This window comes from Sabethes cyaneus, chromosome 1 (assembly GCF_943734655.1).
Source record: "Sabethes cyaneus chromosome 1, idSabCyanKW18_F2, whole genome shotgun sequence".
Lineage (NCBI taxonomy): Eukaryota > Metazoa > Arthropoda > Insecta > Diptera > Culicidae > Sabethes > Sabethes cyaneus.
In genome coordinates this window covers 128,284,342-128,428,520 of record NC_071353.1, presented here as the reverse complement: position 1 = coordinate 128,428,520, position 144,179 = coordinate 128,284,342, and the positions used below count along the sequence as shown (strand labels likewise).

Below are 144,179 nucleotides of genomic sequence, written 5' to 3'. Positions count from 1 at the left end.
TTGACTCCGATGCCATAAATGAAATCATAAAATCATGGAATATGAATTCCTGTCAAATCATGACTGAACTGCCATGTCAGACAGCACAAAATCATGAATAATAGTTCATGATTTTGTGTTGGGTTGTACTGCAAGAAGCTCGTGATATCATGATTATTATTCATGGTGTATTTTCATAAATCATAAGCTAGAAACCTGGAATCATGAGTCATTTTGCTCGTTTTGAAGATCAAATTTCTATCCTTGTGTAGTCTCATGGAGGCTAGGCGCTGTTTTGACCGGTTTTGCCATTTTGTCACTACGTGAGGCTAGTGGTAGCCTGGTAGAGCGATAACAAAGTTGTTGTTGTACCAAAAGATGTCAACCCACTGAACTCGCCGGAACTACGCCCGATTGAGAAGTTTAGGTCCTTATGAAGCCCCGATTTTGTTAACACGACATTTTTGTTTACATCACAAATTACCTTACCTTTCGTTGACAATGTAATACTCAAGGAACGTGCGGAAAGAAAATGTAAAATGTAAACAGAAACGTCGAAAAGGCTGTTAAAATAATACGAACGCGGATTATGCCTTTCGCCATTATGACTCGTAAAAAGCTGAATAGATCATTTTACGTGACAAGCGACATGGTAACTTGCTGATATTGATATTGTACTTTCCCTGTTCTGCCCTCAAAATAATCCACACGTCCTTTCCACGTGAAAAATCACATAGATTTCTCTACAGGGAGTTACGTGATTTTCAGCTGATTGTTATTGAAAAAAATAATAACATCCACCTGATTTTCACGATTGTAGCCTGCAGAAGTACGACCAACTCAGTCCGCGATCCGTTCCCCAGAATCTCTAGGCAAGTGGCTTAAGCGCCACCTCGTTAGAGGGCCACTTGCCAAGTGAAGGCTTGCCCGGCCAGAAACTCCGCCTCAGGGCGGGTCAGTTCAACAACTAAGGGGTCAAAAAGGCGGACGCATGCAACCAAAGGTGCTCACTCTACGCGTTTTCAAGAAGCCTAACCACAGAAACTCGCTATCCGAAATCCTCAATCCACACACCGACTCGTACCTTTTTCCTCACTGGCCCAACTCTGAACAATCAGATTACTGGCCAATATAGGAAATCGGAGTGCGGGGACTGTATTACCAAGCAGTCCACTTGGAGTACCAAACACAACTCTAAAATTTACGCGATTCGTGAGACACCTTCGGAATACCTAAATTACACCAAATGACACTCCATAAAGACTTTAATTTAGGGAAACGCAAAAGTATAATCAATATATATGGAATGCCAGTGTCGCTGGTGTTTCATGGATATTTTGGTGGCAAACATGTTGCTGGTTCGTGTCTTGGATACGGGAACTACATTGTCAAATTGCCCAATAGAAAATTTTCCTCCCGACGAAATACCCCAAAACGACCAAATCGGGTGATTTATCCTATACGTGATTTACGGAAAAGCAGAAGGATTTTTTATTGGGTTGTCTTTTTAGTTTGACAATCAGATTCCCGTTTCGAATCGATCACTCACACATATGCGCATACAGTGTAAATACGTAATTTTCAAATGTGTGATGTTTACCACAAGCACTGCAGCGACACTGGCATTCTATATATATTGATTCAACTAACGCAACCTGGATTGAACATTTTATTCTACACTTTTACAAACATTTAACTACACCTAGGTTTTGAGCCACTCTATTCTTCTCTATCCAGCTTTTTACGAGCCATAATGGTGGACGTGTTCGTAATATTTGAACAGCATTTTTGACATTTCCCCAATACATCGCACGTTTTCTTTCCGCGCGTTTACGGTAAAACTAAAGGAATGTACGGAAAGAAAACGTGCGATGTATTGAGGAAATGTCAAAAATGCTGTTCAAATATTACGAACACGTCCGCCATTATGGATCGTAAAAAGCTGGATTGCGTGGGTGGAATCTGCCCTAAAGCTTCTTTCGGGTTTGGGGATTGGCTAAGCTTTCGTTTATATCACCTGCGCAGGGTTTAGATCTTTACTTACGGCGGCCGTTCACAAATTTGCTCCATCCAACGACGTTACAAAGCAGCAAAATGTTGCGCGATGGACATCCAGCGCATTAACTCTGGTTCGGCAGCTGCAATTGGCGTATCACAAAATGGCGTCTGTTGCGAAAGCAACTAAAGACTTTTCCGAATTATTAACCACCGTTTATTTACGACGATATCTGTGTGCGGACGACGGGTTAAATATTTCCTACCGATTATAGATATATAATATATAGAGATACATAGTTAGAATCTTGTGCATGTTTGTATAAATCAATGTTACTGTATGAAACTGTCATTTTCATATTTTGTAATTACTTACGTTTAGTGTCTTTAGGATAATCAATTAGTTTTTATAAATTGTGTGTTAACACGTGCCGTAAGTGCTGAAACAATTGTATATAGATAAGCTAGGTTAGCTTCTAGGTTTACGAGTTATTTAATTGAATTTTAACAGTTACCTGCCGTAGATTTTATGTTTACTATAATCGTTAGCTTTAGGTTCACTTTAGGATTAAGATGATCTTAGCTTTAGGATAATATATAGATAAATAGCTTGATAAATTGATAAATATAGATAAATTTGATTGCACGTTATTCTGAGTCGAAATTTTTCTTACTTCCTTTTTATCCGCTTTCCAGAGAGTTAATAATTTTTCTGACAGATAGATGCAAGATAATTTAATTATGCAAGGTGCACGATTGTGGGTCTGCAGTAGTGTTAGTGGGCACGGTTTGTGGTAATAACAGAGGTATGGTATTTTATATTTAATTTGTAATTGCTATATCGATGTTGGTTCGTTGCTGACACGTTCGCAACACTCCCCTCCAGTACGTCGCGATCAATGATCCGACTTACTTACAGTCGAAGCAACATCTAAGACGGCTAGTTTAACGGCTGGTCTCTCGAGTATTCCGGTAGCTGTTTGTACCGAGGCCCGACGGACTTGTCTGTCTTTTGATCTGGCAACTTCGATGATTCGTCCTTTTGGCCACGAGTTCCTGGGCTGGTTTTGGTCGACTACGATGACAATATCCCCTTCCGCTAATGGTTTGACGGGTTGGAACCACTTAGTCCTTTTGGTGAGGGTTGGGAGATACTCGGCGACCCATCGGCGCCAGAACTCGTTCGCATACACCTGCGACATCCTCCAGGAGCACGTCACTACGGCAGCACTGTCGTTAAACGCGATCGAGGGCTTGGAACCGTTCGATGATCCGATAAGGATGTCGTTCGGGATGAGTGGTGACGCTTCACCATAGTCGAGTGGTATTTCGGTCAGTGGTCTAGCATTGATTATTGCTTCTACTTCAAGGAGCATGTTTCGAAGCATTTCATCGGTGGGTGTTCGATTGGGTTTAACGTTGTTCAAGGTCTTTTTTATTGATTGGATGAGCCTTTCCCAACATCCTCCAAAGTGTGGCGCTGTGGGAGGGTTGAAAGACCATTTGGTCTGGGAGCTCACGAAGCTCTCGATTACCTTGTTTTGGTTCATTTTATCCAGGGCGTCCCGTAATTCGCGACTAGCACCTATAAAATTTGTGCCACGGTCGCTGATTATTTCTAGTGGCATTCCTCTTCGTGTAACAAAGTTGCGAATAGCGAATATACAGGATTCAGCGGACAGTGAGTGGGCAATTTCGATGTGTACTGCTCTGACGGTCATACACGTTATCAGTACGCCCCATCGTTTCTCTACTCTGCGGCCTACCAATACCGGCATTGGCCCGAAATAATCGATGCCGACGTACGAAAATGGCCTAATAAATGCTTTCATACGCATCGACGGAAGATCTCCCATCATCGGTGGTTGGGGTTTCGTGTTTCTTATGCGGCAGAATTGGCAGTTGTTTCTTATACGACGGTAGACGGCTCGAAGACTTGGTACATAATACTTCTGCCGTACCTCGTTCAAGACTGTTTGGTGATTGAGATGACAATATTGTTCATGGATATGCGATATAATTAAATCGGTCACGTGATGGCTTTTGGGAAGTATAATCGGATGCTTTGTCTCATCTCCTATGAAATCGCACGCATCAATGCGACCGTGTAAACGCAGTACACCTTCTTTATCGAAGTTGGGACTAAGCTTGTAGAGGCTACTATGCTTAGACAAACTCCGCTTGCTCGCCCATGGCTCCTGGTTGGCTTCTTGAAGTATCCGTATCTCTTCCGAAAAAACCTCAGCTTGGACGATCTTGTAGATGCAGTTCTCTGCTCTTGCCAACTCTTCCTGAGTGAGTGGGCCGACGACGAGGCTAACTTTCTTCTTCTTTCTACGTATATTCAACGGATACCGCCAAACGAAGGCCACATGTCGCACTAGACGCTTCCATCGGGAGAATTTGTCCATCTTAATTGTCGACTCTAGGCAGTTGTGATGCAACGCATGGGCACGCAACTCTAGAGCAGTAGGCTCGGGGTTAGATTTCTTAATGGGCCATTTGTCTTTTGATTCCCATAGAAACTTGGGACCTCGAAACCAGCGACCTTCGGACGACAGATTGGGCAGTCTTTGCCATTTTGTGGCATCATCGGCTACGTTACTTTTCGTTGGGATCCAATTCCATTCTGCAGCTTCCGTACTCTCCAGTATTTCACCTACACGGCAGCCGACGAATTGACTGTATTTACGATGATCAGCATTCAGCCAGCAGATCACGTCCTGCGAATCCGACCAGAAGAACCTCTGAGCTGGCTTCAACTTAAGAGAATCCGTTATACAATGTGCGAGGCGTACTCCTATCACTGCTGCCTGTAGCTCGAGACGAGGGATTGAGACGAACCGCAATGGAGCGACTCGAGCCTTTGATCCGACTATTGCGCATTCGACGGTTTCTCCTTCCTCAAAACGTAGATAGGCCACTGCAGCGTAACTATTCTCGGATGCGTCGACGAAAACGTGGAGTTGAATGTTCGATTCGGTACTGGTATTCTTGCGATAGCATCTAGGGATTCGGATGGATTCGATTCTGGGCAGGATTTTCAACCAGAGTCGCCATTTATCCCATTCCTTAGTTGCGATTGGATCATCCCAGCCTACACCCGAACGCCAGATTTCTTGGAGCAGGATCTTTAGGAACATGAGAAAATTACCGATTAGCCCCAGCGGATCGTAGATCTTCATAAGTGTGCTAAGTACCTGTCTCTTTGTCGGAACAACCTGTCCTGTTAGCAGCTTGGAGTCTTGTCGAGGGGACAATTTAAACAACAACGTATCTGTCGAGGTACACCACCACATCCCTAATACTTTATCCGACGCAAGTTCTGCTGTGGTGTTCAAGTTCTTCTCGTTTCCATCCTTCACTCCTAGAGCTTCCAACACGTTCTTGGAGTTGGATAACCAGTTATGGATCTGAAAGCCTGCCTGCCCGTGAATGTATTCTACTTGCTTCGCTAACTGTCCTGCTTCAGCTTCCGACTCAACGCTGGTGAGCATATCATCCATGTAATGTTCATGAACAATGGCTTCTACCGCTCTTGGGAACTGCTCTTCGAAGCGTTGAGCATTTACGTTCTTTACAAAGAGTGCACAACTCGGGGAACAGGTTGCTCCAAATATCATCACAACCATGGCATAGACATCTGGATCACGACTCTGATCGCAGCCTCTCCAGAGGAACTTCAGAGATTGTTGGTCCGTTCCGTTCATCAACACTTGGTGAAACATCTCAACGATATCACCGGCCACGGCGATCCGAAACTCCCTGAATTTGAAAAGCACTGTCACGATAGAAGTAAGCAAGTCTGGGCCCTTCAGTAACATAGCATTAAGCGATATGCCGTTAACTGCGGCTGCTGCGTCCCAAACTATGCGCAGTTTTCCGGGTTTATTCGGGTTTTGAACCGGAAATATCGGAAGATACCACGATCGTGGGTGTCTGGCATCGCACTCGGTCGGCGAAAGCTTTTTAGTGTATCCTTTGCGCTCATACTCACGAAGCTTCTCAGCGAAGGCCTCTGCTAAGTCTGGCTCCTTCAACAGCTTCTTCTCCAGACATACTAGTCTCTTCATAGCCATCGCCTTGCTGTTAGGCAGACGTACATCATCGTACTTCCAGAGCAAGCCTGATTCATAGCGGTCACCTTTCTGTATGGTGTGCTTCTCCAGTAATCGGATTGCTCGATCGTCTTCTTTCGATAGTAGTGGTTTATCTGTCTTCGCTACGCCTATGCTTTCCAATGAAAAGTAATCCTTTACTATCCTATGAAGCTCAGTATCGCGCTGCTCACTACATGGACATATGTGAAAACTGTGACACGCAGAATAACTTTCGTTCGCTGATCCAGTTGTTATAGAGCACGGCCCGTAGATTAGCCAGCCGAGTCGTGTCTTGCTAGCTACAGGTTCGTCTTCTTTTCCTTCACGACTATGCAAAGCGTGACCCAACCTACAGTTATCAATACCAATGAGTAATCTTGGGGAGATGTTTCTGTACGAGTCAATAGGCAGACCTTTTAGATGCTCGTACTTCGACGCTAGCTCGTCCATATCCACAGTTTGATCTGGCAACGCGAGGCAGCGAACTGTGTGCACTTTCGGGATCCGGAATTGCTTCTTTTTGCCACAAACTCCTGAAATCTCTAGTGAAAGCTTCACTGAGTCCTTTTCTTCTCGTTTTTGCTTCGCCGTCCAGTTCAGACAGAGGGGGTAGGGCTCGCCGTCCAACTTAAGTTCCCTTAGTAGACTAGTCTCCATAAATGTGGCTGACGAACCATCGTCCAGAAACGCGTACGTCTTGACGGACACACCGCGTCCGTGCACTGTTACTGGAATATATCTGAAAAGAACTTTCCCGAACTGGCTAACGTGCGTGTTACAATTCTGCGACGTCATTCCTTCACTTGGCTGGGTTGACTTGGGGTAGATATCTGCTTTATACCTCGAGTCATCGTGTAGTAGCTCATGATGCATGTATGTGCACCCTCGTCTGCCACACGGGGTTTTCACCTCACAGGCTCCAAAATGCTTTTTTAAGCACTTGCGGCACAACTTGTGTTGTTTTAAAGCTGCCCAGCGACCACTAATATCGAGACTTCGAAACCTTTTGCAATCCGGTGCACTACTACAGTTATCCAGGCAGATGAGACACGCTTTATTTATCGGCTTATGCGCTTGTTTTGGTGATGAGTCGCTATCCGCTTCTAAATGCACATTTACGTCTTCTCTCCTGCCCCGTTTCTCCGTTTTCACCGCACTAAATGATGAGCTGGATGGTATAGTGACTACACACGCTGCCTCTACAAGCTTTTCTAACCATGTTCCGTAGTCTGCAAGTGACACAGATGGTAATGTTTGTCGATGCAGCGCCCAATTAAGCTTAATCGTAGGCGGCAACCGATCAACCAGCTCTTGAAGCAACGCAGTATTGCATAGTTGCTCTTCCAATCCGCAGGCCTTAATTGTCGCACACAAGTTCTGAACAGCGACACCGAAGTCGATTAGCGTTCCAAGCCTTTCTGTTTTCGGTGGCGGCATATTCCGAATCCGGCACACCAACGAATGGATTATCACCTCCGGTCGTCCAAATAACGTACGCAGCGTTTGAATCACTCCACTTAGTCCTGCCGGGTACAACAAACGACTTCGAACTGCCTCCAAAGCTTTTCCTCGTAAACTGCGCTGCAAACGAAGCAAGTTCTCTTCATCGCTGTACCCGCACATGCGAGTGGTATTCTCGTAGGTGGCAATGAACAAGGGCCACTCTTCCGGTGCTCCCGTGAAGGCTGGAAGCTCCTTGGCTACCGCTTGGCGCGCTGCAAGTTGGCTTCTACTTAAATCATGAGACGAATATGAAGGCCAAAATGACTCAGTCGGTGGGACAAACTCCTGTGCACCAGGATTCAAACCTGTACCGCCATCCTCGGATCTATTGCAGATACCGCTGTTCATCTGCAACATCTTCATTCGTTCATCGAGATGCCTCATTTCAAGCGCCTGCTTCTCGGCCAACAATGTAAGCTGCAGTTCTACATTCTTTGCCGCTTCTCCGGGCGTTTTCCGAAGACTTCCACCTGCATCACCAGTAGGATTAATGGTTGTCGAGTTCGCGTTCGGTACCTGTAGCCGCGATGCAAACTTCTGCTCCATTGCTTTCAGCTGATTCATAAATTGTTCCTGTTGCCGCTTCAAAACTGTTTGTTGCTCTTGCTCTCGCGCTTTCAGCAAACGCTCGTACGATTCCTTTTGTTTTCCCATTTGCTCCAGTAGGTTGTTCATTTGCCTCTGCAAAGTCTGCACTTCCTCTGACCTTTTTGGAATTGTGCCCAGTGATGCAGGATTTGTGTCATTTGATGCTTTCGAGGTTGACAAGCTAGCTGTGTTCCGAGCTACACGTTTTTCTTCGCAATCCTTGCAGCTCCAATCCACTTCCTCTATGCCTTCGTCCACGCCTACGCACTCAAAATGATACCAATCACCGCAAGTATCACAACACACCATCCGACTGTTTTCCGAACAACCACAAACTTTACAGTTATCGCTTAACATAGCTGCCACTTCGCCTTGCTTGTGAGCTACTTCCGACTCGGAGTCTTTTCCGGAATCTTTACCACGATTTGACCGTTTCGACATATCTTATTGACAGCACTTCCCGATCGCGTTAAACGAAATATTTAAAATGTTGCGAAAGCAACTAAAGACTTTTCCGAATTATTAACCACCGTTTATTTACGACGATATCTGTGTGCGGACGACGGGTTAAATATTTCCTACCGATTATAGATATATAATATATAGAGATACATAGTTAGAATCTTGTGCATGTTTGTATAAATCAATGTTACTGTATGAAACTGTCATTTTCATATTTTGTAATTACTTACGTTTAGTGTCTTTAGGATAATCAATTAGTTTTTATAAATTGTGTGTTAACACGTGCCGTAAGTGCTGAAACAATTGTATATAGATAAGCTAGGTTAGCTTCTAGGTTTACGAGTTATTTAATTGAATTTTAACAGTTACCTGCCGTAGATTTTATGTTTACTATAATCGTTAGCTTTAGGTTCACTTTAGGATTAAGATGATCTTAGCTTTAGGATAATATATAGATAAATAGCTTGATAAATTGATAAATATAGATAAATTTGATTGCACGTTATTCTGAGTCGAAATTTTTCTTACTTCCTTTTTATCCGCTTTCCAGAGAGTTAATAATTTTTCTGACAGATAGATGCAAGATAATTTAATTATGCAAGGTGCACGATTGTGGGTCTGCAGTAGTGTTAGTGGGCACGGTTTGTGGTAATAACAGAGGTATGGTATTTTATATTTAATTTGTAATTGCTATATCGATGTTGGTTCGTTGCTGACACGTTCGCAACAGCGTCCTTTAACAAACGCTCAGCAGCATAAGCCGACCAGGCTGATCAGCGGCTTTCCCAAGCGGCGTGATCCGAAATCCGGCGACTGGAAGCGGTGCTATAACCAGCCGTTCGTGAAGTGCGCGGTAGGAGGGGGGGATGTGCTTTTTTTTTTTCCATGTGTGGACTCATTACTGCGACCAGTATAGTTGATCTATTGTAATATCGCCCGGGTGTTTGCTGTATGACCTGCACTGCATTTCTTTTTGCTATAATCGCTATTGAGTGAGCGATATGCTTATTAAATTTTATGCGTGCTTGCGTGTATTGGGGTTTACCCTTCCTTCAAAGCTTAATCTACACAAAATGGCAGCTTTCCATCACATGATACATAGGATGGAAACATTACCGTTAAGTGAGCTAGGGAAACAAAAAGAACTAGCACATATTCTTGAAATAGCTAAACTGAACGGATACAAAGAAACGACAATCCAGAATATGATTTCCAAAAAAAGAAGAGACGAATACAAGAAATCACTAACAACACTTACACCAATCACACCAGAACTCAAGAGAGTGGCAGTAGAATACGACGGAAACATTACACGCCCTCTCCGTCAGAAAATGAGGAAATTTGGAATTGATCTAGTCTACACGAGCCGAAACAACCAGCTCAAAAATAAGTTGGGATCAACTAAGGACCCGATTGAAGAACAAAGAAAATCCGGGGTGTATGAAATCAGTTGCCCACAATGCGAGAAGGTGTATATCGGCCAGACTAGAAGGAATCTGGAAACACGAACAAAAGAACACCTGGCAGAGGTAGCAAAAGCATCAAGAGATGCCGAGAAAGGTCTGACACACCAATTTAGATCTAAAGTGGCTGAGCACGTCTTCAACGACAACCATCCGCTGACCATTGACAACGCAAAAGTAATTAACAACTGCTCTGCGTGGAAGATGGATGTAGCGGAGAGTTTAGAGATTTATAAGAGGTGCTCCTCCACTTTACTAAATAAAGACCCTGGAAACGGTTACTCCTGGCTTTTCAAATATGTGCCAAAACACAGACATACAGGAATACACACAGACGTAACAACTTCTGGTTAAAAAACTTCACCCTTCCTCGGATCCCGATTTCACATTTTTCACATTTTTCACAATTTTCGCATAACCCCATTAGACCCTTTCAGGTTTTCCTTCATTTAACTAACATTTTATTTTTTAGATTTCAGACTCCTGCAATAGAATTAGTTTACCAGTAGAATATAGCTAACAATATTATCAGTTTACCTACACCAACTGTGTATACCTACACAGGTAGTTTAAACAAACATTGTATCGCTTTACACAGGTAGTCTTAAGCAAACATTGTATCGTTTGACACAGGTAGTCTTAAGCAAACAATGTATCGCTTTACCTATCACCTTTTGTATACCAGCAGCAAGGAACCTTAAGCCCCTATAAAAACTGTAAAATTGCTTTGGCTAATTTAGTTCGAAAACAGACACTGAGGAAGCCTGCAAGTCGTAGGCGAAATACGTATCTGTCATTGAATAAAATACACATAGTAGAATTAAATTGGATAAGTTTTCTTATTTTTATTTTTAGGTTTCGTATTCTACTAAGACGCTCCAAAAACTTCAGTCAGTTAATCTACTTTACCCACTTATTCCTCGCTGCCAGCACTATCCCATATTATAGCCGTCCCTGGCGAGGACTCATTCGTACCTCTGACCAGTACACTTAACTATAGGATGGACATTTGCACTGTTAAGAGGCTTCAGAGGGTAAATATAGAATTCAGCACGAAGGAAGGGTAAATGGAGGGGCCTGAGAATAAACCCATGCTAAAGTCACTTGACATCGAGAATGGCTTGATTCTACTAAGATTCGAACCCACGACCACTCGCTTGTCAAAGCAGACTCGGTAACCTTGCGGCTACGGAGCCCCCCAATGTGCTTTGCTGGCGGTGTGGTCCGTAGCTTTCGCCAAGCGCTTGAATGAGCTTAAAAATGGAACACAAAAAGCCGTCGAACGGCTGTTCAACGGTATTAGCCAAATTCCCTAAAAGCTTCACTATGTATTTTACCTTTTGTTTCCACCACACTGGCTAGCAAAGACTCCACGCAAGAACTTCTCCTAACTGCGCTATCTATTCCCTATTAATGAAACAACACTTAGTAAATTTAACTAATCCTAAGTGTCTCACTCTAAGACACAAACCTTTTCTAACACGAAACAGCACAAGACACACACTCCGATTTCGTTCACTGATCAGTTTAAAATGATCGAAGCGAAATTGGGAAACTCCTCAGAACAAACGAGATTTGGTTGGAAAACGAATATTCTGTAGCGAATTTCTGCGATCATACAAATCCGATCAAACATCTCTTTTTATCTTTAGTTGCATGCATCTAACCATTTCATCCCTAGAGTTTATTGAACTCTTCTAGAAGAAGAATCTGCCGGCAACCTTCGTGCTTAGAGATTCCATCTAGCGAATCGCGAATGAGAGGCTCTAAGAAAGAGTAAAATTGGAAACGGCTAACTTGTATGCAAGGAACCAATACATACGCGTAACCAACTAACCATAATTTCTAGTCTACCATGCTTTATTTGTTAACTTAGCGAAGATACAGCAAAGGGCCAATCTAATCAACCTGCTTGCTACACGATAACGCATTAGTATGCGTGCGAACTACCTGAAATTTACGTAAATAGAACAGGAAAAGCTGGATGGAAAATATTCACATAACTTTTCCTATAATTTCGACATGAAAATTATTTTGAGTGTGGTACTTTGACAATCCGCAGATGCCGCACGGGAAAGCAATTTTAATATTGTCAATTGCGAGGAAAATTGTACCATCCAAAGTGCGATATCGCTCATAAAAGTGCTATTTTGCATTAAATCGTTTCGGTATCTTCGGCGCACTTTTTCGTTATCTTCCAAGCCATAAGTGCACCGAAGAGACCGAGACGATTAAAGCTAAAATAGCACTTTTATGAGCGATTGCGCACTTATTGATTGGACAATTTTCCTTGCAACTGACAATATCAATATCAGTAATATTGTCAGTTCATAAAATGGTGTATTCATGACCTGTCAAAAGGGATGTACAAATCTTACGAACGCAGTTTATGCTGTGTGCCATTGTGGCTCGTAAAAAAACTGGATATATTCAAAAATATCCACCTTTTTACGAACGATAATGGCGGACCACATAATCGGTGTTCGTAACTTTTTTGCCATTCCCTAATACATCGCACGTTTTCTTTCCGCACGTGCACGGTAAAAGTGAAGGAACGTGCGGCAGAAAACGTAGGATGTATTTAGGAAATGTCAAAAATGCTGTCCAAATATTACCAACGCCGTCCGTCATTTTGGCACATAAAGAGCTGGATAAGTAGAATCAATATAAATAGAATGCCAGTGTCGCTGTTTTTCTCCAGGACTCATGGTGGTAAACATGATGCTAACAATCTGTATCAAGTCTGTGAATCGGGAGCTTCATTGTCAAAGTTGCTCATTGTTATTTACCTGTGCGCTACTTGGTGCTGTCATCAGTACGCTCATCGTTGTGTTTTCATACCAGCGAAATATTTTTAAACGTTCTTTTTCTTTCGTCCGGATGAATTGAATCCCACAACTGCACCCTTTTGCACCGATTTTTTTCAGAAATTTGAAGCAAGCGAAGTTTCCAATCACATTACTTGGCAGCCATATTTGAAATTTTAAACTGGTTGTCAAAGTTTGACAATGAGATTCCCCTTTTGATGAATCTCAGGCACACACACATGCATATATAATGTATATACATTATCTGAGCATGTGTGATGTTTACCACGCGCACTGCAGCGACACTGGCAGTCTATATATATTGATTATACTGCTGGATAGCATCCCAAACGCTCATATGCTTGTTAACCTTTTATTATTTAATAATTTGCATGGTAGTTACAATGCTTTTCAAACTGATGTTATCTAATAATTTACATATCCAGGTGAACAGTTGAAGATTCCTACAGCACATGGTTGAACCACAGACAAACAGACATAACTCTTGGAAAAAAAATCTACAAAAATTATCGTACCTCACATTTAGCCTGAGCACTAGCCCCATCTATGATCGACATTCTCAAATATCAAATAACAACAGGAGTATCCCTCGAAGTAGTAAGTATTTTTTATGGGGAATTCCCTTTCTTTCGTCAAAAAGCGCCACTTTGACCAAAACGGAGACACTCCCAACCAAGCCCGAATTTGAAATGACGGTTTAATCGGTACGAAGAATGGAAAACGAGTGTTACGTCTGTTTGTTTGTGGTTGAACTATAGTAATAAAATTTGCTTTACTGCAACAGCGTGTTCCTTGAATTAGTTTTATAGCACAAGTACCATTTACCTGTGCTCGACGTATTCCATTTTTCAATTCATTTCACTTCCATTTCGATTATTCATACGAGCTTGTATCATACACCAATATGAACACTAGTGTTCAATATTCCTGATTACACAACATGAATGACGCTTATTTTCTTACCCATTCCATATCAATCGCCAGCCTTGGTGCATAGAAAGGAACATCATAGATGCAATATCTTGTGTGCTGTGTTGTATGGTTCTATTGGCAGTGAATGCGAAGAGTAAATGAAGTTCACTCTGCTTTGTAAACGAATCAAGCCACTACTGGGTGTAGTATAGCTCAAGGTGTTCGACGACGAAGTTTTGAGTTGTATAATTTTTGATTCTGTCTTTTCTTGAACTTTTGCGATTTAAATTTATTATCCTCCATTAGATTGGACAGAAAATTGAACGACCCAACAGCATACAATTTGATTTGAACCATCTTCGAGAAGCAGCTCCTTTAGCACGCATATTAACACAAAGATATTGCATATCGAATTAATATGAACTTGTGTTTCGGTTTTGAATTAGGGTACGGGAGGATATTTTCAGCCCATTATGCCGTAGCCTAAACAATATTCAGGAATTACGTCGAAACTATATTCATTCGAGACAAGATTTTTATACCAGTTGATAGAATAATATTTACTGAATATCGGCGTGTATTTTGGTGATGAAACGCTACTGAATTTGAGTTATAGTCGCGAGAAATGACGAAATCGCTGCGTCTAAATAATTGTTCTGTGGCATCATATTCACAGCTGTTTAGTTGCTAGATAAATAAACGTGATCATAATTGTGTGTTTTCCAAACCATCATCAAGAGCGGATACGCGTAAGCGATTGCTGCTGGTTTTTTCAGCCTGATTACGTGCCAGTGGAAAAACAGTGGTTTCGATGTTTGTCCAGCTTTTTACGAGCCATAATGGCGGACGTGTTCGTAATATTTGAACAGCATTTTTGACATTTCCCTAATACATCGCACATTTTCTTTCCGCGCGTCCACGGTAAAACTAAAGGAATTTACGGAAAGAAAACGTGCAATGTATTAGGGAAATGTCAAAAATGCTGTTCAAATATTACGAACACGTCCGCCATTATGGCTCGTAAAAAGCTGGATTGAATAAAATTTAGCAAATTACTTACATTTTTATGAAAATAGTTATAACACATTAAAGCTTGCGAGTGCTGAATTCGTTTCAGTATTGTTATATAGCGGCAAAGTTTTTATTTGGGAAAGCGCAGCAAAAAATGTAATGTATGCCGAATTTAGTAGCGTGCTGGAAATACCCTCCCGCACCCTAGTAAGAAAATAGTGAGAAAATAGAATGCTGCAGAAAATTAAGAGAAAGCTTGAGCTGGTCGCATTGGGCTTTCAGAAGTGTGGGTTTCTATTACAGCTCTAATTTCCTCTCTAAACTTTTGTTCCTTTTCTCGGTACGAATTAATCTTCTAGATACAGATATGTGTAATCCCATGCCGGTAAAGAATTTATAATACTTTTTACAAGTTATAATGAGGCAGAAACTACTCAGAATTCTCTCACAGCTCATAATTTAAGATTCTGAGTAATATATAAATAACGAATTGGCGAAAATCCAAAATCTCTTGTTAAAAGCAAAAGGAGGTACAGCTCTTTTTCAGAGCATACGAGTGTATACGCTTTAATGGGATTGAGTTTTTTATAAATTTATAAATTATTTATAAAGGTTTTATTGCGTCATTAATCATTGTCTAGAATTAGAATGTCAGAAAACAGACAAAACTGAGAAAACAGGGAAGTCAAAAAACAGATAAAATAGGAAAGTTAGAAAACTAAAAAAACAGGAAAGTCTGAAAGCAGAGAAAATAGGTAAGTCAGAAAACGGAGAAAACTGAGAAAACAGGAAGGACAGAACACAGAAAAAACTGAGAAAACAGGGAAGTCAGAAAACAGAGAAAACAGGAAAGTCAGAAAAAAGCGAAAACAGGGAAAACTGAGAAAACAGGAAAGACTGAAAACATAGAAAATTGAAAAAACTGGAAGGACAGAAAACTGAGAAAACAGGGAAGTCAAAAAATAGAGAAAACTGAGAAAACAAGAAAGCCAGAAAAAGAGAAAACTGATAGAACAGGGAAGTCAGAGAATACAAGAAAGTCAGAAAACAGAGAAACTGGAAAGTCAAAAAGCAGCGAAAACAGGGAAGTCAGAAAACACAGAAAACAAGAAAGTCAGAAAACAGAGAAAATTGAGAAAACTGGAAGATCAGAAAACAAAGAAAATTGCGAAAACAGGAAAGTTAGAAAACACAGATAATAGATAAGTCAGAAAACAGAGCAAACTAAGAAAACAGGGAAACCAGAAAACAGAGATAACAGGGAAGTCAGATAACAGAGAAAATTGGAAAGTCAGAAAACAGTGAACATAGGAAAGCCAGAAAACAGAGAAAACAGGAATGTCAGAAAACAGAGAAGCTGGAACGTCAGAAAACAGAGAAAACAAAGAAAACAGGAAAGTCAGAGAGCAGAGAAAACCGAGAAAATTGAGAAAACAAAGAAAAGAGGTAAGTCAAAAAACTGTGAAAAGAGGGAAGACAAAAAACAGATAAAACTGAGAAAACAAGAAAGTCAGAACACTGAAAAAACAAGAAAGTCAGGAAACAGAGAAAACTGAGAAAACAAGAAAGCCAGAAAGCAGAGAAAACTGAGAAAACAGATAAAACTGAGAAAACAGGAAAATCAGAAAAACGAGAAAACAGCCAAAACTGAGAAAACTGGAAGGTCAGGAAACAGAGAGAATTGAGACAACAAGAAAGTCAGAAAACAGCGAAAAGAAGTAAGTCAGAAAACAGCGAAAAGAAGTAAGTCAGAAAACAGGGAAGACAAAGAACAGATAAAACTGAGAAAACAGGGAAGTCAATAAATAGAGAAAAAAGAGAAAATAGGGAGGTCAGAAAACAGAGTAAACTGAGAAAATAAGAATGTCAGAAAACCGAAAATACAAGAAAGTCAGAAAACAGAGAAACTGGAAAGTCAAAAAGCAGCGAAAACAGGGAAGTCAGAAAACACAGAAAACAAGAAAGTCAGAAAACAGAGAAAATTGAGAAAACTGGAAGATCAGAAAACAAAGAAAATTGCGAAAACAGGAAAGTCAGAAAACACAGATAATAGATAAGTCAGAAAACAGAGGAAACTAAGCAAACAGGGAAGACAGAATACATAGAAAACTGAAAAGACTGGAAGGACAGAAAACTGAGAAAACAGGGAAGTAAAAAAATAGAGAAAACTGAGAAAATAAGAAAGCCAGAAAACAGAGAAAATTGAGAGAACAGGGAAGTCAGAAAACAGAGAAAACTGAGAAAACAGCAAAGTTAGAAAACAGAGAAAACAGGGAAGTCAGAAAACAGAGAAAACTGAAAAACTGAAAATAGAGAAACTGAGAAAACAGGAAAGTCAGATAACAGATAGAAGAGGGTAGTCAGAAAACTGAGAAAACAGAGAGCAATTCCAGTTCTAAACGTTGAAAAACGGCTATTTTTGATTCGATTATTTTTGATTGGAGTGAAATTTTCCTGATGTGTTGTGTACCACGCAAGAACTCATTTTCCTCTAATTTTGATTTTTTTTCGTCAAGAGGTTACTTTTCCAAAGGGCGTAGAAATGAGATTACTTTTTTTCAACCCATCATATTTTGAAAACTACTTATTTGATCAAAATGGCGTCAAAGGAAAAGTAGCAGGAAATTAAGTATGTTTTAGAAAAAACATACACTAAAAGAAAACACTTTTCAAAACAATGATAAAAAATATAAAATGTCAATTATCTCAAAACCATCCCCTCCGATATGCATAATTTTTTTTTTTAAATCACTTAAGTTATGCCCCAAAATCTGGTGAAGAGCTTCCGACGGACACAACTTCGGATTTTTTTTTTAATTTTTGAAATTTTAAAATATCCAATTTCTTTAGTTTTTGGTAAAACTCAAACAAAATCAAATTTTACGCATCATTTTGAACAAATCATGTCATACAAACTTTTTTCTTAGGCCCAGTTTCTAAAAATACACTTAATTTCCTACAACTTTTCTTCTTCTTTTGAAAAAAAGTAATCTCATTTCTAAATACGCCCTTTTGAAAAGTTACTCTTGACGAAAAAAAATCAAAGTAAGTGGAAAATGAGTTCTTGCGTGATATCCAACATATTAGGAAAATTTCATTCCAATCAAAAATAGTCGAGTCAAATTGTTTTACTAGTTGAGCTGGAATTGCTGCAGGGAAGTCAGAAAACAGATAAAACTGAGAAACAGGAAAGTCAGAAAAAAGAGAAAACAGGGAAAACTGAGGAAACGGGAAGGACAGAAAACAGGAAGGACAGAAAACAGATAAGAAAACAGAGAAAACTGAGAAAACAGAAAAAACAAGAAAATCAGAAAACAGAGAAAACAAAGAAAAGAGGCAAGTCAGAAAACAGAGAAAATTGGAAAGTCAGAAAACAGCGAAAACAGGTAAGTCAGAAAATAGAGAAAACAGAAAGGTCAAAAAACTGAGAAAACTGAGAATTGAGCAAAGTCAGAAAACAGAGAAAACAGGGAAGTCAGAAAGCAGCGAAAACAGTGAAGTGAGAAAACAGAGAAAACAGTAAAGTCGGAAAACAGAGAAAACTGGAAAGTCAAAAAACAGAGAAAACAAGTAAGTCAGAAAACAGAGAATATTGAGAAAACTGGAAAGTCAGAAAACAGAGAAAACAGAGAAGTCAGAAAACAGAGAAAACAAAGAAAAGAGGAAAGTCAGAAAACAGAAAACTGGAAAGCCAGAAAATAGAGAAAACATAAAAGTCAGAAAACTGAGAAAACTTAAAAGTCAGAAAACTGAGAAATCAGGAAAGTCAGTAAACAGAGAAAACAGGGAAGTCAGAAAATAGAGAAAACAGGAAAGTCAGGAAATAGAGAAAACAGAGAAAATTAAGAAAACAGCAAAGTTAGAAAGCAGAGAAAACTGAGAAAACAGGAAAGACAGAAAACAGAGAAACTGGAAAGTCAGAAAACAGCGAAAACAGAAAAGTCAGAAAACAGAGAAAACAAAGAAAAGAGGAAAGTCGGAAAATAGGGAAAACAGAGAAAATTGAGAAAAGAGGAAAGTCAGAGAACAGAGGAAAGTCAGAGAACAGAGAAAACAGGAAAGTCCGAAAACAGCGAAAACAGGGAAGTCAGAAAATAGAGAAAACAGCAAAGTCAAAAAACTGAGAAAACTGAGAAATGAGGAAAGTCAGAAAACAGAGAAAACAGGGAAGTCAGAAAACAGCGAAAACATTGAAGTCGGAAAACAGAGAAAACTGGAAAGTCAGAGAACAGAAAAAAACAAGAAAGTCAGAAAACAGAGAAAATGGAGAAAACAGGAAAGTCAGAAAACAGAGAAAACAAAGAAAAGAGGAAAGTCAGAAAACAGAGAAAATTGGAAAGTCAGAAAACAGCGAAAACAGGGAAGTCAGAAAAAAGAGAAAAAAAATCAGAAAACTGAGAAAACTGAGAAATCAGGAAAGTCAGAAAACAGAGAAAACAGGTAAGTCAGAAAACCCAGAAAACAGGAAAGTCAGATAATAGAGAAAACAGAGGAAATTGAGAAAACAGGAAAGTCAGAAAACAGAGATAACCGGGAAACGAGAAAACTGAGACAACATGAAAGCCAAAAAACAGGGTGGTCAGAAAGTAGAGAAAACAGAGAAAATAGAAAAGTCAGAATACAGAAAAATAAAATAAAAAAATAAAAATATCAAAAGTAAAGAAATCAAAAATAAAGATCCAAAGAAACCACACGTTTGTGAATGAACGCTTGGGCAACCAATAAATTCAAACTCTCCGAAAAGTTAAGTAAAAAATTTACTTTTCAGAGTGTTGCACAAGAGCTTATATTCGCTTAATTTTCTGAACAACTAACTTTTCAGAGAATTAACTTAGCCCAGAGTCCCCTGTAGCATCAACTTGTTCCTTGTCAACTGTGTAGCAAAATTCAAGGTTAACTACTCCTATCATTTCTATGAAAAATTGCACAATTTAAATATATTTCATTTCAATCAACGATGGTTAAATTTTTTGTTACGCAAAATATCTTATATCAAAAGTTTCTAACTTTATCTTTTCAGGTTGCCACATTCTTCCTTTCGTTTCGTACAGCAGATTTGATTCTACATTGAACGTCGAGTTGTTCGGCTTTCTCTGACATTTTTCACTGGGAATTAGTCAATGGTTACTGTCTAACACTCTAACATGACATTATGATGATGACAAGAATCCGCAACTGAGCCTCCTCGGTGTGGCACTTCAGACTAGAGTGGATCTTTTGCAACCAACTTTAAGACATCCGACCCGACGAAAGCCCGCTTTAATATCGGTGTCGTCTTCGGTCGCACAACTGCGTGCTCCCCATATGAGTTTATGGCTATATCCTACTGTGGTCGTCGCCATTTTACTACACTATTTCCCTCTGTTCGGGCAGCACAGAGTGGTTTACTTTTACTGCTGTTTTCCCAAGGATAAACCGGCTCGTCTTTTATTGGCTGCAATTAGCAATGATACAAGTTTCGACAAACTTCTGTGCTGTATATATTAGTGTGGGCGCAGAGAACCCCAGTGCTAGACGGATGCCATATTGTAACAATAACGGGTTAGGCGACGACACTTGGAGACTACAATTCTCCTAGCCATTTTTGTAAATAGGATTACTTTTTGTTTTTCATTTTCGTATGTACAACTTTTGTGGCATTCAGAATAGATAAGTTACGTCAACTCTTGATTCTGTTTGTTATCTTTTTCACACTTTCTCGTAGATGGATCTTGACTGCTAGTTTGTCAGTTTGTCAGTCTACTTTATCAGACGTTTCATGAACGTGGGCTTCGAAACAAGATTAAGTCATCGGTGAAATCCGACTAATCTTTAATGTAGACTACTACCCCAAATGCAGACTAAATGCCCAATGAAACACTTCATCACCGTTAGGTAATTCATCGTAGCCCGGATAATATGTTAGAGAAGCAACTTGCGATGAGACGTAACTACGTGAGGCACCGGCAGAGTAATTGGTCTTGACACCAGCAGCATAATAAGGTCAATATGTGCTATCTATCACTATACTGATGCTTCATTCTTGGAAAATTCTTCTCTTCAATCCAATCATAGCGTCTGCATGGAATGTTCACCGGTAACCTTTGTGCACCTCGGTGCTAAGCTTTGATACTCAATCTTGAATAAGACATAAAAATGTGATAGAAGTACGGACAGATGATTCAATATCAGTATTATCCTATGAAAGAATGTGCACATCAAGTTCTTGCGATCAGAGTTTATAGCTCAAACTTAAAAAAAAACTACTTTGCTCGTAACGGATAAAGGTTTTTTAAAAGATTCATTGTGTCCAGCTACTTTGAAACAAGTATTTGTCTATGAAACGCAATTATTTTGAACCAACCTAAAACCTTCATTCAATCCGTTTGTTCCCATGGTTTGCGATGCTGTGACAATGTATACAGCAGATGGTAACAGCTCGCACTTGTTGAAATACCTCTCTACCCACCAAGCACCAAGCTACCTACCGAAAAAAAAGTGAAAGTTCGGTGTCGTATACGAGTTGGCAGTTTCCCACCCATCCACTCCATTGCAGTTACGTCCTACAGAGAGGTGAAAGAAAAATCTCATATTTTACCAACGTTTCCATACCTGCTACCGGCGCGCCGGGGCGGTAGCACATTCCTTCGTCCTGCAAAACCGGTGCCTGACGAGGCACCGGCAGGCCTGGCAGGAAAACTGAAATTCACTTTCCACAAAGCCGTAAGTAGTGGCGCCCAGTCTGGGTAGTGGGAGGGTGGGGTGGAGCCGTGGCTGGGCTGGTGCTCAAAAAATCACGTTCGGCGAACCACGTGCTCGGTCGTTGTTTAGCACTCAAAACAAGCACTACTGTTTGCGCAGAATGCTACCGAGTTGCAGCCGAAGTAGGTACGAGTAAACGACAGAATGCCAAGGGGAGCCTCGATGGTTAGTCATGACCGACGACGACGGTTTGGTTTTCGAATCTGGTGTCAGAGGAAGCCACTTCGTTCATACGGGAAATTGCTCTCAGACACTCAAAGTGTGTACCGGACAATTCAATTACTCTCCATAATTGCTGCTGCTGCTACAATTGTAAAGGAGCTATCGATAGCTGAAATGGGAAATTCTTCTTCGATTGACATCCGTTTACGAAGTCACTAAGTCAGACTGTTTTCGTTTGCAATCCTTTTCGAGACAACTTCTCTTCAAAATGAGTACCGATGGATTCAAAAATGAACGATGGATTCAGCTCTACTTAATTGATTTCTTTTTTAACTTGGATTGAAGTAATCAGTGATCGATTCACGCAGGTGAACTTAAAATAAAATATAGGCAGCTCCTTGTTTCTCAACATTGGCCTTTCCGCTCTGATAACAGGCGATGTTACTTTTTTGTCTTTCAGTACATTAATGACGATTAAATTGTATCGCAAAGTCTACAATATTATTAAATTCGTTTTGAGAGCCACTGAAAATGATAAAAATTATAGGACGCTTCTTGCTTCGAACAGAAAATAAATTGAATGTAAACAAAAGGAAATATTCATAATTAATTATTCATTCCTAACATGCCTCCAGTGTGTCCCACGAATGTCTTCTCCATAATCGACCATCAAGTCTATCGATTGGAAGACCAAATCTCTAGAAAGATGTCGCACTGGGCGTCTGAACCAGTTTTAAACCATATAAATTTGTTTTCTTATTTCTTCTCTGGTTTTCCTCCTTGCTCTTTGAATACATTCAATCTGTTTATGACAGCCCCGGGTAAAATCTGTTGAAGAGTAACCGACAGCTTTGTATATGTTTGGATGAGAGGATGGGACGCGGAACTTCATTGGATAAGCTCGAAATGACGAGCTTACTTTTTATTCATTGTCAATGCAAACGGACGGTTCTTAGGCGGGACCCTTTTGTCTCTCAGCCACCTGTGCTTCTGTTATTGTAACGAAAATTCTCAGAATGCAATTGACAAATCCCTTTTGCTTCATTTGAATGTGTCTACTCACTTTGTCAGATCTCCTCCTCCCTGTTGTCTACCAGCCACATATAAATCGTCGCGAGCAAAATGCGAAAAGATAAATGAAGATTCTATCCTGTCCAGGAGCTCAAAAAACATAACATCGTCGATACCCTCATTCGGTCACAGTTCCACTCCGACAACCGTAGCTGCCTCAAAAGCATAGAGCCGGAGGGACTGTTTTCGTCGCACTGTCGTCCGGCATCCTTACGACGTGTCCGGCCAACCGTAGCCTACCGACTTTGACTAGATGCTACGTGACGATGAGGATCTCTCCAACCAGTACCTTTAGCTCGTGATTCATACGCCTCCACCACTCTCCGTTTTCAGTTTGTACTTCGCCAAGTATGCTCCGCAGTACCTTCCGCTCAAACACGGCAAGAGCGCGTATGTCCTCCGTTAACAGCGTCAAGTCCATAAAGAACTACCGGTCTAATAAGTGTCTTGTACATCATCGTCCGCTTCGTTCGACGGTGTATCTATTTTGGTCGCAGCGTTTTGTGAAGGGCAAAGCAGGCCCGATTTCCCGCTTAAATGCGCCGCTGGAACTCCTTACTAGTGTTGTTGTTCGCGGTCACCAGCGATCTCAAATACACGAATTCATCTACCACTTTTAGTTCGTCGCCGTCAACGGTCACTGTCTGTGGGAGGCACAAGTTTGTTTTCTTTGAGCCTCTTCGTTTTATGTATTTGGTCTTCGACCTCCTCCTTCTCCTCCTAGACTCCGCTTTCAGTCTGCCCTAGATTGCCTATGCCGTCGAAAAGCTCCTGGCTAATCGTGCCTATCGTTTCGATGCCAGTTCGTCAGATCACCCCTCAAGAACGATGTTGAACAGCATGCAGGATGACCCTGTCTCAACCCTCGCCGCGTCTCAAAGCTCAAAGGTACTCGAGAGTGTACCCGAGATGCGCACGAAACGCATCACTTGATCCTATGTAACCCTAATCAGTCGCGTCAGTGTATCCGGAAACCCGTGTTCGCAGTCGAGCCGATCACCCTTTTTGTAGATCGGACAGACCACTCCTTCCATCCATTCCTCCGGTAGCTTCTCCTCCTCCTACATCTTGGAAATTACCTAGTGTAGAGCCATTGCTAGCGTTTCTCGGCCTTGTTTATGAAGTTCTGCCGGTAGGCGGTCCTTACCAGCGGCGTTGTTGGTCTTCGGCAATCCAATTTTTTGTTTGATTTCTTGGAGATCAGATGCTGGGACATTACTGTCTTCCATGGATACTCCTAGGTTAACTTCCGGTTCGTCTCCTTGTGCAACTAGGCCTTAGGGGTGATCATCGAAGAACTGCTTCCGGCTGTCGACCATCTCGCGCTCGTTTGTGATTAGATTCTGTCCCTCGTCCCTACATGTATCAGGTTTCGGTGTGCAGCCATTACGAGTTTGGTTAACTTCCTCGTAAAACTTGCGCTCGAAACAGTTGCCAAATTCCCCCTAGTGGAAATGCTCAGATAATTTTTCCAAGCAATTTTCTTTCTCTTGGTCGTTTGTTGGCATTTACCATAAAACCAATCATTTTGTATTATTTGGATTATGGGATTTTTGCCTTTCTACTATATAAATATATAGTATAAAGGTATAGAAATCACTTGGAAAACCGGAAACGGAAAGAAGGTCCTGCGGGCCGAATGTTATATACCATTCGACTCAGTTTCGAAAACTGAGCATTTTCTGTGTGTGTGTATGTATGTGTGTATGTGTGTGTGTGTGTGTGTGTGTGTGTGTGTGTGTGTGTGTGTGTGTGTGTGTGTGTGTGTGTGTGTGTGTGTGTGTGTGTGTGTGTGTGTGTGTGTGTGTGTGTGTGTGTGTGTGTGTGTGTGTGTGTGTGTGTGTGTGTGTGTGTGTGTGTGTATGTGTGTGTGTGTGTGTGTGTATGTGACGCTTTTAATCTCACTCACTTTTCTCGGAGATGGCTGGACCGATTTTAATGTTCTTAGCGTCAAATGAAAGGTCTAGGTGTCCCATTGGTCGCTATTGAATTTCATACTGATCGGACTTTTAGTTCAAAAGTTATGTATAAAAATACGAAAAATATGGGACCTCATTATCTCATAGGTCTCTTAACCGATTTGAACAAAATTGATTGCATATGAAAGAGGAGCCTTGCAAACCCTTAACTTCCAAATTTCATGACGATTGGACTTGTAGTTTGAAAGTTACATAAAGAAATGTGAAAAAATAGTATTTAAAATATATTTATGTAACATATAAGCATTAATTTAATGAAAAACATCACACATTTTATGATTATTTGAAAATTACTGCTGAGATCTATCAAACGAAACCGAGTTATTTAAAATCGGACGCTTCATTCAAAAGTTATTCAAACTTTAACACTTAAGCACCGTATATTAAACCGTCAAAACGTGTGAAATCAAAACATATCAATCAAATGTTGATTGTATTCAATGTATGAGATGTGTGTGATGTATGTGTGTATGTATGTATGTATGTATGTATGTATGTATGTATGTATGTATGTATGTATGTATGTATGTATGTATGTATGTATGTATGTATGTATGTATGTATGTATGTATGTATGTATGTATGTATGTATGTATGTATGTATGTATGTATGTATGTGTGTATGTATGTATGTATGTATGTGATGACAATTTGCAATTTTAAAATTTGCAATGAAATTCAAGAAAAGTGAGAAACATGTCAATTGTCTGAAGTTTTTGAAGCCTCTTAGTGGAATACGAACTCTGAAATTAAAGAAAAGAAAAAACTTTTACCGACTAAATTCCACTATTTAATATTTATTCGCGACAGACACGTATACGCTTTGAAATAAGACACTGATGAAGCCTGCACGTCGTAGGTGAACTACGTATCTGTTGCAAATAAATATTAAACAGTGGGATTCAATCGAAAAGTTTTTTCTTTTCTTTGATTTCAGATTTCAATTTTCATTTTCTTCACTTGCTGTTACTCACAATTGTACAAGAAAAGCAGTTTATTTAAGCATGTAGGTATAGTGGTGTATAGAATCAAAAATACTAGTGAGTTGATTTTTCCAAATAAATTTGTACAAATTCCAAACAAATTCTGCGCATCAATAGATGCTCTTTTCAATCAATAGATACTAGAGCTTAGAAATGTTATATGAAAAATAGGAAGTAAACGTTGCACGGTAGAAATTTTGTAAGATTTGTTTTCGTTAATTTTAAAGGACAGATGTCTTATGTCATGTATCATGTTTTAATAAATAAATTAAAAAAAGACAAGCACTGGGAACCATATCGATCGTATTTCCCATTCTCAAGCATGTTTATGGCGTAGCTTTGGCACTATTTTTCGACCTCATCTTGTTTTCCTAACCCTCTAACATTGTAAAAACGATGCGATCAAGCTAATGACTATCTTTTCATGAAAGTACATTCAAAAGAAGCTTAAGTTTTGATTTTCATGCAAAAATGATTATCTGAAGGAGCGCTAGCTAAGAAATAGTTCCATTTCTCTTTTTCATATCTAATGCTCTATTCAGTAATTTTTTTCTAATTCAGATATATTGCAAAATTGAAGCCAAGCAAACCAATAGTAAAATTTTGAGATCAATCATTTTGTTGTAGATATCCTTTTTCTTCAAAAGCGAAATATAATAATAATTTTTCTGAACTCTTGTTTTTCAAAGATGCTAACTTTTGAATGCATGGTATTAATATCAAAATATCAAAAAATCTGCTATGAACAAATACTCGCATATTGTCAATTCAAAACAAGTTTCGTATGTGGCTCTGAAGCCCGAAAGTTAAGGACGTCTGTAGACCCGTTAGAGGGTTAATTTCTAATTTTCTATACATATTCATTCAAGTCTGTAAAAATTATCTTTTGTGTTTACATTATTTTTCTATAAATATTATAAAAGTAAATAAGGTGTACATCAAGTAACATAAATGACGCTTACATGTATTTACGCATACAAGGAAAGAAAATATAATTATTCTACACAATACGTTGTGAATTTTACTGGCAAATAAGGATTTTGAGGAATACAGAACGGATATTTAAAAATATAGTCTAATATAATATCTATACATCTACAATTAAGTTCCTGAGAAATTAAATAATAATTATTGTGGCAGTAGAAAGGCTAGGTCACGCCGCTAGGTGGATTAATTCGGGTTTTTAAGTCAGGTGCCACTCAGATGATCGGCTTGTCAGTGTCAGTGTGCAGTTTGACACCTTTAGAGTGGAAGAAATACTGTCGTAAACTGAAACTACCGAGTGAAACAACGTACCGTCGAAGATGAATGCTGCAGACCAAGCGACAATGTGGGGCGCGGGCTCCCCGCTTGGTTCCGAGGACCACATTTCCTTCATCTTCCGGAAGAATAGTGGCCGAAAGTATTATCGAAGAGGACAGAACAAAGTGCAGAAGAACTATGTCCCAGTATGGTGCACCAAGATGGTCTCCCAGTTGGCCTCGAGGTAAGACGCTGGTCTAATAAGCCAGTCGTCGTATGTTCGAATCTCGGCTGGGAGAGGCTGTTAGAGTCAATAGGATCATAGCACTGACCGCGCACTGTCCTGTATTCTAACAGCTGGTTGCGAAGTCTGTCGTATAAAAACAGAAGGTCAAATTTCGATAACGGAATTAGCACCCAGGCTTTGCTTCTTTGCTTGGTGCACCAAGAGATCGCCAGAGAGCAATTGATTGGCTTCAGCAGATTTTCGAAGTGGGAATGCTTGTTAAGATGTGTACTTACTTACTTATGTGTCCATGTCCGCCAGTCCGGCAGAACAAAGAGATGAAATCAGAGATCTCCACTGCTGAAGGTTACCTGCCATGGCTTTTACCTGTCGCCAGGACAGGTTCTCGTCTACAGCCCGGATGTCGTTGGTTAAGCTGCGTCGCCATGAGCCTTTGGGTCTGCCTCTTCAACGCTGCCCTTGTGGATTTCAGTCGAGTGTTTCTCTACAGACTTCGTTCACATCTTTCCTCAAGATGTGTCCGATCCACTTCCACCTACGTTCACGAATTTCTGTGACTATCGGCCATTGATGATAGATATCCAGTTGTCAGGCCACCAGGCATGAATGATGTATCGTAGGCACCGGTTAATAAATACCTGCAGTTTTTGCGTTGTCTCCGCTGAGACGCACCACGTTTCGCAGGCATACAGCAGTACGGATTTAACATTTGAATTTAAAATTCAGGTTTTCGTACGTATAGTGATCTGGTTTGAGCGCCAAATGTTTCGCAGACCTGCAAAGGCACCCCTGGTCTTCCTGATCCATGTAGCTATATCAGTCTTGGTACCACCATCGGGCGTTGTCTGGCTACCAAGATATTGCAAGGCGTATACGTAAAGTTACGGTTTCCCATATATTGCTGAAAAGCTGATGCATCATCTGGATTAACAAAGATGGGTCAGTTTTGAGCATTTCAGCTTAATACAGTCTTCCTTAGCACTCTATAGGATTTCATACTCTTGCTGACTGCTACAATTTCATCCAGCGATGGCGCCTCCGAGTTGACGCGATTAAGCTGTTCTGTACGGTCAGTCAGTAGCTGACCAACTCTGTCCTCTAGCGACATCTTTACATTCATTCCGGGACCACTAAGGCGGCGAAAAATATCGTACAACAAACGGATATCACCATTGGCGGCGGCGAATTCTCCTTGTTCGGCTAGGAAGTTAGTCCAGGCTCTCCTGTCCCGCCTGCAAGCTCGTTTAACAGCCCTCTCCAGTCCGGCGTATCGTTGACGGGCAGCTGTCTTATCCGATCTGGTTCGCGCTCGCTCAATGCCGGCTTTCGCCTCTCTCCGCTCGTCGATCTTCCTCCAAGTTTCATCCGAAATTCACTCCCTCCGCCCGCTGGGCGCTTTGCCGAGGGTTTCATCACTGGTCGTAATGAAGGCATTCATGATGCCGGACCATTGATCTTCGAAGGTTCCTTCAGGTGGCAACTCCGAGGCTCGGGATTCAAGTTCTTCGACAAAGGCCCTTTTCACCTCAGGATTCTCGAATCGGCGGACGTCATAGCGGCACCCAACTTTCTCCTCCCGTCGTAGGACACGTGCGACGCGCAAACGTATTTCAGCGACAACAAGATGATGGTCGGATGCGATATCAGCGCTGCGTTTTATGCGTACATCAAGAAGACTCCTTCGCCATTTTGGCTGATGCAGATGTGTTCGATTTAGTTTTCTGTTCGGTTGTCGCGGGAAACCTATGGGGAAGAGCGATCCACCAATGACCATGTTGCTATTACCATAGAATTCTGTTTGCTCGCCGTTTTCGCTCATCTCTTCTAGACTATGGCGTGCCGTGACGCGTTCAAGGTCCGCGTTGTTTGAGCGCATCTTCGCGCTGAAGCCTCCCAAGCCAACCACGCTGTTCAGCTCGCTGTAAAAACTCTCTCCTGCAGGTCGGCAGCATCTGTTGGCGCATAGCACTGGATGGTTGTAAGGTTTCTAACCCGTGTTCTGAATCTGACAACGATTATTCGCTCATTTAATTGTTCCCACTTCATCAGGGCCGCATGTGCTCCTGGGCTAAGTAAGAATCCAACTCCTCTTTAACGAGTAGCATTTTCACGTCGTATGCCAGAGTAGAGCAAGTCTTGCCCGGATGCTGTCTTGTGTTCGCCAGTAGCCGGCCAGCGGACCTCGCTCAGCCCCAGGATTTCAAGCTTAAGGCGGCAGGCTTCCCTTGCATGTTAAGCCAGCTTGCTGGGCAAGGGTCAGTATACGTTGTTTTCGGAGTCTTGTAAGCTGGCGATTCGTCGGTTCATCGGTCGCCGAGAGGCAGCATGTAAGGTCTATCACCTGCAACAGAACGAATCTCTAGAGTGCTAGCTATGAGTTGCTAGCAGAAATCGAAAACATGCATCAGAATCTGGTTGAAACGTTTACCAATGCGAATACTAAGTTGGTTTTCAACCTGTCGTCACCTCCTCACTTCAGGTGGAGTTGGGAGAGACTAGTGCGAAATGTCGAAACAGCGCTCAACAGCCTGTCCAGCTCACGGAATCCAGACGACGAAATGCTATCGATGGTTCCCGTAGAAGTAGAGTCCATTGTGAACTCACGTCCTTTGACGTCCGTATCGGTTAAGCCTTCCAATCAAGAGGCACTCAACATTTCATACTTCCGAACTCTGGATGGAGTGGTCCAACCGCTGAAGACGTTAACAGAGGCCGATCGAGCTGCGAGAACCAATCGGGATTTGGCAATGCAACTGATCGACCAGTTTTGGACGGGATCCAAATGGCACGAGGAGTTAGTGTGGATAAAGGAACTCGCAACGGTTGGATCCGGTCGCGTTCGTTGTTCCCGGACGAAATGGAAGGTGCGTCAAGCTTGCGTGCAAACACGCTGGCCAGTTTTGAATATGGTCCCCAGCACGGCTGTGGAAGCAACTGGTAAAGCGGAACCGGAAGATCAGCCTCGTGACACTGATGTTGAGGATGCAGCCAACGACGTGGTACTCCCTCGGCCGACCTAGCATCTCTGTGAATGTCAATAGTGACAGTTTGACGCAGGGATAGGGAACTGAAACAAACGATAGAAGGCCACATCAAGTAACGTGGCTCTCTAAAATCAATTGAAGAGTAGACTAACTACTGGTAATTATATAAATTTACTGTTGGATGTGCGGGATATTAACGGAAACTAAATTGTGAGTAATCATTTATACAGGGTGTTAGGTAGATTAGTGCAAATATTTCAGGGAATGGTAGAGAACCATATTTGACGAAAAAACTCCTTCCTTCAATACAGAGTTCTTCAACATTTTTAGTTTTCGGTTCTGTTTGTCTTAAATTAGCTCTGAAACAAAAACAATGCTAGCTAGCTCAATTCGGTTACTTTTATTCCAAAGCTGAGAATATTTTGTACTAAAAACTGGTCTTAAACCTCCTACTTCATGAATTTTAATATCTTTTTAGAAGCAAAAAGCTTTGAAATAAGTGTTTCTCAAGACGTTTTTATCGAATTTCTCCTAAAAATGCGTGATACTACTGATTGCTGTTATTCATCAAGTTAAAGCTTTGGTACCATTTTCCAACTCGTTCATTAACGTAAAACGTCTAACTCTTTTAGTTTCGTTGCAATTTCATTTTAAACGTATGATATTAGGTGTTAAAGTAGTATCTGAAAACTGCAAGAATTCATATATCACGCATAGCACACTAGATTACCGTGTGCGATGAACACAGTCTGACATGTATGAAAAACAACAACAACAACAATGTTTTTCATAAATTGAGGGTTCATCTCCACTTTTGCTTGAATAATCTCGCAAAACTCAAGCCACAGCTCAAGGCAACAGCTCTTGAACCTGTAGTGTGGAGAGGATGCATTTTTCTCGGTTTGGCACGTTCTACACCTCCATGGTGACTGTGCCAAGGGACTGTGCCGCAATTTACCTTATGCTTGTCTTGAAATCATTTTCCACAACCCGCAAAATTTTATGGTCGATCACTGACGCCACTTGCTGGTGAGGCTGAGGCCTCAATGTATTCGAAGCCTCGTAGAAAACAATGTTCCTTCTTGGAAGCGTCGCACGGTGCGTTGTCATAGACGTCCCTGAATTAAAATCATGGTGCAACAAAACGTACACTTTGAACACGGACTTGTGTTCACTTACTTGCATTAGGCAGCCGACGATCAGAAAATCTACAACTGCTGCTGAGCTGTCGATGCTGCACAATTAGCGAAGCCATAACAAAGGTGAATGTCCGTGAGTCCTTCCGGAGAATACATTTCAGTACTTTCAGAAACGTTCCTGAGAGACTTTTGAAAATGTTTTCCATGTGCGTCTAAACGTGTCCGTCGCACACGTTGATCTAGTGTGCTATGCGTGATGTATGAGTTTGAGTAGTTTACAGATACTAATTCAACACCCAAAACCACACGTTTAAAATAAAATTGCAACGAAACTGAAAGAGAACTTATTGTAAAACGGCACAAGAGCTGTAAATTGGTCAATTTTATCACACATTTTTAGGAAAAATTCGATATCTTGAGAAACACTTATTTCAATGCTTTTTGCTTCTAAAAAGTTACTTCATAAGATGAAGTAGGAGGTTTAAAAGCAATTTTTGAAACAAAATTTTTTCAGTTTTCGAATGAAAGTAATAGAATTGAGCTAGCTAGCATAGTTTTTGTACCAGAGATAATTTAAGGTAAAACGAACCGAAAACTAAAAATGTTTAATAACTCTGTAACGATTGAGATTTGGCCATATGTGTAGAAGGATTTTTTCGTCAATTATGATCCTCTATCATCCCCTATGCCCTATGCTGAAAATGCACTAAGCTATCTAACACGCTGTACATATATTCAAGACGAAAAATCATTATATGGCATACTAGCTTAGAGAAATGGCAACATAACCTCAACGTCTTTCTTCTAAGGTTTCCCAGTAGAAATCCAAGACAAAGTTTCAAATGCTCTGAAATGGCATCATTGTTTCTAGAAAACGCGAGCCAGCTTGACTGCAGTTTCGATTAAGAGGCAAAACGATGTCGAAACGGTTTCTGTCTATAAATATCTTGCTGCTGGATGTGAATAAGTTTTCTGCAAAGGTACCTATCAAAATCATTCGATAACAACGACAGGCGCTAATCAAACAATGTAATTTTCAACAGAAATTTATAAATTGATTGATAACACCCTCAAATTCCTAGAACCCAGATCTTCAAAGAATATATCCAGAACTAATTATTGTTCAAACGAATTCCTGTTCGCTGTCATTTCACTTTCCCTTGAAATTTCCGCCTCTTAGCAGTTCATTTCACTTTTACCAAAAATCGCTATAATCAAATCAACAGATACGCCACCCTGGAGGGACCGATCGCTCACCCGAGGTTGTACAAATCAGGTAACGAGATTTCAAAGCCACTTCTCAAATCTATTAACCCAATCTATTCTCAATTTTCTGTTCCATTCAGAAAACTGCAGATCCGTTTTCATGCTTTATCACCTCGGCGGCGCGAAGTGGTTGAATGCTTTCCATTGAGCGAACGCGAAAAGCAGCTGATAACGGGACGGGACTCGAGGACTCGACGCTAAGGGCATCGCTCGTTGATTCATTCATTCATTCCTTTGCATCTGGCATCTGGCAACGACGATGTCCTTGCTCCTTGGCAGTCGGTGTGTTGCAGACGACGCGACGGGTCCTCCTTCAGTCTACGTTTGGCTGCTAACCGGATCGGTTGTGCAAATCGCATACTCTCGCTCGCGGACGGAACGGTTCAGAATTCTGCCACCGGAAGTACTTTTGATGCAGTGTGGAAGCTGTACGGAATGACCAAGCGAATCATTTATTGATACCGATAATAAAGATTGTTAATTGTTCAGAATCGGCTGGCAGTTTAACTTTAAGAGGGAATCCTCTTAAAAAAGTGTGTATGTACAGAAAAGTCGAAAGGTTACAGTGTAAAATAGATAAATCCTTCAAAGTGGATGATTTCAGTTCTGAGCCATATCCGGATTCATTTGCAAACAGCACCAACGCATCGATACAATACAATGAAACAGTGATAGGAAAATATCGTACACAATAAATAAGCTTTAATCAGCTTATGTGCTGTTGGTTCAATAAGTGAAGGATGAGCATTTATTCCAATAACAGTGTGAATTGCTGGTGTGAAACAATGATTTTTTCCGGTTGGCGAACATCGTCCGGATTGTGAACGCTGTTATGCTCTGAAGCAGAGGCTGTTGGATTACGGTGATTCGAGAGTAAGCATTTTAACACTCCTACTAAATTGCAAATGCAGCAGAACTCGTGCTCATCGTTCGAGGCTCTACTGAAAATGTGCATAAACTAAACGAAATAAGCTTATGTGGTTCTGTGCTGCGTGCCGTTGATTCAATTTATTTTCAAAATGATTTTGGTGGCAGTTTTCTGAGGATGTCAAAATCTATGTGCTTTCGACTATTATTAATGAGCGCCAATTTGATGAGATAGCACGGAATGCTTTGGCATCAATACTGATATTGCTGATAAGTATCTGTTGGACAAAATAATTTAACAAATTGAGTGTTCAAACAGGTTTGATTTGGGGATGTATATAAAGTGTAAAATTTTAAGGGGACATGGAAGGCTTCAGATTTCGAATTTATAGGCTTTACCGCTTATTTAGATAAGGTACACCGAGGCAAGCTGAAATGCGGGGTAAGTTAAAACGGAAGCGACAACGTACACCGGAAATGATGAATTGCTGCTAGATTTTTAAAAATTATTTGCAATGGCCTAAAGTATATATGAAAAGCAAGAATAGATTTGGTTTTCACGTTTAAACTTTAAGTAAAAATACCTAAAATCAATATATTTTTCGATTAAAAAAATATCTTTGTTTTTTTTCGCAACTTTTATATATATAGATTTGTAATGGCCTTATTTGTCCAATTCCTTTTTCGCCTCGTTCTCCAACTTTTTCTCTCTCTTCCCTTTCTCTCTCTTTTAATGTCACCTTTTCCGTTCCAGTTAGCCTGTCGTCATACGTTCGAATCTCGACTGGCTGGCGCAATTAGAGTCAGTAGGATCATTGCAGTAGACCCGTAGTTGTCTTGTACTTTGATAGCCGGCTGTGAAATCTTTCGATTCATAAGGATCAAGCCTTACAGATCCAAGGTTTTGCTGTGCTATGTCCCGTTTTTCCTCCCATTCTGTCAAGTTTTTTCTTTCGTCTTTCTCTTTATTCATGCTAGTTTCTATTCTTTTCAAACATATTTCAATTCGGTATTTGCATACCGAATACCGGAATACCATACCGGTATTTGCATAATTATTTGCACTCAGGTGCCAATTTTAAGCTCCTGCTCTAGTTAGTACATGAGTTCGCGAAGAATTTAACTATGCTTCGAGAAATAATAATGAGTGAAAGCTTTTGCTTCAGGCAGCTTTCATTCAGATTAGTCACGCATACTGGGCAACCTCGTTATGTCACGAGCACGCAAATGGTACATTGAAAAATAAATAAAAAAAAAGTCGAATGTCAACTATCATTCGACAAGCAAAAGCTTCAGCTGCTGGTTCACTTTGTTGTTTACCGTTGACTATTTGAATGCTTGTCGTCAGAGTCGAATAAAATTGTGCCGGTTTTAATGATGAAATCGAGATAACACAGATTATTGAAGCGTATTATTATCATTAAAATCTTGCCAATTAAATTAAATAAACTAACTAAAAGAACATGGGGTTAATCCCGGTGTAGCAGTTAGCATTCACGCCGAGGACCCGGGTTCGGATCCCAACCCCGCAAAGGTCACGAATGACTCAAGCTATCAAAGTGACTGTAATCAAAACAAAAAAAAACTAAACGAACCTCGTGAATGGTCGATGATTTCTATCCACAAGTGTCCATTTTACAAATTACAAATACAATTCTCCCCGTCAGGCCTTTTCTATTTCGTCGTCCATTGGATTCTCTGCCACTAAAATGTATCCACCTTATTTGGTGCAGAACTCGAATTTGCTTAAAACATGCACCTTCCACAGATTTGGCGCCATTTTGATTCAGAACTCATTCTTAAACTATGCTTATTTATGTCCATGAGAGTTAAGTTTGAAAAATCATATTTCGATAACTGTCGATTGGTGATTCAGACGATGTGACAGGAAATTCAATGTAGTAGGGTCTGGTGCTGCTTCATCATAGTTGCCTACATATTCCCGTTCTATCCAACAGAGATTATTACAAATATATACGTTTTGTATGGACACTAAAGTGTCCCAGAATAGCACTATGTCAGAAAAGCCGGGGGCTCACCCCTCAAAGGATAGCTTAGATTGCCACAACAAAGCTTTTATATGACGTCAACATTGGTTGACGCAAATTAGGGGTCGCACATTTGAGTTTCATGAAAAAATAGCATTTTTAGAACTAAATCCAAAAAGATATTTTCAGAAATGTTAACGCAGATGAAACTAAGTACTTAACTGTTTTTTCGCAATCATTGAGATCTGATACATTCATAAAAAAGTTATGGTGGCATCTTTGGAGTCATAGGGTAAAGAACCGGTTTTAAGCAGTCTAAGCGGGTCACTGATTGTTTTACCTTATTACAAGCAATGGGTTAACTAAGTGGGGGATATCAGCATACCAATCTTCTTGCTATCTTTAGTTCTTCAAGCTGTTACCATTGGAAGACACTATTGTTGAGCTAAACTTTTGATTTTTCGCTTTAAAAGTTGGAGCGGTGGAACTAATTTTGAACAGACCAAACCCATTTTCACCCGCAAGGTGCTTTTTTAAGCAATCCTGAAATCTGAATTTTTTACGTCCCCTTAAAAAATCCCTCGAACTTTTCCCCCTATTCAGTAAGTTCGCGTTCCTATCCGCGACCTACTAATCGGCATCTGATGTGTAATCGGCATAGATGCGTAAAATGCCATCTGTCTAAATTGTTTATCGGGGCATACACTCACCGCACCGTTCGGCAAACGGTATTCGTCGTCTCTTTTATTCTCTGGTGTTCTTATGGGAAACTTCGAGTTTGACGTCTCACTCGCTGTTCATAAGGATGGTGGGAGAACAAAAGAGGTAAACATATAGCAGTACAAACGATCCGACTCAGAACAGTATTCTCAAAGCAAATAACATTGAAACACATCGTTGCTTCATTAAATCACTGAGAAAATCTTCGAAAATTATCGAAAAAACTGTTTTTTCTGTTGTTTTTAATAAAGAAAAATTAATTATGAACATACATTTCTCTTGAAAGTATTGAACCACGTTTTCACCATTGGAGGTTTCAGTTAATTTCAAACCTATAATTCTTATTTCCAGAACCGAACCGAACAGTGTCTTGGCAACACGATAGTTCATCAGTTATGCTGCAGCTGCTGCTACTGGTGAACAGGTTCCGTCAATTCAGAATTTGTTTTCAGTTTTGTTATAAAATAATAAAACTTTCGGCTAGTGACAAAACCTTAGGTAATATAAAAAAAGATAGTGAATAATATGGTATGTGACAATTGAGTGCTTAACTTTTAGAGTGGTTGTAATCAGTGCTATAAAATGTGATGGATTCGTTAGTAGCGAGGTGGCGATTGCCTTCAGCAGCTGAAAAATGTACGTTTTTGGACATCAATTTTTAATTCATCATATTTCTTGTCGGAAACCCAAGAAATTGTGTTTGTGTGAATCAAATGTCTGGTTAAGTGATTTGTGAAGATGATCCTATCAAAAGATTTTGAAAATATGAATAAAAAAGTGCATTTTCGGCTCATTTATTCATAACTGATTAAAATAGGTGACACTGCTTAACTCGTTCCTTACCCTATTTGGTTACAGAAATCAATTGAATTCGGCAAAATTTTTAAATTTTCAAAATTTCATTTAAATAAACGTCAAAACAGGGTATCGAACAGTGTCTCAGAGCAACATAGCTATGCTATGATGGGATGATGGTGCTATGCGATGGGAAATTTTATGACGAATAACTTCGCCGAAGAAAGCATGCACGTATGTTCAAATCCCGCTGAGATATTTAGGATTTTATGAAGGTGGAACAAAACACATTTCCGCAATTTTCAAATTTAATCAGTTTTGTATGAAAGATGTAATTGACAAAACTTGAACTATTTATTCTAAACATCACCTACGTTTTTGATAAGAGGAAAAAAGGTAGTCTATAATATGGTATGTGACAATTGAGTGCTTGACTTTTAGAGTGGTTGTAATCAGTGTTGAAAAATGTGATAGATTGGTTAGTAGCGTGGTGGCGATTGCCTTCAGCTGCTGAAAAATGTACGCTTTTAGACAAAAAATTTTAATTTATCTTATTTCTTGTCGAAAACCCAGTATATTGGGTTTGTGTGAATTAAATCTATGGTTAAGTGATTTGTGAAGATGTTAGATGTTATAAATAGATTTTGAAAATATGAATAAAAAAGTGCAATTTCGGCTCATTTATTTTCAACTGAATAAAATAGGTGACACTGCTTAACTCGTTCCTTACGCTAGGTACTGCAAGAATTTGTTTGGAACTGTTATCTTAAACGGAAACATGGCTGGCATTCTATTACTGCTTTGCGTCAGCTAGTTGCCTTCAATTCCTTACATAACTTTAATAGTCATGCATTACATTCAGATTAATTTCTTTCGAAAATGATGGACAAGGCAAGGCAAGAGGGATCCTTAGTGATGCCAATGTTTATTTGACCGTCAACTCAGACTCAGGCGTTCAGGTACAAAACATTTTGCAAACAACTTTTATTACTTATATAGTAGCTTTGAATCATGAAAATGAATAAAAAGATGTAAAAAAATTATTTACTTGAAAAAATTTGGATTTCTCAATCTGCAGCACAGCCAAGCCATTTTAACGTAACAATTTTTCGATATCATCAAAATACATATATATGTAAATAGTGTTTCATGTTGAAGTAAGATTTGAAGCGCTATAAACATTCATTTAAAAATAATCGTATTTTCTCAAACTGCAACTAGTCTCAACAAACCCTGTATACGCTGCATGTAACATGTGTACATGAAGAATTGTATTATTATATGCATGGATACATGCTACTATAGCTACACAGAGATTTACGTAGTGCTGCGTCACCTCACCAGCAATATGAAGTATTCCACCACGCACACATATAAAGATTTTGACGTAGGACTACGTCTTTGTTTACTATACTGGGACTGGGTAGCACTTTGTGAAAACGAAAATAGAAGTGTAACGTTTGAATGAAAGATTTCAAATTGTAATAACTTCTGAACTACTGTATGAAACTGAACAATTTATATGTCGTTGGATAGATAAAATGACCAGCAATTTTATGAAGGAGCAATTTTAAGAGAGCAATTTCAAGAGAGCAATTTTAAGGAGGGCGTAAGACGGCGGGCTCTTATACAAATGAAACACAAATTTCCTCAAAACTCGAAAACTAATCAAGCAAATGGAACCAAAGGCATGTGGAGGTTTCAGAAGGCAGGATTATTTTTTATGGTGTACTAGGACCGCTTCCTCTTCTAAGGGCAAGGGTGGGGCTCCCATACAAATGAAATACAAGTTTTCCCAAAACTCGAGAACGTATTAAGCAAATGGAACCAAATTTAGCATGTGGAGGTTTCAGAAGGCAAGAAATTTTTCTATGGTGGATTATGACCCCTTCCCTCTATATGAGGAGGGGCTCCCATACAAATAATATACAAATTTCCTCTTAACTCGAGAACTAATCAAGCAAAAGGAACCAAATTTGGCATGTGAGGGATTTTGGAGGTAAGAATTTTTTCCATGGTGTCCCTTCTAAAAGGGGGGGGGGCTCCCATACAAATAAAATACAAATTTCCTCATAACTCGAGAACTAATCAAGCAAATGGAACCAAATTTGGCATGTGCGGGTTTTTGGAGGCATGAATTTATTTTATGATGATTTGGGACCGCTTACCCAGGATAAGGACTCTCATACAAATAAAACAGAAGTTTTTGCGTATGTGCCATATTTTCTGCTATGTAACAAGCGGTAAGGTGTGTAAGTAAACTAGTTAAACCTTCTCGAAGCAAAATATAGTGAATCAACGCCGTTACCTTACGTGCCTGTTGCCATTCATGTTAAAAGAGAAGGACATTCGAATGGCACGTCATATTTACGATAAACGTGCTTTGGCTTTAATGTTACTTGTAACCAATGGCCCTTTCAAAGGCCACAAGGGAGTTAAAGTAAGATTATTGGAACATGTCAAGCTACGCATAATCATATTTAATACAATAATCTATCTGTAGGCTGCACACAAGTGATTTAAAAAAAATTCTATATCTTAATGGTTGCAGGCGTTGTACTTATGAACCCCCGTCCACGTATTGTCAAAGCCACCATTGCATTCAATAAAGAATTGAATCTGAATATTTCACTTTTGCTCTTAATGGCACTCACAGATTCTTATAAACATACATATGCCTGAAATGCAGTTTACATTAGTCTTTGATCTAATGATCTGATATAGTCCTACGTCACCCTTTCGTACAACCCTTAGGGTTGTATACCTTGTAGTTTTTTGACATTAGCTGGGGCCCTTGCTGAGGCTGTTTGCAGTAGGAATAATATCAACAATATCAAATTTCAAACTCCCGGCTCTCCTCCTCCACTCTTTGCTCCCCTCTCACTCCTACATAAACGATCCGCAGCTAATGTCATTCTCGTTAGTAATGAAAGTATGGGTATCAAAGTTCATAAAATTACACCGGAAGGTCGTTTTTCACTGTTTTGAAACTATCTGATGATTTATCCACGGTGCGGTCATCCCGGAAGATATTCTCGTGGGGATTTATTCAGCAGTATGATCATAAATCATCTCATCGAATTTCGGCTAGGCGGTACTGCTAGACTGCTGCTGTCAACAGGATTGTTGCACTAGCCCCGTAACTGTCCTGTATTCTAATAGCCGGCTGTGAAGTCTGTCGATAACGAATGGTCAAGTCTTAGAATGACGTTGAAGACCAAGGCTTTGCATTTTTTATCATAATTCATCAAAATGTCTCTAAAGAATGGAAAATTACCGTCTGGACTATTTTTTATGAATTTTGATATATTGCCGGCATTTCTATCCAAACACATATCTGGCCACAGAGAGCCCCACGAGAACGTGTTGCAGAATGGCTATTCTGAGGACCAATCATCAAATTGTCGCAAAGCAATGAAAAATTACCTTCCAGAATAATTACAAGAAATTTGATGCTTTGAGGTCATTTAATCCAAAAACTCAAAAAACCTTCACTTCCGGAACACTTCCCTGAAACACCGAATTCACGGAAACCAAATAAATCGATTACGGCTCTGTTGTCATCACAGTGGACGTGAATAAGTTCCTGAATCTTTGTGTACTTAAAGAATCCAAATCGGTCAAAAATAGCCAATGTTATAGGCATTCTAATTTGTGGACACCCGGTTACCCTTGTTGAGCACTTAGGTGCTCACATAGCAGTTAAGAGTTGTTGTATTTAGATTGATCGCCTCAAGAAGGCTTTAGAAACAAGATTCTACAAGATACAATATTTCCAAAATTCAAAAGATTCTGTATCAATACTAATGGTACTAACGAGTCGGAATATCAGGCCATTGCATTATCTGTCCCGAATAGCTGCACCGTAATTAAGCATCGAACTGCTTATCGTCGAGGGTGCACTGCCCCTAAGCGTTGTTACCAAGGGACTGGCAACCCTATCCTTACTCTATGTGTTTGATAGTAGCCAACATCTACTGCCGGCGTGGGTGGGCAAAAATCTGGCTAAGATTTGAAAATAATACCCGTCTGCCAGCATACTCGCTTTGTAGAGTGAAACGAACAGAACGTATAGCAGTGTCATGCTGTCTCATTTACGCAAATGGTTAGATGTTGACTGCATAAACATGGCTGCCTAGCAGACCTGTGGTTGTTACCGTCCATTGATGAATGAATGTCACACACAGTCACACAAAGTCAGTCAATTTTGGCGCGTATGATCTTGACAAGTTAGGCAGTGCACCGAGAATGATGGAAATGTGCGTAGTGGAACATTAGTAAAACCGAATTGGGTGCATAACTGCGTTTTTAAAAAATGAGTCTTCAATCAGAATAGTGTCAATATCTGGGGAAGGTACGTATACCCTTCTATCAAACACGTAGAAAAGGATATTTCACTTGGAACTGCTCTATATTTAGAAGAAAAGCTGGGATAACATGTTTGTCAACTGAACGAATATACTAACGGAAACTAAACAGTGTTTTTCAAATGGGCTCTTGACTAAATAATACCCCAGACCAACAGCCGACCGTCAATGGATGTACTCATACTGTCGGGTAGATTTAAATCTAGCAGCCTTTTCAGCCATCCTTCCCAAAGGCGAATGTTTCAGTTGTCCTGTGATAACACCCTGGCACATCTGTTGAAGGGTGGAAAAACGTTTTCTCCTATCCTTACATGCATGAAATGAAGCTCAATAGCAGACGATAAAACAATACACAAATTATCTTTCGATTTACTTGTGTCAGTTTTAGGTGTGCTGGAGTAGTTCAACAGCTATTAGTAATGTTCAATGACCCATTTATAAGTACACTCTCAAAAATGTCAGAAGTCAGTAACCGTACAGCATGTCCTTCACACTTGATCTGAAATGAATATATGTGCTAGAAGGGCAACAAGGGCAACAAGGCAATAAACAATAAATTTAACAGCTCCTGCTTGCTGGAGTGCTGCAGCTTGAGCAGAGATTAAACATCCTCGGCTGACATCAATGATGGTAAAAACGTGATTGATTTTGGAGCTGAATTGGAAAATTGATTTCAAGGAAACAAAAGAATCCTTATCGTGTACCAGACATAGTTGTGCAATGAGATATAAAGAGGTGTGGAAGATGCAGAAATTTGATGGTATTAGTTGCAAAAAAATCAGTAATGGATGTCAAATGACAAAGACAAACCAATGGAAATGCACATTAGTCCAAACGGGCGAAAAGTGGAACTTTTTTCCTAGTGTCTTTTGTTTTCATTTTATCATTTATGATCTTCAGTACTTTTGTTCGTATAAATATCGTATAAATAAATATATGTTCGTATAAATATAAATATCTAAAACTGTCAAAAGTTAGTCATCGCTTACTATAATGCAAATAAAAAATAATTTTTTTGTGTTGGAAAATATAGACATAGTTTCTTCGGCAAAGTTGTAAATATTGTAAAAACAAGCAACTTTGCTGAAAAAATTAAATTTTTATTTTTATCGAGTGCTGAACAATAGGGCATATTCTTTAAAACATCTTTAAAAATTGATTTTTCATACTTAGCTTTTCTCAGTTGCATTTTACAAGAATGCAATGTTCTAGACAATTATCAAAACTCTCAAAATACATGTTTTTGCAGAAGACCGCTAATCTCTTGGACCTTTACTTGCTGAGTTATCGCATATTCAAGCTTTAAATTTCCGTAGCTTCACGAGCCCATGGGATAAAATGGGGCAAATGGATTTACGAAATCAGTGCTTCATCTTAAAGCTTAAGTCGAGTACTATAAACTTGTATGGGTTCTGCTTGTCCCTAACTACCCAAATGAGAGTTCAGCAAGCATACATCTTAAGTGTTTCGCGTTCGTTAAATACTCAATACACGTCCATTTTTTGTGTTCGTAGATAGACAGATGGTTTCTTCGGCACAGTTATAGAAAATATAAAGATAAACAATTTTGCTAAAGAAATGACATTTCTATCTCTACCGAGCGCAGAGCTATAGAGCATTTTCTTTGGAAATTCTTAAAAATTAAGTTTTTCATATTTAGCGTATGTTAGTTGTATTTTACAAGACTGTATGGTTCTAGACGATTATTGAAAGACTTAAAACACATGTTTTTGCAGAAAGTTACGAATCTCTGGGACCAGTTTCACCAAATTAGTGCGCGGCTCTCGTACATAAACGAATTCGCCAATATTTATTAATACCTACATGTATGGGGCCCCTTAGAATATGATTGCTATTTTTCATGGATCTGAGGATTAGTGGTACAGTTTAGATATTTGCATGGATTCGAAACTTGCCTGAGCCAAAAATAAAAGCAAAAAAAACACGTACCTTATGATTAATAACGAATTGGCGTCAGAAATTGATATTTATTTTTGAAGTTGACGGTTGATGTCGATGTTTCGGTGAAGATCTTTATTAAAAAAACTTAATTTTCAATCAAAGTTTGTAGAAATTTCTTTTAGAAATTTTAACGATCGCCATCGATTCTCTCTATTGGTGCCTTTAAAGACTGATATATCGGAGAATAAAGAAAAATGAAGAAATGGTTGCCTAAGTTGGAATTTAAAACGGTACGACGAATATAAGAAATAGAGTCAGTTGCGTATTTTCAGTAAAGTGATTATAATAATCGCTTTTCAAAGAAATTAAATTACACTCAAGTACTTTTTTTACACGGTTTAGTTTTTTGAGTATTAAGAACGGGGTAACTTAGAGAACATTCATTTATTTCTAAATACATTTGGGAGTAGCTCGACATTCCTCACGTAGATTGTAAATAGTTCCTTAGCTGCACCGTTTTCGAGTAATCTAAAAAAACAAACCGTGTAAAAAAAGACTTGAGTGTACATGGATCGGAAGATAAGTGTGTTTGGGTCAAATCTGCACAAGAACTATTGAATTATTCGTTAAACTCCTTCCAAGAAATGATTAAAAACCAAATGGTTTTTCTCACGACGACGAGAATTAGCAATCCACCTTTTCCCGTGCGTAATGGCGGCTAGTGGGTACAACTTTCGGAGAACGTTAACATGCTTTTGGCAACTTTATTCACGTCAAGTTGATATTTCCAACCTTAATTGTTGTTGTAGAACTTTCAAGCATATGTGAGCGGAGTTCCCAAAAGCAAATAAATATTGTCGAAAAGTGTATCCACTAGTCGCCATTACCCGTGCGAAAAGGTGGATAGACCGAGGGGATGCGCTGTGCTGTCCCTTGCTACATATTTGATAGAGGAGAACGTCGCGCTTCCCAAAGTACACTCAAATCTCGTTTTACATCCACTATTGGGGGTACGTAAGAAATTGGACGTAAAAAAAGAGGACGTTAATGCAAATTTTGAACGTAAAACAAGAGAATGTTAATTTCATATTTCAGACGTAAAAAAGGTGACGTAAAACGAAATCACGTAGAATGAATGGACGTAAAAAGAGATTCTATTGTATCATATTCCAATGCATCCAATGCATTCCCGATGTGAAAAAAAATAGAATGCAAAACATCGAGTTTGACAGGTCGATGTTGTACTTGCTGTTCTCGTTTATGGAGCATTGCGATAAACCCTGCCTGTGTGGTTCACTGTGCAACTTCACCAGCATTTATCACGGACGTTCAGCTACGATATGTGGCTTCAAACTCGTGTTCATGCTTATACAGTTCGCATGCATCAAACACTAATAAAACCCGCTAGCCGTAGGCGAAATGCACATTTTGGATCACTAATTGGTCTTCTTGGAGAAAAAAACTGCAAGGTATACAGCCCTAAGGGTTGTACGAAAGGATGACGTAGAACTATATTACATAGGAGAAAATATGGCACATACGCAAAAAAATCTGTTTTATTTCTATGAGAGTCCTTATCCTCCTATAACAGGGGTGAGGGGTCTCAAACCATCAGAAAATAAATGTATGTCCCCAAAAACCCTTACTTACTTACTTTACTTAATTGGCCTAACGTCTTACGACAAGGCCTGCGCAGTATAATTTCTCCATCTATTTTGGTCTATGGCAGCTGGTCTCCAGTTCCGCGGGCACCCAGTGCTCGCCAGATCTCGCTCCACCTGGTCTTGCCACCTCGCTCACTGTGCCCCTCTTCGTCTTGTTCCTACCGGATTCGATGCGAAAACAATTTTTGCAGGATAGTTGTCCGGCATTCTAGCAACATGTCCTGCTCAACGTATCTTATTAGCGATAGTCGGTGGAAGATGACTTGGGACAGCACTTTGTAGGCGGGATTCAGGATAGCGATCGCTCGGTAGTTTTCACAATCCAGCTTATCGCCTTTCTTGTAGATAGGGCATTCAAGTGCTCATCGCAGCGCTGCTCCCACCGTTCGATCACCGCACGGTCATCAGTCAAAATACCTCCATCTTTATCTCTGCACATTTCGGCCCGCGGCACAAAGCCTTTGCGAGATCCGTTGAGTCTCTGCTAGAACTTCCATGTGTCGTGAAAGCGGTACAGCTGTTCGAGTTCTTCGCACTCCTTCTCTTCTTGGTGGCGCTTTTTCTCCTTGAAGAGTCGGGTTTGCTGCCTCCGCTTCTGTTTGTATCGCTCCACATTCTGACGGGTGGCTTTACGCAGTATTTATACCCGCGCTGCGTTCTTCTCAGCCAACATCTGCAGGCATGCCTCGTCGAACCACCTCCAAAAACCCTCACATGACAAATTTGGTTCCATTTGCTTGATTATTTCTAGAGTTATGAGGAAATTTGTATTTGATTTGTATGGGAGACCCCCCCCCCCCCCCCCCCTCTTAGAAGGGGAAGGGGTCCCATAGAAAAAACTCCGGCCTTCTGAAACCCCCACACGCCAAATTTGGTTCCTTTTGCTTGATTAGTTCTCGAGTTATGAGGAAGATGTATTTTATTTGAATGGGAGCCCACCCTCCTAAAATTCTTGCCTTTTGAAACCCCCACATGCCAAATTTGGTTTCTTTTGCTTGATTAGTTCTCGAGTTATGAGGAAGTTTGTATTTTATTTGTATGGGAGCCCCCCCCCCTCTCTATCTAACGACATATAAATTGTTCAGTTTCGTTCAGTAGTTTAGTAGTCACTACCATTTGAAATTTTTCATTCAAACATTACACTTTTATTTTCGTTTTCACAAAGTGCTACCCAGTCCCAGTATAGTAAACAAAGACATAATCCTACGTCAATCGCCTCCGGTAGTTATTAGAGCTTTAGAATCGGTTCATGTTTTCATTTCCATCGCTAGGTACAAGTTCTCATCTGTGATTTGCCAAAGTTCTTCAATTCATCGCATCGTACCATCATCGTTTGTACGATATGACGGAACTGGAAAATGAATTTGCTTCCAGGAAATTCAGCTTGCACATGGTTACTCTCGTACTTCTGCACCTTCAGCACCTTAAGGCTGTCTATAAAGCTGGAGCGACTTTTGATGGACCCTATTCGATTAGGGTTACAGACCCCTTTTCATCACTGTTAAGCAGTACGATCCATATCCTAATGACAAGTTTACAAAGGAATTATAAAACATGTTGTGTATGCATTCATTAAGCCGTATGCACGAGTTGAAATCACAGTTAAAAATTTCAAGTAAGTACCTGCTCCAAGCACACTTGAAAATGCTCCGAATTTGATAGAATTTTACCGGAATCTCATAAGCTGTTCCGTAAAATTTCGGTACCGTTCAGTAAATTTTTTTCTGATACCAAACGTTACTAAAGACCCGTAAACGTCGATATACACCACCGTATTTTTACCTAAACATTCGACTGTTGAGACTTCGGTAATTTTAACGAAATTTTTCACGTGTGAGTAACCAGTAAATTGTTTGTGGTACTCAAAACACAGAGAACAGACTAATAGAGCATACAAATATCAACTATATAACATAAGAAATTACATGTTTACTCCAAAAATAAAAGCATGAGAGATTTTAGAATTTCGGAAATAGGGGTTCGTTATGAGTCAGGTAACACAGTAGTGTCGATATGAACGTGTAGTCAATTTATTCATCTTATTCGATCGACCATTCTCCATTTACTAACAATTGAATTCGTCACGTCATCTAATATTACATGACGTTTTCTTCAAGTGCAATTACATCAGAGAATGTTTAGGTTTTATGCTTTTGTGGAACATTATAAAACAGTACTTGTGGTTCGGTATTTTTCATATTACTATTGAGCGTGATTTAGAACATTTTGTTACGAAAAACGAAACTTCATATTATAAACGTTATAAATAATTACATGCAGTATTTTGAGTCGGACAACTATCCGAAATCAACGTTTGTCGCTGTTTCTTTCAGCCGAATTAAATTACGGATTACGGAAGGCAAAGCTATAAGCCACGACACGTCATTTTCATTTTCCGTTTCTGATTAGGGTCATTCAGTAGAAGCACGCAAGCACTAGCGTAGCAAGACCTTGAGGAAAGGTGGCAGATAAAAGTATACTGTCAACTCAGTTTTTATCACTCAGGGTTTTTTCTAATTCCCGTCGTAATAGGTAAAGCCATTCTAATTTTCATCAATTGTTGGCTGGATTTAATGAATACTCCAAAAGTTCTTGTGCTGATTTGACTAAAACACACTTACCTTCCGATCCGTGAACTTTGAAATCACTGAAAAGCGACTATTAAAGCATATTATTGAAATTACGCAACTGACTATATTTCTAAAATCCGTCGTGCCGTTTTAAAATCCGTCCATCAAAATTTTTCATCGTCTGAACTAAAAATTACAACAATGTTTACGAAGCTAACGCGCATGTATTTGTGTAGGACGGCATGACAAATGTTATTCTACAAAATTTCTGCAGGTCAGGCAAGTTTTCCTGGCTGTAGAATAACGACAATGCCTTGCGTGAGTTATTTTCATTTATGAATGACGGAAATTAAAACGATTAGTCGACATTGTCTTCTTCGTCGCACGAAAAAACGTAGGAAATTTGGCCGGTAGGACTTCTTTAATGATAAAAATCATTTAAATAGATCTCAGCTCACTTTGATTGATCGCATGTGATAGACAACAAACTAAAATATTAGGGAATAACTAGTTTTGCATTGTGTGTCATAAGAATGCTGATATTTTTAATAATTTGTGTTGGATAGGACGGGAATAGGCAATTACGACGATGTAGCAACATACGCTACTATATAACAGTCTTATTCCGTCTGTAACCATACCCCTGACAGAACGTGATGTTTTCGTAGCCAGAATCGCAGCTGGTGCGAGAACCTTATTAACGCTCGCTTATCCAGGCGGGTTTGCTGTGATCTGAAAGAGAAGGGATCCAAAATTGGAGTAACAATCATAATAATTTTCGTGGTATTTGGTTAAAATCCCAACGCTACAGTTGACTGTGACAAATCAGTTCCTAAATGTAAACGAACACTCAAACAAATTGTGCCCGCTTGCAGTCAAGACAAGCATCAGTAATGTCGTTGCGAACCATAGAGTTACATAACGTTTGAAGTGCATTTAGGCGTTTTGTTCATACATTCCGATTATTTCCGTTATAGTGAATCTAGATTATCACAGCAACAAACTGTTTTTTCGCCGAAATTAAAAAATATTAGTTTGAATAACTTCGCTTCGCTCTCAATTAGACGCTACGTGACGCACGCGGGCTACAGCTAGTAATAATTAAAAGCATTAAAACAGTAAGAAGCTTAATTTAATAAATCAAAATAAAATCAAGCAACGCATGGTGCGTGCCCTGGCATAGTCTACACTGCACTGGCCACGCCAGTGAATGAAAAGATAATGTGTAGAAATTGAGATTAAATGATAATAACGAATCGTGGGAGAGTGCCAGTTTTGCAGCGTTGAGTGCTGCCTAAAAGAGTAAAGGATTCTGACACGTACCTACCCCTTTTTAATTGGCTTTGGGCAAATGTTGTTAGCAGAGTTTTAAATTACATTGCCGTAGAAGTGCGTCGTAACTGTTTTTAACGTTTACTACATTTTTTCCTGCTCCCTTTTGCAAGGTCAACTACGAACGATACAATTATTTAGTTGTTGATTACTACAATTATTTATTACAACGAACACTAATCTACCGATTTTCATCAAGTCAAAAATTTATTTATTAGGGTAGATGCTCCAGTAGTTGTGGTAGCACCAGTAATAGTGGAAATTTAAGCAAAATCCACTGTGTGACGAATATCGGAACCTATTTCCAATTTTCTTTATGCTACATTGTTCAATTTACATTTAGTGTCAGATTCATGTATAGTATACATGCTAATTTATAAAATTTGATACAGAAAATGTTAATTCTTTTTAAAAGGTCAAAAGGATGTAATTTCTTAACAATTTGGTAACTAATGATATGATTTTCATAACTATATTTGCCTACTTCTGGGATTTCAAAAAGATAAGTAAGGCACCATGGTGACTATAATGGACTTTAATAATACAATCCATTCAAAATTTTCATAAAATTATTGCCTTTCTACTATATGAAAATATAGTATAAAGGTATAGGAATCACTCGAAAAACCGAAAATCGAAAGAAAGCCTTGCGGGACGAGTATCATATACCATTCGACTCAGTTTCGAAAACTGAGCATTTTCTATGTGTATGTATGTGTGTGTGTGTGTGTGTGTGTGTGTGTGTGTGTGTGTGTGTGTGTGTGTGTGTGTGTGTGTGTGTGTGTGTGTGTGTGTGTGTGTGTGTGTGTGTGTGTGTGTGTGTGTGTGTGTGTGTGTGTGTGTGTGTGTGTGTGTGTGTGTGTGTGTGTGTGTGTGTGTGTGTGTGTGTGTGTGTGTGTGTGTGTGTGTGTGTGTGTGTGTGTGTGTGTGTGTGTGTGTGTGTGTGTGTGTGTGTGTGTGTGTGTGTGTGTGTGTGTGTGTGTGTGTGTGTGTGTGTGTGTGTGTGTGTGTGTGTGTGTGTGTGTGTGTGTGTGTGTGTGTGTGTGTGTGTGTGTGTGTGTGTGTGTGTGTGTGTGTGTGTGTGTGTGTGTGTGTGTGTGTGTGTGTGTGTGTGTGTGTGTGTGTGTGTGTGTGTGTGTGTGTGTGTGTGTGTGTGTGTGTGTGTGTGTGTGTGTGTGTGTGTGTGTGTGTGTGTGTGTGTGTGTGTGTGTGTGTGTGTGTGTGTGTGTGTGTGTGTGTGTGTGTGTGTGTGTGTGTGTGTGTGTGTGTGTGTGTGTGTGTGTGTGTGTGTGTGTGTGTGTGTGTGTGTGTGTGTGTGTGTGTGTGTGTGTGTGTGTGTGTGTGTGTGTGTGTGTGTGTGTGTGTGTGTGTGTGTGTGTGTGTGTGTGTGTGTGTGTGTGTGTGTGTGTGTGTGTGTGTGTGTGTGTGTGTGTGTGTGTGTGTGTGTGTGTGTGTGTGTGTGTGTGTGGAACGCTTTTAATTGAGCCAACATTTCTCGGAGATGGCTGGACCGATTTTATTGATCTTAGTGTCAAATGAAAGGTCTAGGTGTCCTATTGTTCGCTATTTAATTTCATACTGATCGGACTTTTAGTTAAAAAGTTATGTATAAAAATACGAAAAATATGGGACTTCATTATCTCATGGGTCCCTTAACCGATTTGAACAAAATTGATTGCATATGAAATGGGAGTCTTTCAGAACCTTAAATTCAAGATTTCATGACGAATGGGCTTGTGGTTTGAAAGTTACATAAAGAAATGTGGAAAAAATGTATTTAAAACTGCTTTTTGTTACATATAAGCATTAATTCAAAGGGAAACATCCTACAATTTATTATCATTTGAAAGTTACTGTTGAGATCTATCAAATGAAACCAAGTTACTGAAAATCGGACGATTTATTCAAAAGTTATTCAAACTTTAATACTTAAGCGCCGTATATTAAATCGTTCAAATGTATAAAAACGAAATAAATAAATCAAGGGTTGATTGTATTCAATGTATGTGTTATGTATGTGTATGTATGCATGCATGCGTGTATGCATGTATGTGTGTATGTATGTATGTATGCGTCTATGTATGTATATGCGATTTGCAATTTTAAAGTTTGCATGGAAATACAAGAAGAGTGAGAAACATTTCAATTGTCATTTTCTTTACTTGCTGTTACTCGCAATCGGACGAGCAAAGCAAAAAGCGAAGAAAAGTATTTGATTCAATCATAGAGCTATAGTGGTGTATAGGATTGAAAATACTAATGAGTTGATTTTCCCAAATAAATTTATACCAATTTCAAACAAATTTTGCCCATCAGTAGATGCTTTTCCAATGAATGGGTGCTGGAGCTTAGAAATTTTATGTGAAAAAGAGGAAGAAAAGGTTACTAATAATTCTGTAAGATTTGTTTTCGCTAGTGACACTTTAAAAGATAATAATCATGTGTCATGTATCATGTTTTAATAAATAAATGAATATGAGTCCACTCATACCAGCAAAAATAACAAGCGCCGGAAATAATATTGATCATATTTCCCATCCTCAATCATGTTTATGGCGCCGCTTTTGTTTATTTGATCTCATCGTTTCCTAAAACATCTAACGTATAAACGATATGATCAAGCTAATGACTATTTTTTCATTAAAGTTTATTCAAAAGAAGCTCAAGTTTTGATTTTCATGCAAAAATAATTAACTGAAAGAGCGCCAACTAAGAAAAAGTCCAATTTCTCTTTTTCGTTTTTCATTACTAATGCTCTACTCAGTTATTTTTTCAAATTTAGTTTTTTTTGGATGTGGATTTTAAAAAATAAGGAACGGATATTTAAAAATATAGTCAAGTTAATTATAAATGTTCCTGAGAAATTAAAAAATAATTATTGCGGCAGTAGAAAGGCTAGGTCACACCGCTAGGTGGATTAATTCGGGTTTTTTCGTAAAATATTGCATCCTTCAGTATAGGAGTAACGAAAAGATATTTGTTCCTACAATAGAGTGAAATATCATAGTAAACTTTGAAATTATACTTACAGACCGGTTCGGGTCATTTCCGAGTTAGTGCTACGACACGAAGTTTTATTGAATTGAAGTGAGTGTTTTTAATAACTAGTCAAATACAGCAGGGTGAGTAAAGTTTATCGAAACAATGTATCTGGTAAGCAGTAGGTACGTGTTTACAGGATGAGAAAACAGAAATCAAAACGCTGCCGTACAACGCAATTCTATGACGAAGACAGATTGCAGCAAGACCATAAAACGCGGCGAAACAACTATTTACAGTGCCTGTAAGGCCTTCGGGATTCCAGAATCTACTGCGCGGTTTCGTCTAAGTGACCAATGGAGCCACAAAACGACAAAAGGTCCTCCCACAGTGCTTCAGAAATCAGAAGAAGAAAAAATCATTACGTGGTTGAAGCAGATGGAACGAAAGGGGTTTCCGGTGGGCAAACAGACACTTATGTTCAAGGTCAAAGAGTTTCTCGACACTAATCCGCGTCCAAATCCATTTACTAAATGTTAGAAAACAGAAAGTTCGTATATTTTATCAAATTGAACTATATCATTTCGATATGACATCAAAGCTTATATATTGGCGCACTATATAGTCGAAATATTTTTTTAAAACCGATGAGTTGAACCTTTAGATTTATTTTTAATACTAAGCTGCACCATAACTCCTCCATTACTGGAGCATCTACCCTATTTTGATTGCATGATATATCACAAGCGATGAATTCTGAACGCCAAATGCTTGCCAATCCTCTACCCGGCCCGCGAAAAAAAATAGAATTAATCGATGGAGCGCATTTGAATGCGTGCAATCAGCAAGTTTGTACTTCTGAATTCACGTAGGGTTTATTTCTAATTCTCGTCGTAGTAAGGAAAGCCACTCTAATTTTCATCATTTCGTAGGTGGATTTAATGAATACTCCAAAAGTTCTTGTGCTGATTTGTCTCAAACACACTTACCTTCCGATCCGTGTACTTTGAATTCACTAAAAAGCGATTAATAAAGCATTTTATTGAAATTACACAACCGACTTTATTTCTTAAATTCGTCGTACCGTTTCAAAATCCGTCCATCAAAATTTTTCATCGTCCGAACTAAAAATAACAATAATGTTTACGAAGCTAGCGCGCATGTATTTGTGTAGGACGGCATGACAAATGTTATTCTGCAAAATTTCATACAAGTTTTCCCGGCTGCAGAATAACGACAATGCGTTGCGTGAGTTATATTCATTTTATGAATGACGGAAATTGAAACGATTAGTCGACATTTTTTTCTTCGTCGCACGAAAAAACGTAGGAAATTTGGCTGGTAGAACTTCTTTATATCATTAAAGAATTTAAATTTAAATTTTATTAACCCTTTATAAGGCCGTGGCAATAAAATTGCCACCAACGAAAAATATTTGTTTTGCGTCTATAATAATATCAATATAATTATAGAAGCAAAATAAAAAATTTTTGTTGGTGGCAATATAGTTGCCACTGCCTTATAAAGGGTTAAAAGCATTTAAATAGATCCCAGTTCACTTTGATTGATCGCATATGATAGACAACAAACTAAAATATTAGGGAATAACTAGTTTTGCATTGTGTGTCATAAAAATGCTGTTATTTTTCATAATTTGTGTTGGATAGGACGGGAATAGACAATTATGACGAAGCAGCAACATACCCTACCTAATTGGCATCTAAACTTTATATATTGGCTTATAAATAATGGATCGTTAAAATGTTCAAAGCGTGCGTTCGGAGATGCATGAAGATTATCAGAGTTGGTAACTTTGATTTTATTTAGCAGCCAGAATAAATTCTTCTCATTAGCGTCGAAATTTACGCTGTGACGGCACTCATGTTAGGCAAAAAATCGAAAGCAATTTTAAAATCAATTATTTTTAAGTGGAGAAGTCATTAAGAACAAACAATCGCGGCGGCGGCCGCGTCACGGACCAACAGCGAAATGGGAAACAATGATGTCTGGAGGATGATAAGGATTCTTTTGTTTCTTTGCAATCAATTTTCCAATTCAGCTCCAAAATCAATAACGTTTTTGCCATTATTAACGGGCAGCACAGGATGTTTAATCTCTGCTCGAGCTGCAGCACTCGCAACCATGGAGCTGTTTGGTTTGTTGGCCATTCTAGCACATGTTGTCGTTTCAGGTCACGTGTCAAGGACATGACTTATTGCCATACGGTTAATGACTTTTGACATTACTGGTGTGGATGGACTTATGGATGGGTCATTGACACTACTAATTGCTTTTACACTCGAATACACTTGAAAGTGATACGCAGGGCTTAAACAAGAAGATAAATTGTTTATTTTTTATCACCTGCTGTTGAATAAATAAAACAATTTTCCACCCTAGAAATGACATGGTAGTGTTATCGCAGGATAACAGAAACATTTGCTTAGGAGGAAAGTTGATTCAGAAGTTGATCTACTACGACGACATACTTTGCCGACCGCTTGTTAGTCTGGGATGCTGGTCAAAAATCGATGCGGGAAACATGGAACATTCAGATAAAATAGGACTTAAGAACACATAGACTGGTACTGGTGCTGGCATCACTGGATTTTCACAGGTTTTATTTGGTTATATATGCTTTCGTTAGCTTTTGATTTTTGCGAACCACGAACCATCTATACAAGAATGGTATGAATGTTTAGTTAGGATTTATAAGGCAGAATATGTTGTACAGGCATACCTCGATAGTACGTACACCTTCGCTTCGTTTAGCGTACATATTATCAAAATGTACGTACTATCGAATCACAATTTAAGGTTTTGAAGCGTTGTTTTACTATGTCTAATATTGCATAAAACTTGTAAATTTGCATACATTATTGAACAGATAAATATTTTAGTTGTATTGACCAATTAGAGCAGTGTATTTTTAGTAAAAACAGCACTAAAGTATTGATAATTCAGTAATCACATTAGTCATATTCCATATTATTCCAATAATCCTTTTTGGACATTTTTAAGGCAGAGCACGCGGAAGGTAACACTTTCTATGTTCGGGTGGTCCCGAAAACCGTCATTTTGCTTTTAGACCTTGATTCAAAAATCTATACTTTTGAACTACTAGATCACCAAATGAAAGTTGTTTCAATATGTTCAACGAAAAAGAAAAGAAAAATATTTGACAAGAGAAGAAAAGAAGATAAAGGAAAAGAGGAAAACGAGAAAGAAAATAAGAACTAACTAGACAGGAAAAAAACGGAATGGAAAAGGAGGAAAAGAAAAGGAGGAATCCTGGGGGCAGGAAAATTAAGAAATGTGATCGGAAAATGGAGCAACAGAAATAAAAACGGAAGACAAACGGGGTAAAACGAAAAACAAAACGTGACAGAAAAAGAAAAAAAGCAGCGCGTAAACTTAACAGACGCAAACAAAAAATAGATAAAGAATTAACGAGACAAAAAACAATCAACGAGACTGGAAAGGAGGATAAACGGGTATGAAAAGACAAGAAACAAAAAAGAATTAAACACAAGAGTTAAGTCAGGATCAAGAAAATAAAAGGAAATGGTGCTAAACAGGGCAGGAAAAGTAGAGAAAGAGGAAACAGCGGACAGAAAAAAGGAGAAATAAGATAAATAGATATGAGACGGGAGAGAAAAGGTGTAAAAACGGGAAAGAAAAAAAGAAAACGGGACAAGAAAGACAAAATGGAACAGAAAACAAAAGAAACCAAAAAGAAAAAGAAGGATAGCTTGGCAGAAAAAACTTAATCGATGGAGGAAACGAGGAAACGAGAAAAACAGGTTGAAGAGGAAAGATGGGGCTAAATGGGAATAGAAATGGGATGCAAAAATGGGACAGGAAAAGAAGAGTAGTAAAACTGGAAAACAGTGCGGTACTAGAAGCTTAACTGTAGAGGAAACGATGAAAAACGTGAGATAAAAATGTAAATCTGAAGGGCAAAGGAAAAAAAGAGAGCCAAAAACAAATTCAACATGGCAGCAAATAAGAAAAACAGAGACATATAAAAGAATAAATAGAACAGACGAAGACGAAAAACGAGAACAAGGGGAAGCGGTTAGAAAAAGATAAAAACGAGAAAAGGGAAGAGGAAAGACGGAACACGGGACAGAAATTTATGAGTGAAAATTAAGAGGAAAAACAGGATAGAAAATAAAAAAAAAGCATGAAGGTCTGTGCCTAGGGATACGAACGAAAGGCTCACGTAGGACTACGAACGCAGGTTAAATTCGGAAAAGCTTGACATTTTGCAAATGTTTTTCGCATGTTTGTCATTCTTGTAATAAATGGATACAGTCGGGCGAAAGATACGGTTAGTCGATCACTTTTTTATAACTGTTAACTTTTAGGACATCAAATTGAACTAGGCTTATCGCGGTCCTAGGAAAGCTTGTGGGGTTGAAGAGACTTATCACTTTTTCTGGAACTGTTCCCTCCTCTTTTTCCTCTTCTGTTGGATACTCTTACCACTGCCGTCCAGTATTTTGAACTATTATGGTATGCCCCGTTTATTTCTTTTACTGTGCGCTTCAAGCTTACCTATCACTTATTGAGGAAGTAATAGGCTGGAAGCTGGAGCGAGACCAGATCTCCCTTTTATGAGATACTGCAGTCTGCGTCCTATTACACTTAGAATATAATTTCGTATTTTTTTTTTTTGAAAAAACATTCGTAAAACTATATTCGTAGCTGACAAAAAAAATTTCATACCATTTAAAAACATTCGTAGGCTTATTGTCTACCACAAATGTTGTTATTACGAATAGTTCGTATTGTATACGAGAACACATTCGTAGCTGTCTTGCATTAAAACACATTGGATGCACGGTTGATGTCTGACATCGTTATCGACGAAAACGGGTTGCGAAGATTGTATGAAGAGAAAATAGACTTGTGCAATTATGACCTACTTGGTATGCAGGAGTTGTGGTTCTGTGGTTTGCGACGGCGTCGGCTGTTCCTTAAGAAGTAGGACAAACGAGCTCAGTTCGATTCCCGATAAAATCAACTTTTTTTGGAGATAAAATAGATTTCGCTATTTTTCGATAGATGTCGGTAATGTAGAATACTGACACCCATCGGAAAATAGTGAAATCTTGTATTATTTTTATCGTGAGCTTTTTCGAACAATCGTAAAATCTGCGAATCATTTTGTAAAATGCAATAAATCGTACGAATTTAGATTTGTTCATATGTACGAAAAATTCAGGACTGATCTACTTCGTGGTAGATAACAACGAAATAATTCGTAAAGCGAACGTTTGTTTTCGTACTATAAACCAAGCTTTATTATCAGTGTAGTGCTCCACAATTTCAAAACAAGTGTTCCGTGGTTTCGCTCTTGGCATTACACAGGCGACAAATATCACCTTGTACGAAACCAAGATTCCAAAGATGTTTACTTGGACAATGTCCTGTCACAAGACCGGTAGTACAACCATCCAGTCGGCCATGACTGGTCGGCTCTCCCATTGTTTCAGCTCACCCTTCAGCACACAGTCAGAGATTCGGCAGAGTGAATCTAAACCCATGAATGGAGAGTAAGAGCCACATCTTCGTCTGTCGACTCACAACGAATCGGCGTGTTGAGGATTGACGAGGAACAGGACTGAACCTCTGCTCTTAACCTCTGTTCAGGTCCTGTTCCTCCCCTATGTTCCTCTCCACCTCCTTTATTTCTTTGTTTTTCGGCAGAGAGAGGATGCTTGGTAAGAAATGATCCACTGCATCGGGGACCGGCTTAATGCAGTAAGGGCAAATTATTATAGAGGGCGCCCTGGTACTCCACAGGCTCCTTTGCGGCAGAGTATTTATAGAACCCCCTCCACCATTCATCCACCAGACATCAAATTGGTCTTGGATTATAGTGATCCTAAGAAGTTTTGTTAGAACGAGAGGACTTGATCACTTTTTCTGACGTACTTCCCAAGCACAGATAAAAGTCTGAACGTCGTAAAGAATCTTCGACCTGTTGGGATAAGCGGGCTTTGTCACTTTTTTTCTAAAAATAAAGTACCGTGACCGCTCCTAATTCTGCGCATTTTTCTTTATATAAGTATTTTTTAACATTGTGCATAACTATGACCATTGCGTTATTTTTTTAAAAATGTCTATTGAATATTACGTCATTATTCACAAACGGACCATATTATTTGAGAGCGAAATAATTTAACGTGAGCCTGAAAGTATTTTATATCGTAGAAAACATCGTCGTTAGCACCAACGCTAAGATTGTCCTTCTAGAAAATTACCAAATTTATGATCGAAATTCTTTGCAATGATCAAATTACCCAGCATAATTAGGAAGAATAATTAGTTTTAGTCGTGTTTTAGACAAAAAGAGTGACTGCATGCATTGCTTTCCTTAGAAAAATGCGATGCAATAATGCGCAGATTTAGGCACAGATTTTTTATTCATGTTCCAAATTCTGCGCAGTAATGTATCCTACGAAGAAATCGCGAAAGAATACGCAACCTCACCCAAATGGCTGAGGTATAGAGGCATAAATATTCAAGTAGAATCTTTAACTTGCATTGACTGAAATCCTGTGCTGTGTCTCGGAGTCCGAACCTACGAGCGCCAATTCATGAAACCATGTCTTCTATTTTTTAATGTCCAACGTCATGGGGCTGTCTGAGAGTGGGAAGCGGTTACTATATGAAAACACAATTTTTAGTGTTAATAACCCGAATCAATTCGCCCTTCACGTTATCGAGAATAAAATATTTAAAATGAGGCAATCAAAATGATAACAATATTCCTTTGCCACGCGGACAGCACAAGAAGGCCGGATCATGGATTTAACTATGGTAATGGCTAATGCCGGATTTTTTTGTGGGCTTTTAGCGTATAACGGCATAAACAGCATGACAGGAGTATTTATTTTCACTTTTTGGGTGCGCAGAATTAGGAGCAAATATGCGCAGAATTAGGAACATGGGCAAGAAAGTGCGCAGAATTAGGTACCGTGGATAAGTTTACAAAACGAAAAATATACTCAATTGTTGGTCGACTTATAATTCCCATATTTTTACCAGATATTATATACCGTAGCACTGCACGTTTCTGCTATCCACGTTGTTAATTTAAATCTAGAATACTTCGAATAGCGGAAGAATCATAAAAATGTCTTAACCGCGCAGAATATGGTACGTTCACGGTAATCGAAAACACAGTAAACAGTAGGTTTATTTAACTGTCGTCGCTGCCTGTGAAGCAAGGCGATCACGAAGAAAATGTATGAGGATATTTGACATTGAAACTGTTCGTTAAATTTCACTCATTTGTAATTGAAAAAGAAAATCCTGATAGAAGCCACATAATTGATACATCCGTTATGAGTCGATCGGTATCTGAACCCTGAAAATTCATTTATAATTGGCAGAGCTATTAGCGTTCAAAATCTTTTATCTTTTATGACGGGTACTTATTATCTAAATTACCGAATGACACCCTGCGACGTAGTTCTACGCCAAATTCTAAGGGAGAGAAGCCAGCTCAATGACAGATTTTTTGTTTTCGTTTTCATCTTCTTATTTTTAATGCAGAAAATTCAAATAGTGGTCAAGTCAGCATACTCGGGTTTGTGAGGTGAGGAGTCTGAAATTTCATCGCAAATAAATACTTCTCCTATTTTAGTCAATCAAGCTAGCCAGGTTTACAGTGACAGTTCATGCCCGGTTTCGCGCTGACAGTTCGGTGCACAAAAACAAACCCAGCTGGCTCCTCTCTCTGTCAGGTCAAAAGTAAACAACATTGCGAACCAAGTTAAAATCTGAATTCTCACTTTTTTCCAGCACCTGCTGATGTCTTTCAAGGAGTCCTACAATTCAATGTCATACCTCACCCAATAGAGGACATTCTAACGAACACGCCGGTGTACAACAAGCATAATATTTTATCATATTGGCGATACTAGGGAGCATTTCATTCTGAAGTGTTCGAAGTTTGAGACTATTCTAACTTTAAATCAGAACAGTATACTAATGTTGCTTAAAATATATTTTCTATAATGCAGTACTCCGCGTAATATTTTGTCATAGAATCATACTTTTCGCCAAATGAAATCAGCTAAATAATACTTTCCGTTAAACAATTTCCGCAATAGTACTATCCTTCGTTAATTTTTGGATGAAGTTGTATTAAACTCGGACAGGTACACCTGAGCCACACACCGAACGAATTTACTAATAGGCAATTTAGCGAAAAACTAATCTACCGTGTGCGACTGATGTCTAATTCCGCTTGATTCAGTTCAGTGAATTCTCGATATTTCAGCAGCCACACTACGCTCTTAAATGATTCTACCCGTAAATAGGTCGGATTTTGCTAAAGCTAGGTTAGAACTACTCAAAATGCCCTTAAAGTGCACAAACTCAAATTTTGGGTAAAAAATTCAACCAATTTTGGCTGCTTGCTACCGATAATTGAATTATTCTCTGTGACAAATAACGCACTTTCAAGTTCCTAGTACCAATTTTTTGGTTGAAAAACTATTCAAAATCTGAGTTTGTACACTTTAAGGGCATTTTGAGTAGTTTTAACCAAGTTTTAGCTAAATTGAACCAATTTATGGGTAAACTCATTTAAGAGTGTAGGCCATTACTAACAGCCAGTGCCATAAACGACGGATAGCAGCTTTACTAGTAGCCCAATCAGCGGTACCAAGAGTAGAAATGTTGGACTATCGTTTGGGAAAGTTAAAATAACAAAAGAACGGATTTACGAAACTGAAAAAAATCAACAAATGTTGATTACTATGTTGCGATAAGATTTGTTACCAATTTGTTACCATTTTATTGCATATTCATGTATGAGTTTTCGATTCAAAAATATTCTACATCATTTGGCTCACTAGCTGTCTGAATTATTTCATCGTTTAATTTCAACTTGGTAACCAATCCACGAGGGGGACATCTCTTAGGCACAGTCATGATACAAGGCACGTGATGAAACGTTGTTTCATTGATTTTGATGGAGGCGCATGGTTGTTTTTCAAACAACAAACACCCAAGAAACGAAATGAATGAAAAAAAACTCAAGAAAAACGCCACTAATATTTCAAAATAACAATGACTGTAAGTCTGTACTGTAGACTGTAGACTTTTATTTTCTTCAGATTTGCAACATATAGATTTAATATAGATGAAATTCAAATTGGTTTAAATGATCAAAACATTTCTTTTTTAACATGTTTACTTCTGCAAGCTTCTTATCAGCTGTGTTGTTATGACCTTTTGTTGAATAATTCTGTATACTAGAAGATTGTTATACTTTATAATAAGAAAAATGCACGGCTTAATACCAAACAAATGTTCGAAATTCACAGAGCGATCACAATTTACATCACAAACCACTGTAACTAGCAAACGACCAAACCAGCATCACAAAGCTTAACTATTCTCACGGTCAAAACATCGTGCGGCATCTACATCTAAAATGTTTACGCAAAACTTAACCGAATAACAAAAAGCCAAACTCAAAATTATCATTTCACGTGGAATCAATCCTTCGATCTGGCCGTGAAATCCCATTACAAAGGTTTATATCGGCGAAACCGGAATCTAAGGGAATAAAACGAGATTGTGATTCAATAAATATTTCGATTCTTCACTGGCAATAATAACAATCTATACGGACACGAGAAGCATGGTGGAAGCAGGTACCAATGCTCGCACAATCCTACCGTTGGGAAATATCCGCTTCAACGGAATGGGAATCCGGTATGTTTACACCCCGGGCAACGAGGCGGCACAGCGGCACAACAACGGGGCAGCCAGCCTTGCCAGCGAATCGCTATCGTAAGCTACAAACGTGCGAAGGTACATCCGTTTTGGATTACAAAAACAACAGCCAGAAATCTTGATGAATTCAGAAAAGGAAGCAAAACAAATTCGATGTATATCTGTTGACTGTTGTGAATTCGGTAACTTTGAAACGCGTTACGATTACGTTTTCAGTGATGAAATAGGCCTACATATATACTTGAATGGTTCAATTTCGGCTCGAAACATTCCAAGAAATTGAATGACATGGAATGAATATTTATCATTTGACGATCGTTATCGGTGTTGACAGGTTGTACTGCAGTCGCAGTCATATCAGTCTTTTGGTTTGTTGTACACGCTTAAAAAATTTGACCCACTTTCACAAAAAGTGGAACAGCTTAAAACCTGCGTATTTTTTACACACTATTTTGAGTAACTCTTACTCCTTTTATGAGTTCAACGCAGAAGCTCATTATTGAGCAATATTTACTCAAAAATGAGTGCCATTTCAGCCAAAGCTGAGTAGCTCTTACACAAATTTGATTAAATATAGCTCAGTTATGAGGTCGGCCTAAACTACTCAGAATTGAGAAATTGCCAAATTACTCAAATTTTTGGACTGTTCCACTTTTTGTAAAAGTGAGTTGGATTTTACTCACTTTTGAGTTGAAACTCTGAGTTAATCTTATTCATTCGTGAGTTAAATTTTTTAAGCGTGTACATTGTGAAATACAGACTTACCTAGAAATAATCTAATTCGTAAAAAAGTACCACCATTATTTTTTCCTTGCAATATGATTGCAATTATTCGATGACTGACAATAGGTTTTAAACTTCCCAGGTAACCAATAAGCATTAACATAAGCAATAAATCATCTGCTTGTTAGCATAGCTGGCATTTTATACTGCACGTTGCTGGTTATTAGCAGCCTATTTGCATTAATTTGCATCTAAAATTCTATTAAAATTCTTCGTGTCGGAAATCAGCTGCAAATAAGCATTGTCAGCACTATAAGAGAATTAGCAGTAAAGTAGCTGTCTATTTTGCCAAAGTACTTTTTAGCTAGCATTTAAGGTGGCTTTAATCGAAGACCCCACAACAAGAAGACTGGCAGATCTGCCAATATTCGTGAGACACTGATGGTAGGTCGCCAAGGTGGTCCCTGGATGCATCTGTGTGAGTGAGTGCTAATATTCATTCAACATAATCAAACATACACCAATACAGAATTGTGGTGAGCTTACTAACACTCATGTACAATTTACCAGCTTCGTAAATAGAAGCGTCGGTGATGCTGACGCATGGCGTTTATATGGAAAAATAACAGAGAGACCAGTCTTGTTAATAATGGGGTCTTCGCTTTAATGCTTATTTGTTACTTGGGTTGCTTCGATGTAAAATGTATTTTTTTTTGAAAATTTATTTGGCGACAAAAAGTAACGGTCAGTAGTAAAAAGCACGAGTCACCGCAAACTAGATGCGTTACATTCATTACTTTTTTCCATTACACATTTTGAGTTCCGACCATCACGAGTTAGTTAGTTAGTATATACTATACACTTTGATTAGAATATAGACTAGCGATTGTGATCGAACTAGATTTGATCGGAATGTATAGTCGTGGCAAATATTCAAGTATTATTTCAAATAAAAAATGAATATGAATATTTTTAACCATTGTATGTGTATCCAAACCATCTGCCGTTTATCGACAGAAGTTTTATGTAAAAAAATATCTGCATCTATTAGCTAGAAAGCTCATATCTGGAAACGCAAATAATTTTAGTCCTTTTGACTGCAAAATGATAGCTCTATTATTCATTCAACGGCCCGTTTGTAGAATGCCATTCAAAAATCCGCTGTTCTCCGACTTTCCTTTTTTGTACAGTTTATAACTCTAGAACCAAGCATCGCAGAATCAATATTTTTAGGCTACAATGCAAATAAATTTGCTCAGCAATTCAAAACAAAAATATTATCCGGGAAAAGTTTTCTCTGAAATTGAGATACACTTGATTTGTTTATAAACACACCCCTCCTGCAGGGCATAAACAAATTAAGAGTTGAAGAATGCATGTGCTTGATTGTCTGAATCAGTGGAACAAAAAAAAACTTATTTCTTTTTCGAGGCCCAATACATGCAGAATATACATCCTTCTAAGTTCTAACAAACAAACCAGCAAGCCAGCCGTCCGTTTTTTCAGCGAAATTGCTTTTCAAGCAACCGGATGTTTATGTTGGAAAAGATTCTTGTCTGCCCATGGCAAGCGTATGCAATGCAAGTATCTTTGTCCTTTTTCAGCGCTTTCCAACAATGTTTACGCAGAAGCTGCCCGATTGATTAACTTGATTCTACGGATCTGCGGCCTTTGAGTTGATGGGGGCTTCATACTATACGCCGACGATGCACAGTGGTCAAATTTAGGAAAAAAGCGGACATTAGCAATTGTTTAAAAAATGTGTAATTTTCCAAGGGTGGTGTCTTCGGAGAAGTTTAATAATAAAATATAGCGCATCTTTCTGCACAATTAGAGTGACCGTGAATTCACCTATTAGGGTGATACGAACTTTTGTTTTTCTTTAAATTATATAAAAAAATGTCTTCAAAAAGTTGCCGAACATACTAAAATAAGCAATTTTGCAGAATAAAGTAACTTGCCGGTTGCGAAACATAATGATGTGCCAAAAAGGAGCACTTAAAAATCAATTATTGTCAATAACTTTCTACACGACTTTTTTATTGCTTTTCAATGTTCTACAAAGTTATTCAGTATGCTAAAATACATATTTTCTCTGAAGACTGTTTATCACTAAGATGCATATTTAATGAGTTATAAAAAATTTTATCAAGAATAACACATTCTTCAATTGATTTTTCTGAGATTTTTTTGGAGATCTCCTGACGGAAATTTTTTTTTAGATAAAATTTAGTACTTTCACCTAATGGTTGTCTGGTTTGTGCAAAGCAGCCCGAAATTTAAAAAAAAATTTGAATGTCGCAATTTTTTTTTCATTTATTTTATAACTTATTAAATATGCGTCCTAGCGACAAACAGTCTTCAGTGAAAATATGTATTTTAGCACACTGAATAACTTTGTAGAACACTTGAAAGCAGTAAAAAAATCGTATGCAAAGTTGTTCAGCATAATGATTTTTAGGCGCTCCTTTTTAACACATATTTCGCAACCAGTAAGAGATAGATAGTTAATATATACAGCAAAGTTACTTAGTTTAGTACGTTCGGCAACTTTTTGAAGAAAAATTTTTTTTTTGAAAAATTACGCATTTTTTACCCGATTGCTAATGTCCGCTTTTTTTTGAATTTGACCACTGTGGAGCGTAGGAGCCTCGTGATGCTTCAACAGAGGAAGCAGAAGCTTCTATAGACACTCCTTGAGGTAGATCCGCCCGTTTACAGTCCCGGTAGTTACGAACGGCGCACTCTGTTTACCAAATGAGTAGATCGCTTGCCAAATCATGTATTTCTTGACAAACTTTGTTGTTTCTGCTTCTTTACTTCCTCCGGAACATCAAACTAGTGCAGGGTAGTGAAGAACAGTACCCCCGGCAGCTGCCGGGTGTCCATCTTGACGCAAGTCTCATCATCCATGACGAGACAATAAGGCTTCGTCAGCGTCTCAGTGTATAGTTATAGTTGGGCTTTCCCACCATATTTTGCCGTTCATCACAATTTGGAGCCTTCTGAACTTTGTACGTATGCAGTCCCTCCTGGTCCTTGGGTCTCTGACCGAATGAATTGGAAAGATTCAACTTTTTGGCCACATTTCTAACTAAAGCATTGGAATTCCGCATAAACGCTTTCACGACACGCTTGTGATCCTGAACACTAATAGAACATCCATTCTGACCGCATTTGTCCTTCTGTTCGATGCTCAGAGTTGTAGTAACGTTTAATCACACGTCTCACCGTTAACTGCGCAATTCCGAGTTGTTTTCCAACGTCCCGATGGGAGCGTTAAGAATTTTCCAAGTGCTTGCGCAAAATAAATTCGCGACGTTGCTTTTCGGGTGACGCCACTTTCATCAATTTTCGGAAAACTGACAGTGATAAAAATACCATGTAAACAATACACTCTAAACTACTTCTATCCAAATTTTCAAAAGAAAATACACAATGGGTAATTTTCTACTTCGTTTTTTCCGTAATGCAATTTGACGTGTGGTGTCCCACAACTTTAAATGGAAAATTATGATATATCAAGGTATTGCTAACAAACTACAGAGCAATTTTTTTGAAATCTTTTATTTGTATAACACACTTTGAGGTAAAATTCAACTGATAACTGTAATGTTGTAATATTATATCTGGTGGGTAACTTTTTAACAAGCCTCCTTCAGGGCATAAACAAATTGAAAGTTGAACAATAGACCTACTCCTTAGTCTAAAGAAGAAAATTTAGTTCTTCTTGTAAGCGCGATACAAGTTCAATGCGTGTTCGGTTTATACGGCGAAATTGTTTTTCAAGCAAACGGATGTTGGAATCTATGCTGGAAGAGATTATTGTCAGTACATGCAAAGTGTCCAAGTATCCACATCCTTTTTTAGCCCTTATTACCAATATTTACGTAAAAGTTTGCTGATTAATAAGCTTAATTCTACATTGCAGTGCAGAAAACGTTTAAACTGATAATGACTTTCTCCAATTTCCTATACATGCTATAAAGCAATTTTTTTGTTGCCCATGTTATTTAAGCCGCCAATTATGTACCACCTGCTTATACGAATCACCGAGACTAATAGAATTTATCTAACAAAATTATTTCTGAATTTCGTTACAGAGCCAAACAAAATCAAAAAGCACACAACAAAAGTGGTTTCTTCATCTGCCAGAAGAATTTTCACATTGCCGTCATCACCATTTCGGCACCAGTAAGCCCCACCCAAGCGTTGGATACGCATTCCGAAAGGCAGTCTTGAATAAATAATGACAGAGGAGTCCTACGTGTACGGTGTGGAGCTAAGATCACCTCCACCGACAACCGTAGCGCAACAGCTGACCCAGTACGAACGTTTTCTCAAGAGCAGAGCTATGTCAAATCAATTTCCGACCGCTCGTCAATATCATCCTCACCAGCAGCAGCAGCAAGCCTTCTCGCCGGCACCGCCCGGTTTGCCGTCGTCCCTGTTGGTGGACTACGCCTCGTCGCTGAACCAAAGCTCATCCAATCTGACAAGCTCCATTGGGGAAATCCTCCGGCAGAACATCATCACCGAATGGACGCTGCGGGAGGGTGCAACAACGATAAGCGCCGCCACCAACGGTACCGTGCCCGGATCCGTCGGAGTGGTGGTAGTCGTAGCAACTGTCGGCAGTGCAGCCACCAGCACCGCAGCCAGTACTGCCGCCGGTTCCAACCGAACCACTGGTGGTGATTCAACGATTCAAAACAATTTGATTATTCCGTTGTATGCAACCATTTTCCTGCTGTCGGTTGTTGGCAATTTACTCGTAATCCTCACGCTGGCACAGAACAAGCGGATGCGTACCGTCACCAATGTGTATCTTCTCAATTTGGTAAGTAGACAGACCAACCGGTCGGTGCTCTAAACCAACGTATTTATTGTTGAGAATGAGAATTGCACAAATTGGGACCTAACGAATTAAATATTTAGTTTTCTTTATCCTGAGGTGAACTAAGTGTGATGAACTTTATCAGTAAATTAAATTTTATGCATCTACTTATTCAACATTGATTACCCAATCGCCTGCCTGCCTGCCTGCTTGCCTGCCTGCATGCCTGCCAGAGAGATTGAATCAATAATCAACTGCTCAGAGGATATACAAATCGGATTATGTTTGTAAAATATTCAAAGATGGTCCCAAATGTTGTCATCGACATGAAACCTCATCCTGCTATCAAGTTGTGCATATTTGTTCCTAAATTCAACGTTTTTACTTGCTACGCCTACAATGTTTATAGAACTTTATAAGCAAATTCATATAAAAAAAACAAATGCATTCGATACGTTTAGTTTTCCATCCTCTTTTACCTATGTTTATCGTATGAATTGGAAAAGTTACTTCAAAACATTTAGTCATTGAAAAAAAAAATCCGAAAGTTAAAACTATCAATAGAAAGTTAGCAGCTGTCTACTAAATTGGCGATCTTCGTATTGCAGCGACTTTCGATTGCGTCCCTCGAGTGATATTTGAGCGGAAAACTTTTCCTAAAAGCTTTCTCGCTTCCTTTATGAGCAAAGTTTTTCCTGTTTAACTCCCCTGCCTGAACAGAGCATACTAGGTGTAGTTGATTCCTTATTAATGCGAATTGACGCTCACTGTCATTACGATTGCATTTTTGTTATTCAACATAGTTCAGTATCCCTTTAGAGAACCATGCACACTTACTTTATTTTACTTTACTTTACTTTACTTTACTTTACTTTACTTTACTTTACTTTACTTTACTTTACTTTACTTTACTTTACTTTACTTTACTTTACTTTACTTTACTTTACTTTACTTTACTTTACTTTACTTTACTTTACTTTACTTTACTTTACTTTACTTTACTTTACTTTACTTTACTTTACTTTACTTTACTTTACTTTACTTTACTTTACTTTACTTTACTTTACTTTACTTTACTTTACTTTACTTTACTTTACTTTACTTTACTTTACTTTACTTTACTTTACTTTACTTTACTTTACTTTACTTTACTTTACTTTACTTTACTTTACTTTACTTTACTTTACTTTACTTTACTTTACTTTACTTTACTTTACTTTACTTTACTTTACTTTACTTTACTTTACTTTACTTTACTTTACTTTACTTTACTTTACTTTACTTTACTTTACTTTACTTTACTTTACTTTACTTTACTTTACTTTACTTTACTTTACTTTACTTTACTTTACTTTACTTTACTTTACTTTACTTTACTTTACTTTACTTTACTTTACTTTACTTTACTTTACTTTACTTTACTTGCACTGATCATGCGCTGAACAAACTATCGTCCTCCAGTATTGTCACACAGTGGGGCAGATTGATCCGGCGCTAGGACAAAACCTCATAACTTCTTTCATATGCTTCGTAGAGCTTTATTGTCTTCAGCAACAGTATTTGTTATAAAATTTCGCAACTTTTTGTAAATTTTAAGTAGTTGTAATTTTATTCGTATAGATGGCGTTGCAGTCTAACTTTTTAAATAATGACTTCAGAAATGTTGTGTCTTCAGAAAAGTTGTTCGTCCTGAAAAGTTGCGTAAAGTTACTGAACATACCAAACTTGTAGGACTTACGGGTATCAAGTCATAAATATTTTAAATACTCAAACACATTTTTTCAGTGTGTAGTCGAAATTAGTAGTCGTATTATCACAATCCGTATATCAAGAGTAATTTAGTATTATTACTCTGTTATAGGGTAAATCAACCATTTGTGGGCCTTTCTATAAGTTATTTTGAACTCGTAACGCTAAACACCCAACCGATGGCACTTACAATATTAGTAACTACCGAATAACCCTAGATCTATCAATTTATGCTGCAAATCTCTATATTTTACTTATTTTCTAAAACAGATTGGAATGTCCATTTTCCTTTTATGGACCCTTGTGGTTTATAATAGAATAACTACCGGGTCCATTATAGGAATTCTAGCGTATTTTGCATGGAGAGGGTCCGCTAATGGCGACATTTTTTGCATTGTTAACCGTATAATGGACCCTCACTTGTTGAAAATGTCGATTTTAAAGCATTAATAATGAAATGCAGCTAAAATTTTATAAACTCAAATGTGTGTTATGTTTAGTACGTTCTGTTTCATGTCATATATCCTGAAAAATAAGAAGTATAAGCTAAATACCGAAATTGTATCCGAGGGTCCATTACAGGTAGAGGGTTTACTATATTGGTTAACTTACCCTACTATCTGCTTTAGTATGTTTTTGATGGATTAACAATTTTAACCGATTTTAAAAGACATTTCCCATTGCAAATATGAAAATATTTTACATTTCTTTTGCGCTGTTAGCATTTGTTTTGATTTTTGAAGAATAAATTACGGACATCTTTGCATATTTTATGGTATGCCTATCGATCATTTATAATACTAAGTTTCCGTAGTACGATCTCCGTTATATTTGAATTTTTTTATTTCATTAGTTTGGCCATACGCAGCAGAAGGCATAAAAAATAACGAGTAACTGACAGCAAACACGTATCAACATATTCGACTCTAAATAAACAAAATGGAGGCTAGTTCAATCGAGCTGAAAGTCCAGTCGAACATATTTTGCTGCCAATTTGACCTGAAATAGAGTTAATTGGGAAAAAACTGTTAAGTGGTCGTCTTTACAATGTCCTAAATTCCCGTTATCGATTCCAATGTATCTCATAACGATAATAATGTCGTGTCTTACATACACAAGCATGATTATTCAACGTACAGCAGGAATGAACTTCGCACTGGCGCGCACATTTATTAATTTGTAGCCTAAAATGCCTGAAAACATGCATTCGGAATACTTGAATATCTATGATCATCGCAACTAGTAGCAGCTAATTTTTTGCTTATTACTAGTTAACACCCGGAATGTTGATTTTATGATAGTGTTAGAGTAGAAATCTGTGGAAATCTATTTCTACACACTGTTGAAAATTGACAAAAATAACAAATTTTTGTACTAAAACACTTCGTCAGAACAAAGCCTACTAGTAAAAAATCTGCCTTAATATCACCTAAACTAATAGTAAATAATCCCTTTAATATGAATTGTGTTTTAAAAGTTTAGAATTTTCAGCAGCATGCTAGCAACATGCTAAAAGATTAAATGATATTTATTTTCTAAATTTTTTACACTGTGTTTCACCTTCTTTAATGCCTATTGAAAAAAACACTTATTAAAACAATTTATGCATATTTCTTATAGATTATATGTCTACTATACGTAGAATATTAAGTTTGACAGAATATTTCAAATAAATATTTTGAGGTTTTGTCCGAGTTTTTTCGGGTTCTGCCCCATAGTGTGTCGGTCCTGGGCTGTGGTTCTCCAGTCCCTTCAAACGCCAGAATGTATGCGTGTCATGTTGATGTAAGACGTTATGCAACGATGTTAGTGTCGCTGTAGTGCTAGAATGATGGTACATATACAACCTAAAACTTACCACTGTCATCTAGAGGATGTACTAACCCTGTCCATCGAGATTTGACCGAATGCCCAATCTTGAGTTCTGTAGTCTTCGTTCAAAATCCCCAAGCACTCGTCGATCAGCTTTCTTTAGCGTCCGTGTTTCATGTCCGCAAATGGTCACGAAAAGGATTACTGTTGTGCAGAGCGCCAGATTTGTGCGAAATTACTGCAATCCGACTACAATTCGTCGTTTCACTTCGCGGCTTCATATCATTCCCCATCCCGCTGCACCTTGGAACCAACACCACTTAGACTCTCACGTTCCCTGTCAGCAACCATGTACACTCGAATCTCGTTTAACGTCCACTATTGGGACGTAAAAAACGGTCGTATAAAAAGAGGACGTTAATTCAAATTCCGGACGCAAAACGAGAGGACGTTAATTCGAATTTTGGACGTAAAAAGACAACACGTCATTTCTAATTTCGGACGTAAAACGAGAGGATGTTAATTGAAATTTCGATCGTAAAACGAGAGGACAATAATTCAAATTGTGGACGTAAAACGAGAGGACGCTTATTCAAACTTTGGACGTAAAACGAGAGAACGTTAATTCAAATTTTGGACGTAAAATGTGAAGACGCTAATTAAAATTTCAAACGTAAAACGAGAGAACATTACCCAGCTAGCACCAACTCGTATATCAATGTACGAAAATTATTGTAAATATATCTTAACAAATTCGGAATCGTAACTAAAACCGGATAAAGTGGGCTCAAGTTGATTTTTTATCGTATATAATGATAATAACTGACATACATACGATTTTCAGCACAAAATTGTATAGCAGTACGAAGCGAGTCGCACTTAATCAGATATTATAGTATATAAATACTTAAATAGTCGTAACGCTTAAAATTATTCCTAATCACGTATATCGTCTTCAAAATAGTACCGATATGCCAATTTTATGCATAAAATACGATTTATTAGCATGTATATCTGTACGTAATGCTGATTTTTAACTTTTATATGCATATGAAAATGCTAGTTGGGTAATTTAAATTTCGGACGTAAAACGAGAACACATTAACTCAAATTTCGGACGTAAAACGAGAGAACGTTAATTCGAATTTTTGGACGTAAAACGAGAGGATGTTAGTTCAAGTCAAGTAAAATGAATGCGCAACAACAAACGAGCTCAGAGAGAAATGAGAGTGTTTATGTGTTTGCTTTCTCCCTGTCATTTTTCTGCCGGAATTTTTTGTTTTGCTTATGCTTGCTAAGTTTTGCTCAAAATGGCATCAAAAAGTCTGGAAAATCCTGACAAATCTGGAAGGTTGGCTACACTGACCAAATCTCACATGCTATTTGATTTTGCGGATAACTGGAATCATTGGAATCAACCGTAGAGCAGTGCAAGAGGCCTTTAGGGCCTTTTAAATGGGAAGCAGCGACATTCTGACTTACTAATAACGAATTCATAAATTAACCTGGGTTCGTGCTAACTCGAACCAGAAATTTATGAACGATGCGGGCAGTTTGACAGATTGACCCGTAAACCGACAGTTGCTAGACAGTTTTAACCTGCGCTTCAAACTGAATGCTGTCAGTTTAACCGAGATGCGATCTCGGTTAATTTATGAACGCTTTGACAGCACTTCGATTAAAACTGAGTGCTAATCGACCTGAGCCAGGTTAATTTATGAATTCGCTATAAATTACCAAGGCGAAGTACACTTGAATCCATTTTTAACGGGTGGCAACTAAAATTTTGGAATTTATTTCTCAAGCGGTCAAAAAAAAAAGACAAAGATATTTGCAAAAGATCTGATTTACTGAAATTACATACAATACAAGATACATTGACCATTGTTGAAGAAAATTAGTGAAGAACATTTAAAAACGGTCCGTAATCGGCTGTTCGGGGAAGCTTCCGTTGGATGTCGAAACAGGAGCGTTATACTGCCGTCATGTCAACTTTCCGAATGCATCTCTTGATTCTACCAATCAACTGCTTGCAATCCGTGGCTCTCCAGTTATTTTTGTACACCAAGGAGCTCAAAATCCCAAGAAATTTTCGATTGGGTGACACTGAGGTATATTTTTCGGGTTGTGGTTTTTCGGGCTCCGGAACATAAAACTTGTGCTGGGCGGTGAAGTACAGTAGCCCCGGAAGCTGCCGAAAGTTGGCCTTGACGTAAGTCTCATCATTCATAATGAGAGAATTGAGGATTTTCCAGTTGTTTGCGCAAAATAAATTCGCGACGTTGCTTTTCGGGTGACGCCATTTTTTCCAATTTTAGAAAAACTGATCGCGATAAAAACAGAATGTAAACAATATACTTTAAACTACTTCTACTCAAATTTTCAAGAGAAAGCGAAAATTGGTAATTTTCTACAGCCTTTCTTCTGTGGTGCAATTTGATGTGGGACACCCTTTAGCAAGTTCCAAGGCAATGTTAAATGGCAATTAAGGGGGCATAGTACTTTTTCAACTTAAAAAAATCGAAATTTTTTTATTGATTATTTCGAAAGATTAACATTTTGACCATATGTGTTTCAAGTCATTTCAATGAATTCCAAAAATTGACAAAGTTACAGCTATTTGTACCGCGCATGTCTGGAGCGATTACACGGCGAATAAAAAGTTCAACGTCGTTTTTCTCGAAACCAGGTTTTGAAAGTCGGTACCATAAATATCTCAAGAACGGCTTAAGCAATTCTCATGATTCTTTTTTTGTTTTAAAGCCAACAAAATTATCTAGTGTTTGACCCATCCTGTTTTTGATATTACTATTTTTGTATTTTTTAGAAATGTTTAAAGTCAATTTTTTCGACTAAAAACCTTACTTTTATGTTTGAATGACCGCCATTTTGTTATGCGTTCGAATTAAAAAAAAGATGGGTCAAACACGAGATAATTTAATATACTTTCATGTCGTTTTGGAATTTTTCAATTCGGATAAGACCCCCAGCGCCAATCCATGGTACCGCAAATCACGTTTTTTTCGAACAATCATGTTCAAGGAGCCGTAGGGGAGAGGGGAAGAGGTTCACATATGCAAACAAAATTGTAAATATTAGTATAAAGTGCAATGTTTGGAATGCAAAAAACCCGAATCGATTCGCTTTTCGCGTTATCGAGAATAAAATATTTGAAATTAGGCAAAAAATATGGTGTAAAAGTACTACGCCCCCTTAAATAGCAAGTTAAATGTTAAATAGCAGGTCCAACATCACTAAAGTGGCCAACGTCATGAAAGCGACTGAGACGTCACCCGCTACTCTGACGCATGGTTTTGATCCATCTACCGTCGCGACGCACGAATCAGCGTGATTAGTTTCGTCGGAAAACCATGTTCTAGCGTTAACTGCCACATCTCATTTCGTGTGATTGAATCGTACGCCACCTTAACAAATAGATGACAAGTCTGATTTGTCTAGTAGGTAACTGACGCAGGGTAAACAAGGTTGCCTGGGTCCGTCGGGGAGTCACCAAGGAATCAAAAATCACGAACGCACAACAAACAACCCAGGTAACCATTAAACAATAACATATGTCGAATTTGTTTATTCAATCCGGGTTGAAACTGGATAAATTTTATCTGTCAGATAGGAGTAAATGAACACAAAAAGTTCATCCAGTTCCAATCCGGATTGAATAAACAAATTCGACAATAGACAGTAAATCAGTCGCTAATTGGGATATCTGGCATTTTATACTAGACGTTGCTGTTCTAAAAAAAGCTAATTTTTTGACTGCATTAAATCGACTTCCAAAATTCTATTAAAAATTCTTCTTGTCGGTAATCAGCTGCAAATGAGCATTGTCAGCACCATAAGAGGGTTAGCAGTAAAGTAGCTGTATATTTTGACAAAGTAATGTCTAAATAGTATTTGAGAAGACTTAAATGCTTATTTTCTTGCATTTGACTGGTAATGCTCATTGTTTACCTGGGAATGATATTGTCACTACTTCAAAATGTTGGGACAATATATGATGAAAGTTTGCCACTATTGCATAAAGGTTAGGACAACAACAAGATATCGTAGCTGTTCATCGTGAATACAGATGTTTCATGACAACCATGATGTTGCATAAGAAATCGACACACAATCTGACACAATACAACATTGTATCGGCAGCGGCAGTGTCTGGTAGTTATCAAAATAACGTTGGTAACTTACCAATGGTAAGCATTGTACGCCAGACTTTGAGTCAAAGTAAATTAGTCTTTTTCTTAAGTGTTTCGCTATGTGTTCCTTTTGTTCAAGGTACTGATAAAGTAGGGTCTTTTTCTAATTCCCGTCGTAATAAGGAAAGCCATTCTAATTTTCATCATTTGCTGGATGGATTTAATGAATACTCCAAAAGTTCTTGTGCTGATTTGACTAAAACACACTTACCTTCCGATCCGTGAACTTTGAAATCACTGAAAAGCGACTATTAAAGCATATTTTTGAAATTACGCAACTGACTTCATTGCTAAAATTCGTCGTACCGTTTTAAAATCCGTCCATCAAAATTTTTCATCGTCCGAGCTAAAAATCACAACAATGTTTACGAAGCTAACGCGCATGTATTTGTGCTTGCAGGACGGCATGACAAATGTTATTCTGCAAAATTTCTGCAGGTCAGGCAAGTTTTTCTGGCTGTAGAATAACGACAATGCCTTGCGTAAATTATTTTCATTTATGAATGACGGAAATTAAAACGATTAGTCGACATTGTCTTCTTCGTCGCACGAAAAAACGTAGGAAATTTGGCTGGTAGGACTTCTTTAATGATAAAAAGCATTTAAATAGATCTCAGCTCACTTTGATTGATCGCGTATGATAGACAACCAACTAAAATAGTAGGGAATAACTAGTTTTGCATTGTGTGTCATAAACATGCTGATATTTTTAATAATTTGTGTTGGATAGGACGGGAATAGGCAATTACGACGATGTAGCAACATACCCTATTGTGTTTAACCAACCGATTTGCGACAAAAAAATATTTAATTGTATAACTGTAACACAAAACCAAGCGCTTGTGAGAACGAGTGTGCATCAATATATATTCTTACCGAAAGATATCGTGCTCATACCCGTGAAGTAACATTTGTTTGTCCCTTTATTTTGTAATCGTGATACATTCTGGTTCCTACGTATGTGTGTTTTATAGGCAGAGAATAGCTGGTTTATCGCTTTCGTTTTTGTCGATTATTTCTGGGATATTTTGATTCCCTGAGAGTTACCATTACGAAAACTAGCTTGGTACTCACCGACGAAGGACCATCACTAATGGTCATCAATCAATCATAACTGTTTGTAAAATAGCGTAAATGTTATCAATCGGTTCAGTTTGTGTGCTAGTGTATTCCATTAGGCATACGGAGGCTAGGCATACGGACGTTAGTCATAATGGACGTTAGGCATAAATACATTAGACATAATGGACGTTAGGTATAATCGACGATAGGCATAATGGACGAATTTTTTATTTGTTTATAGGAGACGAGACCACCGCGACCAGCACTTCTATCTTTTGCGGTAGATCTACAGGGACGATAGGTAATGGGCGTACGGAAGGCATAATGTGTGGTAGGCATTTACTTATTTTATTGCGGTGTAAAATAATTATATTCCTCATAAACCTCATTAAATGCATTTAACATGCAAATTAAACCTCTTCGTTTGTGATACTTCAGGTATGTATTATGGATTATTTATTCTGATTTTAAAAACAATTTGTTCTAAACAAATAATTGAATTATTTTCTGCTCAAGTGGCACACGGCCAAAAGCAAAAGGTAGGTCCTCAACAGGTTGTGAATCAACTGAAAAGCTGCTCTTCAATTATGTGCCACAGTTGGAAACAAGCAATTTATTTGGAATGCATGTGAAATTTCAATCAATACACATCGACAATCGGATTTTCAAGCGAACGTCACATTTACTGCTTTTTCTTACAGACCCGGATGTGCTATTTTAAACTTCCATGTTCCATCATACGGTTTTTGCTTCTTGTCGGATAAAATAAACCCCCCGCTTTAAGATGATAAGAAAGGAAATATAATTTCCCCTTTCTGTGATGTTTGGCATCACAGTGTGATGGCAGCTAATCTACTGGCGAGATAAGCAAAACTGCCAACGAAGTTTTGCGCTAAATGTTTGCCAAATTCTTGGAATGAGCGTGGAAATGAGGATTTCTGAATTCTCGCAATCTTCGTAACGAATTCCAAAACAATCCAGTCAATGAATGCGCCAGTCCGTCGGCTCTGAACGACGGCAAAACAATGTAAGTTCGCTTCATTCACAACACTCTTCGTCGTCTGCAAAAATAAAAAACAAATAAAGCAATACGAGATTAAAGATATTAACACGGTAGATGTACAAAATTGACAGCAAAAAACAATCACTATTTGAAGCTGGAACTCGCTTATTGACTAACTGCATAACTTTGAATAATTATTATAAAAACATTCTGCCAATTTGTAGTTCAGTTTGTTTTATTGCTAACCAATCTTTAACAGAATACGACCATTGAATCTGCTAGCAGACGGAATAAATTTATACAAATTTTCCATTCTAATTCACGAAAAGCAAGTTGGAATTTAAAATTCCCATCACAGCTGTCTTCAGTTCAATAGTAACTATTTACAGCGCGCCTCCATTAGTCATTTGAAATGGATGCGCATAGTGTTTTATATTATACCTACAAAGCAACGGAAACAAGCAACGGCTGAAACATTTTTCTTATGAGCAAAATGTTTTAGAATTATTTTTCTTTCATTTTTCAATACGGTTGAACGGAATGCTTTTTAATTGCGTTGCTCCTACCGAGAAATAAACGCATTTTACTTTGTTAACCTATCTTCAGTGAATCCGGTGTGCAATCCTGCTGAAAAGCGTATTCACCAATGCGGTGGGCATTCTCCGGCTAGCATTGGGAGCTGAGTTTTTACACATTCCGAATAAAGCAAAATAAAAAAAAGTTTACGTAACTAGTAGTTGCTTTTCTGCCAACATAAACAACGTTAGCCTCAACCTTGGAGGTCAGCCACTGCTGCTGGTACTGATAACACGATTGTAGCTTGAGATACCGTTTTCTATTTCAACTCTGCCAATGTGAAATGAGTTCTGACTATCATACCGAAGAGAAAATACTTAATCATTCGCGTGTTACCGACTTGTATATTAATATTCATTATGCTTGGAATATACACGTAGACGCAAATAAAAATTAAATAACATTAAATGACGGATTTCAATTTTAAAACTATGGCAAATTTCCAGTATGCTTGACAATACACCTCTTACAAAAGAGTTATATTATTACAGGAAAAACCAAGCCAGCAGATAAAATTTACAGATATGTTTTATTCCACTCCATTTTCCGCCAAAGTTTTTCAATTCGTAAACCATCTGTCACTGTTTTATAATTTATCATTGCTCTTTAAGCAGATTATATCCCAACAGTCGAGGATGGTGACTGTGTTTGGTTTTTCAAGTGGGCCGTTCCACGTTTAATACCGATTATGAATGCTGGCTCTATGCGATCGGTGTGGCTGCCTGTTAACCTACAGCAATTCAAGTATCCCATCTCATTAGAATTCTATTCCACGTGAAGCTAACTTCAGCACACTTCGGATCAGTCGGCCATAAATCTCAGTTGCTGCAGTCGCTGTTCGCCCCAAATAAATTGGCATTTCGATAAATTATACATCATGCGGGGAATTTTTATAAGTTCTGCTTCAATATGGATGACTTAACCCTATTCCATTTCGGTATGAAATAAGAGCAGCCGTAAATTACGATTTGTTTTTACGCCCTACAGAGAATGTTCGAACTTTATTTACCTTCGCTTCCATCTGTTTACTCCCACGAGATTGTACCCTACTTGAGTTCCTTCATTCAGCCCCTTCGACGCTGTCATTTTCCACTTAGAGCCAACACGGGTCAAGTACTTTGTAATCTGGCGTGGCAACAAACAGACTCTTCCGTCACCGTAGAACGAGATGAATAATTATCTGCCAACGTTGCGACTGCGATTGTGAATGATAATTCCTTCATAAATTATTAAATTATTCCTCATTTATGGTTAATTAACGAAAGTTTTCGCGTTCACCCCGAAAACATTCACTCATCATTAGACTGGTAATGGATTTCCGTAGGATTTTCGCTTGTTTCCGTCGTCGGTCGGCGGTGGTTTCCCACAAGATTTCTCCGAAGCGCAAATGGCACTGAGAAACCTTTTTCAAACTCATTAAGTCCCCACTTCCCCAGGATTTTAAAAACAATGCGATCCTTTTTCAATTCTTGCGAAAAGGCTACAGCTCTGAGAACATCAACTTAAGCCTTGAATGTGCATTTTTAAAATATCATTTAACTTGTTTTGCGTTAAGCAATTATGTAAAATTTGTCAAAACTGTAATTTTTGATATTTTTCAGTTGCTTGCGGAGGTGGGTTGCTCACACAACTCAACTTTCAACTTGAAATTTAACTTTCAAAGAAAGTAAATCCTATCGACTTGGCAACCAACCTCCTGGAAAACATTTTACTCAAGGTTGAATACCATTAATATCATTACAGTTGCTGTTTGAAACTAAAACTGATTTCGGCCAAACAAGTTCACTTATCATATGATTACCCACGAAAACTGTCAGTCATTTGCGATGCCCTGCATAAATCAACTTCAGGCTTTATCAAAAAAAAATACATCAAGCGTAAAGTCGGTCACAAAATATGACATAAAGTCCGAGATACGTAGTAAAGTTCATCCCTCCCATCTACTCTGTGCATGTCAATGTCAGTATGCAAAGTGACCGTTTATGAGCATTCTACTCCGAAAACCACTTAACAGAAAACTTTTCTTTCCTGTAGGCTCCATTATTCTGCTGACCGTGAAGAATTTGTGGTTCCGCGTTTTGGTCCTTCCTGGTCTTTTATCAACATTTTACTTCTGCCGTATAAAATATTCGTTTTTACTCCTCCTCAGTCGGTCTAAGGTTGCTCGTAGACAGCTTTCCAAGTTCGCCGCACCCTTCAAGCTGGTATAATGACACAACCCAGTGACTTCAGAACGTTGCGAGTTGTAGAAACGATTGGAGAGAGGAATTATTGGGTCTGCCTAGCAATGAAAGTGTTGCTCCAATTCAACTCCACTTTCGTACATTCCCATGTACGTACTTGATACATCTCTATTTTCAAAGCAGAAGTCGATAAGTCACAGGAGGGTTTAGATTTTACCAATTGATAAGACGATCCGAGTCTTGGCTTATATGAAAAGTAGCACATCGTAAGGGTTTTAAAATTGCATTTGGATTTAGACTTAAAACTTGACTTCAAATCGATGTTGAGAAATAAAATTACACATGGAATTGGACATAATAAGGAATATTTAATGAGACGAAGTTACACCTGAATTGGACTTATTTAAGGTGAAATTGTAATTAAATTAACCCTCTAAAATTGGATTTCAAACGGGACATTGAACTAGACAGAAAAGTAGACGTAAAATGGGACATTACATCAGTTTTAAATTGGTCCTGCTTTAAATTGCACGCAAGTTTGATTTAAATTTAAGCTTGAAATTGGACATGGCATTGGACTTGAATTGTATTGCACTCGAAATTGAACCTGAAATCGGACGTGAAATAGGAACTAAATGAGATTTGAAATATGACTAAAATAGGGACATTAAACTAGACTGCCGATCGGGGGCGAAATTGGATTTGAATTAAACATGCAATGTGATTTTAATACAGGACTTAAAATTAAACATGAATTGGACATTTCGGAGGTGAAATTGAAATTAAATTAATCTTAAAATTAGACTTAAAATGGGACATTGAATTATACAGATTGAACGTAAAGTGAACTTGAAATTGGAACTAAGTTGGACTAATTGGCTTCAAAATGGTACATTAAATTGGACTTGAAATAAGATCTCAAATGGACTTTAAATTGCACTTGAAATTGGACTTCGATCGTAATCGTAGATTCAATCGTAATTGAATTAGACATCACAAGGGTCATTAAATTGGACGTAAAGTGGACTTAAAATTAAGCAAAAGTATAGGATACCGCCCGTGACGTAAAACGGACTTGAATTTAAAATTAAATTGGATTTGAAATTGGTTGGATTGCAATGGGACTCTAACTTGCACTTGAAATTGGACTTCAAATTAACTTCAGAATTTCGGAACAAATCGGAATTAAATTAGATATAAAAATGGATGTAATATGGGACATTATATTGGGCTTGTAATTGAGCTTGAAATTTTATCTTTATCTTTATCTTTATCTTTATCTTTATCTTTATCTTTATCTTTATCTTTATCTTTATCTTTATCTTTATCTTTATCTTTATCTTTATCTTTATCTTTATCTTTATCTTTATCTTTATCTTTATCTTTATCTTTATCTTTATCTTTATCTTTATCTTTATCTTTATCTTTATCTTTATCTTTATCTTTATCTTTATCTTTATCTTTATCTTTATCTTTATCTTTATCTTTATCTTTATCTTTATCTTTATCTTTATCTTTATCTTTATCTTTATCTTTATCTTTATCTTTATCTTTATCTTTATCTTTATCTTTATCTTTATCTTTATCTTTATCTTTATCTTTATCTTTATCTTTATCTTTATCTTTATCTTTATCTTTATCTTTATCTTTATCTTTATCTTTATCTTTATCTTTATCTTTATCTTTATCTTTATCTTTATCTTTATCTTTATCTTTATCTTTATCTTTATCTTTATCTTTATCTTTATCTTTATCTTTATCTTTATCTTTATCTTTATCTTTATCTTTATCTTTATCTTTATCTTTATCTTTATCTTTATCTTTATCTTTATCTTTATCTTTATCTTTATCTTTATCTTTATCTTTATCTTTATCTTTATCTTTATCTTTATCTTTATCTTTATCTTTATCTTTATCTTTATCTTTATCTTTATCTTTATCTTTATCTTTATCTTTATCTTTATCTTTATCTTTATCTTTATCTTTATCTTTATCTTTATCTTTATCTTTATCTTTATCTTTATCTTTATCTTTATCTTTATCTTTATCTTTATCTTTATCTTTATCTTTATCTTTATCTTTATCTTTATCTTTATCTTTATCTTTATCTTTATCTTTATCTTTATCTTTATCTTTATCTTTATCTTTATCTTTATCTTTATCTTTATCTTTATCTTTATCTTTATCTTTATCTTTATCTTTATCTTTATCTTTATCTTTATCTTTATCTTTATCTTTATCTTTATCTTTATCTTTATCTTTATCTTTATCTTTATCTTTATCTTTATCTTTATCTTTATCTTTATCTTTATCTTTATCTTTATCTTTATCTTTATCTTTATCTTTATCTTTATCTTTATCTTTATCTTTATCTTTATCTTTATCTTTATCTTTATCTTTATCTTTATCTTTATCTTTATCTTTATCTTTATCTTTATCTTTATCTTTATCTTTATCTTTATCTTTATCTTTATCTTTATCTTTATCTTTATCTTTATCTTTATCTTTATCTTTATCTTTATCTTTATCTTTATCTTTATCTTTATCTTTATCTTTATCTTTATCTTTATCTTTATCTTTATCTTTATCTTTATCTTTACAGTAACACTTACACAATAGGCCGTGTGAATAAAAGATTTAGAGCAAATGCTCCCATACGATTTAAACGGGAAAAGCAAAGTAAACTGTTTTTTTTTTCATACGGCCTAGTATCGTTAAAAAACAACAAGAAAGGCAAAGGTCGCAAATTTGCTTCCTTGAGGAATTTCAGACTTACCAATAAACACCAATGAAGTACTAGGTCCGAGTTTTATACGAAACACTACCACTGAGTGTGGGGTTTGAATGCCCCCGGTACAGAATATCGCTTATCCCAGCATCAGAAGATGCCTCGCGCAATATACCATCTCGGCAGCAACACACTGTGCGACCGATGCGACGAACTGTCTGAAGAGTTCGGTGCATCATCGTATCGGCAATCGTCGGTGTCGTCTAGATTCCGACTGCGTTCAAAGACCTGACTGCTGAGCAGCCAGTCGCATTCGGTGGGCCAAACATCCAAGACATAGACGATTCTTCGTAGCAGTAATTTAGGCTTTGCACACTGAGGTATGACCTCAATTATTTGACCACATTTACTTACTCGGGGAGCCTTTGTCTCACAGCCACTTGTACATCGGTTATTGTAACCGAAATGCTTATAATGCATAAATACAACGCTTGTTTCTCTTTCGGACGTTCCTCCCCATTTGTCAGCTCCCCCTCTTTTGTCTACCCGGCCACCTGCACGCCTGTTTTCTTTACGGAAATCCCTATGAAACCCTATAAAGAAAGAAAAACAAAGCCATTTTTCCTATTTGCACCTTCCGCTTTTAACAATGGCCACCCCACCCATATAAAATGAATAGTTTTGTTATTGTACTTTTCTAAACACAGCTTTTTATTTATTTATTAGTTTAGTATTACATGCTATCCTAATAAAAAAAAGTAGAAGGCAACAGTGTTTCTTCCATGGATACAAAAACCTGTCATTCCTTTCATCTCACTGCAAGACAAAACTTGTTTGTAAACAATGTTTTTAGTGTCACCACCAGGAGCAAGTATGCACAAATTATTCGCTGAGCCCACTCTGCAGCATGCCACATAAAGTTTACCAAGGGAAAAACATGGTCTTCTCAGATGAACTCCACGCTACTTGAATGAATGCCCCTGGGACTCAAACAGAGTCGGCCAACAACAATTAGCACTAATGATCGAACACTTTTTATACAGGTCACTTTGATTCGGTGCATAATTACACTTGACAAACCTACAGCTGCGAGCATTGCAGTTTAGTGTTTCGTATTTTGATTTTTTCTGTTGTACGGATAAATTGTTACAGTCATGTGGACGTTACTCCCCCCTTCTCGGCAGCAACCTCCGGTCATCAGCTTCACCTTTTGTCCTGTTCTTATGGGAGAACCGTCTAAACATTTCGGTCCCCCTGTTGTCAACCCCTTCTGTACTGATTCTCTTATTTCAAGGAACATGTGTGCCAAGTTTGATGAAAAACGGTCAAGGCGTTTCGGAGTTAAGGACTCCCCTCCCCCTGTTATGAACCCCCTATTTTGTCAACCCCCAGTGATGATTCTCTTATATCAAGAAACATGTGTGCCAAGTTTGGTGGAGATCGGTCAAGGCGTTCTGGAGTTATGGTGGAACTTACAAATAAACATACAAACATGTGAACCTACGTTCACTTTTATATATATAGATGAGAAGCACCGAGTCGAGATAGTTTCCGCAAAAGTATTGTATGGTTAATTCGTTCGAAAGCAGATTTCCAAAGTGTACAGATAACCTCAACTTATTTTTTTTTTCATTTGATTTACAGTTATGCTTAGATTTGGACAAGATTTTGAACTTCAATTAGAGTTGAAATCGGAGGTGAAATTACAATTATACATATTAGACTTGAAACTTCTTCTTCTTATTCTTATTTCTTATTAATACCATCACAGCCACAATTAAGGATTCCTGGAAATAATTTTAATTATTTCTATTTATAGAAATATTTCAAATTATTTTCTTGTCTGTATTAACATTTGCATAATATCAGTGATATATTGCAAATGTTTAATCGGCCAGGCCAACTGTGAAGTATTGCCGCGAAGACAATTTACGAAATGAATCTTGTGTGAACGAGTTATTCATACATAGATGCATTTCAACATCAACTGGGGAAGAAGAAACGGGGGCGTCTCGTACCAACCGTTTCTGATTAATTGTAACTTTGTTTCGTTGGGAGTATCTTTGCTAAAAAAGGTTAATTGATACTCCGGACCCTCGGGGATGAACTTATGGTTTTTAGACCAAAAGCCAGGCTGTAATAGGCCAAGGTTAAAGCGCCTTATTGCGCTCTCTAAAAATAGACTAAACTCACCAACTACCATAACAAATCAATTTCAAAAAATAGTATATGTGCAGACAAAATTAATCATAGTTACTTAAAACTTTTCTATAAGAAATAGTTAAAACAAAATATATTGAAAACGATCTCACCCAGATCAGCTCTGTTTCTCTTCTCCTTTGTTGTCTTTGATCATCTTCTGCGTTAGAAAATGCTGACTTTTTTACCAATTCGTGAAACGAAACGTCCAAGTTCCAAGAGAAAAGCGCATCCAATTTCCTTTTTCAATTTCGGTTGGGTCATAAAGCAGAATCCGCGACTACTTATGTAGAGGTTACCGACAAGCTAGTGATCGTGATTTCGAATCTTATTAGAATCTGGTTGACAAAATCAGGATAAAAAACTGACAAAATCGGAAAGTTACTGTAGTAAGAGTGATTACATAGCTCATGTTGCTATGGGTTGTTATTTGGCTTGTTTTTATCACCTAGCAATCTCCCGTCCTCGGACGCAACAAGCGAAAAAATCTAGTTAGCAAGGTCTTCCAACGCGGAAAACTGTCATTCGAATGTGGACCTTCCTTGAATCCATACGAAAACTTTACAGCAAGATGAACCGAAACAGTGGCCGTCCCATCAATCGCGATTCGAATATGGTTGGAAAACGCACCAGAAACCCTTACCTGAACTACCTGCGTGAGTTCCGGAGCAATCACAGTCAGCTTCCGGCAAGGCAAGTAATTCAACAAGGAGCTGCCGCTTGGCAGCAGATGGACCAGGAATCCCGGATGCCATATATAGAGATGGCTCACTCCGTCCCCTATGTACCCAGAACCAGAGGTTTTCCCGGAGGAGCTCGTCGAAATGCAGCCGGTTCTGGTGGACATCGGGTTGTTACCGGCCACTCGTACCAGCAGAAAACGAACTAGCCGTTTTTTTTTTGGTTTTTTTTCTTTTTTATCTTTCTACATATATTGGTGTCGTCGTCCTGAAAGTAAATAGTAGTTAGATTAAAACTTCTCGCTCGGTGGTAATCTGCAATTGATGCAGGAAGCGGCACAATAAGTGTCGATAACCCAACCAAACGCGTCCCTATCCTTGAGAAGTGGATTTTGCGGTCTCCTTTTGTCCAGCGCCTCTATGGTTCAAAGGTACAAGTACCAGCGAACCACATGCCCTGGAGGGTGTTGTGAGTTCGAATCCGGTTGTAATCTCAGATTACAGCTTGATTCGACTCATGCACCTTCCAGCATTGGACAAAAGTTAGGAGTCAAAATGACTACTTGTCAAGCATAGCTACCAATACCCCCCCCCCCCCCCTTTCCTTTCCGCTCTTCCTCCTCCTCCTTCTCCAAAAAATTTTTCCATTTCTTTCCCCTACCGTCCCTTAATCAATTGTAGAACCATCGTTTCAAAAAATATGTAAGATGAGTGTTGATAAATCAACTTTTAGAGAAACTCGAATGCAGTAATACTTACACTTTGGATTGAAAACTCTTCCAAGTGCGTGCATCAGCGTCAGACTCTCGTTACAACCGGTTGATTTTAATTTAATCTCCTTTTTCTTATTTCTACCTTTTACAACAGCTGCTCCCGAACTGTTCAGGACCTCTCGGATATTAACACATTCTGTCGTTAACTGTGGAGCATTTTTAAGAGAAGCAAAATGTATGTTTATTGTTGCATTCCGCAAATCACCCTCCGACGACAAGATGATGCTATCAATCGTCTCCTGAGTAGGAACTCGATAGTTATGCTCCATATCGATACGACCCATTAAAGATGTGATTCGTTTGACTGCCTTTCTCATTAAAGTGGTAGAAACACTATTCAGTGTTATGTGATGGTTTTTATACTCCAGCAAAACGGATGGCGGAAAAAGGTGGTTCATAATATCCAACTTTTTGCTGGATGTTTCCGTTGCAACAAACACCAACGGTGATGCTCCGGCATCATGGAATGCTTCCAATGAACTACGAAATGCATTCGGATCCCGCAGAAAAATGTTTGGTAAATCTTTCACTAAAAGTAACTTTTTATCTGATGCTGTTTCAAATATCGAACAATATCGGGACGTTTTATACAGAAACTTATCAAACTGTAGTCTCTGATTCTCGCGAAAGGTAACGTGCTCATAAGGAACATCTTCAAAATCGAATTCCTCACGAGAGTACAAATCCACATCAACAGGTACGGACCATTCTGCTATCCGGTATCCTTGATCTGCAGCTATCGTCCTCACAGCCGTACTTTTGCCACAGCCTGGTGGACCGGAAACTAACAGGATGGCAACCGGGTCGGTGTCTTTCACTCGCTCGTACGTTTGCAGCCACTGTTGTAGTTCCTCTATCTTTTTCTGATGAACGGCTAGGTCGGCAACAGTTTTCGCAGCTAATTCAACGGACCAGTCAGTAGGTCGCGGGTTGCTGGTATTCACCTTGGCAATTGAACGTGAGGCGTTGTACTTATTTGAATCGTTGAGCTTCGTTTTCTTCGCCGTTATTTCGTGAGTCTGAGGTTCACAATGTTTTTGCGAAACAGCTCCGACGACTTCATCGAATGTTGAGTGGAACCATCGTTTCGTTCCCTTCGACATTTAAAACGGTGTTTTTTCTAACTTTAAATATTGTCAATTGCAAGGAAAATTGTACCATCCAAAGTGCAACATCGCTCATAAAAGTGCTATCCCGCACTAAATCGTTTCGGTATCTTCGGCGCACTTATTGCTTGGAAGATAACGAAAAAGTGCGCCGAAGATACCGAAACGATTCAATGCAAAATAGCACCCCTATGAGCGACATCGCACCTTGGATGGTACAATCTTCCTTGCAATTGACAATATTTCTTAAACAATAATGTATTTATCAATGAGAACTGATTTGCATCTGTGCCACACAATTTTGCAGTTGTTATCACTACAGTACAGACGGTAGATCTATACATATTAGACTTGAAACTGCACATAAATTGGGGCATTAAATTAGATTTGATATCAATGGCGAAACAGAAATAAATTTGACTTGAAGATGGTCTTAAAATGGGACATGGAATTAGACCTCAATCTGACTTTAAGTTTATTATAGAGTGGTTTAACCGACGGGTCATTCACCTCAATCTGGCTTCAAATTGCACGTGAAATTAGACTTGCAATTGTAAGCAAATTAATCCTGACATTGGACTTTTTCCTAATAGCACCAAAAAAACTGTTTGGTCAGGGTGTTCCCGTTATAATAGCTCTATAAAACTAACAGATTTATTGCGGTTTGACAAACAACAAAGAAGCAATTTCGATTGATGCGTCATATTGTATTGATACACCACACGTATGGTAAGTTCATAAGAGACTGTGGTGCAGCCGGGGGGCGCCCATTTGGCATAAAGTCATTTGGCATAATGCTATTTAGCATACGACGGAGTGTCAGCTATGAAGTAGAGAACTGGTTGGAGACTAACTGTCATGATGTGGGTGCCAAACTCTACAAATTCATTTAATGAACTTTTCCATATAATCAGGTTGACCATTCTGGAGTAAGTTTCTGTGGCCCATTGAGCCCAAGCAACAACGTGAGTTTTATTATACTCTTATGGCGGTTTTAATGACCAATTTTGGTCTTAAATGCCATAATAAGATTGTAATAAAACCCAAATTGTTACTTGGGAGCAAAAATCCAATTAAGGTGAATCCTACCATTATGAGCGTCAAAGTTCGCGGAATTGGTTCGGCGAGTGATTTTTCATCATTTCGAAGTGTTTTGAATGGTCATTGCGAAACTGGCTTCTACAGGATCACAGATTATAGTTTAGGATTCAAAATAAGGCTTAGCACTAAAACCATCGATTATTCGTTTAGAATCAGTTCCGATATAATCAATCAGTACTACTGTGACCTGTGACCAGCAAAACCTGGCTAGATTATAAATTATGCCAAAAAGTCGTTATGCCAAATAACCATTATGCCAAATGACCATTATGCCAAAAGACCGTTATGCCAAATGGCGTTATGCGAAACAGCATTATGCCAAATGTCTTTATGCTATATAGGGTAGCCCCGGTGCAGCCAATTAGTTTTATCATGGTAATATACGCAACCACCATAAATTTGCTTTAATAACAGTTTTATTATGGTTTTATAGCTAGCTACAAGTGTATTTTGACTCGTATCCTCTTGGTATTGCGCAATACCATAATAAAACCAGAGGTAATGATTAATACCGCAATGAACCCCATATAAAATTCAAGTAAAATCAAGTGGCTAATAATAAAAAACTGATGGTTCAAATAGTTAAATTGCAAGCATGTGTAACGCAGAAAACAACCACGATAATAATTTTCGCGTATTGTAGAAGAAAATAATGAAATAACAATGTGAAAATTTCTAAAAGATCTTATGAGAGAAAGAAAAAAAGGTGAAATATTTTCGATTCTATTACTTCGTACATTTTGACAGTTCTAATATGATTTCTATTCGATAGAATTTCTAAATCCTTTACGATAGTCTATCAAATAAGGCTGTTCTTTAGCTTCTTCAAGTAGCTTGTCCTTGCGCTTCTTAGTAAAACCGAAGGTTTTATTGCACTCTAATAATAGTTTTTATGGCCAAAATTGATCAAAAATACCACTAAAGGAGTGCAATAAAACTCAAATTGATGTTGAGCTATATGCGTTAAATAGTTTTATTCTGTTCACGCAATAATTAAAAACTGGTGAATTATTAAACCATCCGAAAGTACAACAAAAAGGCGATAAAAAGATGACTAAAATACAAAAAAGACAGCGAAGTGAAGGCAAAAAGTCGGCATACAGACGACGAAAATACGATGGAAAAAAATGTCAAAAAACTAATTGAAAGATGGTAAACATACGTTGAAAAATTTACAACAAAAGGAGAAAAATACGGCGACTTAAAAATTCTATAAACAAACGATGAACCGCGACAAAAAAAAAGTGACGAAAAAGTGACGTTTAAAAAGTGTCGAAAAGGCTACAAAACATACAAAAAAGACGACGAATATACGACCGGCAAAACCAAGAAAAAACAACCGAAAAAGTAGCACAAAGATAACACTTTTGTTGTCTTGACAACAAACAGAACGACGAAAAAATGGCAAAAAGTGACGAAAAGACTACAAAAAACGATGTCAAAAATTGAAGAAAGGACGGCTAAAAGGCTTAAAAAAAACTAAACAAAAATGAAAAAATCCGCCGAAAAAGCGACATAAATGACAAAAATAGAGATCAAAAAACGACGAACAAACGATGATGAAAATGTAGCAAAAAGAGACGACGGAAAAATGATGCGAAAGCGATGATAATTAAGCAAAAGATGATGAAAGAATGAAAGAAAGATGAAAGAAAACCAAAATCCCAAAAATTATCAAAAACGACAATAAAATTTGTATTCTTTTTATCACAGGTGCCGAAAAGGTTAACGATTAAAAAATGCCATAAATATTGGCTAAACTTTCATTTAAAATAAAATTGAAATTACGCATTTTCCTTCAGCAGAATCTGACAATGCTGTGTGTCAATAGTCCCAGCTATGAAAAGAAACCAATCGCGCTTGAACAGCACGGTTTGATTGATGGGTAGGATGATATCAATATTGGAGAATGGTTAAGACAGCAAGCGAACGAGGTTTGCAGAGAAGCACTCGACTGAAATCCACAAGGACAGCGTAGAAGAGGCAGACTCAGAGGCTCATGGCGACACAGCTTAGCAAACGTCATCCGGGCTGTAGACGAGGACCTGTCCTGGCGACAGGTAAAAGCCATGGCGGGTAAACGTCAGCAGTGGAGATCTCTGATTTCATTCCTTTGCTCTGCCGGGCCGGCGGGCATGGACACATAAGTAAGTAAGTTAATACCTCACCTAAAGTTGGAACTTTTTTTTCTCGATTTTTTTTATTTTCAAATATTTGTTCATCTTTCTCGAAGAAACATGCAAAATTTGGTAATGGAGAAATGCAAACTCTGTAAGTTATGAGTTTTTATGTCTCAGCGCGTGTGTTAATGTGAAGCGAGCGGTGATGCTCAATCGATGTTCTAACCCACGGGCAGCTTCATAACGAGGCCGCCTTTGATGGTATTAAGTGTAACGTGTCGGTGAAGCACGCGCATTCGTCCGCTCGTTTGCATTAACGTGCGCGCTTCGATATAAAAATTCAGAGCTTCTAGAGTTTTCATTTCTCCATTTCCAAATTTTGCATGCTTCTTCGAGAAAGATGAACAAATATTTTAAAATTAAAAAAATTGAGAAAAAAAAGTTCCAACTTTGAAAAAATTGCAATTGTTTATAAAAATGCACTATTTAACTATTGAAAAACAATCGAGAGGAGGTATAGTATACTAATTTTGAAAGCTTGGGGAATAGTGAACACATCTGGTAGAAAGTCATTTTTTGATATTACAAACTATGTTTACAATCAGTATTTAAAAAATAGTGATTTTTTCGAATTACAATACTTTAAAAAATCATATCTTGCGAATTCCAACAGTAACATCGAAATACAAAAATACGTGTCGATTTTTTTTGCACAAAGAACGTAAAAAAAATATTCCGAAGAGAAAAAAAATTTTGACTGTAAATTTTCCGTGGAATGACCCCTATATATCATCAAATGATATAGATATATGCAATAAAGGGGAAGAGCCAACTTTTGTAAACGCAATAAGGCAAGAAGTACTTGACTTAACACTATGCAAGTTAACACCCTTCTCGACCGGCATCACCGGATGAGACAATACCAACATAGATGATCTAGAGCAGGACCACCCAAGCCGATGATGTTCAACCGCGCCGACAACATTTGACCATGCCGACGACATCAAGCTGCAATGCCGCCCGAACTAGATTAAACAATTCCCGGACCGACGCAACAGGATGCATTTCACACCTGCACGCCAACGACGATAGATCCCATGCCGTACGCTAAGCAGGAGGAAAATAACATGAAACTAACCCCTAGATATAAGAGTGTTAGATTCTAGAAACTAACTCAGTTATAATTTCGACTCTAAAGAATAAAGTTCGGTCATTTCAAACTTAACCCTTTTTTAAAAACCTCTCCATCCGACTGCGGATGTAACTGGCGCCCGAAGCCGGGACCTCTTGTAGTGAAGTGTGGTAAGTGTATAAAAAACTTCGAAAGTTTCAAGCCAACCTAGCCTCCACTGGAACTTGTACTACCGGACCAAGAGCCATCGACCGTCAATCGGCCGATTTGCGTGTACAAGCACGGCGAAGGATTGCACCACAATCACAAGGAGACAACCCGCTACCCTGGAAAGAGGCTTTTGGAATTTAATCGGCTGCCCCCGACGATAAGACGATACGTCGCTCCATCAATCACGGCTAACGGAGTTTATCGGCTGCCTCCGACGACAGCATCCAATCTCATCGTTCCGCTCAGGGTTTTCTGGAGTCTAATCGATGCCCCGACAGAAGTATTTAATTCTGCTCCCGTAAGTACTACCAAAACCTAACAAATAGAATTAAGAAGTGAAGTGAAATAATAATAATATAAAAAAAAATCCAAAACGGAACCGCCTGCCGTTAGTTCCGAACACAATAAACCTTACTTATTCAGAGTGACGAGGCCGAATCACCTGGGTGGAATCGTAACCAGATCACTGAAATATCACATCAGTGCGCGAGTGTACTAACATAAACTTCATAAAACATTAATTCATCGCTTTAAATAAAAAATTACTCCTAATCATAAGGCTACTAAATCAAACAAGAAATCTACTTAAGAAAGTGTACTTTCAGTACCAAGTTAACGAAAAAGGTGCATAGTAACCTCTAACACAGATATTTTTTTTTTTCCCCACTATTCAACACACAAAAATTGAGGGATTAATTGAATTGTTAGAAAATTTGAATCTAGAAATGGAGCCTCAACCAGGACCAGTGCCGCTCAATAACGACGGAAGGTTCGAAATAGGCGACGTAAGTTTCTTAGACAGAGGTAAGATACCCAGCATTGTACGGGATCTCCCTGAATTTAACGGGGACGCCCGAGCGCTGTCCAATTGGATACTCGATGTAGAGGATTGTTTAGAACTATTTAATGATTTTCGAGATAGTTTTGAATATCATTTGGTACTAAAAACAATAAGAAGAAAAATTAAGGACGAGGCCAACGACGTCTTGATCACCAACAATACCCCAACCCAATGGGAGAACATTAAAGAAGTACTTCGTTTGTACTACGCGGACAAGAGAGATTTGATAACGCTCGATAATCAATTAAAGGACATGAGTAGAGGTCGAGCAGAATCGATCGAAACATATTATAGTCGCATCCGAGAGATGGTAACTTTGATAAGCTCTGCCATCACAATGGATGACGAATGGCGGGGAAACGAAACCGCACTAATTAAATTATATAATAAAATATCGCTAGACCGTTTCATTAGAGGCCTAGGCGAACCATTATCACTCTTCTGCAAAAATTATAAACCTAATAACCTGGCACAAGCTTATCACTATTGCGTAGACTATTTAAACGTCAGTGCAAGAAATGCCCCCTTCAGCGGTATTCAAAATGCACCTATCCCAGCACCCAGAGGCAACCTGCCTCAGAAACCAACTCTTCTACCAAAAACATATACTAATACTCCAAATCACCCTCCGCGACACAACTTTCAAAACCTACCACCCAGAAACAATTATACCCCAAATCCAATGCATAGAGTAAACCAATTTCAAAACTCAATTCCTAGAAATTTCCAACAACCGTTCAATCCCCCTCCAAGAAATGTCTTCGCGCCAAACCGGACATTCTTTCAACGACAAGCAAACCCCGAACCAATGGAAATCGATAACTCAATACGATCAAGGCAAATAAACTATGGCAACAGACCCGCAAATAAAATAACAAGGCAAGCTTCCGATTCTATGCAAGCGCATAAAACACCACCAAAACGATTCGCTAACGTACTCGACATTGAACAACAAACCGAAGAGTACGAAAAACTCGTTGAAGAAAACTTTAATAACTACGATTTATCCTCTGAAGGAACAGACACAGATTATCAAAATTCAGAAGTTGACGATGAATCAGAGGAAATAAATTTTTTAGAAAAAACCGATTGGATAAGCAAATGGAAATGAAATCAAACAAACTTCCATACATCACGGTTCCGACATCAAAGGGTGAAATGAAATTACTATTAGACACCGGTGCTAATATCAATATCATTTCAGAAAAATGGGCTCTTAGTTCAGGAAAACAAATTTATAAAATCACCGATAGAACAGTAAAAGGTGTAACTGGCAGTAACATAATCAATGCTAAACTATATTTAAATCCTTTCTATCCACTAATAAATCAAGACTTTGAGTTCTTAATGTTCGATTTTCACCCACATTTCGACGGAATCATTGGCACTGAAATACTATTCGGCAAACGTTTCAACCTGATCAGCAACTCAAGTACATTGTGTGTTCTGACAGACGAACAGAAGATATTCCCCATCCCGATCTCGTTTTATTCACCGCAACCTGCACACAGAAAATCGATAAATCAAATTTTTAATGTCGAACAAAAAGTAAGAACCTCTCATATGTCCCCAAAGCAGAAAGAATCTTTACTTCCGGTGCTCGAGAAATTTCAAACTACTTTTCACGACCCCGATAGTAAATTAACATGCACCACCAATGTAAAATGCGACATTCGCACCACAGATGATATACCCATATACCAAAAAACATACCCTTACCCTGCCGCTTATAAAGAAGAAGTAGATAAACAAATTTCGAAACTACTAGAAGATGGCATTATTAGACCATCTAGATCCGCCTGGAACTCTCCTGTCTGGATTGTTCCGAAAAAAGCAGATGCATCTGGCACAAAAAAATTTAGATTAGTAATAGATTACAGAAAACTAAACCAGAAAACGATTTCGGATCGGTATCCCATGCCAGAAATTTCAAACATTTTAGATCAACTTGGTGGCAATAAATATTTTACAACACTAGACTTAGCTTCAGGCTTCCATCAAGTAGAAATGAATAAAAAAGACATCGAGAAAACAGCATTCTCAGTTAACCATGGCAAATATGAATTCCTTAGAATGCCATTTGGGCTGAGAAATGCTCCCGCTGTATTTCAAAGGGCTATGGACGACGTACTACGTCAACACATCGGCAAACGATGCTACGTATACATGGACGATGTTGTCGTATTTGGGAAAACGCTAGAAGAACACTTAGAAAATCTAAAAATAATTTTCCAAACACTTTCAGAAGCAAACCTCAAAGTGCAGTTGGATAAGTCCGAATTTCTACATCAATCAATAGACTTTCTTGGCTACATTGTAACCAAGGATGGTATTAAACCAAACCCCAAAAAAATTGAAGCTATAGAAAAATTTCCAGAACCATCTAATATTAAAGAACTACGTGGTTTTCTCGGATTGATGGGATATTATCGAAGATTTGTAAAGGATTTCGCGAAAATTGCTAAACCCTTGACAAAACTCCTAAGAGGGGACGGAAACATCCAATCCAAGAAAAAAATTCAACTCAAGGATAGCGAAAGAGAATGTTTTAATCAGATGAAGAAAATCTTAACGAGTAGTGATACATTAATCTACCCAGACTTTTCCAAACCACTCTTACTAACAACAGACGCCTCCGACTTTGCAATTGGAGCTGTATTAAGTCAAGGAGAAATCGGAAAAGATCGCCCAATACATTTTGCATCAAGAACACTGAACAAATCAGAAGAGTCATTTTCAGCATCTGAAAAAGAATTTCTCGCAATAATCTGGTCCCTAAAAATTTTTCGAAACTATTTGTATGGCCAAAAATTCATAATACTAACCGACCATCAACCGCTCACATTTAGCCTTTCCCCGAAAAACACAAACGCTAAAATGAAGCGATGGAAATCATTCTTAGAAGAGCACGACTACGAAATCCATTATAAACCTGGAAAAGCTAATGTGGTAGCCGACGCCCTAAGTCGAATCCAAATTTACTCACTTACCCCAACTCAACACTCAGCAGAAGATGACGACACAAATTATATCCTGTCCACAGAAGCCCCACTTAACGCTTTCAAAAATCAAGTTATTATAGAAAAAGTATCAGACCATCCTGACACCATTATTACCCATCCTTTCCCTGGTATGCGCCGCACAATAGTCAAAAGAACCAACCTGTCTGACGAAATCCTAACAACTATCCTCAAAGAATTTTTCGACCCAACAAAATTAAACGGTTTGCACACCTCAGAAGAAATCTTAGGAAAACTTCAAGAGGTCTATAAACAATTTTTCAGCAGAGCTGGCCTATTAAAAATCCGATTCACCCAAAACATTTTAAAAGATATCACTGACCCGGAAGAGCAGGAAAAAGTTATTCGCGAAACACATCTGAGAGCTCACCGCGGTATTAACGAAAACAAAGAACAAATTTTGCGGGAGTTTTACTTCCCAAAGCTTACGCAAAATATTCGAGAATTCATTAAAACTTGCGATATATGCAATGAAGCGAAATACGATAGAAAGCCATTAGTCATACCCATTCAAAACACACCTATACCAAACTACCCATTCCAAATAGTCCATATCGATATATTTCAAATACAAAATCAATATTTCATGTCAAGTTTAGACAAATTCAGCAAATATGGCAGAATGATTCCGATTAAATCAAGACATTCTACTCACTTAGAAAAAGCCCTGTGGGAAACCGTTACCTCTCACGTTGTACCTGAATCATTAGTAATGGACAACGAGAAAGGTCTCCAAACCGCAGATATCCGTGGAAAATTGCTAGACTTAAAAATAACAGTCTATCTCACACCTAGTAATAAATCGGAAGTAAATGGACCCGTAGAAAGGTTTCATTCAACCATAATCGAATTATTTCGGATCCAAAAAGCTTTATCTCCTAATCTCTGTCCTAAAAGTCTTATTCAAATTTCCGTAGATAAATATAATAACTCCATACACTCAGCAACATCAAAAACTCCAAAGGAAATAGTATTCGGCAAAACCAATAATTCTAACAACCAGATCGACCCAAACGAACTAGAAACTATACGCAAAAAAACGTACGATGAAGTATTACTTAGGCTGAAACAGAAACAACTAGATCAAAACAATGTATTCAATAAAAACCGGCAACCACCACCAACTTTACAAGTAGGACAGCAAGTTTATGTTAAAGATAAAATTATAAGACCGAAACATAAAAACAAATTTAGAAAACATTTTGTTCAAAGCAGCAATGAGGTCACATTCAGAAATGAAAACAACGCCAAATTACATAAATCCAACGTAAAAAACATCAATATCCGTTCATCCTAGCACAGAATATGAATAGTTTTGCAGGCCACAACATAGACAATTCACTACACTCTATCTTTTCAAAACAGAAACGAGACAATCTCGTTAGAATAATTATAATAGATTGCTTGTCTAATCAGTAAAGGTACCTAATGTAATATTGTTCACACGATAAACGACAGAAGCAAGAAGTTCACAAATAAATTTTAAAGAAACCTGTCAAACCAAAATAACAATATACTTCTTACGTTACAGATTATGCCTAATCACTGGTATTTATGCCACATTTCACGTTCACAACCTGAACGACAATCCACTAGCTATCATTCCGTTAGGAAAAGCCCAAATTCAAAAGGGATATATAAGAATCATATATCCGATAGACCTTGTAGAGATCAAGAAAACGATCGAAACCATTGATAACATTGACATAAAGCAAGAAATTTATAAACCACTCTATAATTTAATTGAAATAAGAAAACAAAAACTTAATGACACATTTATTAAAATAAGACCACTAACAACTAGACGTTCGAAACGTTGGGATCAAATCGGAACTACTTGGAAACTGATTGGAGGAAATCCGGATGCAGAAGATTTACGCTTAATCGAAAAATCACTGAACCAAATCGTCGCTGTAAATAACCAACAAATAATTGTAAACAAAGCCATCGCAAAGCGGTTAAACAACATCTCTACAATCATCAACAGCATGATAAAAATCGAAAAAGAAAGACTATACAATCACACAATGCTAATCAATCTTCTAATCGTGTTTTTTAACATCGAAGCTCTACAGGAACAAATGAACGTAATTGAAGAATCAATTGCAACAGCCAAACACGGGATTCCAAACAGCAAATTATTTACCACACAAGATTTCCAATCTATGGTAGACTTCTTAAATTCTCGAGACGCGCATATATCATCCATCGACGAACTATTGTCACGATCTACTGCACAAGTAATGACGAATTCTACGCATATTGCGTATATCTTAAAAGTGTCACAAATTACCCAACCAAACTATGAATATACCTACGTCGAACCACTCATTAAAAATGGTAAAAGAATTAGATCCAGACAAAATCACTTTTTACTCAATTTGCCAGACGTTTACGAGCTTAACCAACCCTGCGAAAAACGAGACAACCTTTACATATGTAAGGACAACCAGATAAGTCAAGCAACAGAATGTATCCATCGACTAGTAAACGGAAAAAGAGCCAATTGTACGTACGAAAAAATTTATTCAAGCCAAGGAATTATCAAAAGGGTCGACGACGGAACAATTCTCATCAATAACGCAGTAGCAGAAGTACTATCAAACTGCAGCGACAATATTCAAGCTCTTAATGGATCATATTTGATCAATTTCCAACAATGTGCCCTACAAGTTAATGGCCAACGGTACATAAACGACGAAATCATAATCAAAACGCGCTCTTATCTTCCTACAACAGGTATACTAGCGAATGAAATGGACCTGATTGACACTTTGCCAATCGAATATCTCCAAAACATAACTCTGGACCAGAGGAAACGATTAGAAATGGTGGATCTAACCTCAAGAAGCTGGACATTTGGAACAACAGGACCGATTAGCATCTCTATGGTAATCTTATTGCCAATTCTTGGAAAAGTTCTTCTTTATTTCTACAGAAAACGGAAAACTAAGGTCAACATCCAGGTCACACGAAATGCGCTTCAGCCGAATGATCGTCAACACAGCCAATTGCTTCGAGGACAAAGCAACTTAAGCGGGGAAGAGTTAACACCCTTCTCGACCGGCATCACCGGATGAGACAATACCAACATAGATGATCTAGAGCAGGACCACCCAAGCCGATGATGTTCAACCGCGCCGACAACATTTGACCATGCCGACGACATCAAGCTGCAATGCCGCCCGAACTAGATTAAACAATTCCCGGACCGACGCAACAGGATGCATTTCACACCTGCACGCCAACGACGATAGATCCCATGCCGTACGCTAAGCAGGAGGAAAATAACATGAAACTAACCCCTAGATATAAGAGTGTTAGATTCTAGAAACTAACTCAGTTATAATTTCGACTCTAAAGAATAAAGTTCGGTCATTTCAAACTTAACCCTTTTTTAAAAACCTCTCCATCCGACTGCGGATGTAACTTGCAGTCCAACGATGACTGATAAAATAAAAAATTGGCACGTATCGGATGAAGAATCTTTGTCCGATCACAAGCAAATCATGTTTGATTACGAAGCTAATCAGCAACTTAAGGAAATTATAAGAGATCCCAGGAAAACAAACTGCGATCAGTATAATTTGAAACTGAAGGTTGGAGTCAAGAACTTGAAAGGCTGCTCAAGGACATGTAAAGAACTTGAGGACAACTCAAAACAACTTTCAAACCTGATTCAACAAGCTTATCACGAAAGCTGTCCTGCAAAGGAACGCTCTACGAATAGAGTACCTTGGTGGAACAAAACTTTGGAGAAATTTAGAAAGAAAACTCGGAAATTATTTAACCGGGCAAAAAGAACACAACAGTGGGAGGAGTATAAACAAACTCTCACTGCCTATAATAGGGAAATACGAAGATCAAAGAGGATTCACTGGAGGCACACATGTGAAAACATTGAAAATACTCCAGCAACTGCTAGATTGCAGAAAATCCTCGCTAAAGATCATTCTAATGGGTTAGGTACTTTGAAAAAAGAGGATGGCTCTTTTACTAACTCAACTAAGGAAACATTAGAGTTAATGATGAGAACACATTTTCCCTGTTCAATCATTAATAAATGCGGAGACCAAAGTGCACCGGCATTGAGAACTGTAAATCTTGAAACCAGGACAGACATTCTCGAAATAGCGAGTGAAATGACTGGGTTAGATAGAAACAGGAATGATGCTTGTACTTTGGCCAAAAAATTTTTTACAAGAAGCAAGGTTGAATGGGCGATTGACACTTTTGAACCCTTCAAATCGCCGGATAGGGATGGAATTTTTCCTGTACTACTACAGAAGGGCAAGGCGTTTTTAACAACTATTCTAACAAACCTTTTTCAATCAAGCCTGATACTAGGTCATATACCAGCAGTATGGCGACAAGTACGGGTCACGTTCATTCCGAAGGCTAATAAGAAGGATAAGACTTCACCAAAATCCTTCAGGCCGATAAGCTTATCGTCCGTTGTGTTAAAAACAATGGAAAAAATAATTGATGAGCATATAAAATCATCATATTTAGCCAAAGATCCTTTGAGCGAATATCAATTCGCATATCAAGAAGGCAAATCTTCAATAACAGCAGTACAAACTGTTGTAAAAAAAACTAGAAAAGTCTTTTGAAGCGAAAGAAATTTCACTAGGTGCCTTCCTTGACATAGAAGGCGCATTTGATAATTCATCTCATGATTCAATGATTACGGCTATGACGAAACGTGGTTTCGATATATCCATTATCGACTGGATTAGCGAAATGTTATCAAAAAGGGAGATATCAGCAAGCCTTGGAAGCTCATCTATAAGCATTAGAGCAGTAAAAGGTTGCCCACAAGGAGGCGTAATATCACCTCTACTGTGGTCTTTAATAGTTGATGATCTTCTTCAAAAGTTGACGGCGCTAGGCTTTGAAATAATTGGCTTCGCAGATGATATAGTCATAATTGTTCGAGGAAAATTTGATTCTATTATCGCTGACCGAATGCAAATGGCTTTAAATTTGATCATCATGGTGTGATAGGCAGGGTCTCAGCACAAATGCCAATAAAACTACTATCATACCATTTACGAGAAGGAAAAAATTTACATTAAATAACATCAGATTGAAAGGAACACTTTTAAAACTTTCAGACACTGTTAAATATCTTGGAGTATTTCTTGACAGAAAACTCAATTGGAACACACATCTAGAGCAAGCAGTAAACAAAGCAACAAATGCTCTATGGATATGTAAAAGAACGTTTGGTAAGCAATGGGGACTGAAACCGAAGATGATCCATTGGATCTATTCGGCCATTGTCAGACCCAGGATTACCTATGCTTCGTTGGTCTGGTGGCCAAAAACGAAAGAGAAAACTACCCAAACAAAGCTGGAAAAACTTCAAAGGCTAGCCACTCTCTCAATAACAGGTGCAATGAGAAGTACACCTTCGAAGGCATTGGATGCTTTACTCTATATACTTCCATTGCATCAGTTTATACAATTAGAAGCTGAAAAAAGTGCTCTGAGGATCAAAAGATCAAAGAACCTTTTTGAAGGGGACTTAACAGGTCATCTCAGTATTCTAAAAACTATTAGTATAAATCCTCTTGTAACCAGTAATGAAGATTGGATGGAGAAAAAATACAACTTCAACCGAATATTTCGTGTATTTGAGCCTAGACGTGATTCCTGGGAAGATGGTGGTCCCGATATTCGTCCAGGCTCGACAGTTTTCTATACAGATGGTTCAAAAATGGACAATCAAGTGGGAGCAGGAGTCACTGGCCCAGGAATAGACATGTCAATTTCTAAGGGCAGATGGCCAACTGTATTCCAAGCTGAAATACAAGTAATTCTAGAATGTACGACTGTGTGCTTGCGCAGGAACTATAAACATTCAAATATATGCATCATGTCCGACAGCCAAGCAGCTCTAAACGCTCTAAAGTCGGCGACATGCACATCAAAACTTGTCTGGGAATGTATTCAATCACTCCAAAAATTGTCTCGTCGTAACCAAGTCAACTTGTACTGGGTCCCAGGTCACTGTGGAATTGATGGAAATGAGAGAGCTGATGCACTAGCAAGACTCGGATCATCTCATCAATTTGTAGGACCTGAGCCCTTCTGTTGCTTATCTGCTTCTGCTTTAAAAATGGAGCTAAAAGCATGGGAATGTACGAAAGTGGAATCAAATTGGAATAACACTTTCAATGCTAGGCAGTCGAAACGTTTCATCTCTCCAAACGTTTCAATTACTCGCAAAATACTGGAGCTTTCGAAGAAAGATCTAAGCATTTATACTGGTCTTATAACAGGACATTGTCCGAGCCGCTATCATCTGAAGCTAATGGGAAAACTTCATGATGATATATGTCGCTTCTGCGGCATAGAAAAAGAAGACTCGGAACACCTGTTATGCCGATGTCCGGCAATTCTCAATAAAAGATTAAGGTTCTTCGCAAGAGGGCTGTTAGAACCCTCTGATATTTGGAGAACAACTCCCAGCGCAGTAGTGCACTTCATCCGAAGTGCATCACCGGGCTGGACAAATGCTATTAGTCAAACAATGACAATCACTTCTGCTAGTGGTGCGTCATCTTGACAACATAGCTATAATAAAACGGGGAATATATCACAATAGATCAAACAAATGGTCGCAGTGATAAAAATACCCAACATGGAAAAAAAAGTAAAGCCACTCTAATTTTCAGCATTTCTTGAATGGATTTAATGTACACTCCAAAAGTTCTTGTGCTGATTTGACTCAAACACACTTACATACCTTCCGATCCGTGCACCTTGAATTCACTAAAAAGCGATTATTAAAGTATTTTATTGAGATTACGCAACTGACTTTATTTCTGAAATTCGTCGTACCGTTTTGAAATCCGTCCATCAAAATTTTTCATCGTCCGAACTAAAAGTTTTAACAATGTTTACGAAATTAGCGCGCTTGTATTTGTGTAGGGCGGCATGACAAATGTTATTCTGCAAAAAATTCTGATCATGCATGTTTTCCCGGCTGCAGAATAACGACAATGCGTTGCATGAGTTATTTTCATTTTATGAATGGCGGAAATTGAAACGATTAGTCGACATTTTCTTTTTCGTCGCACGAAAAAACGTTGGAAATTTGACTGCTAGGTATTCTTTAATGAAAAAGTCATTTAAATAGATCTCAGCTCACTTTGGTTGATTGCGTATGATAGTCGACAAACTAAAATATTGGGAAATAACTAATTTTGCATTGCGTGTCATAAAAACGCCGATATTTTTAATAATTTGTGTTAGATAGGACGGGAATAGGCAATTACGACGAAGTAGCAACATACTCTATTATGCATAGTTATATTAATTCCTGTTACTTTAAAAATTACTCATCTTACAGTTATAAGATGTGGTAAATAAAAGTAAAATTTCTCGAACAACTTTATAAATCTGACACGTGAGTTTTAGCGTTTAATTTCCTTTGTTCTATACTTTTACTGTTTTACCTGCATTAAACAACAATAAAACGTTTCACGCAAGTGTAATAAATCGACTAATCTCTGCCGTAATAAAATTGTTCCAAAAGACTGTAAAAACGACAGTGAATAATCGTAAAATAATTGTGCCTCCTGTTGCCGGATATCAAGACAGACAGATAGTCATCAAGCCGGTCCTTTAGTCCTATGTACAAGCAAATGTAAACCCACTCAAAGCACACCTACTTGCCTGCCACACTGAGATTAACCTGTGCTTTTCTCTTCCCTTCCTTCCGATAGGCTATATCCGATCTGCTGCTTGGCGTGTTCTGCATGCCGTTCACCCTCGTCGGCCAAGTGCTGCGAAAGTTCGTCTTCGGTGCCATCATGTGTAAGCTGATACCTTACTTCCAAGGTAAGTAAGTGCCTCTATCGTTCGGTGGCCTTTGACTGCCATTACGGTGCACACTGGAGTTGGTTACGTAAAAGTGGCGAAAACTCGAAACGTCAAATAAGATGCAAGATATTTGTGTCGCTCTACAGCAGGACCCAACAGAGATCTGAATTCAATTTTGAAATTTAACTGTAAAAGACATATTATCTAGAAGGTCTTGAAAATGTTTTTCCACAAAAATGTTCGCAAGCGTAACACGTAAATTTCCATTCTAGATCGTCGTGCATTGGTACTGTTCTGTTCAGCATTAGTTCAAACAATTTGTAACAAATATTTGTTTACTCAGACCGAACTATTTAAAGGAATCACACTGCATCTCAAATTTAATTGTACGTTTTTCAGAATATCAGTGAAAAAGCGTTCCGTTGTCTGAACGTTTCAATTTATAAACGAATTTCGCTGACAATATCACTTTTTCTCGTCCGCCTTTCTCTATGCGCTTATTTATTATCTATGTGTAGTAGGTATTACTGTCCATTCATTTAAACCCCATTCTCGGAGCGAAATAGTTTTCACAAGAATGGCCATTCTTGGAAAACTGGCACAAGTTGAACAATAAAAGGGTTGTACCATGAAAAGCACAATGAAAATAATCCTTTACCATGCTGATGTATTTTGGATACCTACGAGGTATGGCCTAAGGAGCACTCATTTCGACACGTGCCCTTATTATTATGCTGAAAATTCTCTTTCACCAACAAAAAGCTTGTTTCGCATGCAAAAAATATGTCCAACTTTAGCTTGCAACTACTAAACTGAGCAGGACTCCCTCCCTCCGAGCTTTAAATTTGCTAAGAGCAGGAAATAGATGAGCTAACAAAGAGGAAATTAAAGCAATTGTTTTTAAACCATGGACGAAAAAAAGCACCAGCAAAAACCTAATGAACAACATCCTGCTGCTTTGACATAAGCAATGCAAAATCGTCTGACAAAAAAAGTTAACATTGCCAAGTGTAGCGAACAGAGTGATTGCGAGTACACTTTAAAAGCATGCAAATAATTAATCACGTTTTCATACAGTACCACCCCGCTAATCAGACAAATTCATGGCCGGAGCGTTCTCAAACATCACTGAAACAGGGTCTAGTGACCAAAAGACGAATTACGAAGGATGCATCTTCTTCACGGTCAACAAAACGTACACGAAGATGAATTATGGGCAGCATCCCGGACAAACTCGCAAGAAAGCTTATGATGTGGCGAGGTATTTGCACCCAGGTTTTCGTGACCATCTATGGATTCTAAAATGTTCAGGTGAGAGTGTCTGAAAAAGCGTATTTTTGCGTACACTAGAGCTCACAATGAATCTGTAGAGTTTAGTCAAAGAAAGGAATATCATCTTTGATTCGATAACTGGTTACAACTCAGTGCATTGTTGACTGCCATCTAGTGGTAACAGGAACGCTTTTTACACGGAAAAATTTATACCATTTTCAATAGACCTGTCAAATACTTTGGTATAAATTAACCATGTGCGAGATAATAGGTTCGCCCTTGTAAAGCGGCTTGTGTTTTGTGTGAAAATTTTTGTACAAGACGTTAATAACTTTTTCACACAACTACACTCCTACCTGACGCATAACGAATATTCCTTGTGTTCGCGATTTTAAGGTTCCGGTACAAATCGTTATGAGCGACGGCGACGATCCCTCGCATAATTTTAAACTGTGAAAATAACGTACATAAATTTTGCCATAAGCATGTTAATATTCAAACACGCATACTTTCTATGAAGTGATTCCCTGTCCAGTGCTTTTGACGTTTAGATTTCAACCACAGAAAAATGGCTATGTGCCGCGGGTCGAATTCAGTCTATTAAGCAGCGCGTTACCGCCGGCAAAGGGTGAACATGTGCATTCCATAACCTCTGTTCATTAACTCCTATTCCTACCTCCACGAGGTGCCGGCTGGGGTACGCAACTTAGGTTGTCGTATGCTAACAGGGAAGGGGGCACAGTGGCTCCCGCCCACATTAAGATGGCATCAGCGTCCCATCAGCGGGATAAGGACCTTGGGTTAACAGCCTACTGTACCGGAACACAAAAAAGTTACCGAAAATGAAAGAAGAAATCTCTCTGGATTATTGGCAACGACCTTTAGCATGAAAACACGGACACGAATCGGAACATAGAATATACTGACCCTTGCCCAGCAGGGCAAGCTGGCTCAACTTGCAAGGGAAGCTAGCCGCCTGAAGCTTGAAATCCTGAAGCTGAGCGAGGTCCGCTGGTTGGGTACTGGCGAACACAGGACATCATCCGGGCAAGTCTAGCTCTACTCTGGCATACGAGGTGAAAATGCTACTCGAGAAAGAGGAGTTGGATTCCTACTGAGCCCAGGGGCACATGCGGCCCTGATGAAGTGGGAACCGATGAATGAGCGAATAATCGTTGCCGGATTCAGAACACGGGTTAGGAACCTTACAACAATCCAGTGCTATGCGCCAACAGATGCTGCCGACCTGCAGGAGAAAGAGAGGTTTTACAACCAGCTGAACAGCGTGGCTGAGAAAATCCCGAAGGGGGACATCCAAATGCACATGGGCGACTTCAACGCGAAGATTGGCTCGAACAAAGCGGACCTTGAACGCGTCATGGGACGCCATGGCCTAGGAGAGATGAGCGAAAACGGGGAGCTGTTTACAGAATTCTGTGGTAATAACGACATGGTCATTGGTGGATCGCTCTTCCCCCATAGACCAGTACATAAAGTCACGTGGGTTTCCCGCGACGGTCGAACAGAAAACCAAATCGACCACATCTGCATCAGCTGGAAATGGAGAAGGAGCCTTCTTGATGTACGCAACAAACGCAGCGCTGATATTGCATCCGACCATCATCTTGTTATCGCTGAGACACGTCTGCGCGTCGCACGTGTCCAACGACGGGAGGAGAAAGTTGGGTGCCGCTACGACGTCCGCCGATTGGAGAATCCTGAGGTGAAAAGGGCTTTTGTCGAACAACTTAAATCTCGAGCCTCAGAGTTGCCACCTGGTGGAACCGTCGAAGAGCAATGGACCGGCATCCAGAACGCCTTCATCACGACCAGTGGTGAAACCCTCGGCAAAGCGCGCAGCGGGCGGAGGAAGTGGATTTCGGATGAAACTTGGAGGAAGATCGACGAGCGGAGAGAGGCGAAAGCCGGCACTGAGCGAGCGCGGACCAGATCGGCTAAGACAGCTGCCCGTCAACGATACGCCGAACTGGAGAGGGCTGTTAAACGTGCTTGTAGGCGGGACAAGAGAGCCTGGACTAACTCCCTAGCCGAACAAGGAGAAACTGCCGCCGCCAATGGTGATATCCGTTTGGTGTACGATATTTCTCGCCGCCTTAGTGGTGCCAGGATGAATACAAAGATGCCGCTAAAGGACAGAGCTGGTCAGCTACTAACTGACCGTACAGAACAGCTTAACCGATGGACTGAACATTTTGAACAACTCTTCAGAGTTTCAAATGTCAGAAACCAACAAAAACAGCAGCGTATGACGCCTACAGTTTCGTCGAATTAATCGCGTCAACTCGGAGGCGCCATCGCTGGATGAAATTGTAGCACAGATATCGGTCATCTTCCGAGCTGAACAGACGCGTTTTGCAATCGTTCCGTGGAAGTCGAACGCAAACCAATCTATTAGTGCATTGTGAATCTATTCTTGCTCATCGCTGAGCCGTTTACGGGTCGCTGTGCGTGCAAACGACTCCGCGATGGGCCGTCGAGAAAATACCTTCCGTATAGACTTTGCAAATGTGCCAAAGAGACCAGATAACGCAAAAGTGCATCGTTTTTGAGCGACCGTATTGGGATTAAAGCAAGGTGAAGTGCTACGAATCCAAAATAGTAGAACCGTCGGTGCTTCATTCGTGAAAGTCGTTAACCCTCTAACGGGTAAGACCGTCTGTAGACGGCCTTCGCTTTTGGAGCTCCAGAGCCGCATACGAAATTTGTTTTTAATTGGCAATATCGAAAATATGTTCTGTACAGATTTCTTGACATTTTGATACTAATATCATAACATTCTGACCATACATTCAAAAGTTATCATCTTTCAAAAACAAAAATTCCGAAAAATTTCGAAAATAATTAATGCGCGAATTTTCCCTTTTTTACTTTTGTAGAAAAAGGACATCTAGAACAAAATGATTGACCTAAAAAGTTTTTCTATGAGTAAATTTCATGCATTATTTTAATTTTGTAATATATCTGAATTAAAAAAATATCTGGGCAGAGCGTTAGACATGAAAAAGGAAAAAGAGAAATTGGACTTTTTCTTACCTGGCGCTCCTCCAGATAATTATTTTTGCATGAAAATCAGAACTTGAGGTTTTTTCGTGTGTACTTTCATGATAAAATAGTCATTAGCTTGATCGCATCGTTTTTACGGTGTTGCCCGTTAGAGGGTTAATTTGGAATTAGCGCAACGAATTTGTGAAGAACACGACAACAAGCATGAGTCTACTATCGATGGGAAAAAATACCCGCTAAGAATCACTCTGGAGGAGGGGACAGGGGAAGTGAAACTTTACGATTTGTCTGAAGACGTATCAGACCAAAAAATTGCTGATTTCTTAGGAAAGTACGTTAGACGTTATTCAATACGAGAGCAGCAATACGGGGACGATCTGGACTTTCTTGGTATTTCGACGGGTATTCGTATAGCCAAGATGATAGTCAAACGAAACATCGAGTCATGGGTTACCATAGACGGTGAGATGACACAGGTGTCATTCTATGGACAGCGTCAAACTTGCCGCCACTGCCACGAGTACATCCACATCGGTGTCACTTGTGTGCAGAATAAAAAACTACTAGTGCAGAAAACATACGCCGATGCCGCTAAACAGATGGCTCCCACTTCATAGCCTTTGAAGCCAAAGAAAAGCCTCGCATTCACAGCGTAACAAAATACTACCTCAAACTGCGTCACTCCGAGTGAGTCAAAAACTGTTAATAGTACAGCCAATGTGGACAATATGCCGCCACCGAAACAAACACCCCGCCGACAACAACAGAGTTGGTTGGCGCCACCAATACTGACCGAACAAAATTTTCCTCCGTTAAACTCTTCCTCGATATCGACTCTACCCATGAACAGCGGGCTAATGACCTCGTCAACAGGTCAACAGCCTCCAGCTAGCAGTGGAATTGTACGCAAAACTGCTGGTAGTAAAGTCGATGGAAATGAAACAGATTCGTCTGTCGGCTCATCCAGCTCCAGAAGACTCCGAAGCAAGAAGCAAGAAGGCCCGTGTGGAAGACGACGACGAAGGCGACATGCGTGATGAGAGTAACCAACTATCCTAATGGCTGAGTTCTCTAGTTATAACCTCGCAACCATTAACATCAACAACATAACAAACACCACGAAGACTAACGCACTTCGTAATTCTTACGAACGCTAGAAATAGACATCGTTTTCCTACAAGAGGTAGAGAACGAACAGCTCTCTCTGCCTGGCTTTAACGTAGTCTGTAACGTGGATCAAGCAAGACGTGGAACAGCAATTGCGCTAAAAGACCACATCTCTTTCTCACATGTGGAGAAGAGCTTGGATGGCCGACTTACCGCTCTTCGTGTGCAAAATACGACTCTCTGCAATATCTACGCACCATCGGGAACAGCTGTTCGTGCGGAAAGGGAGAGATTCTTCAACGGCACGATCGCTTACCACCTCCGGCACAATACGCAACATGTCATCCTTGCGGGTGATTTTAATTGTGTGTTACGTCCAAGCGACTCTACGAGCCCCAACTCAAGCCCGTCTCTCCAAGCAACTGTCCAGCAATTGCAGCTGCACGACCTGTGGTTGAAACTGTATCCCACGACCCTCGCACCCACTTATATTTCTCATAATGCGGCATCCAGGCTAGATCGGATTTACGTCAGCAGTGGATTGTGTCAACAGCTGCGAAGTGCTGCCTCACATGTATGCTCCTTTACAGACCATAAAGCAATATCAGCCCGACTCTGTCTGCCCAATCTTGGCCGCGAACAAGGACGTGGTTTTTGGTCTCTCCGCCCTCACCTCTTAACTGCAGAAAACATACAAGAATTTGAAATCAGATGGCAGTATCAGATTGGCAGTCGTCAACGCAGATGTTACTCCAGCTGGTTGGCTTGGTGGCTGTCATATGCGAAGCCAAAAATCAAATCATTTTTCCGCTGGAAATCTAACGAAAGCTTTAGAACCTTCAACGCTGAACATCAACAACTGTATACACAGTTAAAACTCGCGTATGATGGATATTACCAAAACCCGGACATGCTTCTGACTATCAACCGCGTAAAAGCGCAAATGCTACTGCTACAGCGCCGCTTTGCACAAAATTTCATCAGCATCAACGAGACGTTTGTTGCCGGAGAGAGCCTATCCACCTTCCAGTTGGGCGATAGAAGACGTAAAAAAACAACCATCGCAGAGCTGGAAAACGAGCGACGAGATAAAATTCAAGGTTCCCAACAGATCGAACAACACATGTACCAATTTTTCAGAGAGTTGTATACGGCGGGCACGAGGCAGAATGGCCAAGAAAACTTTCAATCCGAGAGAGTAATACCGGAATACGATGAGAGCAACGCTGCTCTAATAGCAGAGATCACCATTGATGAACTAAAAAAGGCCATAAGCTCGTCTCAGAAACGAAAATCCCCAGGAGTTGATGGCCTACCAATTGAGTTTTACTTACGAATCTTTGACGTTATATATAGGGAACTCTACTTCGTTATCAATGAAGCGATGACGAATGAGCTTCCTGCAGAGTTTGCTAGTTAAAAAGAGGAGTGACGATAGAACAGCGAGAGCGTATCGTCCGATCAGTCTACTCAACGTAGATTTCAAAATACTCTCCCGAGTAATGAAAACCCGTTTAGAACAAGTGTTGCAGACGAATAGTGTACTGAGCAGTGCACAGAAATGTGCAAATTACGACCGCTCAATCTTCCAAGCTACTCTCGCGCTCAAGGATCGCATTGCCGAGCTCAACGCGAGAAAACAGAGAGGAAAGATGATCTCGTTCGACCTCGATCATGCATTCGATCGAGTTTCGCATAAGTTTTTGCATCAAACCCTACTCTCGTTGGGATTCAACGAAGGCTTCGTCGGTTGGCTCTCCAGAGTTGCAGATGCTTCCTCGTCACGGCTTCTAGTAAACGGGCATCTCTCACAGCCATTCCGAATCGAACGATCGGTTCGCCAAGGTGATCCGATGTCGATGCTGCTCTTTGTGCTCCATCTGCATCCCCTCCTGATACGAATAGAGCGTGTATGTAGTGGAGATCTCTGCGTCGCATATGCCGATGATATAACGATAGTGGCAACCACAACACAAAAAATCGAGCGGATATATCAGCTGTTCGACAACTTCGAGAGCGCAGCTGGAGCAAAGCTCAATCGACAAAAAACTATTGCTATCGATGTCGGTTTTTTGAATGGTTACCCACTAACAATACCAGGGCTACGAACGGAGAAGAAAGTGAAGGTATTGGGTGTAGTTTTTACCAACTCAATACGACTGATGGTTAAACTGAATTGGGATCCCTTAGTATCCAGAATAGCACAAAAAATATGGTTGCATAATATGCGTTCCCTGAACCTACAGCAGAAAGTAATACTGCTGAACACTTTCATCACTGCAAAAGTGTGGTACATGGCATCAATTATTCCACCGCAATGTTTTCACACCTCAAAATTAACGGCGGTTATGGGCAAATTCTTATTTCGAGGACTGCCTGCGCGAATTCCAATGCAACAACTGACGCTTAACAGAGAGCACGGTGGTTTGAAGCTACAGCTTCCAGCGATTAAATGCAAAGCACTCTTGGTAAATCGCCATCTACATGAGATCGAGATCCTTCCCTATTATCAATCCCTTCTCAGCCAAAATATCCCTACCCCCGCCGATCTTCCTTGTCTTAAACTGCTCTCACAGCAGATTTCTTTGCTACCTGACCAGATCCAAAAAAACCCTTCCAGCAATGTCATTCACCGTCACTATTTGGAGCAAATCGAGCAACCACGGGTGGAAAGAAACCATCCAGGGCTGAATTGGAAGCGAATCTGGACGAAGATAGCATCGAAAGGGTTATCGACAAACCAGCGCACTGATCTCTATCTGCTGGTAAATGAAAAAACCGAACATCGTAGCCTGATGAATGTCATCGGACGAGCAAGCGACCACTTCTGCCAGCACTGTGTAATAAACATAGAGAGTTTGCAACATAAATTCCTCGAGTGTCCTCGAGTAGCGGCGGCTTGGACATACATGCAACGGAGGTTAACGACGACGCTCGGGGGATGGCAACGGCTCTCCTTCAATGATCTTATCCGACCAATACTACACCGCATATCAAGAGAAACTAAAAATAATATTTTAAAAATGTTCATTAAGTACATCAACTTTGTAAATGCTAATGTTACAAACAGGATCGACGTGAGTGAGCTAGATTTCGTTTTGAATTTGATAGAATAATTAATACTCTTAATGACTTAAATATGTTATTGAATCAAAGGAACTAAATAAACTATATTTTAAAAATTTAAAAAAAAATTGTAGCAGCCAGCAAGAGTATGAAATCCAATAGAGCGCCAGGGATAGATCGTATTTCAGCCGAAATGCTCAAAGCTGACCCATCTTTGTCAGCCCAGATGATGCATCAGCTTTTCACCAATATATGGGAAGCCGGAACTTTTCCGGTGGACTGGATGCAGGGCATATTGGTCAAAGTCCCTAAGAAAGGAGACCTAACTGAATGCGGTAACTGGCGCGGCATCACGTTGCTTTGTATTACTCTCAAAGTACTCTGTAAGGTAATCTTCAACCGGATCCAGGAGAAGATCGAAGCTACTCTCCGGCGGCAGCAAGCTGGATTCCGTGCTGGCCGATCATGTGTAGACCATATCACAATGCTCCGCATTATATTGGAGCAGATCAACGAATTCCAGGACTCTCTTCTGCTGGTGTTCGTTGACTTCGAAAAGGCGTTCGACCGACTCAATCACGAAAACATCTGAGGCGCACTTAGGCGTAGAGGAGTTCCAGATAAGCTAGTCCATCTCATCGAGGCTCAGTACGAGGCGTTCTCGTGCAAGGTTTTGCACGACGGCATCTTGTCCGACCCCATAAGGGTTACTGCTGGCGTGAGACAGGGCTGCATTTTATCACCGCTTCTGTTTCATCGTTCATCGTTATGGATGAGATATTAGTTGGCGCAATTGACAGTAGACCAAATCGAGGATTACCTTGGAATCCTCTAACGATGGAGCAGCTAAATGACCTCGACCTAGCCGACGACATTGTCTTGCTCGCACAACGCCGAAACGATATGCAGAGCAAGTTAGATGACCTCTCCGAGTGCTCCCAGGCAGCAGGTCCCACAGTCAATGTAGCGAAAACTAAGTCTATGGTAGTGAACACTGACAATTCCATCAACTTCACAGTAGCGGGACAACAAGTTGAGCAGGTAGACGCCTTTCAATATCTTGGTAGCCAAACAACGCCCGATGGTGGTACCAACACTGATATAGCCACACGGATCAGGAAGGCCAGGGGTGAGTTTGCAGGTCTGCGAAACATTTGGCGCTCAAACCAGATCACTCAACGTACGAAAACCCGAATCTTTAATTCAAACGTTAAATCCGTACTGCTGTATGCCTGCGAAACGTGCTGCGTCTCAGCGGAGACAACGCAAAAACTGCAGGTATTCATAAACCGGTGCCTGCGATACATCATTCGTGCCTGGTGGCCTGATAACTGGATATCCAATGAGGAACTCCATCGTCGGTGTCATTAACGGCCGATAGCCACAGAAATTCGTGAACGTAGGTGGAAGTGGATCGGACACATCGGACCTTGAGGAAAGGAGCGAACGAGGTTTGCAGAGAAGCACTCGACTGGAATCCACAAGGACAGCGTAGAAGAGGCAGACCCAGAGGCTCAGGCGACGGAGCTTAGCCAACGACATCCGGGCTTTAGACGAAGACCTGTCCTAGCGACAGGTAAAAGCCATGGCGGGTAATCGTCAGCAGTGGAGATCTTTGATTTCATCCCTTTGTTCTGCCGGACCGGCGGACATGGACACATTAGTAAGTAAGTAAGATTGAGGATCACATTTGACGAAAAAAACGATACTTCATGAAGTTTAGTAACTTTTTAAAAGCAAAGCTTTGAAATAAATGTTTCTCAAGGCGATTTTAACGGGTTTCTCCTAAATAGTTATAACGCGAAATTTGCCTAGATTTGCACTTTTTTCCTAATTTATGCAATTTAAAGATAAAATAGGACCCTATTTTAAGTAAGTCACGACTCAGCTCGACAAGCCCTCGACTCAGTTACTGTCGCGGGTCGAGTGCGGTAAGAAAGGGCAGCATAGCTTCTAGCTTTCTTCTGCTTCTGGCAAGCAATTTGCACTACGTATTGAAGAGTGACGGTTTCATAACTTCCGGAGCCATAAACCATTTATCATTGTTCATCAAAAGGAACGCCTTCAGAAGATGTTGATTGGTTTTTGTGGTCCGATGTGGGAAGCGGTCACTGTTAAAATATCGCAAGGCAGTCACTGAAGTTTTTCTGAGCTGGTACCCTGCCAATTGAGAAATACTGAGAAATACTATTATGCAGAGCAAACTGAAGAAAAATGGTAAAACTACAGCACAACTACAACTACAACAATGAGACGCAGTTCAAGCAAAAGTGCAATTTGACTGCCAAACAAGTGGAAAACCCACCGATGCAAAGTATGATGGATCGTGTTCGGCGAAAAGTTCGACCAAAGGCTGAGAAAATGATCCTGCAAAAACAAAGCGCATAAATTAACTCTAATAAGATTTGCGTGTGCGAATGTTTTCATGTTCCACCATTATTTGCTATGCTCTTCATAGATAGCTATCGCTGGACAAAGTTTTCTTATAATATAAAAATATCTTGTTACAGATAAATGCCATGAAGAAAAGTTTTCCTGTCTTGCGAACTATAGACTGAAACCACACATGAAATTTTCAGTCCAACAAGAACAAGCCAACAAACGGTAGATGGCTGATGCAAACTATATTTAGTTTTGTTGCTTTTCACTATAAAAATAAAGCAAACTAACTTACCGAACGAAACCCTTAGTCAGTCTAACGGATTACAGTCTTTTTAGCATCACTCAGCTTGTATTTTAACTAATTAAAACCATTTCGTCGAGATGGCAAAACAAAATCAACAACAATCTTAACTGAATCACAAAGAAATGGGTTCGATTGTTCGTCTCGTACCTATCTCCACAGTGTCTAGGCTGAAAAATTCAAGCGCTTCGGAAGAATATTAGCATTCCATTTCAGAAAGCTGCTTTAGGAAAAACCCATTTTCAATTAAGATGACAATCAGTGTGAGCACTGATCTTTGTCGTTATTTTCTCAGACATCAGACAGAGAGCGCATTTCGTATGCACGTAATCCTGGCTATTGCTGGCGAGATTTTTCAAGCTCTTAAAGAAACTGGGTAATAAATTATTTACATACTTTATATACTTTTAAAGTGTTCGTTACGCGAAACGCGAACTTTTCTGAGGCGTTAGTAAGCGATTTACAATCTAGATTATGTCACTCATCGGGATCAACAACTTGTGGTGAATTGCCTCTTAGCCCAGGGTTAATTTCCATTCTTGAGGACGAATCTTACGCTTGATCGTAGCCTTCGTGTTCGCTTGATTGTTGCAAACTAAAGTTTTCGTTGGCGTATAACCAAATTGTTTGCAATCGAGATGCATTTATTTGTTTTGCACTGCATAGTTACTGAAAGGCAGGGAAAGGATAATTTTTATAGTGCTTTTCAAGGTATAGTTTTTGTTGTTCAACTTCCACGGCAGCTTTCCACGAATGGGGATTCTCCTGAGAGCTATTCCTCCAACAGCACGGAAAGGAATTGAGTTCGTGGACAATTGAATTTGTAACTCTTCAGTAAATTTAAATTAAATTTATTCAGAGAAAACGGCAGTGACAGGTTTAAGAATAATCCACTATTCTCGGTTAAATTTATTTGCAGATTGCCCAACCGAGGCAAGGGAAAACTAACTTACCCACCAACACTTTTCTACTAGTCTATTATAATTAATTAAATTTGAGATGTCTTGTGCGTTTGTTCTCAAAAGTTCTTTTTGGGCAGAACAAGGATATTCGCTTAAAATTAGAAATTTGAAGAATGCACTGAGCCACGTGCCCTACCTTCAGTTTGAACTTTGATGTCGTACAAAATGATTTGCGAATGATGTCCTATAGTTCATTAAATGATAGTTTTCTGTTGATAGGTTAAATCATTTCAAACTAAAAACTATGTCTGGTGACTATTTCTTTTCGAGACCGTTTGGCTTTTTTCAAGGCTAAGTTTAGGTCGAAGGATTTTAAAACTGCCTTCAACATGAATCGACTGGACAATATTTTAAAAAACTATAACCGAATTTCATTTGGGCAGACTCTTCACTATTAAATGCAGCAACAACAAAAATGCAAAAATGCCAATAAAATGATATCAAAGTAGCGAAAATGATAGAAAAGTAACAAAAAAGAAACAAAAATTATACTAAAATGACACGAAACGTCTCGAGATATGATACAAAAATAATGCAATGATAAAACAACAATAAATAAAAATGCATTAAAAAAAATTAACACATAAATGATTCAAAAACGACACTAAAATTATAACAAAAAGTGTTTAATAATATGTATTAAATAGGATGTATAAAACTTATATTTAAAGCTACAACACCGTGATTTCTTGACAAAAACGCCCTAGAAACAGAAATATAAAGATGCAGAAATATTGATGGAGAAATAATAAAAGTGACAAAAAAACATGAACGAGATGAAAAACAATATAAATGATATAAAATGACATGAAACTTACATAAAAATATAAAACAATTACAAAATTAACTCGAAAATAAATTAAAAAAAATTAAAATAAAATGATACAAAAACAGGCGCTAAAGCGAGAGGATTATATCAAATTATAGATTATATCAAAAAAATTTCAAAATAGCACAGAAATAATATAGAGATGATACAATCTTCTTTTAGATTTTTTTTACTTCTTTTAGATTTATTTGAAAGTTCTGTTACGTTTCTTTTGAACTTCTTTTAGATTTGTTCTTTGAGAGTTTTAGACTTCATAGAGATTTCTTTTAGACTTATTTAAGACGTTTATATTTCTGTCGAACTCATTTTTGACTTAATTTAGACTTCTTCTAGATGTCTTCAAACTTTTGTTAAACTTGATTATTTGACATCTTTTTGAGCTCCTTTAGATTTCTTTCAAACTTATTTTGGAATTCTTTCAAACTCTTACACGGTGTGACAAAAAAATTTTTTTAATATACTTTGCAAGCGACCTAGTGTACGTTGTTAGTCGCTTGAATTCCTTTGGACTTTTCTTAGACTTTTCATAAACTTCCTTCAGACTTCTTGTAGGCTTGTATTGTATTTATTATAGATTCTTTAAAACTGCTTTCAAACTTCTTTTAGCCTTCTTGTAGACTTCTTTCAGTCTTCATTTAGACTTCTTTTGGAGAACTTCTTTTAGACATTTTTAGACTTCTTTTGGCATCTTTTACTGCATTAAGATTTCTTTCCGTCTTCTTTTAGACTTTTATGCTTCTTTTATATTTTTATATCTTCTTGAGACTGTTTTTAGACTTTTTTTAAAACACTTTTAGAATTCTTTTAGTCTTCTTTTGACTTTATTAGATTTTATTTAGACTTATTCTAGACTTCTTTAAGATTTTTTTTAACTTCTTCAAGATTTTTAGATTTCTTTTAAAAAATTTCTAGATTACTTTTCAACATTTTTTAAATTTCGCTTTGACTTCTGAAAACTACTTCTATACTTCTTTTCGACTTCTTTAAGACTTTCTTAGTTTCCTCTTCTGTTTCCATTAAACTTCTTTTAGAATTTTTTTAGACCTCTTTTAGACTTCTTTCAGATTTCTTCCAGACTTCGTTCTTATAAATTCCCTTCAGACCTATTTTATACATCTTTTAGACTTCTTTCAGACTTCTTATAAAGCTTGCGTGGAAGTGGAACAAACTTTTGCTCATATTGTGGCACTCTTGGTGGACGGATTTAGAAGTTCTTGGCGCGTTTTGGAATGTTGTGCTAACCCCAGTAACAATTCTAAGTTTTATTACGTTCCTATAGTGGTTTTCATAAAACCGCTAATAAAACTATGAGCTCCAACAGAACTTTCTGATAACCGCTATAAAATTGTCTTCTGACCAAGTGACCTTGTGGTGGACGCTCGTGATTGAAATGGTTCAGCGCGACGCGGATCGTTTATGCTGTATAAGCGTAAACGGACTGTACCGCGTCGAACGGTGACAATTATACGCTGACACAGCGCATAGCGTAAAACGTACGACACATAGCATAGGAAGAAATATTTCAGTACAATATAGTCGAGAACGACACGTTACGAGGAACACATCTAGTATTCTTACTCCAAACCGAACCGCCATATCCCAAGAATATTGCATGGCGATCCTCGCCAGTATGCAGTGAAAGCGAGTTTCGATACGGTTAAATTTTCTGATTCACGCGTTGGAGATGCCCAAGTTAAAAAAAAAGTGGTCGAGTTTTGTTCCGGAAGTTATAGTTTCAGAAATTGTGCAATGAAAAACGTCCTTGTTGGTTGCAAAGCGAAAAAGCACGCTTCGAACAGTGTTCTGGAAGAGACCACGTAATACGTGAATCGTAGAGTGAAAAAAAAAAATTAAAATGGGATGGTTTAGTGCGGATGAAATCATCGCACCGGCCGCATCAAATAGCGTCATTGAACAGAACCATACCGCACAAACAATTGCACTGTGCGTGATAGCAGCGTTGGCTGTAGGATACATTGTAGTGCGGATAGTAGCAAAACTGCACCGCCAACAGACAGAAAGTGTCGCCCAAAGAGCTATTAGTATGGCAAATTTGCCAAACGTGTAAGAAACTACCAAATGTTGTGATTCAAAATAAAAACAATTAAAACAATAAACAATTGCTTTAAAAAACAAACGTATAAAAAAAAAAAAAAAAAAAAAAAAAAAAAAAAGTGTAGTGCTGTCCCAAGTAGCTTCCACGTTGCATTCGTACATCGACATACATTCTACGGATAAAAGTGCTGATTCAGTTGTACAACTGGAAATGATTTCAATCAACCAGACGATGACTGCGAGAGAAAATTTCGTTCGATGATTCCAGCTTCGGATGGATGGAAAACTTCACACTAGCGAGATATGGGAAATTTCGGCTGCTGCGCGGAAAAAATGTCAATTGTGATGACCATAGAACATCTCAAATATAACCAGAGAAATAATTGGGAAGTATCCATTAGTTAAAAAAGAAGAATATAAATTACTTCACAAAAAAAAAAAAAAAAAAAAATTTTGTTTTAGGCACTATCACTGGAATGGAAGAATTTTTCAAAGCAGGAGATGCGTTAGGGAAATTACATGCTAATTTAAAAAAACATGCCAATTATAAACCAGGCACTAAGGTAAGGAAAATAAAGGAAATCCAAACCATATTAGAAGAGCTAAAAAGGGCCGTAAACAAATGTAAAGCAATAGAGACTAAAGCCCAATTTAAAAGAAGATATCTACAACTGAAGTCTGTTGCTAGGCAGTGCTATAAGCTGCTTGGCTCAGTACCTGCTAACCTAGACGACACCTTAGCCCCTGAAGGCACTAAAGGGGGTGAGGGTGAAAATTCGAAAATACAAGATAACGAAGAAGACTCAGAGGAATCAAACGACGACGAGGAAGTTCTTCAAGAAGAATTTTCAGACTTCGAAGAAGAAGAACGCTACGAAATGGCGACCAAACTAGACCTTAGCTTGGCCATGAAGGTAGTCGACAGATATAATGGCGAACCATCGAAACTGTCCATATTTATTGAAACCGTCGAATTGCTGGAGGAATACTCCAACGGAGTTCCACCAGCAGACGTCCTGAAATTTTTAAAAACAAGACTAGTAGGCGCAGCCCACGGGGCAATCGATAATGCACGAACAACCGCCGAGGCGTTTGATGCACTGAAAAGAAAATTTTCGGTGAAGATTACACCGAGAGCGGTGGAAAAGGAGATGGCATTGAAAAAACAACATTCTAAACAAATCGCAGAGTTCGGCGCGGACATAGAAAACCTGTCCGCTAAATTGGCAGCCGCACACGTTTCAATGGGAACTTTCCCAAGTGAGGCGGCAGCCCTAAATATTGTCGAACCTGTAGCGGTTCAGGCATTTGTCGAGGGATTGAAAGATCCCTCAACACAATTTTTCGTAAAAGCACGGAATCCGACATCGCTAAATAAAGCGATATCGGATGCGTTGGAGTGCCAAAGTACTCCAAAAACTGAAAATAGTTTAGAAAATATGATGGCACTATGGTGCACATCAGGAAGAACGCCCTATAGGGGAAACGATCGAAATAATTGGAGAAGCCGAGGAGGCTCTAGAGGTCGTGGTGGTTACCGAGGAAACACTAGGTACCGTGGTAGGGGTACACAACACAATAACAACTATGGTTATAACAATAACCACCAAACCAACCAAACCTACCGAGGAAATAACAGTCGCGGGAGGAACAACGGACATGTGGCACATATGGCCGAACCTCAGCAACGACAACAACAGCAACAACAAACACAACAACAGCAACAACAACAACCTGTAGAAGAGGCACATTTAATCGATCTTTTTCGTTAATTTTAGTGCGAAGAAGGCTCTCAGAGCAAAATTTAAATTATTTGGCAGAGTAATAGAACTCATAATTGACAGTGGAGCATCTTGTTGTATTCTGGACAAAAGATGTCTTCCCGAATTTATCAATATCAATAATTCACACACATTAGAAATCAGTGGTGTAAACGGAGTAACCCGTACTCTGGGATCCGTTGACACTTTTGTGGGGTACAAGTCTGTGGAATATCCCATTAAATTTAATATTATAGAGAGCTTGCCGGATGCAGTTAACGGCTTGATTGGCACAGATTTTTTGAGAGAATTTGGAGCCATTGTTGATTTTGTGGGTATGGAGATGAGATTGCAACAACCAAAAACTGAAACATGCTACATTATACCGGCTCGTACTGAGGTGGTAAGGTACGTTGATACCGGTGTGACGGGTACTTGTGTGGTACTACAACAAGAAATAGTGCCACATGTTTTCATAGCAAATTCAATATCAGTTCCAAAAGAAGGGAAATTACCCGTAAGAATTATTAATATAGCAAATAAGGAAATTTGCATTGAAACAAAAAATATTGAAACAAAGGATCTAAGGGATTACAATGTGGTAGGAAAAATTAAACTGCCAAAATACGATACTAATAGAGCAAGTAAACTTTTAAATGAGTTGAACTTGAAACATTTGACAAAACAAGATCAGGCAGAGATGCAGAGGCTATGCTTAAAATACGCTGATGTGTTTTGCTTGAAAGACGATAAATTAACAGTAACGGATAAGTACACATCCAGTATTAAAATAAAGGATGGCACAACTCCAATATTTTCTAAACAATATCGCCTTCCCCTGGCGCAAAAAAGGGAAATAAATGACCAGATTGATAGGATGATGTCAGATGGAGTCATTGAAAAGACTAGTTCCGAATGGAATAGCCCAATTTTACTAGTGCCAAAAAAGTCGGCGAATGACAAAAAGAAATGGAGGTTGGTTGTTGATTATCGGAAACTTAACAATGTTCTTGAGAACGATACATTTCCCCTCCCAAATATAGAAGAGGTCATAGACTCATTGGCAGGAGCGGAATACTTTTCGCATTTAGACTTGTCCCAAGGGTACTACCAATGCAATTTGAAGCAAGAGGATAGGCCACTAACAGCTTTCTCGACGTCGTCTGGACAATATCAGATGACAAGGCTTCCAATGGGACTAAAAATAAGCCCAGCATCATTTTCAAGACTAATGACCATAGCGATGGCAGGTCTTAATGGAGAGAAGTGTTTAGTATATTTGGATGATCTCATCATATTTGGTAGAAATCTAGAAGAGCATAACAAAAATCTCTCGAACGTTTTCCGAAGATTGCGAGAGGTAAATTTAAAACTAAACCCCGAAAAATGCAATTTTTTGCAAGAAAATTTAGTATACCTGGGACATTACATATCTGCTGAAGGCATCAGGCCTGATCCTGCTAAAATCGAAGCAGTGAAAAAATGGCCGATCCCTTCCACTGCGGATGAAGTCAAGCGATTCGTTGCTTTCGCAAATTACTATCGGAAGCACATAAAAGACTTTGCTAGGCTTTGCACACCGTTAAACAAGTTGACCAGAAAGGGTGTAAAGTTTGAATGGAGTAGCGAATGCCACAACTCATTCGAGAATTTAAAACAATGTTTTATAAATCCACCAGTACTGGATTACCCGGATCTAACGGAGACCAACAAATTCAACTTACATACGGATGCGTCTGGATATGCGATTGGTGCTGTGCTATCTAATAGCAACGGCAAACCGGTTGCATATGCCAGCAAGACTCTGAATAAAGCCGAATCAAATTACAGTACGATAGAAAAGGAGTTATTGGCTATGGTGTGGGCTATCAAGCATTTTCGACCATACCTGTATGGAAGAAGATTTGAAGTCTACAGTGACCATAGACCATTAGTTTACCTTTTTACTTTAGCTGACCCCTCCAGCAGATTAACAAAATTCAGGTTAGCTTTAGAAGAATATGATTTTGAAGTAACTTTCAGGAAAGGAAGCGAGAATGTGATAGCGGACGCGTTGTCACGCATTTCGATTCAAGACCTGAAAACACTTCATGGGAAAACTGTTCTAGTCGTTACCAGAGCTTCGAAACTTAAAGGCGAAAAAGCGAATGACGATAGGACTGATCAACCTTCGTCTAAACAAGACAAATACGTTAAAATGGTAATGAAAGATAACATAAAAAGCATGCAAATCTCCACAGATGTAATTGAAATTCCCCTCAAAAGGACACAAATTGACCTACGGGCAATGTTGTCGAAGGTGGCGGAATATTCAAAAATTAATAATATAAAATATATAATCATCAAAAATAATAAGGAGACATATGACGTCATTAAAAAATATGAAGAACTACAGATATATGGTCGACCATCATCAGTAAAAACATTACCAATTTTAATAAAAATCGGAGAGCAAATAGAAGAAGTAACAGACGAAAGGTCAAAGCTTTTAATACTAAACGACTACCATATATTACCGACAGCGGGACATGCGGGTATTAGACGCACACTTGCAACTATAAGCAAAAGATATTTTTGGAAAAACATGAAATGCGATGTAGAGAATTTCATTAAAAAATGCAAGCAATGCCAGATATCAAAAGTTGGAAGATGCGGAAAAACTCCAATGATCATTACGACAACAGCAAGCACAGCATTTGAAAAAATCTACGTAGATTTGGTTGGTCCTTTGATACCTACCAATGGATACGAATATATACTAACAACGCAATGCGAGTTAACAAAATTTATAACCGCAACACCGATACCTAACAAGTCAACAGAGACAGTAGCTAAAGCATTCGTGGAGCATGTTATTTTAAAATATGGTGTTCCACAACGAATTGCGTCGGATAGAGGAACAGAGTTTATGTCGAGTTTGTTTACATCCATTGCCAAATTATTGAATATTCAAAAACTAAATTCTACAGCTTACCATCATGAAACTATAGGTTCTTTGGAGAACACACACAAATGTTTAGGAAACTTTTTACGCATCTATTGTAACGAAAAATTATTTTCTTGGGTACATTGGATACCATTTTACACATTCGCATATAACAATACCGTTCACACTAACACTGGATACACACCTTTTTATTTAGTATTCGGAAAAAATAGTAACATGCCTTCAAATTTAACAAATGATAATCCAGTGCCTATTTATGACATAGACAACTATAGCAAGCAATTGACGTTAAAGTTACAAGTATGCCATCAAGAAATAAGAGAAAACCTTCTTTCTAGCAAGATGAAAAGAACAATGAAAAATAACTTAAACATTGTACCAAAATGTTATAACAAAGATGACTTAGTCCTAATTAAAAATGAAATAGGTAAAAAATTGGACAATAAATTTATAGGTCCATACAGAGTAGTAGAGGACATAGACCCAAATATAAGGGTAGTGATCAATGGTAAAGAGGATATAATACATAAAAATAGAATAAAAAGTTATAAGGAATGAATATAATAATACATATAATTTGAAACAATAGGACGTGTGGTGGACGATTGCTTTATAATGAGTTCTTTCAAATTACATGGGAATAATACGCATTATATAAATCCTAGTTCATATTTCCTTGTTTAGTTTAAAAATTCTTAACTATAGATAACAATTTTTAAAAAATGTAAATAGGGCGTGTGGTGGACGCTCGTGATTGAAATGGTTCAGCGCGACGCGGATCGTTTATGCTGTATAAGCGTAAACGGACTGTACCGCGTCGAACGGTGACAATTATACGCTGACACAGCGCATAGCGTAAAACGTACGACACATAGCATAGGAAGAAATATTTCAGTACAATATAGTCGAGAACGACACGTTACGAGGAACACATCTAGTATTCTTACTCCAAACCGAACCGCCATATCCCAAGAATATTGCAACCTACTCCTCAGGATGTTTTTATAACCTCTATTAGAATCAGGTTATAAGCTTAAGTAGTCGTACTACGCTCTGCTGAAAGCAGCAATAAAACCGATTAAGCTTTCGCTGCTTAACAACCACCGCCATAATGTAATAAAGCCTTTCGCTTTTCGCTTTGATAAATCTGTTTGGATAAGGTGTTACCGTTTTACTAGCTCTTGCGGTTTGATAAGCAACCGCGATAAGATCAATTTTGATTGATGCACCATTTTTTATAGCTACGTCACACTTATGGTAAGATACGTGGTGCAGCAAACAAGTTTTATCGTGGTAATGTAAGCAACCACAATAAATTTGTTTTATTAACAGTTTAACAGTTCACACTTATATATTGCTCTAGCTAGCTGTGTGTTTTGACTTGTATCCTCCTGGTATTGCGTAATACCACAATAAAACCAGGGTTAACAATTAAATCCGCAATGAAACCTCTATAAAATTCAAATAAAACCAATTGGCCTTAGAATAGTTACTCGGGATCTTTTAGAATGGTTATAGATTTCTTTTAAACTTCCTTTTATCTTCTTCAAGTCATTTGAACTTCTTTGAAAACATTTCAACATATTTTCTCATCAGTATTTTTTAGATTCCTTAAGAATTCTTTTAGAGTTCTTGAAACTATTTTTATACTTCTTAAAGGCTTTTTCAGATTCCTCTTGAATTTCTTTCAAACTTCTTTTAGAATTCTTTCAGATTACTTCTGCATTACTTTTAGATTTCTGTTTGACTTCTTTCAGATTTTTTAGACCTCTTTTGGACTTGCTTTAGACTTTTTTTAGACTTCTTCGAACATTTTTAAGGCATTTAGACTCCTTTTAGGTTTCTTTTAGACTTTTCCAAGACTTGTTTTAGATTTTGCTTAGATTTCTTCTAGACTTCCTTTACACTTTTTGGATCTCTTTTACAACTCTTTCTATTTCTTTTAGACTTCTTCATTTAGATTTTTTTTGGCTTTATTTAGATTTCTGTTTGATTTCTTTTAGACTTCTTTTAGATTCTTTTTGGGCTCCTTTGGACTTATTTTCTACTACTTTTAGACTTTTTTAGACTTCTATTATACAAATTCTATTAGATTAGACAGAGATTTATTTTAGACCACTAGTAGATATCTTTTAGGCTTCTTTTATGCATTTTTTAGACTTCTTTTAGATATCTTTTAGACTTTTTTTAGTCTTTTTAGCCGTCTTTAAGATTTCTCAAAACTTTTTTTATACTTCCTTCAGGCTTGCTTAAGATCATTTCAAACTTCTTTTAGACCTCCGTTAGTTTCTTTTTTAATTTCTTTTAAACCCTTAGATTTTTCTTAGATTTCTTTTGTAGTTCTTTTATACTTCTTACAGACTAGCAATAGACTTATTGTGGACTTCTTTTACACTTTATTAAGACTTTTTTTTATTATAGTCTCTTTCACAGCTTACGTCATTCGTGACTTTTGCGGTGTTGGGATTCGAACCCGGATCCTCGGCGTGAGAGGCGTGAATGCAACCACACCGGGATTGACCCCTTATTTATCAAGACTTTTTTCTTATCAACATCTTTTAGATTTTTTTCGGACATGTTTTATACTTCTTTCGAAACTGTTTTAAATTTCTTTTAGATTTCTATTGCATTTCTTTTAAACTTTTTTTACGTTGAAACGATAGGCCACTACTGGCATGAAGTCTTGAAATATAAGAACTTTCGTACTTGATTGGTTGAAAAATAAGAATCACACTTTTAATACCTCGATATAGTGGTCCCCTCGTTCGCCAAGGGGCCTAAGAGTTTAAAAAAAAGTAGAATTTTTAGCAAACCTTGATGTATATATCACGTAATATTTCCTAAAATTGCAATGAAACAATTAACAAATGGCATCCCAAGCAACAACGTGAGTTTTATTGTACTCTTATGGTGGTCTTCAAAACCAATTTTGGTCTTAAATACCATCATAAGAGTGTATCAAAACCCAAATTGTTACTTGGGATGGCTTTAACATTAACAAAGAAGAAGACCATGGCTTATGTTTTGTAGAAAGATTTAACATTATGTACATAAGTATTGTAAATCTTGCTACAGATAATTAATTGTTTCATTTAGTTAATCCCAATGCAACCTAATTTTTTGAATGTTAGCATATTTTCTCAGCTTTTCAATGGTGGTCTTAAAATGAATATCGGTGGGGGGCTCAAGGTGAAAACTAGCAATTTTCAATAAGGCAACCAAATCCAACATGGCCACCAAAAAATTTTTACTCAAATTGAAAGCCCTATTCTTCTCCTTTATATAATCATGAGATTTGTTAGTTGTTTCATTGCAAATTTAGAAAATATCATATGATATTGATCTCAAGGTTTGCTGAAGATTCAACTTTTTTAGGCCCATCGGCGAACGAGGGGTCCACTGTTTTGAGGTATTAAAAATGTAATTCTAATTTTTTAATCATTTTCATCCAATCACGTACAAACCAACTTCATGCGCAGTACATTTTACAGGCTCTAAAAAATTTGAATGCCTCAAAAGGCCCTGTACCTGACGGAATCCCTCCAGTTTTCATGAAAAATCTTGCAATGGAGTTTACAACTCCTTTGTTTTGGCTTTTTAATTTGCCGCTGGAGTCCAGAATCTTTCCAAAAATATGGAAAAGCTCATTTCTAGTGCCTATATTTAAATCGAGCCGGAAATCTGACGTACGTAACTATCGTGGTATTGCCATAATCTCTTGCATTCCAAAACTTTTCGAAGCAATTTTATTAATGAAAAATTATTCCTTCAAATATTACACTTCCTTAAGACTTTATTTAAACTTTTGTTAGCTCTCCTCTATACTTCTTTTATGCTTCCTTTAGACTTCTTATTATTTCTTTTATACTTTTTATACGTCTCTTAAACTCTTATTAGACTTTGAAAAAATGAACAAAATCGGAAAAAATGGCTTTGGAGATTTTAAAAGTTTATTTTTCTATTTTGTGAAAAAAATGTGAAGATTTTTACATTGTACAATTTTATTGTACAAAATGTAGACATTTTTCAAATTGTATCGATTTCAAATATTTTACAAATTTTTGACGTAAAAATCTGAGCTTAACCCTCTAACGGGCAACATCCTAAAAACGATGCAATCAAGCTAATGACTATTTTTTCATGGAAGTACAATAAAAAGATGCTCAAGTGTTGATTTTCGTGCAAAATTATTGTCTGTTGTTATTGTCTGGAGGGGCGCCAGGTCAAAAAAAACTTTAGTTTCTCTTTTTGTTTCCCATGTCTAACGCTCTATCCAGATATTTTTTGAACTCAGATATCTTACAAAATTGAAATAAAGCATGCAAATTATACACACAAAAATTTTAAAGTCAATCATTTTGTTCTAGATGTCCTTTTTTCAAATGTAAATATATACTCTTTTCGCGCAATAATTTTTTACGGAATTTTCCTGAATTTTTGTTTTTAATAGATGATAACTTTTGAATATATAGTCAAAATGTTTTGATATCAAAATGTCAAGAAATCTGTTCTGAACACATTTTTCATATTTTCAATTGAAATCAAATTACATATGTGGCTCTGGAGCTTTAAAAGCGAAAGACGTCGGCGTTACCCGTTAAAGGGTTAAATCAGCTTATATGCCTTATTGATTTACACTATGGTTTGAATGGTTGTTTTACTCTTAACTTCAAGAGAAAGTTCGCACTCGTTTACATATAAAATAGAAGATTCGCACCACCGCTCCTCAATATTTTGTTAGCCCAAAAGGCACCATTAATGATTATTATTGATCATAAATAAATATTACATTATTTCCCCCTCATTCATATGTAAAAGTTCATTCAACTGACGAAACAAACGAATAATTAAATTCCACATTTATCCCGCCAGCCGTCTCGGTGTCGGTTGCCGTGTGGACGCTGGTGGCAATATCCTTGGAGCGCTATTTCGCCATCTGCCGGCCGCTGTCGTCCCGTCGTTGGCAGACGCAGTTTCATGCCTACAAGATGATCACCATGGTGTGGCTACTTAGCTTCCTAGCTAATGCACCCCTCTGCTACGTTCAGCGGTTACAGCCGGTTCATCGAAATGTAATCCACACCGCCTCGGCTGGCACGTCGATGAAATGTCGAGAGATGTGGCCGGATCGGACCTACGAGCGGGCGTACGTGCTTTTCCTAGACGCCGGGTTGCTGGTGTTTCCACTGCTGACGATGGGATTCGCATATTGCATGATTGTATCCAAACTGTGGCGTGGGTTGAGGCGCGAAATTTCCCACACGGCATACCAAAAACATAAACGTAAGTACAAAACTTTACAAAAGCTGCTCGGCATTAAGCCCGGAATCAACACTGCCAATCCTCAATTATCACCTATTACCATCCTGTCTCTTGTTATACAGTACAGATAAACAATTCAACAAAAGAGTCCCCAAGTGGCCTCATCGTTGACAGCACTTTCAGCACCGCAATCGGAAAAAAATCAATAGCTTCCAGGACGGAAAACTCCTGCTATCTACTGACAACGACACCAAACGTTGGCTCTTCCAACCGGGCAACAGGCCACTGTACAAAACGTAACAACGGCTCGTCGGCGGGAAAATTTGTCACCGAGAATTGCCCGTGGGCGGGAAACCTATACTCCAGTGAACGACCTGCCACGGTAATCGGCGTCAGTGCCAAAAGCAATAACAACAACAATAACTATTGCTATGTCAATAACGTAATACAGCACCCGGTGGCACTTGGTGGCAGTGGTTCGTCTTCCTCGACAGCTGTCAAGCGACCAGCATCATCATCATCATCATCATCATCAACCAGATTCCGATTTCTACGTGATTTTATGAAGGTAAGTTCAGAAACATTCTGCAACATTCTCAAACTGATAAACAAGAGGGAAATGAAATTGGAATTTCGAAATAGCTATACGGACAAGGAAAATCAAATTCAAATTGTTTTCCGTAATAACCTTGGTTGACAGCCTGACACGGAAGACACATGTACTTACTGGAAGAAACTCTGTGCTTTATTAATTCATCTCAATTTCTCGTACATTGACGCCGAACATCTGCCGTGGAAACTGCCGACCGGTGCGTGTTATTGCTAAATTATTAGATTAAACATTCAAAGCACATCGAAACACGAACTTTTAGGAAGCAAACTTCGCTACACGTACCGTTCACCTTCTAGGATGATGGAGCACGTATCGCGGCTTCCGGTTCTAGTACTTCATTCGAGTGCTTCGCGTACAATCCAACGACCTCAGGGTAGAAGAAAATAATAAGGGTGATGTTTAAATCATCAAGTATGCAGCGCAAGCTTCTCGATTAAATCAGAGCCAACTTTCTGTAAACAGAACAAAAACTTTGTTGTCTAAAAGGGGTCTGTTTTCGGAGAAGTCGGCATAAAGTTAATGCCCTTAAAGATAACAATAGCATTCAATTGATTTTTTTTTTGAGAAGTGTGACCTTTTTCCTGGGATAACATTTTGTTGCAACCGAAGGTGGAGCAACCAAAATCCGCCCTGTTTACGACAATGGAATGATTTTATTCAAGTCAATTTAGAATTTTCGATTATGATGTTGATTTTTTAAGAATTAACAAATCTTTTACATTAATCAAAACTTCTTCTACGAGTTGATTTGCGTGGAAAAAATAACAAATTTTCCATTATCCAAGTTAATGATTTGGCAAGGCGTAGCTGTAGAAAGAAAACCAAGATTTTCATGAAGTTTTTGGAGCGTCTTAGTAGAATACGAAACCTAAAAATAAAAAATAAGAAAACTTATCCAATTTAATTCTACTATGTGTATTTTCAATGACAGATACGTATTTCGCCTACGACTTGCAGGCTTCGAAAACAGACACTGAGGAAGCCTGCAAGTCGTAGGCGAAATACGTATCTGTCATTGAATAAAATACACATAGTAGAATTAAATTGGATAAGTTTTCTTATTTTTTATTTTTAGGCAAGATTTTCATGACTAGAGGCAACTATGTATGAACAATTTCAGAATTACAATTGACTTCAGAAAATATTTTTGCCATTCATTCGATCACACGAAGATCCTGTGAAGTTCTGGTTCAACTTAGCCAGCTGCCATTATAACCGTTTCGTCGTCGAGTGGTATAAGCAAAATAATAATAATTTTATTGAAAAAAGACACTTGGCCGTCCAAGTTCAACTCCAAATCCAAGACCAAGTCCAAGTCCAAGTCCAAGTCAAAGTCCAAGTCCAAGTCCAAGTCCAAGTCCAAGTCCAAGTCCAAGTCCAAGTCCAAGTCCAAGTCCAAGTCCAAGTCCAAGTCCAAGTCCAAGTCCAAGTCCAAGTCCAAGTCCAAGTCCAAGTCCAAGTCCAAGTCCAAGTCCAAGTCCAAGTCCAAGTCCAAGTCCAAGTCCAAGTCCAAGTCCAAGTCCAAGTCCAAGTCCAAGTCCAAGTCCAAGTCCAAGTCCAAGTCCAAGTCCAAGTCCAAGTCCAAGTCCAAGTCCAAGTCCAAGTCCAAGTCCAAGTCCAAGTCCAAGTCCAAGTCCAAGTCCAAGTCCAAGTTCAAGTCCAAGTCCAAGTCCAAGTCCAAGTCCAAGTCCAAGTCCAAATCCAAGTCCAAGTCCAAGTCCAAGTCCAAGTCCAAGTCCAAGTCCAAGTCCAAGTCCAAGTCCAAGTACAAGTCCAAGTCCAAGTCCAAGTCCAAGTCCAAGTCCAAGTCCAAGTACAAGTCCAAGTCCAAGTACAAGTCCAAGTCCAAGTCCAAGTCCAAGTCCAAGTCCAAGTCCAAGTCCAAGTCCAAGTCCAAGTCCAAGTCCAAGTCCAAGTCCAAGTCCAAGTCCAAGTCCAAGTCCAAGTCCAAGTTCAAGTCCAAGTCCAAGTCCAAGTCCAAGTCCAAGTCCAAGTCCAAATCCAAGTCCAAGTCCAAGTCCAAGTCCAAGTCCAAGTCCAAGTCCAAGTCCAAGTCCAAGTCCAAGTACAAGTCCAAGTCCAAGTCCAAGTCCAAGTCCAAGTCCAAGTCCAAGTACAAGTCCAAGTCCAAGTACAAGTCCAAGTCCAAGTCCAACTCCAAGTCCAAGTCCAAGTCCAAGTCCAAGTCCAAGTCCAAGTCCAAGTCCAAGTCCAAGTCCAAGTCCAAGTCCAAGTCCAAGTCCAAGTCCAAGTCCAAGTCCAAGTCCAAGTCCAAGTCCAAGTCCAAGTTCAAGTTCAAGTCCAAGTCCAAGTCCAAGTCCAAGTCCAAATCCAAGTCCAAGTCCAAGTCCAAGTCCAAGTCCAAGTCCAAGTCCAAGTACAAGTCCAAGTCCAAGTCCAAGTCCAAGTCCAAGTCCAAGTCCAAGTCCAAGTCCAAGCACATGCACAAGTCCAAGTCCAAGTCCAAGTGCAAGTCCAAGTCCAAGTGCAAGGCCAAGTGCAAGTCCAAGTCCAAGTGCAAGTGCAAGTCCAAGTCCAGGTCCAAGTCCAAATCCTGGTCCAGGTCCAAGTCCAGGACTCCGGACAGTTTGAACTATAGTTTGATACGGGCACATAGTTACTTCAGGATTTTTGATAACTTGCTGGAAAAGTGCCAACGCCGATTGAATTTAAGACTTAAACACGCGTCGTTCATTTGACGGATCTCGGAAGTAGTTTTTGTTTACAAAATAATAGTTATTTTAATTACACTATTCTTTTTTCATTTTTTCTGCCTATCACAACACATTGAATATATTTTCGTCACCATAACTTTTATTTTGAGCACAAAAACAACTTTCGAAATTTCAAAAATCAATGCCGCGTATTTGAACGCAAAAAAGGAACAGAAAATACGCTTGAGAATTATCAAAACATAGTTTACGAAAGAACAAAAGCAAAGTAGTATTACTATTTTAAACTCATTGAAAAGAACTAGTCTAGAGCTACATATTTCGTTTCATTGCACCTTCCACATGCACACATGTTTCCAAAATCCGAAAATCTATTTTTCGCTTTGTAGTCATCATTTTCAACGATTTTTAAGACTACTCAGAAAAATTAATATTTCGGAAAAATTAATCGATCCAGTTCCCAACCAATTAACTTTTCCGAGAGTCCACTGTACCTACATCGTTAGTAACAATTCGAACTTCATCCTATACTATGAAGCCTATGATTTCCAGGATAAAAAATCAGTCGTGAAATCGCGGAAAGCATTAACTAAAGGCTGGTCAGCAGGTGTCTCCGAAGAAAAACGACAGACGTTTAAAGACAGACTAAAAGCCACAGAAGATCTTTCATACAATTTGAAACATGTTATTTTTATGTTATTACATGATTTGTATAAAGTTCATTAAGTGAATTTGCTGTAAAAAGTGTATTTTTATTTTGATCCATAATATGATGAAAATTGTTTCATAATTGTGACCGCTCCCAAAAGTGATCCATAATTGTGTATTTGATGAGTCATGATATAAAATTGATTTCCGTTTGAAAACGTACACTAAATGGGTTTAATAACTGAATTAACTGAAATGTGACATATTTCTGTAACTAAAGACATTTATAAACTGCTTTTAAACATTAGTTCGCGCTAGAATTGATTGTTTTAAACTCATACTTCTGCTTAAATGGTCCATAATTGTGGGGAAACATTAACACTTCTAACACGGAATACAAATAGAAATTTCAAACAACGGAATTTCCGAAAATCGATAAAGAAATTCATTCGATTTTGTCGTTTTTCTCTTTTTTTTTGCATGGAAAATAAGGCCATTGCAAATCATATTTAATCACCCCCCCCCCCCCCCCCCCTTGGAAATTGGCTTGAAAAATCGGGGGGCAAAAAAATAATTTGTAGGATATGAGTCAAATTTAATGTTATGAAATCAATTGTCTGTGGGCTCTACAGTCTGGAAAACTCGAAAAATGAGTCTCCGAGTTGAATTAACGCTTCTAGCACGAACAGAAATGGAAATTCGAACAATGGAATTTCCGAAAATTGTCCAAAAAATTTTTCCTTCGTTTTTGTCTTTTTTCGTATATCTTTGCATAGAAAATAATAACGTATATATTATAGAATAAAGTCGGTTTTCACGTTTAAACCTTAAATAAAAATTCTTAAAATCCATGTTTTTTTTTGCTCGATTAAAAAATTTACTTTGTTTTGTTTTCGCCCCCCCCTTCAGTGGCCGAACACCGGATGGACAAAAACTTTATAAAATATTTGTAATGGCCTAATTACGTATATATAAAAAGCAAGAATAGATTCAGTTTTCCCGTTTAAACTTTAAGTAAAAATGCTTAAAACGTAGTTTTTTCTGTTCGATTAAAAAAATCTCTTTGTTTTGTTTTTCGCCCTCCACCCCCCCCCCCCCCCCTTCAGTTGGCCAACACCGGAAGGACAAAAACTTTTTTAAATATTTGTAATGGCCTTATTTTTGAGTTAAATTTTTTTATTTAAAAAAGAGAAAAAACATTAAACCCTTTCCAAAAGTTAGGCTTGTTAGACTAGCATCGTACCTCGAAACTAGCTGAGGCGACAAGTTACACATGACCAAAAAAGAAGAAAAACACAAATGACTGTACCTTTGTTTCTACCACCGCCGAGAAGATAAATAAAAGATGTTATCTCTTGGTCTGTGCGATAGAAACAAGCAGTGCGTTGCCGACATCGCAACAAGTCTCGGAACTAAAACCTATACCAAGTGTGTTTTTTTCTTTCTTCAATTATTCGCATCAGACACTTCCAAAATTGATTACGTCACGAACGCGTATAGTCATATACCAGTAAATAAAAAAGAAAAATCACGCCCGGTAGTGATTTCAATCACGAGATTTGCCGCAGCTATGGTCGGTTACGCACTACACGTTTCTATCGCACTGACCGAATGGATAACAGTCTATCTTCTCGGTGGTAGAAACAAACAGCAGTCATACAAAAAATAATATCGTCGCATAGGAAGTGTGTGATGCGCATACGAGAAATTATAGAATTGGTAGAAGACTACCTAATATAACGGGCGGCAGCAGTTTAGTGTACCAACCGAAAGAACGTGGGTACGAGCCCCATCTATCATTGCGAAACTTCCCAGTTATCCAATATCGAAATTTTCCGAAACTTTCCAGTTATCCTATTAATCATTTTTCATTCCATTCTCGCCGCCAAAAATTGTTTTAGACTGATAATACAAGATATACTCAAAACAACGTTTATTTCTAAATAATATGTATAGAGTTAGCTAGGACCGAAAAAGTACATTTTGGAGTACAAGCGGAGTCTCTATCTCTATCTTAAGAAACACATTTTGTTTTCATAGTACCAGCCATTTTCAACACCCGCTAGTAATTATTTGCCGTAAAAACATTTCTCTATAATTTCAAATTTACTTTCAAAAATCTGGGATGCCAATTTGTCTGGTTTTCTATCCGCCGGCCTATATAGCCTATAGTAACTATATTCAAAATAGCACAAAATAGTCAATGTATGGGCCGTCATTATTATTTGCATTTGAGGGGAAGAGTGGTAACTGGGAAGCTGCAATGCAGGCTTTTGATTTCGTGCCATGAATAGTACATCTAATTTTGATTTTGGTTGGTTTTTGTATGCTATAAGCTATTTTGGAAGGATTGAAAATACTCAATCAAGCTGTTTATCATCCTCATTGTTCCAGACTCACTGGTAATGGCCAAAGCCCAAAAAAAGGCCATTCATAACGACGCACCCCTTATGATGTGCATGATTTAATCTACTAATTGTGTTCCCAATTATGGGAGAATTATGCAACTTAATTCGCATCATGCTCTATCTCAACTGATTTTTCCCACACTGAACGTTCTCTTTAACGCTTGCCTACTATTTTATTCATGCTGTTTGCTATGGTAATGGAAAATATACCCAAAATGTGCGTTGATGAGCGATCTCTGTGGCAAGAAACGTGATTCCGTGGTACAATAGCATATGGGTTGAATCAACACCGGTGATAATAAATTAACAAGATCGCATTCTCGACATTCATTTATTTTCAGAATAAACTTCGGAGTGTTCCTTGCCAGCTTCCGATGAGCACTGACAGATTTACTCGACGCGTTGCTCGTACACGATGTCACGAACCGTGCGAGCTGTACGTGCTAGGGGATATTTCCCTGTTGTGAAACGGCCCCGGTTGTGAAACACCCATCGTTTTTGACGTGTTTATTAAACTTTCACTACCAAATTACTACCAACGGCTCGTCTCATTGTACTCTACCTTTTGAGCAAACAACAATCAAAATACAGCTTTTAGAATGTTTTGTAGGAAATGTGTTCAAAAAACCTACCAAAAAAGTTTTTTGGAATATTTTGGGATTGATTTTTTTGTCTATCAAATAAAATAGAAAAAAGGCAGTAAAATGCATATAACCTTAGTTTTGGACCTCTATTTCATTACACAGACAAATTTTAAGTGAAATAATTCACTCAAAAAATTTTACATAAATTTTTACAAACTCGTCGTTTCCCCGGTTGTGAAACAGTGAAGTTCTCCGGTTATGAAAAATCCAGAAAATCGATTATTCAATACTTTAATGATCACAAACATTTTCAACACACTTTTCAGGCACTTGAGAGCCAAATCAACATATTTGAGATCTAGAACTGCCTGTTTTTACATACATTGGTTACAATTTAGATTTAGATGACTAAATTAAGAAACTGATAAATTACTTTGCATTTAAGGTGTTTTCCGTTAATAAATGAATGTAATATTTTATTTTCATTTCATAATTCGTTATTTTCTTCTTTATTTTTATTTTCTTTTATGGATTTTTCGGAGTGGGGGACACTTTGTTTTTGGTCAAAAAATTCTATGTCTCCCAATTTCGCTATAACTTTTTTGTTTCAAGCAAAAAATATATGCTGTTTTTAGCAAAAACATACATAAGTCTTCAATCCTTCAAATGCTTTAAAAAGATATGGAATTAAATAATCTGTTCAAAAGCTATGACCAAAAAACAAAACCTGTTTCATAACCGGGGACATTCCCCTATATATTCAAATGAAAAACAACATTCCTACTAAATAAAAGACAGTACATAGTCACATTTTATCTAGCTTAACCCCAGCAGCGTATAGTTAAGGGTCGAAACTTTCAGCACAGAAAACGATACTTGAAATTTCAACCGTTCCTGTGCACTTCAAGGCAACAAGACAAGAAGACAAGAAAACGATACTTGAAATTTCAACCGTTCCTGTGCACTTCAAGGCAACAAGACAAGAAGACAAAATGCAATTAATCGTAAGCAATTACAAAAGTTTTTTATCCTGCTGCAGCTGTGCTCGAGAACAGTATTGCGCGATCCGTGGTAATTATTTGTTTTTCCTCACTTGGCCCCTGATCCGCTGAAGGTCCTTCAGCTGGCAAGTTTCCAACTTTGGCAATTATCAAAATTACTGCTCAATTACAATAATGATTTGAGCATAACTTTTCTCGTTGACGCTTCAGGTAACCAGAACTAAGTACATTGTACGTATGCAGATCTGAGTGAATAATGAATAACTAATCCACAATCTTTATATTAAACTAGTTTCTTGGAAAAGAAAATATTATTCTTTTAATACATTTTTTGCCTCAGAGTTTTGATACGAAAAGGTAAGCAGTTTTCTTCCTTTCAGACCCGTCGCCAAAGAGGATCCAACCATACAAGCGTGCCAAAATCGAACAATTTACCATTAAACAAACCGAAAGGAATGTTCGCTTCTTCTCCGAACCGTCTGCAGACGCTAACCTGTAGCACAGCGAATGGCAATCTGTACAGCAACAATAACATCTACAGCGTTACCACGGAGACGACCCTAACCGATCGGGCAGCTAGTACAACCGTTACGGCCGGAAGCTCTTCGACGCTGGGCTTGCGCCGGCATGCGTCGACCGCTGAAATTGGATCATTAACGCCGGAACCACCGATGAAGCATCGCGAACTTCCGATAGAAAATCTTGTAGAAGATTCATATATAGCGGCCACGTCCCTGTCGCGGCATGCCATACGATCGACGTACATGGACAAAAGTATCGAAGCGAAGAAAAAGGTGCCAGCAAACGGTCTGGTTCTCAGTTAACTTTTACTTACCCTGCAAAATATTCTCCACAGGTGATTCGGATGCTCTTCGTCATTATTGTCGAATTTTTCGTCTGCTGGGCTCCTCTGCATATTCTCAACACGGTAAGTACAAGTTGCTTCTCTAAATAGTGGTGAAATTATCTGACATTTTGTGGTTAAACTAGCGCCGTTGAAGTTAATTGTATCAAATATTACTCGTTGTACCACATGACAAGACACTACTCATCATCATCTACGATGATCCGTAGTGGAAAGTTGATTTATTCGTTAAAGCCTCATGTCTTGATGTAATTGATATCGTCGGATTAATCCACAGATTCAACTAGTCTAATTCCAAGAACAGCTGTACTCGATCGACTGAATCGTACGCTCCCTTTTGTGACCCGAACAAAAGTCCAAATATGTAAAATCAATCTGAACAATCTGAAAATTTTAAATCAAAGAGAGTACAAAACTTTAAAAATTCATAAATTCAATATTTCAAATCTCTAAAAGCCTAAAAAATTCAAGCTTCAAAAATTAACATTAAAAAACTACAAATTCCACCAAAATTCCACAGGTAAAAGTCAAACTCAAAAGGTCAAAAAGTCCACAGCTTATTCTCCACAGTTATGAGAAAGATTCGTGTCTTAAAAGTTCACAAACTCTAAAATGCATTAGGCCAGAATCAAAAACTAAAACGTTCAAAATCCGATTGTTGTAAAAGTACAAAAGTGGTCTAAAAGATCAAATGTCCAAAAGACCAACAAATTTCAAAAAACTGCAAACAGAAAGCAGAAAAAAGAAGAAATGAAACAGAAAACTGAAAACAGAAAAACATAAAAATGCAAAAACAGAAAAGACAGAAAAACCTGAAAAAGAAAAACAGCAAACAGATAGATTAGCGGAAAAGAGAAAAATTGAAACAGGAAAGATAAACAAATAAACACAAAAAATACAAAAAAGAAACAGAAAAATAGACAAACAGATAACACAAACGGTCCAGCGCCTCTATGGTTCAAAGGTACAAGTACCAGCCAACCACATGCCCTGGCGGGTGTTGTGGGTTCGAATCCGGTTATAATCTCAGATTACAGCTTGGTTCGACTCATGCACCTTCCAGCATTGGACAAAAGGTAGGAGTCAAAATGACTACTTGTCAAGCATAGCTACCAATACCCCCCCTTCCTTTCCGCTCTTCCCCCCCCCCTTTACCAAACAATTTTCATTTATTTCCCCTACCGTCCCTTCATCAATTGTAGAACCATCGTTTCAACAAGATAAAATAAAATACAGAGTAACAGAAATGAAATAAACAAGTACAAAGAAGAAGAAAAAACAGAAAAATAGAGTAACAGAAAAGCAGATAAAAAGATAAACAATGAATAGACAAATAGGACAATGGAAAAACAAAAAAGAACAGAAAAATTGCAAAATAGATAAGCCGACAAACAGAAAAAAACTGAAAATAAGAAATCAGAAAAACTGACAACAGAAAAATAGAAAACAGGAAACGATAAAACAGAAAAACAAATAAATAGCTGAACCAAAAACCATGGATAGTATAAATGCAAAATGCAGCAACAGGTAAATAGATAAAAGGCAGAAAAAACAGAGAAACAAAAATCGATTAACAGAAAAATAGAAAACAGATGAAAAACAAAAAACAAACAGCAGAAAATCAGAAAACAAGAAATGTAAAAAGTGAAACTCGGAAAACAGAAAACAGAAATACAGAAAGCAGAAAACAGAACACAGAAAACTTAATATAGAAAAGAGAAAGCTAAAACAAAAAACAAGACAGAAAAACAAAAAAAGGGAAACACAAAAACGGAAACAGAAAAATTATATAATCATAAAATAGAAACAGGTAAATAGCAAAACAAAACAACCGAAGAATCCAAAAAACAATAAATAGCAAAACGGATAACAGAAAAACAAAAGAACAACAGTACAGAAAATCAGAAATACAAAAAAATGGAAAAACAAAACAACAGAACATGATCAGAAAACAGAAAAACAAAGAAACATGTTCGTAATCGTCTTTAGGTTAGTCCAGTTGCTAACGGGACTAGTTTCTTCACACAGTAAAATAAAACATAGGATTGTCTCACGGCAAACATCCGCCAACGGTGGTGGCTGCTAGTGCACTGATACGACTGCATCACATTCGGTCGAACGGACGATTTTCTTTTCTGACTAGATTCGGCTCAACAATAGAAGCTAACTGCGAGGGAATATTACAATGCGGCTTTCTGCCGCAACAAAACAGAAATATAGAAAATCAAAGAAGCAAAACAAAACAGCAGAAAAATAGCAAACAAAACACAAAGAACAGATAAACGAAAAACAGCAACCCTAAAACAAAACAAAACAGAAATAATCAAGACGAAAAAACGGAGCAACAAATAACTGAAAAATGTATTAATATTTTTTGAAACGATGGTTCTACAATTGATGAAGGGACGGTAGGAGAAAGAAATGAAACAAATTTTTTTTTTTTGGAGAAAGAGGGGAAGAGCGGAAAGGAAGGGGGGGGGGGGGGGGGGTATTGGTAGCTATGCTTGACAAGTAGTCATTTTGACTCCTACCTTTTGTCCAATGCTGGAAGGTGCATGAGTCGAACCAACCTTCCAGCATTGGACAAAAGGTAGGAGTCAAAATGACTACTTGTCAAGCATAGCTACCAATACCCCCCCCCCTTCCTTTCCGCTCTTCCCCTCCTTCTCCAAAAAAAAATTTTTGTTTCATTTCTTTCCCCTACCGTCCCTTCATCAATTGTAGAACCATCGTTTCAAAAAATATTAATATATATATATGACCGCATTTCAAGGTCAAGACTAAAAACTTGAGATTAGTCTATGAAAAATGTAGATAAGAGAAAGCCAAAAATAGACAAATAGAGAAAAACTGAAAAGTATAGTAGCCTAGTTTAGGTAATTGGGGAAAACAGCAAAATATAGTAACAGAAAAACGAATAAAAAGATAACCAATAAACAGTCAAATAACACAACAGAAACAATGAAAAAAGAAAGAGAAGCAGAAAAAAGAAAAGAAAAGAGAGCAGAGAACAGAAAAATTGACCACAGAAACACAAGAAAAGGAAAACAGGAAACGAAAAAACAGAAAAACTAACAGACCGGTAAACAAGAAACAATATAAACGAAAAAACAAAAATCTGCAAACTGCAGCAACAGGTAAACATACAAACAGATAAAACACAAAAATAACAGAAAAATAGAAAAAGATATTAGAAGATAAAAATATTAACAGAAAAGCTGAAGAATGGAAAACAAAACAGCAGAAACAGAACACAGAAAACGGAAAACTAAAAATAGAAAACAGGAAACAACAGCAAAAAAAAACGAAAACAGAACAGCAGGGCAGCAATGAACAGCAAAGCATATTAAAAGCAAGCAGAAAAATGAAGAATCCGAAAAATTTAAAAACTGTAAAACATCAACAGAAAGACAAAAGAAGTCAAAAAACATAAACTAAAAAGCAAAAAGCAAAACGTATAACAAAAAAACCAAACTCGTGTTTTAGTCTTTTGACCTTGAAATGCGGTCAGGCATATATTAATATTTTTTTGAAACGATGGTTCTACAATTGATGAAGGGACGGTAAGGGAAAGTAATGATGAAGGATTTTTGGGAATGGAGGAGAAAGAGTGGCTACCTATTACCCACCCCCCCTTCCTTTCCACTCTTTCTCCTCCATTCCCAAAAACCCTTCTTCATTACTTTCCCTTACCGTCCCTTCATCAATTCTAGAACCATCGTTTCAAAAAAATATGAATAGCAAAAGACAACTAAATAGAAAAAAAGAAAACAGGAAAACCAAACCAAAAATACAGAACAACAAGAAAATAGAAAAATAGACAAACAAAAATACCGCAGAAAATCAGAAAACAAAAACCGGCAACCAGAGAACAAAAAAACACAAACAGTAAAAGAGTAAAACAGTAAACCAGTAAAACAGTAAATCAGTACAACAGTAAAATAGTAAAACATTTAAAAAAATAAAACAGTAAAACAGTAAAACAGTAAAACAGTAAAACAGTAAAACAGTAAAACAGTAAAACAGTAAAACAGTAAAACAGTAAAACAGTAAAACAGTAAAACAGTAAAACAGTAAAACAGTAAAACAGTAAAACAGTAAAACAGTAAAACAGTAAAACAGTAAAACAGTAAAACAGTAAAACAGTAAAACAGTAAAACAGTAAAACAGTAAAACAGTAAAACAGTAAAGCAGTAAAACAGTAAAACCGTAAAACAGTAAAACAGTAAAACAGTAAAAGAGTAAGACAGTAAAACAGTTAAACAGTTAAACAGTTAAACAGCTAAATAGTTAAACAGTAAAACAGTAAAAGAATAAAACAGTAACAGTAACAATAACAGTAACAGAAAAACAGATCAACAAAGAAACAGGAAAATAAAAAAACAGTAAAATATGAAAACAGGAAAAAAGGAACATAGAAACAGTTATACAAAAGCACGGAACAGAAAACCAATAACCAAAAAACAAGAAAACAAAAAAAAAGAAAAACAAAAAGAAAATGACAAACAAAAAACAGAGAATCAGAACAAAAACAAAGATGCAGAAAAATATAATAAAAAACAGAAAACAAAATAAAACAGAGTAACAAAAAGCTAAAAATAAAATAAAACAATAACTAAAAATAAAAAATAACAAAAAACGGAACAACAAAGAAAAAGAAAGATATAAAAATTCAAAAACAGGAAAAAAGAAACAGAAAAACAGTTAAACAGAATAACGGAACAAAGGAAAACCATAAAACAAACAAAAAACAGGTGAAGAAAAAAAAACTAAAAATACCATTGAACGAAAAAAACGGAACAAAAACAAAGATTCAGGAAAACAGAAAAACAATGGGAACAGAACAACAAAAAACAGAACGAAAACAAATAATTTTAAAAACACAAACACGAAAAAACGGAAAACAGTAAAATAAATTGTCGGTGCTCGAAAAGGTCAATTTCCAGCTCTGTATCGTTTTAACCTTGGTTCTCAATCAGCTTAAATAAATCAGAGACGTGATTGATTTTTGTCAGCTTTTTTCCCAGCCCAGCACCGGAATACACTTCAACGCTGCCATGTTTTCCTATTCATGATTTAACATCGTTATTCTTGCTTCAGTGCTTTCGATAATAACAGAGGGGATTTGAAATGAAGGAAAACATCCGCCGTTCAATACGAATCAAGTTATTTTGAATCGAATGAGCTTAGTCACTGAACGAGAGGTTTCATACAAATCAATACACCATCTACAATGTCCTGTAGTGCAATGATAATAACTGGTACAATAATAACAGTCCTGTGGCTCCTTTCAGGTGTATCTTTACGCACCCGCTTCCGTCTACAAATATGTCAACAGCAACGGTATTGCCCTGGTGCAGCTAATGGCCTACATCAGCTCCTGCTGCAATCCGATAACCTACTGCTTCATGAATCGACGATTTCGACAGGCATTTCTCAACATATTCGGCTGCTATCAGCATCGGTAAGTGTTAATTTGCTTTGTGGGCTTTGAAATGTAAATTGTTACTCCTAGACTGGATGTTTGATGTAGAGCTCCTAGGGGAAATTTCTCACTTCCCGAATGAGAATGAAATGCGAAATGATATCGACTTTAATAGAACTAGAGTTGTTTCTCTGTATCGAGATAGAATGCCACTCGGGCTCTGATTCGTTCTTCCAATCAGAAAACGAACTTCAAACAAACTTTATACACGTTGACAGAAATCAAATTCGTTGTTTCAATCTTGATTATTATAGCAACACTCTTTGTAATGAAAGTTCCTTCAAATCAAAATCGGGGAATTTGTTTTGTTTGGACACATCCATTAACTTGAACCAGTGACGTGCAAAATTGTTCCCAAATGATAAATTTATTCTTTTTATCACTAATGAAGACACAAACGAGTGCTTCAAGTGCCATTACTGAGCTAATTTCATGTTTCAAAGAATTGTGCCTGAAATGTATTCAATCAGCCAAAATTAATACGGATGACTTTATCTTAGAAAAATACTCATCTAGTCTCTTTATTGGTGATTGTATTCAATTATATCCATATAGCCCAAGTAGTGCTGGCGGCCGTTCAAAAGAAAATAAATAAATAAAAAATAAGCATTCAGTTATGCAAATTCTATCGCTTTCTGCAGAATTCGCAAGTGGACGAGTAGTGGGGGGTACTGCTTGAACAAAGAATAGAAGGGTGGTAAATTCCTGCAATCCTTCGGGAGCTACACTGAAATCCTGCGAATAATAAACCACTTATTGCACTTCGCGGAATTCTGGAATGTTGTTGACTTGGAACTAGAATCAACAGAATTTCATATCAGTCAGTGCATTTCATTCCAGGGTATGGTTAAAATCCGAGCGAGTTTTACATTTTTTAATGTTCCTTATTTGCTATTGCTCATCATCAATAATTTTCCAATTCATTCAATCCTACTGCATTCCTTAACCAGAGCAATGCTGTGCTTATTGTGCTGCTTCGGAACCGACGACGACGCACCGAATGCCGATCCCAACTCCGGTGGTTCCCGCGCCATACCAGGCAACTCCTGTGGTACAGCGGGAGCAAATAATTCCGACGTATCTGGAAATGATTCCATCACCTACGTGGGTCGTAGCATTGTTCAACGTTCCGGTAAATATGAAAACAAAACTTTAAAATGAAATTACTTTCTCACGAAAAACCATCCGTTCGCAGAAATCATGGTGCTAGAATCCGAGGATCGGGTTTAGCACCGGCTCCGACCACGTAACGAGTTCTGTTTCTCTGGTCAACTCTATCAGTTCGAATCGAATCACGCAAGTGACGCAGGTAAGTGGAAAGCATTTCTCGCGAACTCTACAGAAGGTATCTTTTTTTCTTTTTCTCGTCTCAGATCATCGAAACAGACCCCGAAGATGCAACTTTCCGTTTCAGGATTACGTGGTCAAAGTCG

At 38.2% G+C, this 144,179-nt stretch overlaps 2 protein-coding genes across 2 annotated transcripts; one reads left to right on the top strand and one right to left on the bottom strand.

The window, feature by feature from the left end:
- Window positions 1-2,870: 2,870 nt before the first annotated feature.
- Window positions 2,871-8,606, bottom strand: LOC128746219 (uncharacterized). The gene has a single exon (XM_053843267.1). The coding sequence runs from the start codon at window positions 8,604-8,606 to the stop codon at window positions 2,871-2,873; it is 5,736 nt and encodes a 1,911-aa protein (XP_053699242.1).
- A 57,970-nt stretch (window positions 8,607-66,576) lies between these two features.
- On the top strand, window positions 66,577-143,976 carry LOC128746218 (dopamine receptor 3-like). Its single transcript, XM_053843266.1, has 10 exons — window positions 66,577-66,898; window positions 66,947-67,167; window positions 103,407-103,521; window positions 128,081-128,521; window positions 128,593-129,038; window positions 136,777-137,190; window positions 137,253-137,324; window positions 142,556-142,725; window positions 143,697-143,878; window positions 143,942-143,976. The coding sequence occupies exons 1-10, from the start codon at window positions 66,577-66,579 to the stop codon at window positions 143,974-143,976; spliced, it is 2,418 nt and encodes an 805-aa protein (XP_053699241.1).
- Window positions 143,977-144,179: the final 203 nt, after the last annotated feature.

Bases quoted from the DNA above. Each gene is read 5' to 3' on its own strand.
- LOC128746219 (XM_053843267.1), bottom strand. From the start codon at position 8,606: ATGTCGAAACGGTCAAATCGTGGTAAAGATTCCGGAAAAGACTCCGAG.
- LOC128746218 (XM_053843266.1), top strand. From the start codon at position 66,577: ATGACAGAGGAGTCCTACGTGTACGGTGTGGAGCTAAGATCACCTCCA. The intron at 129,039-136,776 runs GTAAGTTCAGAA...TCTTCCTTTCAG, and splicing joins TTCTACGTGATTTTATGAAG to ACCCGTCGCCAAAGAGGATC. The intron at 142,726-143,696 runs GTAAGTGTTAAT...TTCCTTAACCAG, and splicing joins TTCGGCTGCTATCAGCATCG to AGCAATGCTGTGCTTATTGT.